The 144,179-nt window shown below is 34.9% G+C and overlaps 1 pseudogene; it reads right to left on the reverse strand.

Annotated features, from left to right (window-relative positions):
* Positions 1-39,010: 39,010 nt before the first annotated feature.
* Positions 39,011-112,304, reverse strand: LOC139864034 (probable inactive receptor kinase At5g10020; annotated as a pseudogene).
* Positions 112,305-144,179: the final 31,875 nt, after the last annotated feature.

Genomic DNA, 144,179 nt, shown 5'->3' on the forward strand with positions numbered 1-144,179 from the left:
TTATTGATGACTTATACATAGAAATTATTTGAGTACATAAGTGTGTTGCATTTCTGCCATCCGAGTGGGTGATCAGTCCTCCCGGTCGCAGACAAGTTATACGTGATATTTTTTCAAATGAAAGGCGTGCCAAGGGCATTGTATCGGAACTCCGTCTGGTGTCTCCAGGTGGTATGCACCATAATTAGTTATGCCGACAACCCTGTAAAGTCCCTCCCATCTAGGGCCCAGTTTTTCGACATCTTGCTGTCGGCTGGCCTCGTTGCTACGTTACACCAAGTTGTTTAACTGAAAGTCCAGTGGCTTGACTTTTTTGTCATAGTGGTTTGCAATTTTTTACTTCTTTTTGGCTTGCCGGATATGTGCTATCGTCTGTCGTTCTTCTAGAGCATCCAAGTTTTCTCGTAATGCTTCATCATTTTTTTGTTTATCGAATGTTGTTATTCGGTTGGTTGGGACAAGCACTTCAGCCGGGATAACCGCTTCGATGTCGTACACCAAGCTGAAAGGTGTTTCGTTCGTACTGTCTTTTGGTGTTGTTCGGTGTGCCCATAATACATGTTGGAGCTCGTCCACCCATCCTTGTCGATGTTTACCTAGTCTTGCTTTTATCCTGGCAACAATGTCTCTGTTAGTGACCTCGACTTTTCCTTTGGCCTGTGGGTAGGCCACATAAGAAAATGACTGTTGAATGTCCATGTCTGCACACCAGTCCTTAAATGGATTGTGTGCAAACTGTGTGCCGTTGTCGCTGACAATGTCCTGTGGTAAACCGAAATGACAGACAATATCCTCCCATACAAAGGTTAAGATTTTTCTTCCCGTGATCGTGCTTAACGGTTTTACCTCGACCCATTTTGTAAAGTAGTCAATTGCAACTACTAGGAATTTGACGTTTTGACACCTCTTAGGAATAGGCCGACAATGTCGATCCCCCATTTGCAGAACGGCCAAGCGGTGTGTATATGAATCATGTTACGACAAGGGGATCTGTTGACGGGAGCATGTATTTGACATGCCTCACAGTTTATGATCAGGTCATATGTGTCCCGGTACATGTGTGGCCAGAAATAACCCATTCTTTTGATCGTGCTAACTATCGTTCGGTAGTCAAAATGTGTGGAGAAGGCTCCTTCGTGCATTTCTTGTATGATCTCTTTGGCCTACGCTGGGCCAACGCATCTTAAGTAAGGCTCTGTGAAAGATTTCCTATACAGGATGCCATTTTTAAAGTTCTACATTGGTGCCTGCATTCGTATCCTGCGGTCTTGTAGATTATCCTCCGGGAGGGTACCATCAGCAAGGTATTTTATGAAATGTGTCATCCAACACTCTTCCTCCGTTGTGATTGTTGCCATGAGGGTATCCGCTTCGATTGACTTTCTTTCCAGTACTTCAACCATAACCTTTTTGGTGAAGTGTTCGTAGAGCAGAGAGGCAAGCTTTCTCAAAGCATCTGCTTTCTTATTACGGTTACGGGGTATTTCCTTTATTTCAAATACTGCGAAGGTGTTGGTTAGTGCTTTCGTAAGCTCTAGGTATTTTTGCATCGATGTATCTCTTACTTCAAAGCTGCCATTTAACTGGCTTGCTACAAGTTGTGAGTCGACATAAGCTGTAAGTTGTCGTACATCAATACTTTTTGCCAAGCATAATCCGGCTATTAGTGCTTCGTACTCGGCCTCGTTGTCTGAGGCGGCGAACTTCAACCGGATAGCGTAGGTTATTTCTTCTCCGTTTGGGGAAACGAGGAGTAGGCCTATGCCGGCCCCCTCCTCACTTGACGCTCCATCCATATATAGTTCCCGGAATTCGTTCGTTTCCCTTCTTGTAACAGTGGTTTCTCCTTGTTTGATCATGTCGGACGGGAGCTCTACCAAGAAGTCAGCTATGACTTGGCCCATTACTGAATGCATGTTTGAGTGACTATCTGTGACTTTTGAAGTTACCGAATCTGAATTTTGACTTGTCACCGAGTCTGGTATTTGGTACTTTGAAATAATCTGTTTTTTGGCTTGAAACACTTAACATGTTTATTCTATGTCTTTGAATTAAAAACTCAAGCTTATTTGGTTACCGAATCAAAAGTTTTCATGAATACCGAATCTGCTTGGACTGTGTTGAATAATTGACTAAGTGTTGTTCTGATTCCTTATGGTATATATTTGATTGTACATGATAGGGTGTATTATGATGAATATCGTATGAATATCATGTTTGTCAAATGTTGGTACATGTTTGGAATAAATGATTTTTATAACTTAGAAAAACTATAAAAATTATAAAATCTAAAAAATACAAAGGTTTTCAAAGGAAATAAGAATAGAGATATGTGCTTTATGATAACATATTGTAGTCTTCTATTTCTTATTTATACAGCTAAATGGCAAACAATCACTTCATCAATTCTAAACCAACATCCCTTGTAATTACTGGACTGCAATTCTAAAGAGGCATACTTTATGGCTTGCTCTAAGCTCAACAGTTAGTGTGCCAGTCACAGACTTAGAGCTTCTAAATAGAACAATAAGGTTTGTGGAGGCTACATAACCTACAGTTGCCAATGTACAGGGAGAACCAGCTAAATTTGAATTCGAGCTGAGAGGGGTACAAGGTTTCAGGAGTATCACTAAAGCTGACTTCAGGAGGATCTTTCAGGAGTATCACTAAAGCTGCTTTTCCTGCTACTCAGTAAATGATGAGCTCAATCTTTCAGCTTGGTTATAGTGGAGCTACCAATGTTCCACCAGCTAAGTTTCAAAAGAAGTACTTGCACTCTCGGTGGTTTGTGATCTTCTCGATCATCAACAGATGCTTGCTGATGAAAATGAATGGATCTAAAAGCTTAACTGTGCCAATGCTCAAGTTTTTCTACTCGTTCACAAGAGTGGAAACTCCGAATTATGCAGAACTCTTGTGGGATTTGATTCAAGCACAAGTGGATAAACCAAGGGTCTCCTACATCCCTTGTGAAAGGTTTTTCTATATCTTTATCCATGATGCTATTAATGCTTGCAGAGATGCAAATACTTTTGTACCAGGTACACATGGATTACAGATGAAGTGATTTGGAGAGTTAAAGATGAATACCCCGGTGATTTCTGACAATCAATTCACTGCGCCAATCCCAAATTGGTTAGTGAGGCTAGCTGAACCCCAAGATGCTAGAATGCATTCTTACTTTGAGGCAGTAGGAATACCTCTTCCGAACCCTGTACAACAAGAACAAGTTGAACCAGTCACAGTTCCAGCCCCAGAGGTTATAGAGGAACCTGTAGTACAACCACCCAGGCCAGCGAATCCTCCACTTAGGATAAACCTCAAACGCCCTAGGGTAGCACAACAAGCTCAACCCGTGAGGATCAGGGAACTTAGCCCTCTTAGGATCGAACCTACCCTATCAACTACACCTGAGGACAGCAGTGACAACAATTCATCAGCAACTGAATCATCTCCAGAACATTCTCCAAAGAGAACACGATATATGCCCGATTAGATGATTCAGACTCCGCCAACCCTACGAGTAACTAAATCTAGGACTACGACTCCTATCGTACGCCAAATAGTTACTCCAACCATTGGTGATACGGACCAAGACCTAGATCTTATTAGGTCACCTTCACCCATCTCCGTATCACATCCAACAATAATAGTAAGTGTTGGTCCCTTGATAAACAATAGGAGTATTGTAGGGGGGGTGAATACAATTTCTTATATTTAACTAACCAATTAAACACAGTTTAGTATTCAAGCATGTAATGTAAATAGAGTCAAAGGTAATTTTTCAACTGTTATTCTTTATTGATTAAATCACAAAGAATTTCAACTATCCTTGGCGGAATGATAGTTGGTTGATACAGATTTACCTAAGTATAGCTAAGAGGATAAACTTAAAGCTATTACACGTTTTGGACTCTAAATAAATAAACCCACACCACTAATTGTTACAATAGTAGATACAACAATTTATAGTAGTCCTATTAACCGTGTAATGGTTCTATTATCCACAGGTACATAGGATGTCTGTACTTGTGGGGACAACTGCATCAGAGAGCGTGCTCTCCTCTTTCCTCTTTGGTAGCTATTTGCAGGAACACCCCAATTTGGTTTGGCACCACTATTCGTTTAAATAAATAGAATGTTGTGTTCCATAGGCATTGATAAAGTATAGCACATGTCTGCACATGCGTTAAACTTCTGCATTCCCACGTGGTCTTGTAAGGTCACTTTTCAGCCGCCGATGCATGTCCTTTCCTGTTCAACTTTGTCTTTAACTATTGTTGAATAGTACAATTGATGTAGACCACTCGGGAAACCACTATGCTTGTAATGGAGCATGGATGTCTTGTGTTGTATGCTGCTTACCAGGTTTACTGGTTCTTCTTATGTTGAGTCGCTTGATATTCTTGAATTTTTGAGTACTCATCCTGTGCTGATTCAAAGAATACACTCTACCTTGTGCTGGTAGACTATGCAGCATACTGAACACTTGACACAGCAATATTTGCTGTTTATACATAAACAAAATTGTTCTAGCTGCACATAACATTTTAGTGTAAATAAACTATAGTGTTGTCATAATTAAATCCTTAATTATTTTGGGGACTCAACAATCTCCCCCTATTTGATGATGACAAAACTTATGACATTTAGAGAAAACACTAAAGCCAGCACAGAGGGACCTAATGAAAAATAGGCAGAAAATTTGTCCCTTTTAAGTTTGTTTTTGGGATCTTTTGCTGAGTTATATATATCTTATAACTTGATATGATTTTGAAGATTAACTCATTTCATCTTCATTACAACAGAGTATATACAGTAATTACAAAACATCATAATGAAAAATGAAGTAACAAAAGATACAATTTAAGCACTAGAATGCTATCTGTCTTTATCTTTAGCCTTTTCTAGTTCATCACCAGATAGCTCTTCTTCTTTTACTTTCCAGGCAGCTCAGGCTTCAGGACACAAGTAAGGCAGCTCAGCAGGGTCATAAACTGGAATATGAGGAGGTAGAATGATGGGATCTCTTCCGTGTGGGCCTTCACCAGTAGATTTCTTTCCTTTAGGCTTTTGAGAAAGTACTTCTTCTACATTTACTACTGGTGCATTCTCAAATTTTGTTACTTTGTTGAAGAGCTCTTAGAGTTCTGGCTTCAATGTCTTTTTAATACCACTTTCAGCTTTACCAATGAAGTACTCCAATATCTCCATCCATTCACTGAATCCGAAGGTTCTCAAATTAGTGTAGTCTACCCTCTCTTGAATGTTATCTTCCCTGCTGATACTGAAAGCTCTTTTTGTGCCTCTGTGCACTTTGGTGATCTTGCTGGGATTTGATCACCTGGTCAGTAAATCACCATACTTACTCCTATAATAGTGATCGGATAGCTCAATTGTTCGTTCAGATTCTATAGGAGCAGTAGCAGGTGCTTTCTCAGCAGCTTCCAGTTCATCAAGAGCTTTATCTTGTTCCTTAAAAATAGCTTTGGCTAGCTTAAGGAACTTAGCCTCTTGCTTTCTATCAGCAGCCAATTTAGCTTCTACTTCCTGAAGCCTTACTCTTTCAGCATATTCAGCATCAGCATCCTCCCTTCTTTGCCTTTCAACTTCTACGCCCAAAAGATAATCATCGGCAGTAATATTCAGGGACTTTGATGTTTCAATCATTTTCTTTCCCTCTTCAGTTCTAAGGGCATCATGATATTGCCTTAGATCTATACCCAGTAGCCGAGCCTCATGAAATTGAGCTTTCTCTTCATCAGTATGTAGCCTTTAACCACTGTTATTTAGATACACGCTAATTTCGATGCCATAAGTTAAGGCAGTGATGTAGAATGGCTGATCAGGAGGATGATGCAGCAATCTAACTTGGCGTATCCTTTCAGAAATAGCTGCTTATCTTTGCTCAAGTAATTCATGTACAGTGATCTCCAGCCTTTAAGCCTCTCTTTCATCTGGAATCATTTTTAATAGATTTGGCTCACCACGGGCAACTGAATCATCTTCCCAAGTTGTGTGTTTATCATGTGGCTTTGGGGAAGACGGAGAATACATGATTGATTCTGATATGCCTGAAGAACTCATTGAAAACTAATTAATACGTTCATCCTGTGTTCTGTTAAAATAAGCAAGAGTCCGGGGAGAGATAGGTGATTGAAAAAATAAGTGATCTCCTCTACCCCAGACTGTGAAGTGAGTAGGATCAACAGTATCATCATCTTGTTTAACACCCAACTCAGCCGCCTTGGCTGGGTCTTCAACACATGTTTCACCCAGCAGCACACTACTGGCTGGGTCTTCTATCACAGCCCTCCTTGCTGTGTTTTCAGTACCAGCTAAATGATTAGTATCAGCTGGAGGCAGATAGGGAACAATAGCAAGATGCTCCCCCTTAACATCATCAACATCAAGGTCTGTTATTTCTGCTGGCTTTTGTTGTGTAGCTGGCTGAGCAGAAGATGCTGGTCGAGAAGATGAGCTAGTTTCCAATATTGCATCTAGCCATTTCATGAACACGTCAGCTCTTACTCCTCCTGACCCAGTAGATTGCAGATAATCTTTCATTTCTTCAGGGATCATTCTTTTGATCCTGTCTGCTCGCTCAGCATACAGCTTTGCCATTTTCTTGTCATACTTAACCATGAACTTAGCATTTCATTTACGAGCATCTCTTTTGTACTTTTTATTGCTGATTAGTTCATCATTAATATCCAACTTGTCTTGGTCCAGACTTCTTTTATGTTCAATTCTGTGATGCTTACGAGCAACATAAGCCTCCCATTTGGCATTAAAGGCATCATTTAAATCTTGCTATCTCTTATGATGTCTCTCCAGTTTTCTTTTCATTTTCCTTTCAATCGTTTGAGAGACAACAATAGATTCAGCAACAGCCAGCTCAGAAACATCACTGGGCTTACTGCCAGAACCAATATCATCCACTGATGTGGTAGACACACTGGGTTGAGATTCACCAGCTGCCTGTACACCAACTTCAGTATGAGCGTTGATGGGCTTAGTCCCAACACCTTGATCAGTACCAGTACCATCATCATCACCATCAATCCTTTGCTGTTTAGGAGCCTTTTCATGCTCATGCTCCCCCTCAGATTGTTTTCTCTTTTTGGACTTATTTTTAGACTTCTTCTCCCCCTTTTTGTCATCAGCAGGGGAAGAAGGGTGATCAGGGGAAACATGTGCATCAAGGTCACTATCTGACTCATGCACTGAAAATGTAAAGTTGTTCCAGTCAATATCAGCAGGAGAAAGATGGGCACCAGGATCTTAACCATATTGTCGGAGACACAGATTTGAAGTTCTAACTTCATTTCTTGCAACACCCATGGCCATTTGATTAACAGTGGCCCTAACATCTGCTTGTAAGACAGCCATTTGTTGCATAGTCTCCACCAATTGAAGATAAGCAGAGACAGGGACCATATTAGCCATTTGCCGTTCCTGCGAATCCAACCTCTCTGTCAATACCCGATTCTCTTCATTAAGATAAAGATTCCTTCAATTAGCATCATCAAGATCAGTTTGAAGCCGGGCAAGATGATCAGTATATTCATTATGAGAGATGATTCTCCTCTTGAGATCCTCCTCTTCTTCAAATTGTTTGACAATAGCATCCACCGCTAGATCAGCAAAAGCACATACTTGTTTGAGCTGGTTTTCAATGGTAGAAGTGATAACCTCCCCAGCTCTGTGTATGACTTCAGTCATTCTATCAGCAATAGCAGATCGAATGGTGCTTTGTAGATCTGGTGTAACTTCGGCTAATGTCTTATAGACAGCCAGAGTGGAGATGGCAGCCACCTCATCAGCATTAAAGCTGCTGGTTGAGGGGCGATCAGTAGCAGCCAACATAGAAGTACCTCCGTGGGGTGGTGGAGGTGGAAGGTCAGAATCTGACTCGTCACCATGATCACCATCATTTTTACCTTCACCCGAAGGTTTAGAACCACTGGTATTCTTGTCAGCATCATTATCAACATCATCAGTTAGATCCACTGGTTTGTTTTTGGAACCAGTCACATTATCATGAGTGACTGGTCCGCCCTTACCAGTACCTTTATCAGCATCACCATCAGATGAAGAAGATGATGAGGAAGAAGCTGATGAATTAGAAGGTACTGCGAATCAGGGATATTTTGTATAATACATTTACCGATAGCTGGATCTATGATGAACTTGAGAGGCCTCCATATACCAGGCCATGGAGAAGCAGCTGGAGTCATACCAAAGTAGTGATAGTATGGCTGCTCATTAACTTGTTGTAACGTGGCCAACCTCTCATATATCTCTTCTCTTGCTGGTCGATCCAGCTGAGATAGTAGCTCAGACAGCTCCTCTTCTGGTAATTTGCTGGCTGAGACTATAGCACTTTGGGGATCAATATTCAGCTGATCCACCAGCAAGGCAACTCTGAGAGTGATGGATGCTCCCCTATAGACGAAGTTAGGTACAACTTCATCAAGATCTGGTACCTGGCACACATATAGTTTCTTCTAAGCAGAAGCAGTAGCCTGAGAAGAATTAGTGGTGGCAGTAGCAGAGGTACCAGTATCCATAGTGGGTTCCATAGAACTAGTAACATGTGCAGAATAGGCAGCATTTGCTGCGATAAGCTCATCAGTAAGCACCACGTCATCTTGGTCACTACCTGTGATAATCTCCTCAATAGAAGCAGTTGGAGAAGTAACAGTGGTAGTGCCAGAAATATCAACATCAAGAACCTCCTTAACAATATTACCAATGACCTTTGCAAGTGCAGAAAGAGGTTCCATTATCATCTCCTCAACCACTATAGAATCAGTGGTTGAAGCAATAATACCAGAGACAGTAGAAGGAGTAGCAGAAATATCAGCAGTATCTAACTCCTCATTATTAGTAAGAACAGTGGAACCAGCAACCTCATTGTCTCCAGTAGAGCTAGCAGCAGTAGAAGCAACAGTACTAGTAACAGTACCACCATTAGACAAATTAGTAGCACCAAAATCAGTAGCAGAAACGGAGAGTTCATCAGTAGAAACAATAATATCCTTTTCTTGCTCCCCCTCTGCCTGTTCATCTACCCTGCTAAGAACTGAAACAAAAGAACATTTTATGTTAACAACTGTAGAACCAAATAATTTTGACTCAACAATTGCATCTGTTGATAGTCTCTGGGGACATACTGGTGATTAGTCAGCCCTTCGATTGAGACAGAGTTAGGTTTCTGTAAGTACAGCTGTGAATCTGCTGACTCATTGGCAACACATGTTAACCCAGATAGTGTAAGAGTTCTGGCTGGTAATGATGTAGGAGTGAGACTCTTAGCATGATCCAAGTAACATTTAGGCTGTGCAGTGGCCTGAGCTGATTCAACACGATGAGGAACCAGCTCAAGACTGCTTTGGGGGTTAGTTCTGTTCTCTGCTGGTTGTATTGTCAGTAGAGTATATTGCATGATGTTCATTTTAGAAAAATGTGGAAGTGCCTGGTTAGAAGAGTATGGGTTGCTACTCTTCTTAACACTAGTTTTAAAACTAGTCAGCTTGGGAGTAAAGGTTGTGCCTTTAACACCATTTTCATTTTTCAAGTCAGCAGTGAAAAGATTTTTAATTAGGTTAGAGATTTCTGTTGTTTGGTCTAGAGACGCACCAGGTTCCATAGTGTAACATCCGTGTTACATCCGTCCCACATCGGTTGGAGAGGGGAACGAAGCATGCCTTATAAGGGTGTGGAGACCTTTCCTAGCATGACGCGTTTTGGGACCACAAGCGCAGCAGATCCCATGAGAACTCTGCAGTTAAGCGTGCTTAGGCGAGAGCACTACCAGGATGGGTGACCTCCTGGGAAAGTGCTCATCGTGTTTGGTCGCCAAGAAAAATCCGTGAGCAACCTACGGGGGAGACAAGGGTACGTCCATATCTCTGCAAAGCGGACAATATCATGCTACGGGGAACGTTTTACCTGGGGTGTTACAGAATGGTATCAGAGCCAGGCCCCGGACCAAACGTGCACAGCGAGGACGCTGTGTCCCATTAGGGGGGAGGATTGTAACATCCGTGTTACATCCGTCCCACATCGGTTGGAGAGGAGAACGAAGCATGCCTTATAAGGGTGTGGAGACCTTTCCTAGCATGACGCGTTTTGGGACCACAAGCGCAGCAGATCCCATGAGAACTCTGCAGTTAAGCGTGCTTAGGCGAGAGCACTACCAGGATGGGTGACCTCCTGGGAAAGTGCTCATCGTGTTTGGTCGCCAAGAAAAATCCGTGAGCAACCTACGGGGGAGACAAGGGTACGTCCCTATCTCTGCAAAGCGGACAATATCATGCTACGGGGAACGTTTTACCTGGGGTGTTACACATAGCAGCTTTCTTTGTAGAAGCAGCAGTTGATCCTGGAGCAATCCCTCATGTGGTTTGCTTAGAGCCAGCTTTAGCTCGTTTGGATTTGCCTGTTACCAAGAAATAGTTAAGGAACGGATTCCAATACTAGAAGTGGGTAGTCAGTATATAAGACTAGGGCCGTTCTTTATGATCAGAGAGCACTAGATTCTAATACAACTACTGCTTTACCAGTATGTGAGACGGTGGCTGTACTAGTTGAGGTAGCTGGTTTCTTCCTTTTCATAGCTGGTTTTCGCTGAGGTCCCTTCCCCTCAGCTGGTACAACACCAGAGGCAGTCGTTGGGTTTACTCCACCTCGAGCATCAAGATACTCGAGCACGCCTGATGTTAAACCAGTATATTGAGCAGCAGGAGCATCTTTTGGCATTCCCCCTTGTTTTGGAGGCAGGTCGAATGATTGATCAGCAATTTGCTGGTAAGCTTCACCCAGCTCATTTTCAAAAACAAGGCTCAAGAACCTTAGAAAGGGGATTAGATGTGTTCGTTTGGGTGCAAGCACCATTTCTCTTAAACTGAGGTAGATCTCAGCTGCGTAGTCAATGTTCCTGTTGAACAGCAAACCATGACCAATTTTGAGCTCAAAATCTGAGCACTGATCAAAGCTACCGGACTTTTAGCTGATGCACTGGGTCAGCAGTCCAAAGAAGTAATACCATAGCGGTGGCATGTTCTTCCTTAGTGGGTTATGAGCAATTGGACCAGCATATACAATTGTTTCAAGCACTTCCCTCCTCAAATTGTCGCTCGTCGGTGAATTAACAAATGAACCACCGGGTAATTGAAGGGCAAGTCAGAGGGTATCAATAGTGATCGAGCAGTTTAGGGTTTCAGTCACCATGCCACGAATACAAGGAGCATTCTGTTAACTGGTGGCCATAGTGGCATTATACTAAAATCTCGCTAAACAGCCCTGATAGAGGCGAGAAGGAACTCCAGTGATAGATCTCGCCAAGGGGCATCGCCTGATATAGTCGATCAAAGCCTCATGGCCAATGTTGGCTTTAGACTTGGGAATAGAGAGAGCGTGTGCTGCATTACCTCTGGAAAGGTGAATCAGTGCATTGTCTGGAGCATTATTGGCCCTGATCAGGTTGGGGTGAAGATTAAACAGTGGACCCTGTACAGCTTGTTCCTCAATGACCGGAGGAGGGTGTGGTTGCTGTTGTTGTTGTTCCACCTGTTGTTATTGCTGTTATTGTTCCTCTGGCTGATTCTCATTGGTGTTGTTGTTCTGCCATTGATGAAATGTTGAAGATGAATGTATGAAGTATTTGAAGATTTGGGATTTTTTTTTAGAGAGAAGAGTGTGTATTTAAAAGGTAAATCAAAGAGTTAATAACCAAAGGTTATTATGTGGAATTGATCGCCTTATTTAATCTTTCGGATTGGTGGAAAAAGTGCATGAGAGAGAAAGTGGCAACTGTCATCTGCAGGCACGTGGGCAGATGTGACAGACTGGCACATTTTCGAGGGGACACAGACTGTTGACATGACGTTTAGTCGGCTTGAACACTCATACCTCCCATTAAGCATTAAATACAGCAGTTTTCAATTCAATTTGAAGTTAAAAACCATAAGATAAATTTTGTATTAAATATAAAAATTCTTTATGACATTTAATATGTAATGTATTTAATTATAAATCATTGGGAGTAAATGAGTTTCAGATTTAAGGTATCATTTAAGTATTGTGAGCTATTTATTATATCGTTTTGAACATTGAATAACCATGATATAAAAGACCTTGTTGTGCTGACTGTTTGACATGTAGGCAGTAAGTGAAAGAAATTTTGACTTACTGGTTTGCCCTACATGTTGTAGAGCCAGCACACCAACAAAATTGCCTTTTATTTTAAAGTTCAAGCATACCCAGCTCAGAGATGAGATAGTTAAAACGTTTCTCATCTAAGGGCTTTGTGAAAAGATCTGCTAACTGCTGGTCTATTGAAATAAAATGTAGCTCCACATCTCCTTTTTGAACATGATCCCTTATGAAATGATATCGAACGTCAATATGCTTTGTTCTAGAATGCATCACAGGATAGTTGGTAATAGCAATAGCACTTGTGTTTTCACAGTAGATTGGAGTTTTTGTAACATGAACACCATAGTCCTTCAGCTGGCTTTGCATCCATAGTACTTGTGCAGTACAACTACCTGCAGAAACATATTCTACCTCAGCAGTAGATGTGGACACGGTATTTTGCTTTTTGCTCGTCCAGTTGACTAGCCTACCACCCAGTAACTGGCAACCACCAGTAGTACTTTTCCTGTCTATTTTACACCCTGCAAAGTCAGCATCTGAATACCCAATTAGCTCAAAATCCCGGTCTTTGGGATACCAAAGACCACGTTTGACAGTACCTTTCAGATACCTAAATATCCTTTTTACTGCTAGCAAGTGTGACTCTTTAGGATCAGCTTGATATCTGGCACAGAGACATGTGGCAAACATAATATCTGGTCTGCTGGCTGTAAGATAAAGTAGGGATCCAATCATACCTCTATATTCAGTGATATTGACTAGTTCACCATTGGGATCAGCATCTATTTTAATAGATGCTGCCATTGGGGTCCCTATATCTTTTAAACAGGTCAGACTAAATTTCTTTAACATATCTTTGATATATTTATCCTAACTTATAAAAATTCCATCATCAAGTTGTTTAATTTGCAATCCTAAAAGGTATTGCAAATCTCTTTGTAAGCTCATTTCCTATGTCTTTGACATAAGTTTTGAAAAATCTTGACAATGTTTCTCATTTTTAGATCCATAAATAATATCATCCACATATATCTGTACCAGCAAGAGATCACCATCTATCTCTTTTGAGAACAGAGTGGTATCAATTGTTCTAACTTTAAAACCTATAGCAGTGACATATACATGAAGTGTCTCATACCATGCTCTTGGTGCCTGTTTGAGGCCATAAAGAGCTTTTTCTAGCTTGTAGACATGGTCTGGATATTTACTGCTTACAAAACCAGGAGGCTGTTTGACAATAACTTCTTCTTGCAGCTTCCCGTTTAGAAATGCAGATTTAACATCCATTTGGAATACCCTAAATTTCATCTTAACAGCATATGCCAAGAACAATCTGATAGCTTCCATCCTAGCCACTAGAGCATATGTCTCTCCATAATCCAATCCTTCTTCCTGTTTGAAATCTTGAGCTACCAATCTAGCTTTGTTTCTAATTACAATCCCATCTTCATCCATCTTGTTCTTGAAAACCCACTTGGTACCAATGATCTTCTTAGTTTCATCATCAGGTTTAGGTACTAATGTCCAAACCTTATTCCTATCAAACTGGGAGATCTCTTCTTGCATAGCTCCTGGCCAGCTTGGATCTTTGATTGCTTCATCAGAACATGTAGGTTCAATGGTAGACACAAAGTTTACATGCATACAAAAATTTCTGGTTGCATGTCTTGTTGTTTTAACACCACTTGTCAGATTACCAATAACTTGTTCAATTGGATGCTCCTTTGTCCATCTAGTGTTATGAACAGGTGAGCTTGTTGTGGAACACACAGCATCTTGATCATCAGTTGGCTCAGAGGAATGAGCCGCAGTTAGAGACAGCTGTTCATTATGAGTGTAATCAGTACCTGCTTGAGATCCTTTAGAACCAGTAGACCTATGCTCCAATTGTAAAACTTCAGTAGAGCCAGTAGGTCCACATGGTTTAGACACAGATGGAACAGAGTGTTCCATCTCATCATCAGAGAACCCAGCAACATGGATTGGTGAGGGATTTGCTGCTGGTTCTTTTTCATCATCAAGAGCTTGCTGAGTTGACTCTTCAAACAGTAACTCCTCATCTTCTTGACCAGAAGATAAAGTATGGGCAGTTTCATCAAATGTAACATTAATGGATTCTTCAAAACAGCCCCTTCTTTTATTGAAAACCCTGTATGCCTTTGACATGTTGGAATATCCTAAAAATATACCTTCATCAGCCTTAGCATCAAACTTGCCTAGCTGAACCCTATTGTTTAGAATGAAACAGGGAGTGCCAAATACATGAAGAAATGCAATTGAGGGTCTTCTGCCTTTGAGAACTTCATAAGAAGTTTTCTGATGTCTTTTCACTATTAAAGATCTATTCTGGGTAAAACAAGCAGTGTTCACAGCTTCTGCCCAATATGAATTTTTCAGCCCAGACTCAGCCAACATAGATCTTGCTGCTTCAATGAGAGTTCTGTTTCTTCTTTCTGCAACACCATTCTATTGAGGTGTTCTCACAGCAGAAAAGTTTTGTGAAATACCTTTGTTAGCACAAAATTCTTCCAATATTGCATTTCTGAATTCTGTACCATGATCACTTCTAAGCTGCTTCACTAATTGCCCATTCAGTAATTCCATTCTTTTGATAAAATTGATAATTTCATCAGCAGCTTCACTCTTTTGCTTCAAAAAGAACACCCAAGTGTATCTGGAATATTCATCAACAATCACCAGTGTAAACTTCTTCCCACTACAGCTGGCTATATTAACAGGACCAAAAAGATCCATATGAAGAAGGTGAACTGGTTTCTCAACAGATGAAATCTGCTTTGATTTGAATGAGGCATGGTGATGCTTCCCTTTTTCACATCCAGGACATAATCTGTCCTTCACATAAGACATTGTGGGTAGCCCAGACACCAAACTTTTACTAGATAACTTATGAATATCTTTGAAGTTGAGATGTGAGAGTCTCTTGTGCTATAACCACTTGAGGTTGTCTGCTGCCTTTGAATAAAAATAGGTATCAGTTGTTGTGACTGCTATGTTCATGTCAATTTGATACATGTTCTCATGTCTTTTTGCTGTCTGCAGTGGCTTCCCTGTCTTATCAAAAATAGTGTCAATCTTTTTTCTGGACTAGACTAACTTACTTTTTCTTGTTAGTTCGCTTATGCTGAGTAGATTATGTTTAAGCCCAACGACATATGCTACATTTGAAAAAGTAACATTCTCATTTGTTAAAGTACCAAAACCCTTTGTGTAACCCAACGAATTATCTCCATATGATACAACTGGACCATCCTTTTCCTGATAGTCCATCAGCAGGGACTTACATCCGGTCATATGTCTCGAACAACCACTATCGAGATACCAGATTTGCTTGTTTTGAATGCCATGCACAGTAACTAAGAGATTAGTTCTTTTTGGGAACCCATCCAAGGATGGGTTCTGGAAGGGTAATCTTTGATGATCTCTTCCTGTCTGCTGGTTTGCTTGAAGAGGCACCAGTAGATGGGGTTAGGGTTAGAGTACATCGGTTGGCTAAATGAAACTTGCTGCCACATTTGTAGCATTTTCTCACATTTGATATTGGTGACTGGTCATACACTGAGTAAATGGGTGCAGTAAGATCGGGTCTACTTTCAGATATGGCAGCTATGAGCTGGTCAAGCTTGACAGTCATTATCTCAATGATAGATGACCCATCACTTGATTCCACAATTTGGTTCACTTTAGCTTTTCCCTTAAGGGCAGCTTTCCTTTTAGAACCAGTACCATAATCATGGTATACTGCTTTGCCTTTGTTCGACGAATCAGTGTGGGAAGTTACTGACCCGTCAGCTGATACTGGTCGATTCTTGTGAATCTTGATTGCTGCTTTTGACTTGCCAGTATTGTGTTTTGCTGGCTTGTCATTAGCTACTGGTTTACCAGTACAATTTTCATCAAATGGCTCAGCATTGGTGGAATTTGAACACGAAGGGGAATCAATTGATTTTAACTTTCTTTGATTGTTTTCAGTGATTTCCCTTTTAATGCGTCTTTCCTTTGGAGTCATATAGAAAATGCTAGAAGGATCAGTAGCTTCATCAATTGAAGTACTGGTTTCCTTGGCTTTTACTTCATCCTCCAAAATTTCTTTCATGGACGATGGTGGGGTCAAAGTAGGTCTGACAAACTTATTTGTTAAGACCTTTTTACACTTAACTATCTTGGCAATGGTATTTAGCAAGACAGCTTCAGGATCTGTTTCAAGAATGGGGTCCATGTAAGTAACTTCTGCAAGAGCAGCGGCAGCAGCATAGTCACTAGCAAAAAAAGCTTCAACTTGGGCAGGCACCTGCTCATTTACACACTTAGCTGTGCGTTGAGCAGATGTACACCATGAAGCAACAACCTTCTTGAGGTCGTTTAGCTAGTTCTTAACATCTGATGCCTCAACGTGAAGAGACTTTAAAGCAAAATTTTGTTTTTCAAGTTTTGAAATTTCATCCTTCAAGATCTTAATTTCATCAGTTTTGCTTTTAAGTTTATCATTTAAAGATTTGTTATCATTTTTCAAAACTTCTTCACGTTTACTGCCTCTACATAAATCAACTCTTAGGTAGTCTAACATTTCAGATTTTTCATCATCAATATAAGTTCAAAAATTATCAACCTTATACAGCATTTCAGATTTCCATTGAGGTGAATCCTTTTTCCAATCAGCTTCCCTCACATCAGCCAAAAACATACTACCATTATCATCCTCATCAGACTCCTCGACCTCCTTGACCATCAAACACAGCTTTTTACCAGAAGCATAACTAGCATCATCATCATCAGTATCACTGTCAGAAGATGAAGAAGAGCTGGTTTCATCCCAATCATGATGCTCAGCAACTAGAACCTTTTCTGGCTTCTTTCCCTTCTTATCAGCCTTTGCACTTTCCTTCATCTGAGCCTTCATAGCTTTGTACTTGTTCTTGTACTTATCAACTTTTGAGAAGGAGTTAGCATGTGATGTTGAAGGTTTCCTGGACATGCATTCAGCAGCAAAATGTCCAACCTTCCCACAATTGCAACACTCAGATTTAGGACCCTTGACTGATTTGCTGATGTACCTAGCACTTGGTTTCTTACTCCCTTTATAAGGCTTGCTAGTTCTATTACGATTGAACCTTTTGAACTGCCTAGCCAGCAAAGCCATACCTTCAGCAAACCCTTCCACATCATCTTCATCATCACTGCTTTCTTCTGACCCAGTACCACTATCCACCTCATCTTCAGATGACTCATCTTCTACCATCAACTTTTGAACTAGTAAAGCTTTTTGATCTTTCTTTTTAGCAGCAGCAATAAGAACAGTATCATCAGTTTTTGAGGATTTTGAGGTGGTGGGGGCAGACTTAAATTTTTCTTTTAAATTCAGTTCAAGTTTAGCTTCTGCCTTCTCATGGTTCCAAAGTGTACCATAAAGAGAGGACATGTTAAAGTTCTTTAAGGTCTGGGTGGTTCTTAAGGGGTCAGTGACAGGTTTCCATTTAGTAGACAGTGAGTCAATGAATTTATTTACTTGTTCAAAATCAGTATATGTGATTTTTAAAGTAAGCAGGTCAGCAACTAGGGAATTAAACCTAATGAAAGTTTGCTTAAGGGTCTCATTCTTATAGGCAAAGAACATTTCATACTCTCTTTTCAAAGCAATAATCTTGTTCTGCCTAACCATATCCATGCCTTCATAAGTGACATCTAGATAGTCTAACATAAGCTTAGCATTCAACTTTCCCTTAATCAGTTTGAACAGGAGGTTAGGTAAAGTTATAGCTAACAGAGTTCTGATCTTAGGGTTAAGTCCAACACGACATTTTTCCTCAGCATCCCATCTGGCTAGAGTGAGAATAACCTCTCTGCCAGGAACGGCAGGAGTGTCAGCAGCAGCTGGGATGGTATCAATAGTCTCAGTTGGGACAAATGGACCATTTGTAGCAATACCAGGCATAAGTGGGTCAATAGACTCCAAGTGAAGCATGAACCTTGCCTTCCAGGTTTCATACTCATCTTCATCAAATTTGGGTGGTCTATTGGATCAGCCATTTTCAAGGTAAGTTGTATTTGATAATGTAGCCATGAGAGAATTCAGATCCAAGATATTAAATTATCAAGAATGAAGCTCTGATACCAGTTGTTGGTTCCTTGATAAACAACAGGAGTATTATTGGGGGGTGGGGTGAATACAATTTCTTATATTTAAGTAACCAATTAAACACAGTTTAGTATTCAAGCATGTAATGTAAATAGAGTCAAAGGTAATTTATCAACTGTTATTCTTTATTGATTAAATCACAAAGAATTTCAACTATCCTTGGTGAAATGATAGTTGGTTGATACAGATTTACCTAAGTATAGCTAAGAGGATAAACTTAAAGCTATTACACGTTTTGGACTCTAAATAAATAAACTCACACCACTAGTTGTTACAATAGTGGATACAACAATTTATAGTAGTCATATTAACCGTGTAATGGTTCTATTGTCCACAGATACATAGGATGTCTGTACTTGTGGGGACAACTACATCAGAGAGCGAGCTCTCCTCTTTCCTCTTTGGTAGCTATTTGCAGGAACACCCCAATTTGGTTTGGCACCACTATTCGTTTAAACAAATAGAATGTTGTGTTCCCTAGGCATTGACAAAGTATAGCACATGTATGCACATGCGTTAAACTTCTGCATTCCCACGTGGTCTTGTAAGGTCACTTGTCAGCCGCCGATGCGTGTCCTTTTCTATTCAACTTTGTCTTTGACTTCTGTTGAATAGTACAATTGATGTAGACCACTCGGGAAACCACCATGCTTGTAATGGAGCATGGCTATCTTGTGTTGTATGCTGCTTGCCAGGTTTACTGGTTCTTCTTATGCTGAGTCACTTGATATTCTTGAATTACTGAGCACTCATCCTGTGCTGATTCAAAGAATACACTCTACCTTGTGCTGGTAGACTAGGCAGCATACTGAACACTTGACACAACAATATTTGCTGTCTATACATAAACAAACTTGTGCTGGATGCACATAACATTTTAGTGTAAATAAACTACAGTTTTGTCATAATTAAATCCTTAATTATTTTTGGGACTCAACAGTAAGCCCTACACTAAATGAAGCGCAAGCTTCGGTAGGCAAGAGACCTAAAAGCACGGATGGTAAAAAGACCAATCAGCCCATTAAATCTAAATAGGACTTAATAATAAATCCTACTAAGCAAGGTGCTTCGGCATATAAGGAAGTAAAGTCTTCCTCTGCAGTAAAGTCTGCATTGACTCAATCGATTGAGGAAACGCAATCATTGAAGTCCAGAATGGCCGAAGGGTAACTGAAAAAGGTACCCTGCGTATCGGCTGGAAATCCTCTCATGCCTCAACGTACAACAGGGTCTGGAGGTTCGGCTTATCTTGATGAGGGAGATCTGCCGCATCCTATGGAAACGAGTCAACATGACAATCCTTCGGGATATTTATCAGACTTCCAGCAGACTGTTCCTTTAGTTCAAGAAATTGACCCATTGGTTCAAACCACTTCTTTTCCGGATTCTGAATTTCAGGGTCTGGGGAATGAGTCTTTAACTAAAAGAGATGTGCCACCACATGGTATATCAATGACTTCAGGAGTCAGAGATAGCAATATCTCTGTGAGAGCTAAACCGACGAGTAGTTCTGCTACTCTGTCAGAGTCCCAAGAGACTAAAGTCATGGAGGCGGGTGATTCGAAAGAATCTTCACCGTCAACAACTCCAGTTGTTGCCCAACCTCCATCAGAAGAGGATATCACGAATCTGACTAGTAGTACGTACAACCCTACATATAAGAATAATACCACATGTTTATCCTTACCTGCCCTCACGGCAAATCAAACACTTCCACCGACATCGCCTTCGACAGTTGCTGTTGATGCTGATGCTGCTCATGGTTACACTGTTGTTTCACCAACTGGGTCACCTTCTCGTATTTCAAACAAATATGGATTCAAATATCTCTCTGACAATGAGTTGGAGGAGCTATATCTTGCTGCGTTTGCTAAATGAACTGATCTTGATGAAGTTCGCGAGACTATGATGATTTATCTTGAGCAAGCAAGAGTAGTATATCCTTTATCTCCATGTAAGTCACCTGGACCAATTCACATGCCTGACCATGACGATTTCAATCCCGATAATCTTCATGAGGGGGAGAATAGACATGGTGGTTATAGGTCCAGTGGTTTTCAAAGATTAACTTATGAAGCTGGTTTGTCTAGTCAACATTGGGATCACGATGCCGTTGAAATATCTAATTCTGAGAGTGATGAAATTGAAGAAATTCAATGTGAAAGTTTTCTAGATGAATCGGAAGCTCAGAGAGAGGATGACTCATGGACGTTAATGATTATGGATTCAGCTGAACAAACGGAGAACAAGTCAGCTCCAGAGGAAAATATAAATTTTGATAATATTGATAATATTCTGAGGGGGTCTAGTGTCTCCAATGAATTTAATGAACATCAATTTGTCAACATGACATCTCCAACCATTGAATTTGGGATACACTTTGAGAAGGAGATTTTCTCAAATGGAAAAGAAGATACTACGAATCCTCCTGATCTTAATGTTCCATTTTAAACTGCAGAGATTGTTCTTAAGCATGATGCAGATTATAAACTTGATGAGGATGAAGAGAAGCTGATTCTTCGATCACCATTCATAGAACAACAAGCTTACAAGATTTATGGTGATTCTGATCTTGTCCTTTCTACATCAATGAGTGTTATGGGTGCATGGAAATATCATAAGAAACCGGAATATCTCAAAGCTTATCTGAGTGTTCGCAACAAATTTAAATTGAAGAATGAAAAAAAACTTCAAGAACAGCAGAATTCAGAAATCAAAAGCATAAATAATATTTCAATGATTAACAAGGATGGAGTGAAGATGTCATTGTTTCATGTGACAAGAATGGATGACGAGGACTATCAGTTCTCAGAAGCGGATTTTGATAGTCTAAAGATGGACGACATTATCTTCATCTACAATTACTTGATAGACTTGAATGAATCTGCAACAATTTATCATGCTACTACAATGAAGGCAGTCTACAGATTTGTTCTTGACTCAATGAGATGGATGTATGTTCACGCCTTTCAGTTGGGGTTGGAATCTGGACACAAAAAGCTCGGAATCAAACCGCCAAATCAAGTGATTGAAGAGCTAAGTTATATGTCCTTACTTGAAGTAAGTGACTGTCCTTATGGCTTTGCGTTTGTCAATTCTCACTACACAAAGGTCTTCATCAGAGTTTTAGACTTCTGAAGATACTCAGACGGAACGTTGATGTATGCTTTCAAATTTTTGAGATGGAGACTGATCAACAATTGCTATTCAACTGAAGATAATGAGATTGTCAAATACATTCTCACGAGATTGAAGAGTCGTCTCAAAAAAAGAGTAAACATAAGAAGATATGAGGGACTCAAAGGATTCAAATCAAAAATTGATTTCAGAGGAACAAAGTTCCTTTAGATATCTTAATAGGATTATATTGTAAATTTCACATTTAACACTAAGGGGGAGATTGTTAGGACCCCGAAGTTGTATAGTGTTAATGTGAAACATGCTTAAATGAAGGTTCCTTAGAAGAGGGCTATATAAGGAACCTAAGTAGTCCTAATTAGATAGCCATTGTATTGTAACTGAGTTCTAGAAGCTGTGGAATGTAAATTTTACCGATTCTCTCTAATACCGAATCTGTTCTTCACTTACCGAGTCTCACTCTAACTCATCACATCTTCTAATCTCACCATGATTTGACCTATTAGAACCTATAATCTAATGTTAACCACTTAACCTTAATCACCCAAAGGATAGCCGTGCAACCCGACCTTAGTGAATACGCATAACCCGAGATTCACTACCTTCACTACATAGTATAACCAAGGATGGCCGCGCAAACCGAGCCTTAGTGAATCCGAACTATCCGATATTTACTACCTCAAACTATGAGTCCAACCAAAAGGACAAACATAACTACCTGAAATATTGTGAATACGAACGCCCGTTATTCACGTCCCAAACCATAACCCACGGTCCCGGGATTATATGAATCCACATCGTCGGGGTTACTTAACCGTAACTCAAATACCAAACCCACGCCATCGGGATTATATAAATCCACATCATCGGGGTTATCCAAATCACAAGCTCATGTGATAACGTACACACAAAGTGTGCACCTCGCCAAAGGTGGTCAACTAAAACGCACAACCGTGCCAATTGGACCTATTACACAAGTCTATCAAATTCACTTATACGTGAAGAGAGCTCTATAGCCGAGGATCACTTCACCCGACCCGCACCCATCCTATACATACATATACACATAGTATATTGACACTCACCTTATCTTCTTGATGTATGCAATATCACAATTCGCAATCACCAATGGAAAGTACCTATTCCATTTAACACATAACAAGCAACACGATTAGGGTGGATTACAAACCAACCCATATTGACACCAAGTGCAATTTCGACCCAATTGCACTTTCAAAAATGATTCATGCCCAAACTTACCAATAATCACCTACACTAGTGAAAATGGTTCCAACAACGCCAACTTAACTAAACCACAAGTTTCAAACACTTGTCTTCACCAAAATCAACTTACAAACCCTTATTTTTGACCCAATTCAAAATCAAGCTTCCAACAACACCCATTTGGGTTCTATCAACAACATAATCACTGATCATAGTGATTACACCCAAATTAAAGCCCTAATCATGGCTAAATCATCAACCAACCAAAACCCACCAACAACAAGAATAACTAGCTACAAATAACCCATTTGAGGTCTAGATGGGTTTTCTCAACAATTAAAGCTCAAACCCTAACTTGAATATCAAAGCAATAAAATGAAACTTGGAGTTAGAACTTACCACTACTATCAAAATGTAGCCAAGAATGTGAGAAACAACTTTAACGCTTGCACCTTAGAGTGATTTCACCTTCTTCCTCCTCAAACCAGGCCTCCTCTCTCTACAAATGGGTTTCTCTCTTTAAAAATAGATGAGAGAGTTTGTATGTGTGAAGGGTGAGATTGAGATAAGGTTTGGATCAGTTTTGGAGCTTATAACTCGTCCACAAGTGAAAAGACTCAAATGCCCCTCAAAGTTGGCCTTAAAAACGAGTTAAATGATCAGATCTACTCAAATGTCGCGTTTCGCGACATCTGGTCGCTTTTCGCGACACCCCAAATGTGATAAACTCAATTGAAACGCGATGAAGTGGCCAGGACGATAGTTTTCAACCTGTCGCGTTCTAGTGCACTCTGTCGCATTCCGCGACACCATGAAACGCGATAAGACATGCCAAAATGCGATAACAGCAGCTCACTTTCATTTTCAGTTTCCAACTTCAATTTAAAAGTTAAGGGACTGAAGTTGTCTGATTCTGATTCTGATGTAAATTCTGAAAATGCATAAGTATAGGTATACTTTTCCTGACACTTTCTGAGAACACTTCATGGTGACACTTTCTGGCGACACTTTCTGATGTATTAAAAAAATTGGGATGTTACATCATTGGATACGTGAGGTAATTGATCGACAACTGTTGAGACTAGTGAAGATCCATACAAAGGAGAATCCTGTAGATAAGTTAACAAAGGTGGTGACTCGAGAGAAGCTAGATTTATGCAGAGACATAAACGGGATGTGTTTTCATGTATACGACTGGAGGGGGAGAATTGATAAGTTCCAGCCGTAATCTAGATTTTTCTAGATGTTCAAAGAAGCCGGTTGAAGAAGCAAAGTTGAAAACAATTACGGCTAGCTAACTTTGACAACTCACATGGAAGTATTCAAATTAGAAACAATGACGGCTACTAGCCAACTTTGACAACACATGGAAGTAGCAAAGTTGAACACAATGACGGGTAGCCACCATTTTGAGTTCACACCGTTACGCGTTCACACCATTACACCTCCTCAAAGTTTTCTATAAATAGGGGTGAAAACCTCCTTTGTAATTCATTCAAAAATATTGTAATCACAACCTAGTTAGTGTATGTGAGTTAAGTGTCATCCTAACCTACAGTGAATACATCCCTAGATAGTGGTGAGAATTCCTAGTGTGTTAATTGGAGAGTTTTTTTTTTTTTTTTTTTTTTTTTGAGTTTTGTAATACTCTGTAATCTATTCTTGTGAGTAATATAGTTATTTTCTCCCAAATTTGTATCTCCCAAAGTCCAGACGATCCTCTTATAATCACAATAACAACAAAAGGTAAATAGAAATATAATCTAAAATTAAATAGCATTAATTATGAATGAATAAAAAATAAATAAATTAAATTAAATTAAAAAAGACTACTCTACATAGATGTAACATCCTGTTTTGCCAGTTAGTTGGGACGCTGTCCAAAAGATTGGGACGCCTTTCAACATTGAATGATTGGATGCCATCCAGATTATGGGACGCCGTCCAGATGAACTGGCGGGCAGCTGTTTGGTTTTTTTGATATTTTAGAAGGGTATTTTGGTATTTTCACAATAGAACGAGTTTGAGGCCATTAGATCAGTTTTGGAGTGTGTCATTACTCCACTTTCAACATCCTCAACCCTACCACTTCAAGTTTAGAGAGAGAGATTTCTAGTGTGAGAAAACTCAAGCAAAGGAAGAAGAAGCTAATTTCGGGTCTTACCTCGAGTGATAAAGTTGTTCATCTAGTCGCTAGCTACGTGGTGATAGTAGTGGTAAGTACTAATCTTCATTTCCTTACTTAATTAGTGTTAAGGGGTTAGGGTTTGGGTTAGTGTTGAACATAAAACCCATAATTGGCGATTTTGGGGGTTTTGGGTAAGGTTGAGTCATGATAGACTCAAGATTTACTAACCTAGGGTTTCAAGGTTTTAAATGGTGTTAATGTGTCTTAATGGGTTAGTTAATCACTAGCTCACGTATGTTGTTAGTAAGATTGGTTCTAGGATTCATGGTTGACTAGAAATGGGTCAAATGGGTAGGTTTGACCTAGCGGGATTAATTGGGTATGAAACACCCTAGATATGTGTTGATGGAAGTCTTAGAGTCTAAATCACTAGCTTCTAGTGATTTGTTGTGAGTCTTGACCTCTATTATATGATTCTAGTGCAAATGGGTTATAAGTACCCCATTGGGTCATAAATGTAGAGACCCGTCCTAATCCATCTGGACGAATACATTACATTTGGTTATATCGCGAGGTACTTGACCTCTATATGATACATTTTACAAACATTGCATTCGTTTTTAAAAGACAAACTTTCATTTCATGGAAATTTAACGGCATGCATACCATTTCATAATATATCCAACTATAATTGACTTAATAATAATCTTGATGAACTCATCGACTCGAATGCAATGTCTTTTGAAATATGTCATGAATGACTCCAAGTAATATCTCTAAAATGAGCAAATGCACAGCGAAAGATTTCTTTAGTACCTGAGAATAAACATGCTTTCAAGTGTCAACCAAAAGGTTGGTGGGTTCATTAGTTTATCATAAATAATCATTTCATAATTTTAATAGACCACAAGATTTCATATTTCCATTTCTCATAAACATACGTCCCATGCATAGAGAAAAAAATCATTCATATGGATTGAACACCTGATAACCGATATTAACAAGATGCATATAAGAATATCCCCTATTATTCCGGGACATCCATCGGACATGATAAAACAACATCAAAGTACTAAAGCATCCACTACAACGGATGGGGTTTGTTAGGCCCAATAGATCTATCTTTAGGATTCGCGTCAATTAGTAGACTGGTTTACTAATTCTTAGGCTACCAAGCAAAAAGGGGGATATTCGGCTTCGATCATTCAACCATAGAAAGTAGTTTCACGTACTTGTGTCTATTTTGTAAAACATTTATAAAGCTGCATGTATTCTCATCCCAAAAATATTAGATTTTAAAAGAGGGACTATAACTCACAATCAATAGTAATAGGTTATGGTTACATGTAGTTAAGATTTTCTCTAATAAAGGCAACTAAAGAAATAATAATAACATAAAACAATTAAAGTAGATTTGCATATCCTTTACTGTATAAGGAAATGACTACATAAAGCCACACATTATTGAACAACAAATATTAAATTAACATTCTAAGATCTAACCATTCCAATATCTTATTATCTCTCTAATGTATACGGTTAAGGTTAAGCAACAATAATTCAAGAAATTTAATATCAAGTAACAAAATTTCAAGTAGAGAAACGCGGAGTACACACATCTATAGCACAACCATAATTATCAATCAATCGAACAAGCAGGCGTGTAAATATATATACATATATAAACTATTGTTCGTGAATCGTCGTGAGCAGGGGTAAGAAAACAGTTCAAAGTTTTTGAGGTTCAGTTTAACAGACTTTGCTTATCGTGTCGAAATCATATTAAGATTAAGTTTATATTTGATCAGAAATTTCTGGGTCGTCACAGTACCTACCCGTTAAAGAAATTTCGTCCCGAAATTTGATCGAGGTCGTCATGGCTAACAATAAGAATGTTTTCATGATGAATATGAGTTGAAAATTAGAGTTTTATCATTATTGATTAATATAGATAAAACGATTCGATCATGTGAAGCGTACGAGTGAAGCTATCACAAAAGAGTGAAAAGTTTCGTCTTAACTTTTGACGTAGTCATGGTGGATTTCCGGAATTCCAGGAATTTAAGAAAATCTTCTAATCAGAAAGAAAATGTAATAACACGATTTATTAGCAACTGTTGGAATTACGAAAGAACATAAATATCAAAGAAAATATTTCTGTTATATGCTTAGAGCTTAAGTAGAATGAAAGAGTCATGTAACCTGACACATGATGAGGATAAGGTATGTGAATCATCATCACGTTACATTAGAAATTTAGCATGACTTACTGTAATATAACCACGTTGGCCTGACGTCATTATATTATACTAACTTATGCTTCAATTCCCACCACTTCTCAAGGAAATCTTTCATAATTTAAACTCGATGGTTACAGAATATAGAAACTAAAACAGTTTCCTTTATGATGTATTATAGATTGCACGAAAAGATAAATGATTTTAGATAAAATAGTTATGAAAATATCTTCAGAATTCTCGAAGATATTTATAATGAAAGGTACGATGATATCTTAGAATTTCTAATATCGATGGATGCTGATGAGTTCATGATAAGACTTCAATAGATAAATATAGTGATTTGTCGGAGAGATTTAAGCCAAGGAGCAACGAGGTTGTTGGTACGTCTGTTGGTAATGTTGTAGAATATAAAAGGTTTCCCGGTAACAATAACAATGACAAACGTATATATCAAAATTATAATAAGGTTGATTCGAACGGAAAGTCGAAGTTGACTTGCTGAAGTTGTGACGAAACTGGCTATCTCGAACAGGAATTGCAAAGTTATTTTCGGTAATAATAACGCCAAAGGAGCTAGCACAGATACGTGTTAAACGTTTACTCAGTTTCCGAGTGTTTTCAGGTGCATAACTATATGCATCAATCTTTTCTTCCAGTGCAGTTGGTTCATCCTCTCGTTGGAGGTGTTTTCAAGAATCATGAAAGATTTGAACGCAGATTGTAATCGTCAAGATACAAATGAGGTTTAGGATAAAATCAAGTTACAAAGAATGTTTAAGATTAAATCAAGTGGCAACTTGAAGAATTATTTAGTTGTAGTAGATGAAATTTATTTACTATCTTTTAAGTCAAAAAGTGTTGTAATTAATATTTTCTACTCTTTTAATACTTTTTAATTGTCCAATGATAGTAGTCCAATAGTTCAACCAAAACTAGTATATTATAAGGATATATTCATATAGGAACAGTTAGTTAGGAACAGTCAGCTAGGATTTGGTTAGTATAGGTTTAAAATTTTTACGTAGTTAATTAATTAGTTACTAATCAATTTTTATTTTTTTCATTATTTTCTTCATTATGCCAATAGTCAAATCTTGATTTGGATTTTGATAAGTCGAAATCCAAATATGATATTGAATGAAATTGGTTATTCCGTGGTGAACGGATTCGTATATCTGTAGATGTAAGTAGGATAGTAGATGACTGTTGAATCCGATTGAAAGAATGTACAGTGTAACTTTTTAAAGCGAAATCTAAATATTCCTCGGGTATTACCTACCCGTTAAAATATTTTCACCATTAACAGTTTGTACAAAAGATTTTTTTTAATTACAATCTTTATGAAAACATATATACATATATATTTTCTTCAGATGTAATCATGGATTTAATGAGTTAATATGATATTAAACTCATTTGGTTTACGTTCAGAACTAGAGTACATAATCTCTAAAACATTAGAGGTTACATAACCATCATGTCGAACGAAGATAAATGATGTAGAACGTCATGTAGAACGATGATTATTCTCGAGGTACAGAATGAGATGTTGAGGCATGTGATGTTGAAACTTAGGTTGTTGGTGGTACTGTTGGTGCCAGTGATGTTGCTGAAGCAGGTAAATTTTGCACCATATTCTCCAAATTTATTTCTCAAGCGCGAAGTGTTGACTTCTTCTATTATTCTGGGATGATTGTCGGTTGGAACGAGCGAATGAATAAGGTTTAGAATCTGAGATATTATAAAATCATGACGATTATTCGAGAAATGAGGGTGAAAATGGTGTTTCGGACTGGTTCGCTGATAAGTGCTTCAGGTTCTTCGCCAAGAGGTGAATTTGGTTGATGGAAAGGATCACCTTCTTTTTGTCTCCAATGATTAAGTAGGCTACGAACCCATCAGATGAATTGGGGATGGCTGATTGGTTGATTCATTTCATTTACACTGCTTTCAGAGCTTAGGTGAATATCCATGTCAGAATAGCTGTCGGAATCCGAGGGATTCGAACTGGTTGCGAGTTCCATCTCGTACGATAGAGTAAAGGATTTTTGATAAGAAATAGATTATAGGATGTAGATTAGTACCCTGCAATACATAAATTACATATGCATATATAATACTAAAATCTCATAAGTTACGGAGGAATCTACGGAAGCTGTCAGGAAAGGTCTACAGTAACAGATACGCTAAGATATGAATTTTGTCTATACACTATCGATGCACTGAATGCAATAAGATGTGTCTAGACTAAGAATGATAAGCAGGTAACTTCTTAAGGATGATAAGCAAGTAATTTTCGACACTAAATGATAAGCAAAACTTTTGACATGCAGACACGGTCGAAGTCCAGACTCACTAATGCGTCTAAACAACCATCAGTTAGACACACTAATGCAAGACCTGGTTCGCTAAGAACACCGCTCTGATACCACCTGTAGAGACCCGTCCTAATCCATCTGGACGAATACATTACATTTGGTTACATCGCGAGGTACTTGACCTCTATATGATATATTTTACAAACATTGCATTCGTTTTTAAAAGACAAACTTTCATTTCATCGAAAGTTGACGGCATGCATACCATTTCATAATATTTCCAACTATAATTGACTTAATAATAATCTTGATGAACTCATCAACTCAAATGCAATGTCTTATGAAATATGTCATGAATGACTCCAAGTAATATCTCTAAAATGAGCAAATGCACAGTGGAAGATTTCTTTCGTACCTGAGAATAAACATGCTTTCAAGTGTCAACCAAAAGGTTGGTGAGTTTATTTGTTTATCATAAATAATCATTTCATAATTTTAATAGACCACAAGATTTCATATTTCCATTTCTCATAAACATACGTCCCATGCATAGAGACAAAAATCATTCATATGGATTGAACACCTGGTAACCGACATTAACAAGATGCATATAAGAATATCCCCTATCATTCCGGGACATTCATCGGACATGATAAAACAACATCGAAGTACTAAAGCATCCGCTACAACGGATGGGGTTTGTTAGGCCCAATAGATCTATCTTTAGTATTCGCGTCAATTAGTAGACTGGTTTACTAATTCTTAGGCTACCAAGCAAAAAGGGGCATATTCGGCTTCGATCATTCAACCATAGAAAGTAGTTTCACGTACTTGTGTCTATTTTGTAAAACATTTATAAAGCTGCATGTATTCTCATCCCAAAAATATTAGATTTTAAAAGTGGGACTATAACTCACAATCAATAGTAATAGGTTATGGTTACATGTAGTTAATATTTTCTCTAATAAAGGCAACTAAAGAAATAATAATAACATAAAACAATTAAAGTAGATTTGCATATCCTTTACTGTATAAGGCAATGACCACATAAAGCCACACATTATTGAACAACAAATATTAAATTAACATTCTAAGATCTAACCATTCCAATATCTTATTATCTCTCTAATGTATACGGTTAAGGTTAAGCAACAATAATTCAAGAAATTTAATATCAAGTAACAAAATTTCAAGTAGAGAAACACGGAGTACACACATCTATAGTACAACCATAATTATCAATCAATTGAACAAGCAGGCGTGTAAATATATATACATATATAAACTATTGTTCGTGAATCATCGTGAGCAGTCGAAGTTTAATGAATGTAAGAAAACAGTTCAAAGTTTTTGAGGTTCAGTTTAACAGACTTTGCTTATCGTGTCGAAATCATATTAAGATTAAGTTTAAATTTGATCGGAAATTTACGGGTCGTCACAATAAATGCACTAGTGAGGTTAGATGGTGGTTAGCCCAACTTGTTATGTGAATTAATTGGGAATTAATTGTGCTAGGTGACTCGCCTTGAAGGTTACAAGTTATTATTGGGAATCTCGCCATGTCGAAAAGGTGAGTGGAATAATTATACGTGTGTGTATATAATGTATTTACTTGTGTAGGGTACGATGTGGGTTTAAAGTTCGTGTGTTCGATACCGCATCGTATTAGCATGTGGTATGGATTAAAGTTCGCGTGTCCGATGCCATACCATGTGTGTGTGTGGGCGTGATGTATGGGTTAAAGTTCGCGTGTTCGATACCATATAATCATGTGCGTGGGCATGGAGTGTGGGTTTAAGGTTCGCGTGTTCGATACCACATTTCACGTGACGGGTGGGTTAAAGTTCGTGTATACGATACCACTCACGGGTTAGTGTTATACTCCGTTATACACTAACGGTTGTTGGGAACACCGATGAGAAATTCGAAGTACCATTCCCCCGTACTATTGGTTAACCATGGTTATGTGTTGTTGTGTGGCGTATTATATCGTTCGAGTTATGTATGCTATTGTTTGTGCAAGCTTGTGGTTTTGGAGATTTTAGCGTTATACCTCGCGTTGGTATTTCATTTAAATTGCTAGCATGTATGAGGTAACTATGTAGGTGATTGCATGTAAGTATATTATATATGTATGTGTATAATTATTGCATTCACTAAGCGTTAGCTTACCCTCTCGTTGTTTACCTTTTTAGGATCCGGCTTGGATAAGGGCAAATGTATTCGCACGGATTAGTGGCTTTCGGGGGTTATAGCTTTTTGAAAGTTCGACCAAGATTTGGGTAGTTTAACCTCAAACACCATGCTCTAGTGACGTTTGGCAATTAAAGTTTTTGTGGTCGAAACTCGTATTTCGTACTTAATGGTATTTTGGGCATATGTGGGCCCCGCGATGTAAAACTAGTTTTTATTGCGAAAATCTTTTAGTTTTACTTATATTGGTATGTTGTAATAATTTGTTTCGTTGGAAAGTGTCGGGCAGCGGGTTTTTCGTTCACGTGTAAAAGAAAACTGATCAGTCCCCGTTAGTTCAATTGGACGCCGTCCAAGGCTTCAGTACTGGACGCCGTCCAGATGTACAGGTTCAAAATTTTTTTTGGGTCGTGTTTTTGGTATAACGAGGGTTGGGTCGTTACAAGTGGTATCAGAGCATGGTCTAAGGGATTTAGGTGACTTGAGATAGGCTCCTAGACTTAGACTTTTGTGTTGTTGAATTATATGCGGGACTTGTTGGACTACGGGTCAGTGCGATTTATGATTAGTTCTTAGATGCATCGGCGGACTAACTATGCTATACTATGATGTTACTAATCATGTGCTATTATTTTGAACATCGAGCGAGATGGTTGTGATGCGTTTGAGCGTGGCATGGCATGTGAGCGTAATAGTGGGTCGCGACCACTATTACGGTTGCAAGCCAAGTCTAGCAAGGACGTGCGACAAGCATCGAGCTAGAAGTGGTGTGTGTGCGGCATATGCATTGGTATATATTTGTATTAATTTGTTGGTGATGTCTAATCCATTTTCTAATCTTTAGAATGAAGATGAGAAACGGAACGGATACGAATGGCAATGGTGGTCCCTCTCATGTAGAGGAAGATGAGATGACTACCAAAATTGAGGCCGCTTTAGAAAACTATGTTTCGGTTTTCTCACGAAGGGTTAAACAAATTCTCGAAGAGTCGGTTTCGGAACAAATTATCGATATGATCCAAGAACGAATGTCAAATGCCGTCAAATATGAAGTTGAAAGGAGGTTTCCTAGACCTCAAAATGGGGGCGAGTTGGAGTTTAGTTATAAGAACTTCTTGGCGACTAAGCCTCCTCACTTTCATGGGGATCCCGACCCCATGAAAAGTGCAGCTTGGATCTCCGATGTTGAAGGTTGTTTTCACACGACCGAGTGCCCACCCGAGAGGAAGACGTGGCTTGCTATACTAGTTTGTTGAGGGTCCATGCTAAAGATTGGCTCGATGGTAAAATTGATATGGTGGGTGATGCAGCTTTTGTGGGTTTATCTTGGGCGGAGTTCAAGAAGGAGTTTTTCCTTGAATATCGTACACAAGCGGATCTTTTCAAATTGTGCAACGAGTTAAGGAACATGCGTCAAGGGTCTTTGGACCTAAACACTCTCAAAACCAATTTTCTCGCTAAAGCGCGTTTTTGCCCCGAGTATGTGGGGAATGATCAATTGTTAATGGAAGACTTTCATGCAACCCTTAGAGATGATTTGAAGGGTAAAATTAGTATTGGTCATGTTGAGACTTTTGCTAAGCTTTTGGCGGTGGCAAAAGGGTTTGAAGCGCAAGCTGCAAGTCCGGTTAGTTATGCGCCAAGTAAAAGAAAGTTTGAAGCTTCTAGTTTTTCGAACAAGAAGAGTAAGGGAGCATCCGAAAGTGTTGGTAGTGTGAAGAAAGGTGCTTCTAGTGGTCACTTGATCACAAGTTTCAATTGTGGACAAAGAGGTCATTACTCTCGTGACTGCCCAAAACCGCGTGATAATGTGATCACATGTTATAATTGTCAAAAAGAAGGGCACCAAAAGTCGGAGTGCCCCGATCTCCGAAATGATCAAGTTAAGAGGATAGAGAAGGCAGCGGGGTTGGCAAGGGGGCGTAATTATTTGATGACTAATAATGAAGCTAAGCAATCCAATGAAGTCGTCTCAGGTACTTTCATGGTTAACTCTAATCCGGTGAGGATTTTATTTGATAGCGGTGCAAGTTTATTGTTTGTGTCTTCAAAATTTGTGCCTAAACTTAATAAACCGTTAGCTAAGTTAAGTCGTCCGGTAGAAGTCGAAATAGCGGATGGCAAGACGGTGCTAGTGGTTGATGTGTGTAAAAATTGTAATGTCGTGTTTGGTGCTGAAAACTTTAAAATTGATCTCATCCCGATGACTTTGGGTGATTTTGATATCGTGGTTGGTATGGATTGGCTCGATCATAATAGAGCCGATATTGCATGCCATGAAAAATCTATTCGGGTGAAGACCCCAAGTGGGGGAGAGTTAATCATTCATGGCGATAAGCGTAGAAGACTTGTGCCGATATGCACTTTTGCACGGGCACGTCATTTCCTTGTTAGTGGTGGCATGGCTTTTCTTGCCCATGTTGTTGATACTCGTGATGAGCCACCACCCATTCGCGAGATTCCGGTGGTTAATGAATTCGAAGACATTTTTCCGGATGAGTTACCAGGTGTTCCGGCAGAAAGACAAGTTGAATTTCGCATTGAGTTGGTTCCGGGAGCTACTCCCATTGCTAAAACTCCTTATCGTTTAGCACCGACGGAAATGCAAGAATTGTTAAATCAAACCTAAGAGTTACTTGAGAAGGGTTTTATTCGACCGAGTTCTTCGCTATGGGGTGCTCTGGTGTTGTTCGTGAAGAAGAAAGATGGTAGTATGCGGATGTGCATTGACTATCAGGAGTTGAATAAAGTGACGATCAAGAAACGTGATCCATTGCCTAGGATTGACGATTTGTTTGACCAACTCCAAGGTGCGACGTATTTCTCAAAAATTGACCTATGGTCCGGCTATCATCAAATGCGGGTCCATGAGGAAGATATTGAGAAAACGGCTTTTCAAACGCGTTACGGGCATTTTGAGTTTGTAGTTATGCCTTTTGGTCTTACGAATGCATCGGTGGCATTCATGGATCTTATGAACCGAGTGTGCCAACCTATGTTGGACAAGTCGGTAATTGTGTTCATTGACGACATACTTGTTTATTCAAAGAGTATGAAGGAACATGAACACCATTTGCGTGGTGTGTTGAAAACGTTGCGGAAGGAGAAGTTGTATGCTAAGTTCTCGAAATGTGAATTTTGGCTAAGGGAGGTTCAATTCCTTGGCCATATTGTGAACAAGGATGGTATTCAAGTAGATCCGGGGAAGATAGAGACGGTGAAGAGTTGGGGACAACCGACTACGCCTACAAAAATCTGAAGTTTTCTCGAATTGGACGGTTATTATCGTCGGTTTATCCAAGACTTTTCTAAGATTGCTTCTCCATTGACGAAATTGACGAGGAAGAACATGAGATTTAATTGGGAAAATGAGCAAGAAATTGCTTTCCAATTATTAAAAGAGAAGTTGTGTCAAGCTCTGGTCTTAGTGTTGCCGGAAGGTGTAGTTGATATGACGGTTTATTGTTATGCCTCTTTAAATGGGCTCGGGTGTGTTCTAATGCAACGAGGTAAAGTCATCGTTTACGCCTCTCACCAATTAAAGGAACATGAAAAGAGATGCCTGACTCATGATCTCGAATTAGCGGCGGTGGTCCATACTTTGAAAATTTGGCGCCACTACTCGTATGGTGTCAAGTGTACGATTTATTCGGATCACAAGAGTTTGAAACATCTTTTTGATCAACGGGATTTGAATTATCGTCAACGTAGATGGATGAATGTGGTGAAGGATTATGATTGTGAGATACTTTACCATCCGGGCAAGGCGAATGTAGTCGCGGATTCTTTAAGTCGAAAGAGTCAACATCCGGCATTACGTTTAGGATTGTTGCGCATGACAATTACTAACTACTTTCTCGAAAGCTCGGTGAGATTCAAATTGAAGCCTTTGTCCATAATAAACGTGAAGAGCGGATCGTGGGGCAAACGGAGTTTATTACGTTGGGCTCTCAAGGTTTGTTGTCCTTTCAAGGAAGAGTGTGGATACCAAGGATGGGGGAATTCCGAAAAGTGCTTCTTGACGAAGCGTACAAGTCTAAGTATTCCATTCATCCGAGTGCGACGAAAATGTACCTTGATTTGAGGAAAGATTATTGGTGGCCTGGCATGAAATGCGACGTTGTTAAGTATGTTGAGCAATGCGTCACGTGTTTGCAAGTTAAAGTCAAACACCAAAAGCCGTATGGTAAGTTGCAACCACTAGAAATTCCGATGTGGAAGTGGGAGCATATTACCATGGATTTTATTACCAAGTTGCCAAAGATGACAAAGACCCAATTTGATACTATTTGGGTGATTGTTGATAGATTGACGAAGAGTGCATTATTTCTTCCTATCAAAGAAGCAATTACATCGGAGGCACTAGCGAAGATGTTCATTAAAGAAGTGATATCGAGACATGGCGTTCCCGTGTCTATCGTTTCGCATCAGGAAACGCGTTTTACTTCTCGATTTTGGAAGAAGTTTCATGAAGATATGGGTACGAGGGTGAATATGAGTACGGCGTACCATCCTCAAATGGACGGTCAAACAGAACGTACGAATCAAACATTGGAGGATATGTTGCAAGCGTGTATTATTGATTTCGGTGGTAGTTGGGATGAACACTTGCCTTTGGTGGAATTCTCGTACAATAATAGTTTTCACTCTAGTATTGGAATGCCACCATATGAGATGTTATATGGTAGAAGGTGTCGAACCCCGATTTGTTGGGGCGAAGTGGTTCAAAGGGAAGTCGGGAGCACCGACTTGGTATTGGAGACGAATAGTAAAATCGAAATGATTCGGGCTCGTTTAAAAGCGGTGCAGGATAAAAAAAAATCCTATGTCGATAAATGTAGGCGACCGATCGAGTTTCACGAGGGGGACATGGTGATGCTCAAGGTTTCGCCGTGGAAGGGTATTATTCGGTTTCGAAAACGGGAAAAGTTAGCTCCTCAGTTTATTGGGCCATTTAAGGTTTTAGCTCGTGTTGGCGAACTTGCGTATCGTTTGGAATTACTCGAAGAGCTTGCGGGGATCCATAATACATTTCATGTTTCCCATCTCCGTAAGTGTCTTACGGATGATTCGTCTTGGATGCCACTAGATGAGATCGGGTTGAACAACAAGTTAGAGTATGTGGAATAGCCGATTGCTATACTTGATGAAAAGGTGAAGATGTTGCGTAACAAAGAGGTGAGGACTTTTAAGGTCCAATGGCGTCGTACTAAAGATTTCGAGTTTACATGGGAACCCGAAGAATTTGTGTTGGTTTATCTTCCTGCGTGTCATGCGGCGTGGATTGCGAGGACGCAATCCGGATCAAGTGGGGGAGAGTTGTAACATCCTGTTTTCCCAGTTAGTTGGGACGTCGTCCAAAAGATTGGGATGCCGTCCAACATTGAATGACTGGACGCCGTCCAGATTATGGGACACCGTCCAGATGAACTAGCGGGCAGCTGTTTGGTTTTTTTGATATTTTAGAAGGGTATTTTGGTATTTTCACAATGGAACGAGTTTGAGGCCATTAGATCAGTTTTGGAGTGTGTCATTACTCCACTTTCAACAACCTCAACCCTACCACTTCAAGTTTAGAGAGAGAGAGAGATTTCTAGTGTGAGAAAACTCAAGCAAATGAAGAAGAAGCTAATTTCGGGTCTTACCTCGAGTGATAAAGTTGTTCATCTAGTCGCTAGCTACGTGGTGATGTAGTGGTAAGTACTAATCTTCATTTCCTTACTTAATTAGTGTTAAGGGGTTAGGGTTTGGGTTAGTGTTGAACATAAAACCCATAATTGGCGATTTTGGGGGTTTTGGGTAAGGTTGAGTCATGATAGACTCAAGATTTACTAACCTAGGGTTTCAAGGTTTTAAATGGTGTTAATGTGTCTTAATGGGTTAGTTAATCACTAGCTCACGTATGTTGTTAGTAAGATTTGTTCTAGGATTCATGGTTGACTTGAAATGGGTCAAATGGGTAGGTTTGACCTAGCGGGATTAATTGGGTATCAAACACCCTAGATATGTGTTGATGGAAGTCTTAGAGCCTAAATCACTAGCTTCTAGTGATTTGTTGTGAGTTTTGACCTCTATTATATGATTCTAGTGCAAATGGGTTATAAGTACCCCTTTGGGTCATAAATGCACTAGTGAGGTTAGATGGTGGTTAGCCCAACTTGTTATGTGAATTAATTGGAAATTAATTGTGCTAGGTGACTCGCCTTGAAGGTTACAAGTTGTTATTGGGAATCTCGCCAAGTCGACAAGGTGAGTGGAATAATTATACGTGTGTGTATATAATGTATTTACTTGTGTAGGGTACGATGTGGGTTTAAAGTTCGCGTGTTCGATACCGCATCGTATTAGCATGTGGTATGGATTAAAGTTCGCGTGTCCGATGCCATACCATGTGTGTGTGTGGGCGTGATGTATGGGTTAAAGTTCGCGTGTTCGATACCATATAATCATGTGCGTGGGCGTGGAGTGTGGGTTTAAGGTTCGCGTGTTCGATACCACATTTCACGTGACGGGTGGGTTAAAGTTCGCGTGTACGATACCACTCAGGGGTTAGTGTTATACTCCGTTGTACACTAACGGTTGTTGGGAACACCGATGGAAAATTCGAAGTACCATTTCCCCGTACTATTGGTTAACCATGGTTATGTGTTGTTGTGTGGCGTATTATATCGTTCGAGTTATGTATGCTATTGTTTGTGCTAGCTTGTGGTTTTGGAGATTTTAGCGTTATACCTCGCGTTGGTATTTCATTTAAATTGCTAGCATGTATGAGGTAACTGTGTAGGTGATTGCATGTAAGTATATTATATATGTATGTGTATAATTATTTCATTCACTAAGCGTTAGCTTACCCTCTCGTTGTTTACCTTTTTAGGATCCGGCTTGGATAAGGGCAAATGTATTCGCACGGATTAGTGGCTTTCGGGGGTTATAGCTTTTTGGAAGTTCGACCAAGATTTGGGTAGTTTAACTCCAAACACCATGCTCTAGTGACGTTTGGCAATTAAACTTTTTGTGGTCGAAACTCGTATTTCGTACTTAATGGTATTTTGGGCATATGTGGGCCCCGCGATGTAAAACTAGTTTTTATTGTGGAAATCTTTTAGTTTTACTTATATTGGTATATTGTGATAATTTGTTACGTTGGAAAGTGTCGGGTAGCGGGTTTTTCGTTCACGTGTAAAAGAAAACTGATCAGTCCCCGTTAGTTCAATTGGACGCCTTCCTAAAGTGTTGGACGCCGTCCAAGGCTTCAGTACTGGACGCCGTCCAGGAATCTGGACGCCGTCCAGATGTACAGGTTCAAAAATTTTTTTGGGTCGTGTTTTTGGTATACCGAGGGTTGGGTCGTTACAATAGATTTGTTGTTCTTTCTTGCAATTAGAACATGTGACCTTTACACAAACTAAAAAATCAAGTGGAGGAAGAAAACAATGAATCGTGACTTCGTTTAGCCCAAACAAATAATAAGGCTCGAAACCCAATTAACCAAAAAGTAACATTCCAAAAAATCTTCAAACAGCTTTGGTACATAAATCTTCCAACACTTGCAGAGACGGTGGAGACCGAAGTCGGTTAGCCATGCGTCGTATTGTGGGCCCTCCAAGATAATGTTTGCGGTTTAAGGTTTCCATGGGCCATGCCTTTACTATGAAGGTAGGATAGGCCTCGTGCCACGTCAACGGCAAGCTTCGGCCGTTGGCTAAAGGATAGCAGGGAGTACCTTCGAGGTGTTGTCTCTGCATAGAAAAATGTCAAACGCATAATAACAGAGGCAGAAGGAGCGAATCCGACGGGGCAACTTGTCAAAATGGTTAATACCATGTACGGGTCAGGTCAGGTTAGATTATATCATTATTATTATTAACGATCTGAATTTTTCTGTCTAAAACAGTTTAGGAGAAAATTTACATTGTGTGACATGCAAGCAGTTTAAAACCATAGACATGAACCATGATCACCCAGATCGACGCATTTATAGCTAAATAAGTCAGAATAGCAACCTTAACTATTTTCATATAACAATCGGTTAATTTGGGTAACTTTACACCCCTAATATTGGGTCAAAGGGGTAATTCATTCATAATCATAATAAGATATTAAAGAGACGAACAAGTTGAATTACACCACGGGGCATTTTTCATGCATACCTCCTCTTGAATTATCATATATTTAACAATAAACTTTTTAACATCACACTTAGCACACTAAAAGTAAATATATGAAAATAAAGTTTAAGCCTTTAAATGGGAAAATTACCCGTTTAGTAGAAAAACTAGTGGTGGAGTCCTCGCTTCGTGTATGGGACTCCGTTTTGAATGCGAGTTTAAAAAAATGTCTTGATCTATTTTTAAAAAAGAATTTTTTTCGGCATCTAACATTGAAGGGTTGTTTCTTTTGTAAAAGTTTATTCTTTTAGCGTTCGTTTTTTTTTTTTTGAAAGTTAGTTGATCTATTTTGTAAAAAAGAATGTTTTTCGACATCTTTTGTTAGCATTGAAGGGTTGTTCCTTTTATGAAAGTTGTCTCTTTGAACGTTGAGGAAGTAAAGAAGGAAAAAAAAAAGAGTTAGTTAATTTTTTTGTAAAAAAAAAAATTTTTTCGACATCTTTTGGTAACATTGAAGGGTTGGTTTTTTTACAAAAGTTAGCTTCTTTTATCGTTGGAGACAAAAAAATATGAAATGGCGAAAATACCCCCGATTACTATTGGTGAATAGTGGGACAGTATTTTGTCTATTAGATATATAGATAATAATTACCCATTATGACGTGACTAACCGAAGAGAGTAACTAGATGAAGGAAATACGCACCATAAAGATGTAAAGCCAAGCTATCCCCCTCAATGTAGTTGGCCAAGGAAAGTCGTTCCTGTTCTCGTGGGCCACAATAATAAGCAATTAGTCGCACAACATTAGGATTAATCATCATTCCAATCTTCTTAATCTCCTTCGTAAATTCTTTTTTTGTTTTTAGTCAATCCAACTCTCAACCACTTAACTGTCAACATCTGTCCCCCACCTAAAGTGGCTTTGTACAACGTACCATGACTATTTCTTCCAAGAATCTCAGCTGGAGCTCGAGACAGATCTTCAGCAGTAAACGATATTTGAGGTCTCGGGTCAAAGAAAAAAAGTTGACCCGCAAACCGATCTGGTGAATACATGTCCAGTTTCACAACTTGTTCAATCGTCTCTGTTAGAATTATTATTTATTACTACGTATTTATTATCATTATTATTTCTTACTATTATGTCCTAACCATTTATGCTTAGACTTAATGATTAGACTTTTGAGGTGATCTTAATAATCATTCTCATAATGAGTCTACGCCATAATGAATTGCACTTAATTAGTCTTGATGGAAGACTATTAAGTTGCATACTCCATAATGCTAGGAGTTGAAACCTAGCTTGTCCACTCATATAAATAGGGGTTTATGTCTCACCCCATAACAACCATTACAACACACTTACATTAACTAATTCCATCATCTAAGTGAGAGTTACAAGTAAAAGATCAACATCCACACTTTATTCAATGGCTTCATCATCTCTCAACTCACGTAAGTCCAATGCTTTAATCTTTATGTCATGATATTATGAATTACATGATTACCATGATTATAATGTGTCTAACATGTAGTATCAAGAGCAAATATTTTTTTTTTCATATATATTAACATCCGTTTTTTGTTTATGTTTGATAACTAAAAGATTCATAATCTTTTGAATAGTGTATCAATAATTGGATAAATATATGAATATGATCCATATTGTTGTAATCATGTAATCAACTACTGCTAAGCATCATAATTTACTATGTTTTATGTTCCTGCCATTCACAATGATATAAGGAACCAATATATATTATCATGGTTAATTTGAACATTGAGATGATATTTACGTTGTTGTTATATATTATAATCAATTTGATCAATATATCTAGATCAAGATATATAACTATATGTTATTACGAGACATTAATCTTCATGAGCAATGATATTAAATAAAATTGACTTTCAATTTTAATATCTTGCAAATATAATGAAAGTAATGATGAAGATAAAAAAAAAATAAAAAATTTCTCCAACACTTACTTTTTGATGTTACGGTTCAACTCATTATGTTACTCGAAACCGTCTCATTTTTTTTTCAATATTACACGGTTACATTACATGTATTAACTGTGGTGATATTAGATTGCATGTTTTGACTTTTGTGATACTTAAGAAGTCTGAAACTCAAGTTTGATTTGTAAGTCGTAACTGAATTTGTATATATGTCACATTTTTTATTTTATGCATGAATAATTCTTACACACAAAACTTGTTGAATATATATATATATATATATATATATATATATATATATATATATATATATATATATATATATATATATAAAATAGATAGACGATACTCTCTGTTTTAAATAATTACTCATGCGTTATTTTATTATTGCCATCATGACTAAGCTAAATATATAGACAAATATGAAATGTTGAAATAAAGAAGTAAAATGCGATCATCATCAGCTTATCATTATTATGAATGGTTTATGTTGGTAACCACTTCTGTTTTAATTATCATTCAAATTCAAATTCATTATGGATTATGAAAATTCAGAATTATGTAAATGACTAATTGTATAATTGATAGGCGTCCTGTATCGAAAATGATACAAGTGACTATATTGGTTTGCGTTAGAAATTCTACCTAATGACGCTTATTTGTTAAATTAAGTAATTTGCCAAATTTATAAAAAAGCATAAATATGTATACTGCCAAGTGGGAGAATGTTAGAATTATTATTTATTATTTATTATCATTATTATTTCTCACTCTTATGTCCTAACCATTTATGCTTAGACTTAATGATTAGACTTTTGAGGTGATCTTAATATAATCATTCTCATAATGAGTCTACACCATAATGAATTGCACGTAATTAGTCTTGATGGGAGACTATTAAGTTGCATACTCCATAATGCTAGGAGTTGATCTGAAATGTCCCGTTCTTATTGATTAAAAATGTTCCATATTAATTGATTTCGTTGCGAGGTTTTGACCTCTATATGAGATGTTTTTCAAAGACTGCATTCATTTTTAAAACAAACCATAACCTTTATTTCATAAATAAAGGTTTAAAAAGCTTTACGTAGATTATCAAATAATGATAATCTAAAATATCCTGTTTACACACGACCATTACATAATGGTTTACAATACAAATACGTTACATCGAAATCAGTTTCTTGAATGCAGTTTTTACACAATATCATACAAACATGGACTCCAAATCTTGTCCTTATTTTAGTATGCAACAGCGGAAACTCTTAGTATTCACCTGAGAATAAACATGCTTTAAACGTCAACAAAAATGTTGGTGAGTTATCGGTTTAACCTATATATATCAAATCATAACAATAGACCACAAGATTTTATATTTCAATACACATCCCATACATAGAGATAAAAATCATTCATATGGTGAACACCTGGTAACCGACGTTAACAAGATGCATATATAAGAATATCCCCATCATTCCGGGACACCCTTCGGATATGATATAAATTTCGAAGTACTAAAGCATCCGGTACTTTGGATGGGGTTTGTTAGGCCCAATAGATCTATCTTTAGGATTCGCGTCAATTAGGGTGTCTGTTCCCTAATTCTTAGATTACCAGACTTAATAAAAAGGGGCATATTCGATTTCGATAATTCAACCATAGAATGTAGTTTCACGTACTTGTGTCTATTTTGTAAATCATTTATAAAACCTGCATGTATTCTCATCCCAAAAATATTAGATTTTAAAAGTGGGACTATAACTCACTTTCACAGATTTTTACTTCGTCGAGAAGTAAGACTTGGCCACTGTTGATTCACGAACCTATAACAATATATACATATATATTAAAGTATGTTCAAAATATATTTACAACACTTTTAATATATTTTGATGTTTTAAGTTTATTAAGTCAGTTGTCCTCGTTAGTAACCTACAACTAGTTGTCCACAGTTAGATGTACAGAAATAAATCGATAAATATTATCTTGAATCAATCCACGACCCAGTGTATACGTATCTCAGTATTGATCACAACTCAAACTATATATATTTTGGAATCAACCTCAACCCTGTATAGCTAACTCCAACATTCACATATAGAGTGTCTATGGTTGTTCCGAAATATATATAGATGTGTCGACATGATAGGTCGAAACATTGTATACGTGTCTATGGTATCTCAAGATTACATAATATACAATACAAGTTGATTAAGTTATGGTTGGAATAGATTTGTTACCAATTTTCACGTAGCTAAAATGAGAAAAATTATCCAATCTTGTTTTACCCATAACTTCATTTTAAATCCGTTTTGAGTGAATCAAATTGCTATGTTTTCATATTGAACTCTATTTTATGAATCTAAACAGAAAAAGTATAGGTTTATAGTCGGAAAAATAAGTTACAAGTCATTTTTGTAAAGGTAGTCATTTCAGTCGAAAGAACGACGTCTAGATGACCATTTTAGAAAACATACTTCCACTTTGAGTTTAACCATAATTTTTGGATATAGTTTCATGTTCATAATAAAAATCATTTTCTCAGAATAACAACTTTTAAATCAAAGTTTATCATAGTTTTTAATTAACTAACCCAAAACAGCCCGCGGTGTTACTACGACGGCGTAAATCCGATTTTACGGTGTTTTTCGTGTTTCCAGGTTTTAAATCATTAAGTTAGCATATCATATAGATATAGAACATGTGTTTAGTTGATTTTAAAAGTCAAGTTAGAAGGATTAACTTTTATTTGCGAACAAGTTTAGAATTAACTAAACTATGTTCTAGTGATTACAAGTTTAAACCTTCGAATAAGATAGCTTTATATGTATGAATCGAATGATGTTATGAACATCATTACTACCTCAAGTTCCTTGGATAACCCTACTGGAAATGAGAAAAATAGATCTAGCTTCAAAGGATCCTTGGATGGCATGAAAGTTCTTGAAGCAGAATCATGACACGAAAACAATTTCAAATAAGATTTCCACTCGAAATAAGATTGTTATAGTTATAGAAATTGAATTAAAGTTTGAATATGATTATTACCTTGTATTAGAAAGATAACCTACTATAAGTAACAAAGGTTTCTTGATCTTGGATGATTACTTGGAATGAATTTAGAAAACTTGGAAGTAAACTTTCAATCATGGAAGTATTCTTGATTTTATGAAACTAGAACTTTTGGAATTTATGAAGAACACTTAGAACTTGAAGATAGAACTTGAGAGAGATCAATTAGATGAAGAAAATTGAAGAATAAAAGTGTTTGTAGGTGTTTTTAGTCGTTGGTGTATGGATTAGATATAAATGATATGTAATTTTATTTTCATGTAAATAAGTCATGAATGATTACTCATATTTTTGTAATTTTATGAGATATTTCATGCTAGTTACCAAATGATGGTTCCCACATGTGTTAGGTGACTCACATGGGCTACTAAGAGCTGATCATTGGAGTGTATATACCAATAGTACATACATCTAAAAGCTGTGTATTGTACGAGTACGAATACGGGTGCATACGAGTAGAATTGTTGATGAAACTGAACGAGGATGTAATTGTAAGCATTTTTGTTAAGTAGAAGTATTTTGATAAGTGTCTTTAAGTCTTTCAAAAGCGTATGAATACATATTAAAACACTACATGTATATACATTTTAAGTGAGTCGTTAAGTCATCGTTAGTCATTACATGTAAATGTTGTTTTGAAACCTTTAGGTTAACGATCTTGTTGAATGTTGTTAACCCATTGTTTATTATAACAAATGAGATGTTAAATTGTTATATTATCATGATATTATGATATATAATATATCTTAGTATGATGTATATACAGTTAAATGTCGTTACAACGATAATCGTTACATATATGTCTCGTTTCGAAATCATTAAGTTAGTAGTCTTATTTTTACATCTGTATTTCATTGTTAATACACTTAATAATATATTTACTTATCATTTAACATAATTAACCAAGTGTGTCAATATCTTAATATGATTCATATGTACCTAGTAAGACGTTGTTATAACGATAATCGTTATATATATCGTTTTCGAGTTTCTTAAATTAATAGTCTCATTTTTATGTATATAACTCATTGTTAAAATACCTAATGAGATACATACTTATAATAAAATCATGTTAACTATATATATAACCATATATATGTCATCGTATAGTTTTTACAAGTTTTAACGTTCGTGAATCACCGGTCAACTTGGGTGGTCAATTGTCTATATGAAACCTATTTCAATTAATCAAGTCTTAACAAGTTTGATTGATTAACATGTTGGAAACACTTAATCATGTAAATAACAATTTCATTTAATATATATATAAACATGGAAAAGTTCGGGTCACTACAGTACCTACCCGTTAAATAAATTTCGTCCCGAAATTTTAAGCAGTTGGAGGTGTTGACGTATCTTCTGGAAATAAATGCGGGTATTTCTTCTTCATCTGATCTTCTCATTCCCAGGTGAACTCGGGTCCTCTACGAGCATTCCATCGAACCTTAACAATTGGTATCTTGTTTTGCTTAAGTCTTTTAACCTCACGATCCAATATTTCGACGGGTTCTTCGATAAATTGAAGTTTTTCGTTGATTTGGATTTCATCTAACGGAATAGTGAGATCTTCTTTAGCAAAACATTTCTTCAAATTCGAGACGTGGAAAGTGTTATGTACAGCCGCGAGTTGTTGAGGTAACTCAAGTCGGTAAGGTACTGGTCCGACACGATCAATAATCTTGAATGGTCCAATATACCTTGCATTTAATTTCCCTCGTTTACCAAATCGAACAACGCCTTTCCAAGGTGCAACTTTAAGCATGACCATCTCTCCAATTTCAAATTCTATATCTTTTCTTTTAATGTCAGCGTAGCTCTTTTGTCGACTTTGGGCGGTTTTCAACCGTTGTTGAATTTGAATGATCTTCTCGGTAATTTCTTGTATTATCTCCGGACCCGTAATCTGTCTATCCCCCACTTCACTCCAATAAATCGGAGACCTGCACTTTCTACCATAAAGTGCTTCAAACGGCGCCATCTCAATGCTTGAATGGTAGCTGTTGTTGTAGGAAAATTCTGCTAACGGTAGATGTCGATCCCAACTGTTTCCAAAATCAATAACACATGCTCGTAGCATGTCTTCAAGTGTTTGTATCGTCCTTTCGCTCTGCCCATCAGTTTGTGGATGATAGGCAGTACTCATGTCTAGACGAGTTCCTAATGCTTGCTGTAATGTCTGCCAGAATCTTGAAATAAATCTGCCATCCCTATCAGAGATAATAGAGATTGGTATTCCATGTCTGGAGACGACTTCCTTCAAATACAGTCGTGCTAACTTCTCCATCTTGTCATCTTCTCTTATTGGCAGGAAGTGTGCTGATTTGGTGAGACGATCCACTATTACCCAAATAGTATCAAAACCACTTGCAGTCCTTGGCAATTTAGTGATGAAATCCATGGTAATGTTTTCCCATTTCCATTCCGGGATTTCGGGTTGTTGAAGTAGACCTGATGGTTTCTGATGCTCAGCTTTGACCTTAGAACACGTCAAACATTCTCCTACGTATTTAGCAACATCGGCTTTCATACCCGACCACCAAAAATGTTTCTTGAGATCCTTGTACATCTTCCCCGTTCCAGGATGTATTGAGTATCTGGTTTTATGAGCTTCTCTAAGTACCATTTCTCTCACATCTCCAAATTTTGGTACCCAAATCCTTTCAGCCCTATACCGGGTTCCGTCTTCCCGAATATTAAGATGCTTCTCCGATCCTTTGGGTATTTCATCCTTTAAATTTCCCTCTTTTAAAATTCCTTGTTGCGCCTCCTTTATTTGAGTAGTAAGGTTATTGAGAATCATTATATTCATAGATTTTACTCGAATGGGTTCTCTGTCCTTCCTGCTCAAGGCGTCAGCTACCACATTTGCCTTCCCCGGGTGGTAACGAATGTCAAAGTCGTAATCATTCAACAATTCAATCCACCTGCGCTGTCTCATGTTCAGTTGTTTCTGATTAAATATGTGTTGAAGACTTTTGTGGTCGGTATATATAATACTTTTGACCCCATATAAGTAGTGCCTCCAAGTCTTTAATGCAAAAATAACCTCGCCTAATTCCAAATCATGCGTCGTATAATTTTTCTCGTGAATCTTCAATTGTCTAGACGCATAAGCAATCAACTTCGTTCGTTGCATTAATACACAACCGAGACCTTGCTTTGATGCGTCACAATAAATCACAAAATCATCATTCCCTTCAGGCAATGACAATATAGGTGCCGTAGTTAGCTTTTTCTTCAATAACTGAAACGCTTTCTCTTGTTCATCCTTCAATTCAAATTTCTTCCCTTTATGCGTTAATGCAGTCAAGGGTTTTGCTATTCTGGAAAAGTCTTAGATGAACCTTCTGTAGTAACCAGCTAGTCCTAAAAACTGGCGTATGTGTTTCGGAGTTTTCGGGGTTTTCCACTTTTCAACAGTTTCTATCTTTGCCGGATCCACCTTAATACCTTTTTTGTTCACTATGTGACCGAGGAATTGAACTTCTTCCAACCAAAATGCACACTTTAAAAATTTAGCGTACAATTCTTCCTTCCTCAATACTTCTAACACCTTTCTCAAATGTTCACCGTGTTCTTGGTCATTCTTTGAGTAAATAAGTATGTCATCAATGAAAACAATGACAAACTTGTCAAGGTATGGTCCACACATTCGGTTCATAAGGTCCATGAACACAGCTGGTGAATTAGTTAAACCAAACGGCATGACCATAAACTCGTAATGACCGTAACGTGTTCTGAAAGCAGTCTTTGGAATATCATCTTCTTTCACCCGCATTTGATGATACCCGGAACGTAAGTCAATCTTTGAATAAACAGACGAGCCTTGTAGTTGATCAAATAAGTCATCGATTCTCGGTAGTGGGTAGCGGTTCTTGATGGTAAGTTTGTTCAACTCTCGGTAGTCGATACACAACCTGAATGTACCATCTTTCTTCTTGACAAACAAAACAGGAGCTCCCCACGGTGATGTGCTTGGTCGAATGAAACCACGCTCTAAAAGTTCTTGTAATTGGCTTTGCAGTTCTTTCATCTCGCTGGGTGCGAGTCTGTAAGGAGCACGAGCTATTGGTGCAGCTCCTGGTACAAGATCTATTTGAAATTCAACGGATCGATGTGGGGGTAATCCCGGTAATTCTTTCGGAAATACATCGGGAAATTCTTTTGCGACGGAAACATCATTGATGCTCTTTTCTTCAGTTTGTACTTTCTTGACGTGTGCTAGAACAGCATAGCAACCTTTTCTTATTAGTTTTTGTGCCTTCAAATTACTAATAAGATGTAGCTTCGTGTTGCCCTTTTCTCCGTACACCATTAAGGGTTTTCCTTTTTCTCGTATAATGTGAATTGCATTTTTGTAACAAACGATCTCTGCTTTCACTTCTTTCAACCAGTCCATACCGATTATCACATCAAAACTCCCTAACTCTACTGGTATCAAGTCAATCTTAAATGTTTCGCTAACCAGTTTAATTTCTCGATTCCGACATATATTATCTGCTGAAATTAATTTACCATTTGCTAATTCGAGTAAAAATTTACTATCCAACGGCGTCAATGTACAACTTAATTTAGCACAAAAATCTCTACTCATATAGCTTCTATCCGCACCCGAATCAAATAAAACGTAAGCAGATTTATTGTCAATAAGAAACGTACCCGTAACAAGCTCCGGGTCTTCCTGTGCCTCTGCCGCATTAATATTGAAAACTCTTCCGCGGTCTTGTCCATTCGTGTTCTCCTGGTTCGGGCAATTTCTAATAATGTGGCCCGATTTTCCACATTTATAACAAACTACATTGGCATAACTTGCTTCGACACTACTTGCTCCGCCATTACTCGTTCCGACATCATTTGTTCCTTTCGTTCTGTTAACCCCTGGTCCGTAGACCTCACACTTCGCCGCGCTATGACCATTTCTTTTACACTTGTTGCAAAATTTGGTGCAGAACCCCGAGTGATACTTTTCACACCTTTGGCATAGCTGCTTCTGATTGTTGTTGTTGTTGCGGTTGTTATTGTTGTTGGGATGATTGTTGTAGTTGCTGTTGTTGTTGTTGTTGTTGTTGTTGTTGTTGTTGTTGTTGTTGTTGTTGTTGGACCGTTTGTTGTAGTTGCGATTGATGTTGCGATTGTTGGGATAATTGTTGCGATTATTATTGTAATTGCTGTTGTTGTTGTGTTGGTGATTCTTATCACCGTTTTCCGCCCACTTTCTTTTGACTTGCTTCACATTGGCCTCTTCAGCCGTCTGTTCTTTAATTCTTTCCTCAATCTGGTTCACTAGTTTGTGAGCCATTCTACATGCCTGTTGTATGGAGGCGGGCTCATGTGAACTTATATCTTCTTGGATTCTTTCTGGTAATCCTTTCACAAATGCGTCGATCTTCTCTTCCTCATCTTCGAATGCTCCAGGACACAATAGGCACAATTCTGTGAATCGTCTTTCGTACGTGGTAATATCAAATCCTTGGGTTCGTAACCCTCTAAGTTCTGTCTTGAGCTTATTGACCTCGGTTCTGGGATGGTACTTCTCGTTCATCAAGTGCTTGAATGCTGACCACGGTAGTGCGTAAGCATCATCTTGTCCCACTTGCTCTAGATAGGTATTCTACCATGTTAACGCAGAACCTGTGAAGGTATGCGTAGCGTACTTCACTTTGTCCTCTTCAGTACACTTACTTATGGCAAACACTGATTCGACCTTCTCGGTCCACCGTTTCAATCCGATCGGTCCTTCGGTTCCATCAAATTCCAAAGGTTTGCAGGCAGTGAATTCTTTGTAGGTGCATCCTACACGATTTCCTGTACTGCTAGATCCAAGGTTATTATTGGTATGTAGCGCAGCCTGTACTGCGGCTATGTTTGAAGCTAGAAAAGTACGGAATTCCTCTTCATTCATATTCACGGTGTGTCGAGTAGTCGGTGCCATTTCCTTCAAAATAGTCAAATGGAACAAGTTAATCATACAGAATATTAAGAGTAGTTAATAGTATTTTGTAGCATAATATGAACTCATTTATAAAAGCTTTTTCTTCATATTAGCGATTTATAAGTTTAAATTCGGGTAGTACCTACCCGTTAAGTTCATACTTAGTAGCTAATATACAATTCAACTACTACAATTCTATATGAAAAACTGATTATAATAATATTTCGCGTTCAAACTTTTATACAATATTTTACAAACTTACAATACCGCTTATTTTACATAAAGCATGAAATATAGCACACAATAACTTTGATACAAGATAGTTGTGAAGATAATTCTAGCTAGTACACAAGTCGTTCAGCAAAGGCAATAAAGACACGTAATTCATACGTCCAGAAACAAGTCATGCATTCTGGTTTTACTAGGACTACTTCCCATCCTTGGTCTTGTGGAACATAACCGTTATGGCCATTGATAAGACAGCGTGTTGTAACATCGTCAAAGGGACGAGGGTTACGTAATGACCAACAGTCTCGTAATAACCTAAAAACTTCATTTCTTACCCCAATTACCGACTCCGTCACTTGTGGGAACGTTTTGTTTAATAGCTCTAGCCCGATGTTCTTTTTCTCACTTTGGTGAGAAGCGAACATTACTAACCCGTAAGCATAGCATGCTTCTTTATGTTGCATGTTAGTCGCTTTTTCTAAATCATGAAGTCCTATATTCGGATACATTGAGTCAAAATAATTTCTTAACCCGTTGCGTAAAATAGCATTTGGGTTCCCCGCAATATCTGCGTCAAAGTAAACACATCGTAACTTATGGGTATCCCAATGTGATATCCCCCATCTTTCAAACGAAAGTCTCTTATAAACCAAGACATTCTTGGAACGTTCTTCGAATGTCTTACAAACTGATCTCGCCTTAAATAGTTGTGCCGAGAAATTCTGACCGACTCTAGACATCAATCATGTCTCCGGGTAGGTCTCTTAAAATATTGGGTTGTCTATCCATTTTGTGTTTTTAAACTGTAAAATAGACAAGAGTTAGATTCATAAAAAAATACTTATTAATACAAGCAATTTTTACATATATCATAAAGCATAAGCACACTATATTACATATATTACACCACACGAATACAACTATCTTATTCCGACTCGCTCGTTTCTTCTTCTTCGGTTTTGGTTCGTTTTGCCAAGTTTCTAGGGATATATGATGTTTCCCTAATACTAGCTGTCGTTTTCCACAACGGTTTAGAAAAACCTGGTGGTTTAGAGGTTCCCGGGTCATTGTTACAACTTAAGGACTTCGGGGGTTGACGATACATATAAAGTTCATCGGGGTTGGAATTAGATTTCTCTATTTTTATGCCCTTTCCTTTATTATTTTCTTTTGCTTTTTTAAATTCAGTTGGGGTAATTTCTATAACATCATCGGAATTCTCGTCGGAATCCGATTCATTGGAGAATTGGTAATCCTCCCAATATTTTGCTTCCTTGGCGGAAACACCATTGACCATAATTAACCTTGGTCGGTTGGTTGAGGATTTTCTTTTACTTAACCGTTTTATTATTTCCCCCACCGGTTCTATTTCCTCCTCCGGTTCCTCCTCTTCCGGTTCTGATTCTTCTTCCGGTTCTGATTCTTCTTCCGGTTCCTCTTCGGGAACTTGTGAATTAGTTCAATATATATTCGACTCTTCGTTATTATTAGGTGAGTCAATGGGATTTGTGCTAGAGGTAGACATCTATCACACAGTATCAAACATGTTAAGAGATTAATATATCACATAATATATACATGTTAATAATATATAGTTTCCAACAAAAATGTTAAGCAATCATTTTTAAAGAAAACACGGTCGAAGTCCAGACTCACTAATGCATCCTAACAAACTCGATAAGACACACTAATGCAAATTTTCTGGTTCTCTAAGTCCAACGCTCTGATACCAACTGAAATGTCCCGTTCTTATTGATTAAAAACGTTCCATATTAATTGATTTCATTGCGAGGTTTTGACCTCTATATGAGACGTTTTTCAAAGACTGTATTCATTTTTAAAACAAACCATAACCTTTATTTCATAAATAAAGGTTTAAAAAGCTTTACGTAGATTATCAAATAATGATAATCTAAAATATCCTGTTTACACGCGACCATTACATAATGGTTTACAATACAAATATGTTACATCGAAATCAGTTTCTTGAATGCAGTTTTTACACAATATCATACAAACAAGGACTCCAAATCTTGTCCTTATTTTAGTATGCAACAGCGGAAGCTCTTAGTATTCACCTGAGAATAAACATGCTTTAAACGTCAACAAAAATGTTGGTGAGTTATAGGTTTAACCTATATATATCAAATCATAACAATAGACCACAAGATTTCATATTTCAATACACATCCCATACATAGAGATAAAAATCATTCATATGGTGAACACCTGGTAACCGACATTAACAAGATGCATATATAAGAATATCCCCATCATTCCGGGACACCCTTCGGATATGATATAAATTTCGAAGTACTAAAGCATCCGGTACTTTGGATGAGGTTTGTTAGGCCCAATAGATCTATCTTTAGGATTCGCGTCAATTAGGGTGTCTGTTCCCTAATTCTTAGATTACCAGACTTAATAAAAAGGGGCATATTCGATTTCGATAATTCAACCATAGAATGTAGTTTCACGTACTTGTGTCTATTTTGTAAATCATTTATAAAACCTGCATGTATTCTCATCCCAAAAATATTAGATTTTAAAAGTGGGACTATAACTCACTTTCACAGATTTTTACTTCGTTGGGAAGTAAGACTTGGCCACTGGTTGATTCACGAACCTATAACAATATATACATATATATCAAAGTATGTTCAAAATATATTTACAACACTTTTAATATATTTTGATGTTTTAAGTTTATTAAGTCAGCTGTCCTCGTTAGTAACTTACAACTAGTTGTCCACAGTTAGATGTACAGAAATAAATCGATAAATATTATCTTGAATCAATCCACGACCCAGTGTATACGTATCTCAGTATTGATCACAACTCAAACTATATATATTTTGGAATCAACCTCAACCCTGTATAGCTAACTCCAACATTCACATATAGAGTGTCTATGGTTGTTCCGAAATATATACAGATGTGTCGAAACATTGTATACATGTCTATGGTATCTCAAGATTACATAATATACAATACAAGTTGATTAAGTTATGGTTGGAATAGATTTGTTACCAATTTTCACGTAGCTAAAATGAGAAAAATTATCCAATCTTGTTTTACCCATAAATTCTTCATTTTAAATCCGTTTTGAGTGAATCAAATTGCTATGGTTTTATATTGAACTCTATTTTATGAATCTAAACAGAAAAAGTATATGTTTATAGTTGGAAAAATAAGTTACAAGTCGTTTTTGTAAAGGTAGTCATTTCAGTCGAAAGAACGACGTCTAGATGACCATTTTAGAAAACATACTTCCACTTTGAGTTTAACCATAATTTTTGGATATAGTTTCATGTTCATAATGAAAATCATTTTCTCAGAATAACAACTTTTAAATCAAAGTTTATCATAGTTTTTAATTAACTAACCCAAAACAGCCCGCGGTGTTACTACGACGGCGTAAATCCGGTTTTACGGTGTTTTCCGTGTTTTCAGGTTTTAAATCATTAAGTTAGCATATCATATAGATATAGAACATGTATTTAGTTGATTTTAAAAGTCAATTTAGAAGGATTAACTTTTATTTGCGAACAAGTTTAGAATTAACTAAACTATGTTCTAGTGATTACAAGTTTAAACCTTCGAATAAGATAGCTTTATATATATGAATCAAATGATGTTATGAACATCATTACTACCTCAAGTTCCTTGGATAAACCTACTGGAAATGAGAAAAATAGATCTAGCTTCAAAGGATCTTTGGATGGCTTGAAAGTTCTTGAAGCAGAATCATGACACGAAAACAATTTCAAGTAAGATTTCCACTCGAAATAAGATTGTTATAGTTATAGAAATTGAATTAAAGTTAGAATATGATTATTACCTTGTATTAGAAAGATAACCTACTGTAAGTAACAAAGGTTTCTTGATCTTGGATGATTACTTGAAATGGATTTAGAAAACTTGGAAGTAAACTTGCAATCTTGAAAGTATTCTTGATTTTATGAAACTAGAACTTTTGGAATTTATGAAGAACACTTAGAACTTGAAGATAGAACTTGAGAGAGATCAATTAGATGAAGAAAATTGAAGAATGAAAGTGTTTGTAGGTGTTTTTGGTCGTTGGTGTATGGATTAGATATAAAGGATATGTAATTTTGTTTTCATGTAAATAAGTCATGAATGATTACTCATATTTTTGTAATTTTATGTGATATTTCATGCTAGTTGCCAAATGATGGTTCCCACATATGTTAGGTGACTCACATGTGCTGCTAAGAGCTGATCATTGGAGTGTATATACCAATAGTACATACATCTAAAAGCTGTGTATTGTACGAGTATGAATACGGGTGCATACGAGTAGAATTGTTGATGAAACTGAATGAGGATGTAATTGTAAGCATTTTTGTTAAGTAGAAGTATTTTGATAAGTGTCTTGAAGTCTTTCAAAAGTGTATGAATACATATTAAAACACTACATGTATATACATTTTAACTGAGTCGTTAAGTCATCGTTAGTCGTTACATGTAAATGTTATTTTGAAACCTTTAGGTTAACGATCTTGTTGAATGTTGTTAACCCATTGTTTATTATAACAAATGAGATGTTAAATTGTTATATTATCATGATATTATGATATATAATATATCTTAGTATGATGTATATACAGTTAAATGTCGTTACAACGATAATCGTTACATATATGTCTCGTTTCGAAATCATTAAGTTAGTAGTCTTATTTTTACATATGTATTTCATTGTTAATACACTTAATAATATATTTACTTATCATTTAACATAATTAACCAAGTGTATCAATATCTTAATATGATTCATATGTACCTAGTAAGACGTTGTTATAACGATAATCGTTATATATATCGTTTTCGAGTTTCTTAAGTTAATAGTCTCATTTTTATGTATATAACTCATTGTTAAAATACCTAATGAGATACATACTTATAATAAAATCATGTTAACTATATATATAACCATATATATGTCATCGTATAGTTTTTACAAGTTTTAACGTTCGTGAATCACCGGTCAACTTGGGTGGTCAATTGTCTATATGAAACCTATTTCAATTAATCAAGTCTTAACAAGTTTGATTGCTTAACATGTTGGAAACACTTAATCATGTAAATAATAATTTCATTTAATATATATATATATAAACATGGAAAAGTTCGGGCCACTACATGATCCCTAGCTTGTCCATTCATATAAATAGGGGTTTATGTCTCACCCCATAACAACCATTAAAACACACTTACATTCACTAATTCCATCATCTAAGTGAGAGGTACAAGTAGAAGATCAACATCCACACTTTATTCAATGGCGTCATCATCTCTCAACTCATGTAAGTCCAATGCTTTAATCTTTATGTCATGATATTATGAATTACATGATTACCATGATTATGATGTGTCTAACAGTCTCATCAAAACGAGGCGAACCAGTTAAAGATTTCCTCCAGGAAGGTGTAGGATCGGTGTCGATCAGATTCGGTATTTCTGATATCGAACTAGCAGCCGCGTACGCCGGCGGCGGCAACACCGTATCACCGCCAAGCTCTGATTGTCCGAAAATCGATTGTGAATTTGAAGTGAGTAAGTGATCATTTGAAAAAATTAGTCAAGTAGCGTGTCGGGTCGATAATCCATATTTTATATCCCTAGTGGTGGTCAAACTAGTCTGACCACCAAATGCGAAAATCCCCAATTTGAGCCCGGTGGCATGCTAATAACATAAAAGCTATCATTAATGCCGCTACAACCGAAGCAACAATAACGGCTATTTTAACGCTAGACTTATCATAAAAGCTATCATTATAGTGAAGAATCTCTGGTTTGCGCCCGTGGAGTAAACCCTTCTCCGTGTTTTGGAGTTAGGATATAACCACGTTAAATCTCGTGTCGTTTAATTATCGTTATGCTTTATTTTATCGTTTATCGTTCGTGAGTTTGGTGATTGGTTTAAATCACCGGTCTTGTTTGGGCCCATAAATTCCTAACAAGTGGTATCAAGAGCTCATGGTTTCGAGTGGTAGTGATGGCGATTTGAAAGCATGGTGAACGAACGACTAGTTTTGTACAACATGTATCGAGATCAAAGGGCTTAGTTGAAGAGATCGCGAAGAACTCACGGGTATGTTTATGTACTCATGAGATAATCTATTAAAATTGGTCTATGATTATAATAGGTTATCGTGGTGGTTTACGGTGGTAACGGAGTCGGTGTTCGGATCGATAGGTTTTGTTGTAGAAGAGAGATTTTTTCAGCATTAGGAAATCTGGCGCAACTGTGGTAGAAAATTCGTACCAGTTTCATTAACGGTTGGATTTCCATGATGTTTTAACCGTAGGTTGTCGACTCACTGATCTGGTGGTGTACCAAATTTGAAAGTGATCAGACAGTTGGATTGGGAGATACGATTTTACGAATTTGCAGTAACTCGGTTTGGGGTTTAATTGCAGAGCTGTGGTCGAAAATTCATAAAGGGTACGTTAATCGTCGGATCGTCTTGAAACTTTTTCTGTAGGTGTTAGACATGTAGGTCTAAAACATATCCAAAATTCGTAGCGATCGGACCGTTCAATTTGGAGTTATATTTTTTCGAATTTTGCAGCCGCCAGGAAAAACCCTTTTAGTGTTTGTTTGTGCAGCTGTGCGAGAAAATTAATTGTGGGTTCGTCTACCGTTGGATCGACTTGATTTTTGGCCTGGTAATGCTACACACATATATCTAGTTGTGGTAAAAATTCTAGGTTCATCGGACCGTTGGATTTTCAGGTATGATTTTTCGAATTTGGATAGTTTCAGGGTTGAACTTTTTCGGGTTTGATGACGCGAGTGCGAGATGGTTTTTTGTCTCGTGAAACTTAGAACGATATGACCTGTGTTTTTTCGGGGATGTGAGTTTGTTATGGGAGCTCAGGAGGTTATTTTTATCTCGGGTTAGAGCAATTGGATAACGAACAAGATGCATCGAGTCGAAGTCGATAGTGAGATTTATCGGGGAAGTTTGTTGCTTGCGTGGTTATGAAACTGGGTGACCAAGCGTATGGTCGGATATTCCAAGATGATTGGGATATTATGGAAATTCAGCTTCCTAGGATCGTTGAGGGTGTCGAGAACTCGGTTGAGTTTAGTAATCGACGGAAGTTATCGAGCTAGTGGGAGTTAGTCAACTAGTAGAGTGGTGGAGATAATTATTCGACGTTGTTCTTCAAAGTTCTCATGATAAGTTTGATGATTCCGGGTAACACTAGGGCTTCGAGTACTTGTTTTACTCTCCGATGGCTAAGAAATTTGCGACTGACTGATGGTACGAACCAAGTTTCTTCTCGAGTAGCCGCGGTTTTATTTCTTACTCGTACAGTGGGAGCGTGCTTGGGATGAGAAGATGGGTTTATGAAATTCATAGATATGAGGAAGTCAGTGTATCAGCGAGAAAGTGGAAATTTGAAAGTTAGTAGATTTCGAGGTTGTGACTGTGTTCTCACTAGAGCCTTGATGAAGAGTCTACGAGGGCGTTTGTTGGATTTTCTGATTGCTGGAAAAGAAAATCATAGATAGACGGTGAAATCCTGTACGAGGGTGATCATTGACATGTGTGTTCGGGATTGGACATGTCTAGAGTGATCGGTGAGGCGGTGTAGTCTCATGAAGAATCCTTTAATTGAAGAGTCGCATACTTCAATTGGTCTTCAGGTGTAAGAAGATGATCTTCGTGTTAGAAGATGGTGGCGATAGAAACCGAGATGGCCCACGCTAATAACTATGAGATTGGATTATCGCTCAGCGGTGTTTTTTGGTGTCGAAAGACTTCACTTGCTCGTAGGATAACGAGTAAAGTGCGGCGTGATTCGGGTGTCTCATCCGGCGGTATCAAAAGGAGTTGGTTATCAGCTAATCTGGAGTTATTGTGGGTTGTTGAAGAAACATAGTGACGGGTTGGCGAAGGTTGTGTTTAGATTATCCTTCAAGTGGGAGATTGTTGGTTGTGTGAAGGATATCAAAACAACAAAGAAAAAAAGGCTGATTTGGATTTTGCAGTGGAGGCGTGGCGCGGCCCTTCCTGGGCGCGGCGCGGCTAGGGCCTGAACGGGCAGAAAATTCTAGAATCGAGTTCTCTTGTTCCCTAAGTTGTTTCCTTGCCTATATAAACATCTCCTTGTAACCCTAACATGTGTGCACGACAATTATAGTGAAGAATCTCTGGTTTGCGCCAGTGGAGTAAACCCTTCTTCGTGTTTTGGAGTTGGGATATAACCACGTTAAATCTCGTGTCGTTGACATTTATCGTTATGCTTTATTTTATCGTTTATCGTTCGTGGGTTTGGTGATTGGTTTAAATCACCGGTCTTGTTTGGGTCCATAAATTGTTAACATTTCGGGGATCTTACCGTTGAAGTTATTATTAGATAAATCAAGAGTTTCAAGTTGTTTGGTCAACTCATTTGGTAATTCACCCGATAAACCATCGTTTCCAAGGTTTAATAATTTAAGCGTTTTGAAGTTGCCTATATCAGACGATGATATGCCCGTTAATGTATTATGTGAAAGATCAAGAAACTCGAACAGTGGATACGGGGATAATTCTATCAAAGATTTTTCTTGTGAACCTTGAAGAGGAATTTGACCCTTAAGCCGGTTTTTCGAAAGGTCAAATAGGTCAAAGTCATTGAAGTGAATAACCCGGGTGGAATTGTCCCGTCAAACTCGTTCATGTTTAGGTCAAGAAAAGTCAAACTTGGGGATGATATTAGAATGAGAGTGTTGGTTGAATGTGAAATGTCCCGTTCATATTGATTATATACGTTCCATATTAATTGATTTCGTTGCGAGGTTTTGACCTCTATATGAGACGTTTTTTAAAGACTGCATTCATTTTTAAAACAGCCATAACCTTTATTTTATCAATAAGGTTTTAAAAGCATTACTTAGGTTATTAAATAATGATAATCTAAAATATACTGTTTACACATGACCATTACATAATGGTTTACAATAGAAATATATTACATCGACATATGTTTCTTGAATGCAGTTTTTACACAATATCATACAAACATGGACTCCAAATCTTGTCCTTATTTAGTATGCAACAGCGGAAGCTCTTAGTATTCACCTGAGAATAAACATGCTTTAAACATCAACAAAAATGTTGGTGAGTTATATGTTTAACCTATATATATCAAATCGTAACAATAGACCACAAGATTTCATATTTCAATACACATCCCATACATAGAGATAAAACTCATTCATATGGTGAACACCTGGTAATCGACATTAACAAGATGCATATATAAGAATATCCCCATCATTCCGGGACACCCTTCGGATATGATATAAATTTCGAAGTACTAAAGCATCCGGTACTTTGGATGGGGTTTGTTAGGCCCAATAGATCTATCTTTAGGATTCGCGTCAATTAGTAGATCGGTTTACTGATTCTTAGGTTACCAAGCAAAAGGGGAATATTCGGCTTCGATTATTCACCCATATAATGTAGTTTCAATTACTTGTGTCTATTTCATAAAACATTTATAAAACTGCATGTATTCTCATCCCAAAATATTAGATTTTAAAAGTGGGACTATAACTCACTTTCACAGATATTTCCTTCCTCGGAAATAAGACTTGGCCACGGATCGATTCACGAACCTATACAAATATATACATATATATCAAAGTATGATCAAAATATAATTACAACCATTTTTATTATGTTTTAAAGATTTGAGTGTATTAAGTCAGCTGTCCTCGTTATTAACCTACAACTAGTTGTCCACAGTTAGATGTACAGAAATAAATCGATATATATTATCTTGAATCAATCCACGACCCAGTGTATACACGTCTCAGTCTAGATCACAACTCAAAGTATATATATTTTTGGAATCAACCTCAACCCTGTATAGCTAACTCCAACATTACTGCATATAGAGTGTCTATGGTTGTTCCAAATAATATATATACATGGGTCGATATGATATGTCAAAACATTTGCATACGTGTCTATGGTATCCCAAGATTACATAATATATTAGAATACATGTATAATACAATATAAGTTAGCTAGGATATGATTTGTATAGATTTGTTAAACATTTCCCGTAGCTAAAAAGATCAAAAATATCAAATTTTGTTTTACCTATAACTTCTTAATTTTAAATCCGTTTTGAGTGAATAAAATTGCTATGGTTTCATATTGAACTCTAATTTAAGAATCCAAACAGAAAAAGTATAGGTTTATAGTTGGAAATTTAAGTTACATGTCAATTACTAAAGAGGTAGTCATTTCCGTCGAAAGAACGACATCTTGATGACCATTTTGAAAAACATACTTTCACTTTGAGTTTAACCAAGATTTTGGATATAGTTTCATGTTCATATGAAAAATCATTTTCCCAGAATGTGACGACCCTGTCCTTATCCACCTGGACGAAGTCATCAACATTTGGTCCCATTGCGATGATCGACTCCAAGTAATGTCCTTAAAATGAGCAAATGCACAGCGAAAGACTTAATTCGTACCTGAGAATAAACATGCTTAAAAGTGTCAATCAAAAGGTTGGTGAGTTCATAGGTTTATCATAACAATCATTTCCATATATTAATAGACCACAAGATTTCATAATCATAAACATAATACACTCGCGAGTGTATGTAAAGCATTCTAAGTGGTTGAGCACTTGGTAACCATACTTAACTATTAATCAACGTCGCATATTCCCTTTATTATGAAATCTCACTACACCGTACCAAGTGTAGTCACGAAATGAAGTACTGTGCAACCGTTGAATACTGATCGTCCAGTCCGGTTGGGGTTGTCTGGCCCGATAGATCTATCAACAGGATTCGCGTTTACAATACCACATGTAAATAGTAGTTACCAAGCTACAGGGAAGTATGCCAGTGGTACAACTCAACGTAGAATATATTTTAAGTACTTGTGTCTATTTCGTAAACATTTATAAAAGCAGCGCATGTATTCTCAGCCAAAAAATATATATTGCAAAAGCAATTAAAAAGGGAGCAAATGAAACTCACATACTGTATTTTGTAGTAAAAATACATATGACGACATTGAACAAGTATAGGGTTGGCCTTGAATTCACGAACCTATATCAATTATATTTATATCAAAACCTATAATGAACATATAATAGTATTCAATTCGGTTTATATTTATTAATCATATAATATATTACTTATTTAAAATAATAATGTATTTATTATTTCAAAGTTTATATATAATATATATATATATATATATATATATATATATATATATATATATATATATATATATATGTTGTTTTGGTATTAAAATAGTAAATTAGATATACTTATGATATATGTAATAACTATATTATTATTTTTATATAAATATCTTTTATTTGTAAAAATAATTATATTACTACTAAAATAATGATAATAAAAATAATAATGTTAATAATAATAATAAAAAAATTAATCATAATAATGATAATAATATTAAAAATGATTCTTTTACTAAAACTGATAATTTTAAGAATAATGTTATTTTAATAATAATGTTAATACTAGTAATGATGATAATAAAAATGGTAATTTTAATACTTATTTTCTTAATAATGATAATAATATTAATAATAATACTTATATTAATAATGATAATGATAATAATAATAATAATAATTTTTATTATAATATTAATTAGATAAAAAAATAATGATAATATTAGTAATAATAGAGTTATATATATATTTATTCATATTTTTATAATTTATAAACTTTGTATATACATACACACGTACACATACTTGTATGAGATCGATAAGTTAATTACCCTAACCAATTTAATATTTTTAACCGAGTTGTAATACATAACATGTTCATACATATAATTATATATTATAACTAACTGAAATCAAAAGTTTAAAATATGATATATACCCTTGGAAAAACGATTGAGACATACGAGTGTTCGATAATAGTAGTCCAATAAGTCTAGTCCAACAATAACTAATTCAAAGGTCCAAGAACTCGGCCCGTGTAATGGTTTAGTGGACTGCTGCCCAATAGGTATTTTAGTCCAACCGGAATAGAACAAGATTGGGCCTTGCACAGCCCAAACATTAGCAGCCCAAAGAAATAAAATAAATAAATCGATCAGATACAGCTAGCTGGATTCCATCAACTTCAATCATCAAACTTTATATACCATCTTTCATTGTCATCATTATTCATCGTTATAGTCACTGTTGCAGATTTCGATGTTGGAGTTTGATTGAAACAAAAAGCCAAAAGTATAGCAGAAACTGCAACCTCGTAACAGACAGGAATTCGAAGTAGTTGTAGTCAATAAAAAAATCATAATAGAAGGTAGCAGCAACAAACGGTAGCGGTGATAGTTTAAAGTGGTTGCAGGTTCGATATAGAAAAATGAAAAGAAAGAGAATAAGAAAACAGTAGCGTGAGCAGTGGGTTTTGAGCTGAATGATGATGTCGTTGTTGGTGACATAAAAGAAGGGTTTCTGTGTGGGTTTCAATGGTGATCCTATAATCATAACAGTCAAGAAGAAGATAATTGCAGTAACATTCAACAATAGGTGTTTGTTCGAAACATGGGACAACCAGCACGTTTTTGTGAGGTTTAAAGTGGTAGTTTAGGGTTTTCGCAAATAGTAACAGAATATCGAAGTTGCAGGTTTGATTCGAGCTAGTAATAAAAGAGAAAAAAAACTAATTTTATTATTTGCAGCAGTTTAAAAGTGGGTTCTTGAGGGTTATTCTTGGATAGAAAGACGATAAAAAGAAATAATGGTAGGAGATAGTGATTCAATCAAGAGAGAGAGAGAGTGGCGTTCCATGATTGTGATAACCGGTGAGGGTGGTGTGATGACCCGGAAATTTTCGACCAAATTTAAACTTAATCTTATATGATTTCGATACGATAAGCAAAGTCTGTTAAACTGAATCTCAAAATTCTTGAACTATTCAATTACCTTTCGTTTATTCACGATGATGCATGAATAATTATATGTAAATAGATACATATACTATAACTTGAAAACGTAACTAAGTGTTGGGTATATGATACTGTGCATTAATCTTATTTGATTGATTACCTGATTGATATATTTAACTACGGAGTTAAAAGATTATGCCAAACGATTCAAGTAAAAGACATTTACTGAGTCTCTTAAAGATTATGATATCATTACGGGTCTCTGTTGAGAGGTCCACGTTGATTTGAGAAATCATTCATTTTTAACGGTATTCGGAACAAATGATAAAGTGTTTGTTTAAATAACGTAACTTGGACACATACAATAATAAGGAATATTAACTGTTGGAATTAGATATATGAATAACCTGTGTTATGTATTTTAAAAACGTGTTTATTAAATATTGAATATATATATATTTAAATATAATATTAACTTGGTCATAAAACAATCTGTTATTATATATATAATAACAAATAACGAGACGATGATTTATAGAAGTAAATGACCAAAATACTCGAAAGTTTAAGATATACTTTGAGTGGTATAGTTTAGGAATAATTTAAGACTATATTTTGACAAAGGTAGGAGTCGCAAAACGTAATGTACAAGTTTTCTCAACGTACGAAGGGACACTCGAAAAACCGGAACCGGGACATAAGTCGAGTGATGACGTACGACTTATCGGAACAAAAATTACAAGTCAACTATGCATGTGAATTTAATATAATATATAATTAATTATTTAAATTAAATATATTATATATATTATATTAAATTATCTCGACAAACAAAATTACAAAAAATATGTGAGCTGGATCTGACGGCCATGCGATCGCATGGCAAATAGGCATAAAACCCATGCGATCGCATGGGCATCAGAATCAGGCCACACCTATAAAAGCTCGAGCATTTTGGTCTCTGTCTTACACACATACATATCATACTCCATATTTATATTATTATTATTATTATTATTATTATTATTATTATTATTATTATTATTATTATTATTATTATTATTATTATTATTATTATTAAGATTAATATTATTATTAATCTTATTATTATTAATATTATTAATTAGTATTATACATAAAATACTACGACGAGGTTATGAGTGTGTCACTTTCAAAATGGTTTTAAGAGCAGGATAGAGCTAAGGAAATTATGAGTTATTACTAAGGAGGTTATGGGTATTGTTCGAGGGTTATGCTCGTAAAGTCAAACCTAGTAATTATCATCTCCGTTACATCTATGTACTGTCCTACAATATTAAGTCTCAATATTGATACGTAAGCACTCATATTTTATCTTTTATATATTAATAGTGTATCCATGTCTAGTGCTCGAATATATATTTATACATGCTTGTATGCTAAATTTCGTCGTTAAACAGTTTATAATGAATCACGAATTAAAGACATATATTACTGGTAAAAGGTATATGATATACATGTTTTTGGAAAGCTGGCGAAAAATCAATAATTTTTCATTTAGATATCGAATAGTTTCGATGAACGGATTAAAAGATATGATCAACTGAATTATGATTAACGTTAATTGAAATTGCTTTTGAATTTACAATTAAGATTTAAACAACTTGTTTACGAGATTAATAAATTGGATTTTTGAACATTACCAACCGAGTAATGAATCCGTATATAAGGTACGTCTCGTTTTGTTAAACAACTGTCAAAATTGACTTTTTGAAACGACTTTGGATAACTTTTGTATGTCGATATCGAGCATTAGGATTGTGATACACTATGACCTGACCTAGCTTGATAGACATTTATTGACCAACATATGTTCTCTAGGTTGAGATCTACGGTTATTTGGTAATCCGAGTTTCGGTCACATTTTGGTGAACGACTTTATATGCTGCTAAGGTGAGTTTCATTTGCTCCCTTTTTAATTGCTTTTGCAATCTATATTTTTGGGCTGAGAATACATGCACTTTATTTTAAAAGCAATGGACACAAGTACATACTTAATTCTACACTGAGTTTGAACTGAAAATCCCTTAGCTTTGGTAACTAGTAACTGCCGGTTATAAGAACTGGTGGGCGCGAGTAGTTATATATGGATCCATAGGGCTTGACATCCCCGTCTGTTCCAGGTATAGAAAACTCTAACCTGAACTATAAAACAGACGTATGCTATTTGAGGTTAGTACACGTTGGATAGCGTGTATTGTACATGTTGGTTGCATGTTAAACATGGGTACTTATTAAAATGTTAAAGTTTAGTTACCAGGGTGCTCTGTTATGTAGAATCTATTGATAAACGTTTCTGGATGAAACAACTGAAATCTTGTTATCCACTTTTATATGCAGATTATGCGAAACACTAAAACTATGAACTCACCAACCTTTGTGTTGACACTTGTTAGCATGTTTATTCTCAGGTTCCCTAGGAGTCTTCTACTGTTTGATTATATGTTAGACAAGCTATGTGCATGGAGTCTTACATGGAATATTTTTCAAGGAAACGTTGCATTCACCAAATCATCACCATGTATCTTATTTTGACTGCATCGCCAACGGAAGTACTATTGTAAACTATTATTTATGGTTATTTTCTATATGTATAAATCATCAGATGTCAAAAACCTTTGATTTAAATATTCATTTATGGTATGCCTTTTCAAAAGAATGCAATGTTTACAAAACGTATCATATAGAGGTCAAATACCTCGCAATGAAATCGATGAATGACGTGTTCGTCCATATGGATTTAGAGCGATCGTCTCAGTTGGTATCAGAGCTTGAGGTCATAGGGAACCAGAATTTGCATTAGTTTGTTTAACTGGTAATTGTTATGATGCATTAGTGAGTCTGGACTATGACTGTATCTGTTTTTATCGAGTTTTACTTACCATTTATCGTCGAAAATTACTTGCTTATCATTCCTAAGTCTAGACACGTCTTAATACATTTACTGCATAGATAGTTTACCGACAAAATTCATGTCTTAGCATATCTGTTACTGTAAACTTTTCCTGACATTTTTCGAAAATTTCTCCGTAATTTACGGGATTTTGGTATTATAAATACATATGTAAATTATGTATTGAAGAGTATCAATCTAAATTCTATAATCTATCTTATATCAAAAATCAATTCCCTGATTATACAAGATGGATCACGTATCTAGTTCAAATTCGTTAAATTCCAACAGCTATTCCGATATGGATATTCACCTGAACTCCGAAGACAGTGTAACCGAAATGGATCAACCAATCAGCCATCATCTATTCTGGTTGAATTGGGGATGGGTTCGTAGCCTCCTCAATCATTGGAGACAAGAAGAAGGTGATCCCTTCCATCCACCACATTGCCCTCTTGGCGAAGAACCTGAAGCACTTATCGGCGAACCTGTTCGTAATACCATTTTCTCTCTCATTTCCAGAGTATCTAGTCATGATTATATACTATCTCACATTCTAAATCTTATTCGTCCGCTCGTCCGAATCGACAATCATCCCGGTGTAGTAGAAGAAGTCAACGAGCTTCATGCTCGAGTGGTGACTTTAGAGAATATGGTACAAAGGTTACAAGCACCAGCAGCATCACCGGCATCAACAGTACCACCGACAACAACACCAACAGTACCATTACCACCACCAACAACATCCGCATTGCAAACCTCAACTTCACAATCTGTCCCACGAGCATCAACGTCATACGCACCGTAGTTACCAAGAAATACCAGCAACAATAACCGATGAAGTATTAACTCATTTCCCCTGAAGAAATTTTATGTATATATAATATATATGAATTTTGAAATCAAAATAAATCTTTTCGTACTAAGCTATTACGTGTGAATCTTAACTGGTAGGTACTACTCAGTTAGTTCATATTACTAATATGCAATTATGTACATCCTTCCTTAACAACTTAACCATTGTTAACTACAATCTATGTTTCAACTTAATGAATTCCATTTCATAATAAACCAAGTGTATTATTCAATTACATAATTGATTTTACATTTTCATTTTCGATGTACTCAAAACTTTTCAGAAAACATCATTTTTACCTTGCGAAGTTAGCAAGAGTTCCATAAGCACCAACATGATTCACTGAGGAAATATCAATAAAACTGAATAACGAAGTATTGATTACATTAGTAAAATACTCCATGAAGATTATGAAATCTTTAATGTTTTAGAGATTATTCATTTCTAATCCAGCCAAAAATTAAATGAGCTTAATATGATATTAACTCATTAAATCTGTGTTACATCTGAAGAAAATATACATACATATATTTTCATAAAGACGGTAATAAAAATTCTTTTGTACAAAGTATTAATTGTGAAATCTTTAACGGGTAGGTAATACCCGGGAAAAATATAAGTTCGCAATTAATATGTTACACTGTACATTCTTCAACTTTGATTCAAAAATTATTAACAATGCTCATAACGATATACAATCGTTTTCATACAAATTCAATTACATATTCTGATATTGACGGATCAGAATCCAAGTCATAACTCTGAACCGGTGACATCATTCTTAGATCTCTACATCTTTCAAAGCTATACTTTGACTTCAAAACTATGCAAGATCCTTTAACGTTGTTTTTACCGAAAATAATCTTGCAATCCCTTTTCAAAGTATTCAGTTTTACCACACTTCCAACCAGTCAACTTCGACTTTTCAGATTAGCCTTAATGTAATCCGGACATATAAGTTCTTGTTATAGGGGAACCTTTCATGTCCCACCACATTAGCAGTAAATTTACCAACAACTTCATTAATCCTTGACCTTTCGAAAAATCATAATACTCATTGAAACTCTATCATTTACACATTTGCATCTTGTAACGAGAATTGCCATACGAATTACCGGGAATTAGCAATCAGTATTTTGAAATCTTGCAGGACGTCTACGCCAACAGTTATATGTGAACATATAACGTCCACCTCCTGGACTTACATTCTTCGAATGTGAAGTTTCTGAAAAACACCCCAAACTGCGAAACTAGTTCTCTGAATTTTAGAAAAATGATGATGAAGCAGCAAAAACTACAAATTACCTTAACAGTCAAAAGTTTGATGATAAAGAATAGTATGGTGGTAAAGCTGAGAAAAAGAGAAGGTTTGGAACTGGAAAACGGATTGAGCAAAGTATGAAGGAGGCTGTGGACAAATCACAAAGACTAAACCTGCCTTCAAAGAATACAAATGATTCAGTATCTGCTGAAGTCATTAACGAATACCTTGCTCCTGACTCAAAATCTGTTACGAACAAATCTTCTTCATCATCCTTCAATATAAGAAATTCTAAGATATTATCATATCTTTCATTATAAATATCTTCGATATTTCTGAAGATATCTTCATAACTATCATTGTTCGAGATTATTTATCTCTTCACGCTATCTGTGTTATCATAAAAGAAACTGTTTTAGTTTCTAGATTCTGAAAAATTCGAATTTAAAATACGAATGTTTTTGAAGTAGTGTTGGGAACTGAAGCATGAATTAGTATAATATAATGACACTTGATCAACGTGATTATATTACAGTAAGTCATGCTGAGTTTCTAATGGAACGTGATAAAGGTTCACAGATTCCACCCTCATATGTGCCATGTTACACGACTCTTACATTCTAATCTCTAAATATATCAAGAAAATATATTTCTTGATGATTCGGTCTTTTCCAGATATTCTAGTAATTTGACAAATCAAAATCGTGCCATTACAATCTCTTTCTTAGAACATTAGTTATGTTTATCCAAAACTTCATACCTACGAATTCTGGACCATTATTCACTTGACTTAAAGTCGGGAAGAGAGAACGGAAGCATGAAGCTCCGAAATATAACGGAGAATATAAAGCCCTATAACAACCCCGAAATTACAAACCGTGTATATCAATGCGTATAGCAATATAAAGACACGGGAGAATGAAAAACACTATAACCCCAAGGTAATGGTAGAAGAAAATAACTTCCTTTGGTAGTAGATGAAAAAGAAGAATGACAGATATGAAAGTTAAAAGTATATCAAGAATCAGAACTGGATGAAGCATTTCACAATCTTTTGAAGTATGAAATGAGAAAGAAGATGTAGGAGTGGTGAAAATAATGAAACGGAAGTAGTTAATTTATAGCGAAATATCAGACATAACAATCGAGGCAGATTACGCATTTAATCAAAGGAAATCATAATTTCCTTAAATTTCGAAGAATCAAATCTTATTATGAAGATTTTCTATTCCTTAAATTTCGGAAACCAATCGTTACTACGTCAAAAGATAAGACGAATCTCTATTTCACTCTATTATGATAACTTCTCTCATTCGCTCCGAGTAATTGGATTGTTTTATCCATATTATCCAACGGTGATAAAACTCTAATTATCAACTCATATACGTCATGAAAACATTTTTATTGTTAGCCATGACGATCTTACTCAAATTTCGGGACGAAATTTCTTTAACGGGTAGGTACTGTGATGACCCGGAAATTTTCGACCAAATTTAAACTTAATCTTATATGATTTCGATACGATAAGCAAAGTCTGTTAAACTGAATCTCAAAATTCTTGAACTATTCAATTACCTTTCGTTTATTCACGATGATGCATGAATAATTATATGTAAATAGATACATATACTATAACTTGAAAACGTAACTAAGTGTTGGGTATATGATACTGTGCATTAATCTTATTTGATTGATTACCTGATTGATATATTTAACTACGGAGTTAAAAGATTATGCCAAACGATTCAAGTAAAAGACATTTACTGAGTCTCTTAAGGATTATGATATCATTACGGGTCTCTGTTGAGAGGTCCACGTTGATTTGAGAAATCATTCATTTTTAACGGTATTCGGAACAAATGATAAAGTGTTTGTTTAAATAACGTAACTTGGACACATACAATAATAAGGAATATTAACTGTTGGAATTAGATATATGAATAACCTGTGTTATGTATTTTAAAAACGTGTTTATTAAATATTGAATATATATATATTTAAATATAATATTAACTTGGTCATAAAACAATCAGTTATTATATATATAATAACAAATAACGAGACGATGATTTATAGAAGTAAATGACCAAAATACTCGAAAGTTTAAGATATACTTTGAGTGTTATAGTTTAGGAATAATTTAAGACTATATTTTGACAAAGGTACGAGTCGCGAAACGTAATGTACAAGTTTTCTCAACGTACGAAGGGACACTCGAAAAACCGGAACCGGGACATAAGTCGAGTGATGACGTATGACTTATCAGAACAAAAATTACAAGTCAACTATGCATGTGAATTTAATATAATATATAATTAATTATTTAAATTAAATATATTATATATATTATATTAAATTGTGTCGACAAACAAAATTACAAAAAATATGTGAGCTGGATCTGACGGCCATGCGATCGCATGGCAAATAGGCATAAAACCCATGCGATCGCATGGGCATCAGAATCAGGCCACACCTATAAAAGCTCGAGCATTTTGGTCTCTGTCTTACACACATACATATCATACTCCATATTTATATTATTATTATTATTATTATTATTATTATTATTATTATTATTATTATTATTATTATTATTATTATTATTATTATTATTATTATTATTATTATTAAGATTAATATTATTTTTAATCTTATTATTATTAATATTATTAATTAGTATTATACATAAAATACTACGACGAGGTTATGAGTGTGTCACTTTCAAAATGGTTTTAAGAGCAGGATAGAGCTAAGGAAATTATGGGTTATTACTAAGGAGGTTATGGGTATTGTTCGAGGGTTATGCTCGTAAAGTCAAACCTAGTAATTATCATCTCCGTTACATCTACGTACTGTCCTACAATATTAAGTCTCAATATTGATACGTAAGCACTCATATTTTACCTTTTATATATTAATAGTGTATCCATGTCTAGTGCTCGAATATATATTTATACATGCTTGTATGCTAAATTTCGTCATTAAACAGTTTATAATGAATCACGAATTAAATACATATATTACTGGTAAAAGGTATATGATATACATGTTTTTGGAAAGCTGGCGAAAAATCAATAATTTTTCATTTAGATATCGAATAGTTTCGATGAACGGATTAAAAGATATGATCAACTGAATTATGATTAACGTTAATTGAAATTGCTTTTGAATTTACAATTAAGATTTAAACAACTTGTTTACGAGATTGATAAATTGGATTTTTGAACATTACCAACCGAGTAAATGAATCCGTATATAAGGTACGTCTCGTTTTGTTAAACAACTGTCAGAATTGACTTTTTAAAACGACTTTGGATAACTTTTGTATGTCGATATCGAGCATTAGGATTGTGATACATTATGACCTGACCTAGCTTGATAGACATTTATTGACCAACATATGTTCTCTAGGTTGAGATCTACGGTTATTTGGTAATCCGAGTTTCGGTCACATTTTGGTGAACGACTTTATATGCTGCTAAGGTGAGTTTCATTTGCTCCCTTTTTAATTGCTTTTGCAATCTATATTTTTGGGCTGAGAATACATGCACTTTATTTTAAAAGCAATGGACACAAGTACATACTTAATTCTACACTGAGTTTGAACTGAAAATCCCTTAGCTTTGGTAACTAGTAACTGCCGGTTATAAGAACTAGTGGGCGCGAGTAGTTATATATGGATCCATAGGGCTTGACATCCCCGTCTGTTCCAGGTATAGAAAACTCTAACCTGAACTATAAAACAGACGTATGCTATTTGAGGTTAGTACACGTTGGATAGCGTGTATTGTACATGTTGGTTGCATGTTAAACAAGGGTACTTATTAAAACGTTAAAGTTTAGTTACCAGGGTGCTCTGTTATGTAGAATCTATTGATAAACGTTTCTGGATGAAACAACTGAAATCTTGTTATCCACTTTTATATGCAGATTATGCGAAACACTAAAACTATGAACTCACCAACCTTTGTGTTGACACTTGTTAGCATGTTTATTCTCAGGTTCCCTAGGAGTCTTTCGCTGTTTGATTATATGTTAGACAAGCTATGTGCATGGAGTCTTACATGGCATATTTTTCAAGGAAACGTTGCATTCACCAAATCATCACCATGTATCTTATTTTGACTGCATTGTCAACGGAAGTACTATTGTAAACTATTATTTATGGTGATTTTCTATATGTAGAAGTCATTAGATGTCGAAAACCTTTGATTTAAATATTCATTTATGGTATGCCTTTTCAAAAGAATGCAATGTTTACAAAACGTATCATATAGAGGTCAAATACCTCGCAATGAAATCGATGAATGACGTGTTCGTCCATATGGATTTGGAGCGATCGTCTCAGGTGGCGATAAGGTGACCGGTGGGTGTTGGGTTTAGGTGGTTGTACAATGTGATCAAGGATGTTAAGTGGTGGTGGTTTATGGGTTTGGTGGTGATCTTGATAGTGAACAACAAAGAAGATGGTGAACCGAAGGTATGAAGTTGATGGTTGTGTTTGATGACGATGGTTCGATGGTGAGTTATGTTGGGTTGTTCACATCATAAAATAGAAACAGAAATTGTACCGGTAGCAACAATAGTTTACAAGTGTTCTTGTGCTTGCGTTGAACTGAACCGCAATAGGACAGATTGGAAACAACAGCAATTAGTTTATGGATTTGTGTTGTTCGATCGTGGTGTTCTAATGGTAATGGTTATGGTGGCTCATCGAACATGAAGAAGAAACAGAAAGATGATGATTGATAATCAATAAAAATGGTGATGGTTAACTTATGCTGTTAGTGAGTGTGAAGATGCATAAGCATCATGTATATAATACTCCATATGTTTTCATAAGTCAAAGAAAACAGTAATGAATAACTAACATGAATTCAATTATCAAAAATGTGCAAATTTCAAATAATATAATATACATTAGCAGCCATGAATAATTGTACCGACAGTTTGTCTGGGACTGGTATATCGTGTCCATTGCTAAACAGTTAAGATATAAAAGTGCTCCTAGAAATCCCAAAATTTTAGATTAATTATATTTAGTTATTTCACTCATTAACTGTTTGAAACCTGATCAAAAAGGTTCGATAATTATTTATTTTCTGTTCCAATTTATGTGTACGGAGTACTAATATTTAAACTTAAAAATGTAAAAATATTTTTAACAAATCTAGAATCTTCGTAATCACTTTGCACTCCAACTTTTATTTTTGTCTTTAATAAACTCATGTGAAACCTATATGAACGCTAACGAAATATCAACCGAGTAATACAAACTTTGACAAACTAAGCTCGAAATCATTTATATTCTATATACACTTATATATATTCATATATATAGATTCATAACAACCTTATTATAATGATTATTATTTTACAATTTAGTTCTTACAATTAAATCATATATTATTTCAAATTATATTTCAAATTAATATATATATATATATATATATATATATATATATATATACACACATTTAAATATATATGTAACTATTTTCAAATAGTAGTTCGTGAATCGTCGAGAACAGTCGAAGGTCAATTGAATATATGAAACAGTTCAAAATTTTTGAGACTCAACATTACAGACTTTGCTTATCGTGTCAAAAATACAATATCGTATCGAGAGTTTGATTTAAAATTAGTTGAATTTTTCCGGGTCGTGACAGTACCTACCCGTTAAAGAAATTTCGTCCCGAAATTTGATTGAGGTAGTCATGGCTAACAAAAAAAATGTTTTCATGATGAATATGAGTTGATAATTAGAGCTTTATCATTATTGATTAATATAGATAAAACGATTCGATCATGTGAAGCGTACGAGTGAAGCTATCATAAAAGAGTGAAAAGTTTCGTCTTAACTTTTGATGTAGTCATGGTGGATTTTCGGAATTCAAGGAATTTAAGGAAATCTCCTAATCAGAAATAAAATGTAATAGCACGATTTGATTGGTTAAATTACCAGGATCACTGAGGATGGAACTATCAATAATATATTTTATTGATATGTTCGGAAGTTAAGCAGAATGAAAGATTTATGTATCATGGCACATGATGACGTTATGATCTGTGAACCATCAAGTCCCATTAGAAACTCAGCATGACTTACTGTAATATAATCATGTTGGCCTGACGTCATTATATTATACTAACTCATGCTTCAATTCCTAATTAAACTCGAATTTTAAATAAATTTAGAAACTAAAATGGTTTCCTTTATGATGTAATACAGATAGCACGAAGAGATAACTAATTTCAGACAAGAAGATTTATGAAAATATCCTCAGAAATATCGAAGATATTTATGATGATATTTTGGAATTTCTAAGTTCGAAGGTTGATGAAGAAAATTTTTTCGCAAGACTTTAACATGACTTAGGAGCAAGATATTCTCTAAAGATTTCGGCGGATCCAGAATTACCTGGATTCTTTGAATATAAGGTTTGGTCCTTGTATTTGTCCTTGGTCTCCTTCATGGTTAGCTCAATCTGTTTTTCAGTACCAAATTTTCTATCGAATGTTCCCAACATTCCATTCTTTATTATCAAACTTTTGACCGTTTAGATCATCTATGATTTTGTTGTTTCCTCTGCATTTAATGCTGCTATATCTGAATCATCGGTTATTAATCCGAGACGGTTTCAAGAGAATTGTGTTTTTAGATGATTAAACGCTGATGGTAATATGGTGGAATATAAAAGGTTCTCTGGTAACAATAAAAGAGCACGCATATATATCGAGATTATAATAAGGTTGTTTCGAACGAAAAGTCGAAGTTGACTTGCTGGACCTGTGGCAAAATTGGCTAATTTGGAAAAGAGATTGAAAAGTTATTTTCGGTAATAATAACGCTAACGGAGCTAGCACAGATACTTGTTAAACGTTTACTCAGGTTCCGAGTGTTTTCAGGTGTATAATTATATCAATCTTTTCTTCCGTAGATGAAGTGCGGCTGGTTCATCCTTTCGATCGAGGTGTTTTCAAGAATCATGAAAGATTTGAACGCAAATTGTAATCTTCAAGATACAAATGAGGTTTAAGATGAAAATCAAGTGACAAACTTGAAGAATTTATTTAGTTTCATATATTATAATCAATATTTTAATTCTTTTTAATTGTCCAAAGTTAGTAGTCCAATAGTCCAATAGTCCAATAGTTCATATATAGTTTAATATATAACATTCGAATTAATTAATACGTATCATGACCCGTGTACCGGTCTCAGTATTGATCACAACTCAAACTATATATATATTTTGGAATCAACCTCAACCCTGTATAGCTAACTCCATCATTTGCATATAGAGTGTCTATGGTTGTTCCAAGATAAATATATAGATGGGTCAATATGATATGTCGAAACCTTGTATACGTGTCCCGTTATTTAAAGTGCGTAAAATAAATACAGAAATTAAATGACGATAAATAAAATTGCGAGAATGTAAATTGCGAGAATGTAAATTGCGAGAATGTAAATTGCGAGAATGTAAATTGCGATAAATAAAATGTAACCAGTTAGCTAGGAACAGTTAGCTAGGAACAGTTAGCGTGGATTCTTAACAATATTTGAATTAGTTAGTTCGTTTGTTTCTAACAAATTTTACTTTGTCCGATGTTTTCTTCATTATGCCACTTGTGGGATTCTGATAGGTCAAAATCCAAATATGAAATTGAACGAAAATGGATTCTGTGGTGAACGGATACGTATATCTATGGATACAAGTAGAATAGTGACTGACTGTTGAATCAGAGTCGAAGAATGTACAATGCAACTTATTAATGTGAAATCTAAATATTCCTCGGGTATTACCTACCCGTTAAAATATTTTCACCATTAATAGTTTGTACAAACGAATTTTTAATTACAATATTTATGAAAATATACTTGCATATATATTTTCTTCAGATGTAATCATGGATTTAATGAGTTAATATGATATTAATCTCATTTGATTTACTGTTAGAACAAAAATATATAATTTCTAAAACATTAGAGATTACATAATCGTCATGTAGAACAAAGGTAATTGATATAACGATATGTAGAACGAAGATAGTCGGTGTAGAACGATATGTAGAACGGAGATCATATTTGAAGTACGGATGGTGATATTGAGGCGTGTGATGTTGAGGCTGGTGTTATTGGTGATACTGGTGCCGATGCTGGTGGTACTGCTGGTGCCGGTGATGTTGCTGAAGCTGGTAGGTTTTGCACCATATTTTCCAAAGCTACAACTCGCGCGCGAAGTTCGTTGACTTCATCTATTATTCCGGGATGAGTGTCGGTTAGAACGGGCGGATGAATAAGATTTAGAATTTTAGATAGAAGATAATCGTGTCGAACTACTCTAGAACTGAGGCTGAAAATGGTGTTACGAACAGGATTGCCGGTAAGTGCTTCTGGTTCTTCATCAAAAGGTGAATTCGATTAGTGAAAGGGATCGCCTTCTGCGCGTCTCCATTGATTAAGTCGACAATGAACCCATAAGATAAATTGGGATGGATGATTGGTTGATTCATTCTGGTGACACTACTTTCGGAGTTTAGGTGAAACTCCATATTAGAATAGCTGTCGGAATCCGAGGAATTCGAACTGGTTGAGGAATCCATTTCGTACGATCAGATGAAGGATTTTCGATAAGAAAAAGATTATAGGATGTAGATTAATACCCTGCAATACATAATTTACATATGCATATATAATACTAAAATCCCATAAGTTATGGAGGAATCTACGGAATATGTTAGGCAAAGTTTACAGTAACAGATATGCTAAGATATAAATTAGCAGATACGCTAAGATATGAATTTTGTCTATACACTATTCATGCAATCCAGACAGTAGGATATGTCTAGATTAAGTATGATAAGCAAGTGATTCCCTAAGAATGTTAAGCAGGAAATTTTCGACACGGAATGATAAGCAAAAATTTTGACATGCAGATACGGTCGAAGTTCAGACTCACTAATGCATCTAATCAACTATCAGTTAGACACACTAATGCAAGACCTGGTTCTCTAAGACCACCGCTCTGATACCACCTGTGACGACCCTGTCCTTATCCACCTGGACGAAGTCATCAACATTTGGTCCCATTGCGATGATCGACTCCAAGTAATGTCCTTAAAATGAGCAAATGCACAGTGAAAGACTTAATTCGTACCTGAGAATAAACATGCTTAAAAGTGTCAACCAAAAGGTTGGTGATTTCATAGGTTTATCATAACAATCATTTCCATATATTAATAGACCACAAGATTTCATAATCATAAACATAATACACTCGCGAGTGTATGTAAAGCATTCTAAGTGGTTGAGCACTTGGTAACCATACTTAACTATTAATCAACGTCGCATATTCCCTTTATTATGAAATCTCACTACACCGTACCAAGTGTAGTCACGAAATGAAGTACTATGCAATCGTTGAATACTGGTCGTCCAGTCCGGTTGGGGTTGTCAGGCCCGATAGATCTATCAACAGGATTCGCGTTTACAATACCACATGTAAATAGTAGTTACCAAGCTACAGGGAAGTATGCCAGTGGTACAACTCAACGTAGAATATATTTTAAGTACTTGTGTCTATTTCGTAAACATTTATAAAAGCAGCGCATGTATTCTCAGCCCAAAAATATATATTGCAAAAGCAATTAAAAAGGGAGCAAATGAAACTCACATACTGTATTTTGTAGTAAAAATACATATGACGACATTGAACAAGTATAGGGTTGTCCTTGAATTCACGAACCTATATCAATTATATTTATATCAAAACCTATAATGAACATATAATAGTATTCAATTCGGTTTATATTTATTAATCATATAATATATTACTTATTTAAAATAATAATGTATTTATTATTACAAAGTTTATATATATAAAAATAAATAAATAAATAAATATATATATATATATATATATATATATATATATATATATATATGTTATTTTGGTATTAAAATAGTAAATTAGATATACTTATGATATATGTAATAACTATATTATTATTTTTATATAAATATCTTTTATTTGTAAAAATAATTATATTACTACTAAAATAATGATAATAAAAATAATAATGTTAATAATAATAATAAAAAAATTAATCATAATAATGATAATAATATTAAAAATGATTCTTTTACTAAAACTGATAATTTTAAGAATAATGTTATTTTAATAATAATGTTAATACTAGTAATGATGATAATAAAATGGTAATTTTAATACTTATTTTCTTAATAATGATAATAATATTAATAATAATACTTATATTAATAATGATAATGATAATAATAATAATAATAATTTTTATTAGCTAAAAAAAATAATGATAATATTAGTAATAATAGAGTTATATATATATTTATTCATATTTTTATAATTTATAAACTTTGTATATACATACACACGTACACATACTTGTATGAGATCGATAAGTTAATTACCCTAACCAATTTAATATTTTTAACCGAGTTGTAATACATAACATGTTCATACATATAATTATATATTATAACTAACTGAAATCAAAAGTTTAAAATATGATATATACCCTTGGAAAAACGATTGAGACATACGAGTGTTCGATAATAGTAGTCCAATAAGTCTAGTCCAACAATAACTAATTCAAAGGTCCAAGAACTCGGCCCGTGTAATGGTTTAGTGGACTGCTGCCCAATAGGTATTTTAGTCCAACCGGAATAGAACAAGATTGGGCCTTGCACAGCCCAAACATTAGCAGCCCAAAGAAATAAAATAAATAAATCGATCAGATACAGCTAGCTGGATTCCATCGACTTCAATCATCAAACTTTATATACCATCTTTCATTGTCATCATTATTCATCGTTATCGTCACTGTTGCAGATTTCGATGTTGGAGTTTGATTGAAACAAAAAGCCAAAAGTACAGCAGAAACTGCAACCTCGTAACAGACAGGAATTCGAAGTAGTTGTAGTCAATAAAAAAAATCATAATAGAAGGTAGCAGCAACAAACGGTAGCGGTGATAGTTTAAAGTGGTTGCAGGTTCGATATAGAAAAATGAAAAGAAAGAGAATAAGAAAACAGTAGCGTGAGCAGTGGGTTTTGAGCTGAATGATGATATCGTTGTTGGTGACTTAAAAGAAGGGTTTCTGTGTGGGTTTCAATGGTGATCCTATAATCGTAACAGTCAAGAAGAAGATAATTGCAGTAACATTCAACAATAGGTGTTTGTTCGAAACATGGGACAACCAGCACGTTTTTGTGAGGTTTAAAGTGGTAGTTTAGGGTTTTCGCAAATAGTAACAGAATATCGAAGTTGCAGGTTTGATTAGAGCTAGTAATAAAAGAGAAAAAAAAACTAATTTTATTATTTGCAGCAGTTTAAAAGTGGGTTCTTGAGGGTTATTCTTGGATAGAAAGACGATAAAAAGAAATAATGGTAGGAGATGGTGATTCAATCAAGAGAGAGAGAGAGTGGCGTTCCATGATAGTGATAACCGGTGAGGGTGGCGATAAGGTGACCGGTGGGTGTTGGGTTTAGGTGGTTGTACAATGTGATCAAGGATGTTAAGTGGTGGCGGTTTATGGGTTTGGTGGTGATCTTGATAGTGAACAACAAAGAAGATGGTGAACCGAAGGTATGAAGTTGATGGTTGTGTTTGATGACGATGGTTCGATGGTGAGTTATGTTGGGTTGTTCACATCATAAAATAGAAACAGAAAGTGTACCGGTAGCAACAATAGTTTACAAGTGTTCTTGTGCTTGCGTTGAACTGAACCGCAATAGGACAGATTGGAAACAGCAGCAATTAGTTTATGGATTTGTGTTGTTCGATCGTTTTGTTTTAATGGTAATGGTTATGGTGGCTCATCGAACATGAAGAAGAAACAGAAAGATGATGATTGATAATCAATAAAAATGGTGATGGTTAAGTTATGCTGTTAGTGAGTGTGAAGATGCATAAGCATCATGTATATAATACTCCATATATTTTCATAAGTCAAAGAAAACAGTAATGAATAACTAACATGAATTCAATTATCAAAAACGTGCAAATTTCAAATAATATAATATACATTAGCAGCCATGAATAATTGTACCGACAGTTTGTCTGGGACTGGTATATCGTGTCCATTGCTAAACAGTTAAGATATAAAAGTGCTCCTAGAAATCCCAAAATTTTAGATTAATTATATTTAGTTATTTCACTCATTAACTGTTTGAAACCTGATCAAAAAAGTTCGATAATTATTTATTTTCTGTTCCAATTTATGTGTACGGAGTACTAATATTTAAACTTAAAAATGTAAAAATATTTTTAACAAATCTAGAATCTTCGTAATCACTTTACACTCCAACTTTTATTTTTGTCTTTAATAAACTCATGTGAAACCTATATGAACGCTAACGAAATATCAACCGAGTAATACAAACTTTGACAAACTAAGCTCGAAATCATTTATATTCTATATACACTTATATATATTCATATATATAGATTCATAAAAACCTTATTATAATGCTTATTATTTTACAATTTAGTTCTTACAATTAAATCATATATTATTTCAAATTATATTTCAAATATATATATATATATATATATATATATATATATATATATATATATATATATATATATATATATATATATATATATATATATATATATATATTTATATATATATATATATATATACATTTAAATATATATGTAACTATTTTCAAATAGTAGTTCGTGAATCGTCGAGAACAGTCGAAGGTCAATTGAATATATGAAACAGTTCAAAATTTTTGAGACTCAACATTACAGACTTTGCTTATCGTGTCAAAAATACAATATCGTATCGAGAGTTTGATTTAAAATTAGTCGAATTTTTTCGGGTCGTGACACAGAAGAACAACTTTTAAATCAAAGTTTATCATAGTTTTTAATTATCCAAACCAAAACAGCCCCCGGTTTCACTACGACGGCGTATATCCGATCTTATGGTGTTCATCGTGTTTCCAGGTTTTAAATCATTAAGTTAGCATATCATATAGATATAGAACATGTGTTTAGTTGATTTTAAAAGTCAAGTTAGAAGGATTAACTTTTGTTTGCGAACAAGTTTAAAATTAACTAAACTATGTTCTAGTGATTACAAGTTTAAACCTTCGAATAAGATAGCTTTATATGTATGAATCGAATGATGTTATGAACATCATTACTACCTCAAGTTTTCTGGATAAAACTACTGGAAATGAGAAAAATGGATCTAGCTTCAAAGGATCCTTGGATGGCTTGAAAGTTCTTGAAGCAGAATCATGACACGAAAACAGTTCAAGTAAGATTTTGACTCGAAATAAGATTGTTATAGTTGTAGAAATTGAATCAAAGTTTGAATATGAATATTGTAGTGACCCGAACTTTTCCATGTTTATATATATTAATTGAGATTGATATTTACATGATTAAATGTTTCCAACATGTTAAGCAATCAAACTTGTTAAGACTTGATTAATTGAAATATATTTCATATAGACAATTGACCACCCAAGTTGACCGGCGATTCACGAACGTTAAAACTTGTAAAAATGACATGACGATATATATATGGATATACATATGGTTAACATGAGATTATGATAAGTAAGTATCTCCATAAGTATATTAACAATGAGTTATATACATATAAACAAGACTACTAACTTAAGGATTTCGAAACGAGACATATATGTAACGATTATCGTTGTAATGACATTTAAATGTATATATATCATATTAAGATATATTAATATATCATAATATCATGATAATATAATAATTTAACATCTCATTAGATATAATAAACAATGGGTTAACAACATTAATTGAGATCGTTAACTTAAAGGTTTCAAAACAACACTTACATGTAACGACTAACAATGACTTAACGACTCAGTTAAAATGTATATACATGTAGAGTATTTAGATGTATTAAAATAATTTTGGAAGACTTCAAGACATATATCAAAACACTCATACTTAACGGAAATGGTTACAGTTACTTTCCCATTCTTTTCTTTCATCAAGAATTCTAGTCGTATTCTTACCCGTATTATACACAGCTTCAAAACGTACTTACTATGGGTATATACCAATAGAAACTAGCATGGGATTCCACTCTTGATTATGTCATGTATGACTAATCAATTTTAACCTCTACCATGAGCTAGTCAACTAACTAGAACTCCTTTTAATCCCACTCACCACTCACCAATTACCACTCATCATTCACTCCATTTCACTTCCAATTCTCTTTCTAATTCTCTCTCAACACACACACACACACACTATTATGAACGTATTTTTCCAGTAGTTAATCATCATCTTCATCAAAAATCACTTCAAGAATCAAGCTATAATCATCATAGGAAGAACACTTCAAGAACACTTCAAAAATCCCTTCAAGTTTACTAATTTACTTCCAAGCTTTCTAATCCATTCCAAGTAATCATCTAAGATCAAGAAACCTTTGTTATATACAGTAGGTTATCTTTCTTATTCAAGGTAATATTCATATTCAAACTTTGATTCAATTTCTATAACTATAAACTATCTTAATTCGAGTAAAAATCTTACTTGAACTTGTTTTTGTGTCATGATCCTACTTCAAGAACTTTCAAGCCATCCAAGATCCTTTGAAGCTAGATCATTTCTTGTCACTTCCAGTAGGTTTACCTACTAAACTTGAGGTAGTAATGATGTTCATAACATCATTCGATTCATATATATAAAACTATCTTATTCGAAGGTTTAAACTCGTAATCACTAGAACATAGTTTAGTTAATTCTAAACTTGTTCGCAAACAAAAGTTAATCCTTCTAACTTGACTTTTAAAATTAACTAAACATATGTTCTATATCTATATGATATGCTAACTTAATGATTTAAAACCTGGAAACACAAAAAACACCGTAAAACCGGATTTACGCCGTCGTAGTAACACCGCGGGCTGTTTTGGGTTAGTTAATTAAAAACTATGATAAACTTTGATTTAAAAGTTGTTATTCTGAGAAAATGATTTTTATTATGAACATGAAACTATATCCAAAAATTATGGTTAAACTCAAAGTGGAAGTATGTTTTCTAAAATGGTCATCTAGACGTCGTTCTTTCGACTGAAATGACTACCTTTACAAAAATGACTTGTAACTTATTTTTCCGACTATAAACCTATACTTTTTCTGTTTAGATTCATAAAATAGAGTTCAATATGAAATCATAGCAATTTGATTCACTCAAAACGGATTTAAAATGAAGAAGTTATGGGTAAAACAAGATTGGATAATTTTTCTCATTTTAGCTACGTGAAAATTGGTAACAAATCTATTCCAACCATAACTTAATCAACTTGTATTGTATATTATGTAATCTTGAGATACCATAGACACGTATAAAATGTTTCGACCTATCATGTCGACACATCGATATATATTTCGGAACAACCATAGACACTCTATATGTGAATGTTGGAGTTAGCTATACAGGGTTGAGGTTGATTCCAAAATATATATAGTTTGAGTTGTGATCAATACTGAGATACGTATACACTGGGTCGTGGATTGATTCAAGATAATATTTATCGATTTATTTCTGTACATCTAACTGTGGACAACTAGTTGTAGGTTACTAACGAGGACAGCTGACTTAATAAACTTAAAATATCAAAATATATTAAAAGTGTTGTAAATATATTTTGAACATACTTTAATATACATGTATATATTGTTATAGGTTCATGAATCAACAGTGGCCAAGTCTTACTTCTCGACGAAGTAAAAATCTGTGAAAGTGAGTTATAGTCCCACTTTTAAAATCAAATATTTTTGGGATGAGAATACATGCAGGTTTTATAAATGATTTACAAAATAGACACAAGTACGTGAAACTACATTCTATGGTTGAATTATCGAAATCGAATATGCCCCTTTTTATTAAGTCTGGTAATCTAAGAATTAGGGAACATACACCCTAATTGACGCGAATCCTAAAGATAGATCTATTGGGCCTAACAAACCCCATCCAAAGTACCGGATGCTTTAGTACTTCGAAATTTATATCATATCCGAAGGGTGTCCCGGAATGATGGGGATATTCTTATATATGCATCTTGTTAATGTCGGTTACCAGGTGTTCACCATATGAATGATTTTTATCTCTATGTATGGGATGTATATTGAAATATGAAATCTTATGGTCTATTGTTACAATTTGATATATATAGGTTAAACCTATAACTCACCAACATTTTTGTTGACGTTTAAAGCATGTTTATTCTCAGGTGAATACTAAGAGCTTCCGCTGTTGCATACTAAAATAAGGACAAGATTTGGAGTCCATGTTTGTATGATACTGTGTAAAAACTGCATTCAAGAAACTGATTTCGATGTAACATATTTGTATTGTAAACCATTATGTAATGGTCGTGTGTAAACAGGATATTTTAGATTATCATTATTTGATAATCTACGTAAAGCTTTTTAAACCTTTATTTATGAAATAAAGGTTATGGTTTGTTTTAAAAATGAATGCAGTCTTTGAAAAACGTCTCATATAGAGGTCAAAACCTCGCAACGAAATCAATTAATATGGAACGTTTTTAATCAATAAGAACGGGACATTTCAGTTGGTATCCGAGCGTTGGTCTTAGAGAACCAGAATTTTGCATTAGTGTGTCTTATCGAGTTTGTTAGGATGCATTAGTGAGTCTGGACTTCGACCGCGTTTACTTGAAAAATGATTGCTTAACAAATTTTGTTGGAAACTATATATTTTTAACATGTGAATATTATGTGATATATTAATCTCTTAACGCGTTTGATATTATGTGATAGATGTCTACCTCTAGAACAAGTCCCATTGACTCACCTAATAATAATGAAGAGTCAAATGTAAGATGGAATGATTCGTGGACTGATTCACAAGTTCCCGAAGAGGAACCGGAAGAAGAGTCGGAACCAGAAGAAGAATCGGAACCGGAAGAAGAATCGGAACCGGATGAAGAAATAGAACCGGTGGGGGAAATAATAAAACGGTTGAGTAAAAGAAAATCCTCAACCAACCGACCAAGGTTAATTATGGTCAATGGTGTTTCCGCTAAGGAAGCAAAATATTGGGAGGATTACCAATTCTCCGATGAATCGGATTCTGACGAGAATTCCGATGATGTTATAGAAATTACCCCAACTGAATTTAAAAAGGCAAAAGAAAATAATAAGGGAAAGGGCATAAAAATAGAGAAATCTAATTCCAACCCCGATGAACTTTATATGTATCGTTAACCCCCGAAGTCCTTAAGTTGTAACAATGACCCGGGAACCTCTAAACCACCAGGTTTTTCTAAACCAATGTGGAAAACGACGGCTCGTATTAGGGGAACATCATATATCCCTAGAAACTTGGCAAAACGAACCAAAACCGAAGAAGAAGAAATAAGCGAGTCGGAATAAGATAGTTGTATTCGTGTGGTGTAATATATGTAATATAGTGTGCTTATGCTTTATGATTTATGTAAAAATTGCTTGTATTAATAAGTATTTTTTTTTTATGAATCTAACTCTTGTCTATTTTACAGTATAAAAACACAAAATGGATAGACAACCCAATATTTTAAGAGACCTACCCGGAGACATGATTGATGAAATCTTGTCTAGAGTCGGTCAGAATTCTTCGGCACAACTATTTAAGGTGAGATCAGTTTGTAAGACATTCGAAGAACGTTCCAAGAATGCCTTGGTTTATAAAAGGCTTTCGTTCGAAATATGGGGGATATCACATTGGGAAATCCATAAGTTACGATGTGTTTACTTTGACGCATATATTGCGGGGAACCCAAATGCTATTTTACGCAATGGGTTAAGAAATTATTTTGACTCAATATATCCGAATATTGGACTTCGTGATTTAGAAAAAGCGGCTAACATGCAACATAAAGAAGCATGTTATGATTACGGATTAGTAATGTTCGCTTCTCACCAAAGTGAGAACAAGAACATCGGCCTACAACTATTAAACAAAACGTTCCCACAAGTGACGGAGTCGGTAATTGGGGTAAGAAATGAGGTTTTTAGATTGTTACGGGACTGTTGGACATTACGTAACCCTCGTCCCTTTGACGACGTTACAACACGCTATCTTATCAACGGCCATAACGGTTATGTTCCACAAGACCAAGGATGGGAAGTAGTCCTAGTAAAACCAGAATGCATGACTTGTTTCTGGACGTATGAATTACGTGTCTTTATTGCCTTTGCTGAACGACTTGTGTACTAGCTAGAATTATCTTCACAACTATCTTGTATCAAAGTTATTGTGTGCTATATTTCATGCTTTATGTAAAATAAGCGGTATTGTAAGTTTGTAAAATATTGTATAAAAGTTTGAACGCGAAATATTATTATAATCAGTTTTTCATATAGAATTGTAGTAGTTGAATTGTATATTAGCTACTAAGTATGAACTTAACGGGTAGGTACTACCCGAATTTAAACTTATAAAACGCTAATATGAAGAAAAAGCTTTTATAAATGAGTTCATATTATGCTACGAAATACTATTAACTACTCTTAATATTCTGTATGATTAACTTGTTCCATTTGACTATTTTGAAGGAAATGGCACCGACTACTCGACACACCGTGAATATGAATGAAGAGGAATTCCGTACTTTTCTAGCTTCAAACATAGCCGCAGTACAAGCTGCGCTACATACCAACAATAACCTTGGATCTAGCAGTACAGGAAATCGTGTAGGATGCACCTACAAAGAATTCACTGCATGCAAACCTTTGGAATTTGATGGAACCGAAGGACCGATCGGATTGAAACGGTGGACCGAGAAGGTCGAATCGGTGTTTGCCATAAGTAAGTGTACTGAAGAGGACAAAGTAAAGTACGCTACGCATACCTTCACAGGTTCTGCATTAACATGGTGGAATACCTATCTAGAGCAAGTGGGACAAGACGATGCGTACGCACTACCGTGGTCAGCATTCAAGCACTTGATGAACGAGAAGTACCGTCCCAGAACCGAGGTCAATAAGCTCAAGACAGAACTTAGAGGGTTACGAACCCAAGGATTTGATATTACCACGTACGAAAGACGATTCACAGAATTGTGCCTATTGTGTCCGGGAGCATTCGAAGATGAGGAAGAGAAGATCGACGCCTTTGTGAAAGGATTACCGGAAAGAATCCAAGAAGATATAAGTTCACACGAGCCCGCCTCCATACAACAGGCATGTAGAATGGCTCACAAACTAGTGAACCAGATTGAAGAAAGAATTAAAGAACAGACTGCTGAAGAGGCCAATGTGAAGCAAGTCAAAAGAAAGTGGGAGGAAAACGGTGATAAGAATCACCAATACAACAATAACAGCAATTACAACAATAATCGCAACATCAATCGCAACTACAACAAACGGCCCAACAACAACAACAACAACAACAACAACTACAACAATCATCCCAACAACAATAATAACCACAACAACAACAACAATCAGAAGCAGCTATGCCAAAGGTGTGAAAAGTATCACTCGGGGTTCTGCACCAAATTTTGAAACAAGTGTAAAAGAAATGGTCATAGCGCGGCGAAGTGTGAGGTCTACGGACTAGGGGTTAATAGAATGAAAGGAACAAATGGTGTCGGAACGAGTAATGGCGGAGCAAGTAGTGTCGGAGCAAGTTATGCCAATATAGTTTGTTATAAATGTGGAAAACCGGGCCACATTATTAGAAATTGCCCGAACCAGGAGAACACGAATGGACAAGGCCGCGGAAGAGTTTTCAATATTAATGCGGCAGAGGCACAAGAAGACCCGGAGCTTGTTACGGGTACGTTTCTTATTGACAATAAATCTGCTTACGTTTTATTTGATTCGGGTGCGGATAGAAGCTATATGAGTAGAGATTTTTGTGCTAAATTAAGTTGTCCATTGACGCCTTTGGATAGTAAATTTTTACTCGAATTAGCAAATGGTAAATTAATTTCAGCAGATAATATATGTCGGAATCGAGAAATTAAACTGGTTAGCGAAACATTTAAGATTGATTTGATACCAGTAGAGTTAGGGAGTTTTGATGTGATAATCGGTATGGACTGGTTGAAAGAAGTGAAAGCAGAGATCGTTTGTTACAAAAATGCAATTCGCATTATACGAGAAAAAGGAAAACCCTTAATGGTGTACGTGTACGGAGAAAAGGGCAACACGAAGCTACATCTTATTAGTAATTTGAAGGCACAAAAACTAATAAGAAAAGGTTGCTATGCTGTTCTAGCACACATCGAGAAAGTACAAACTGAAGAAAAGAGCATCAATGATGTTTCCATTGCAAAAGAATTTCCCGATGTATTTCCGAAAGAATTACTGGGATTACCCCCACATCGATCCGTTGAATTTCAAATAGATCTTGTACCAGGAGCTGCACCAATAGCTCGTGCTCCTTACAGACTCGCACCCAGCGAGATGAAAGAACTGCAAAGCCAATTACAAGAACTTTTAGAGCGTGGTTTCATTCGACCAAGCACATCACCGTGGGGAGCTCCTGTTTTGTTTGTCAAGAAGAAAGATGGTACATTCAGGTTGTGTATCGACTACCGAGAGTTGAACAAACTTACCATCAAGAACCGCTACCCACTACCGAGAATCGACGACTTATTTGATCAACTACAAGGCTCGTCTGTTTATTCAAAGATTGACTTACGTTCCGGGTATCATCAAATGAGGGTGAAAGAAGATGATATTCCAAAGACTGCTTTCAGAACACGTTACGGTCATTACGAGTTTATGGTCATGCCATTTGGTTTAACTAATGCACCAGCTATGTTCATAGACCTTATGAACCGAGTGTGTGGACCATACCTTGACAAGTTTGTCATTGTTTTCATTGATGACATACTTATTTACTCAAAGAATGACCAAGAACACGATGAACATTTGAGAAAGGTGTTAGAAGTATTGAGGAAGGAAGAATTGTACGCTAAGTTTTCAAAGTGTGCATTTTGGTTGGAAGAAGTTCAATTCCTCGGTCACATAGTGAACAAAGAAGGTATTAAGGTGGATCCGGCAAAGATAGAAACTGTTGAAAAGTGGGAAACCCCGAAAACTCCGAAACACATACGCCAGTTTTTAGGACTAGCTGGTTACTACAGAAGGTTCATCCAAGACTTTTCCAGAATAGCAAAACCCTTGACTGCATTAACGCATAAAGGGAAGAAATTTGAATGGAATGATGAACAAGAGAAAGCGTTTCAGTTATTGAAGAAAAAGCTAACTACAGCACCTATATTGTCATTGTCTGAAGGGAATGATGATTTTGTGATTTATTGTGACGCATCAAAGCAAGGTCTCGGTTGTGTATTAATGCAACGAACGAAGGTGATTGCTTATGCGTCTAGACAATTGAAGATTCATGAACAAAATTATACGACGCATGATTTGGAATTAGGCGCGGTTGTTTTTGCATTAAAGACTTGGAGGCACTACTTATATGGGGTCAAAAGTATTATATATACCGACCACAAAAGTCTTCAACACATATTTAATCAGAAACAACTGAATATGAGGCAGCGTAGGTGGATTGAATTGTTGAATGATTACGACTTTCAGATTCGTTACCACCCGGGAAAGGCAAATGTGGTAGCCGATGCCTTGAACAGGAAGGATAAAGAACCCATTCGAGTAAAATCTATGAATATAATGATTCATAATAACCTTACTACTCAAATAAAGGAGGCGCAACAAGGAGTTTTAAAAGAGAAAAATTTAAAGGATGAAATACCCAAGGGATCGGAGAAGCATCTTAATATTCGGGAAGACGGAACCCGGTATAGGGCTGAAAGGATTTGGGTACCAAAATTTGGAGATATGAGAGAAATGGTACTTAGAGAAGCTCATAAAACCAGATACTCAATACATCCTGGAACGGGGAAGATGTACAAGGATCTCAAGAAACATTTTTGGTGGCCGGGTATGAAAGCCGATGTTGCTAAATATGTAGGAGAATGTTTGACGTGTTCTAAGGTCAAAGCTGAGCATCAGAAACCATCAGGTCTACTTCAACAACCCGAAATCCCGGAATGGAAATGGGAAAACATTACCATGGATTTTATCACTAAATTGCCAAGGACTGCAAGTGGTTTTGATACTATTTGGGTAATAGTTGATCGTCTCACCAAATCAGCACACTTCCTGCCAATAAGAGAAGATGACAAGATGGAGAAGTTAGCACGACTGTATTTGAAGGAAGTCTTCTCCAGACATGGAATACCAATCTCTATTATCTCTGATAGGGATGGTAGATTTATTTCAAGATTCTGGCAGACATTACAGCAAGCATTAGGAACTCGTCTAGACATGAGTACTGCCTATCATCCACAAACTGATGGGCAGAGTGAAAGGACGATACAAACGCTTGAAGACATGCTACGAGCATGTGTTATTGATTTCGAAAATAGTTGGGATCGACATCTACCGTTAGCAGAATTTTCCTACAACAACAGCTACCATTCAAGCATTGAGATGGCGCCGTTTGAAGCACTTTATGGTAGAAAGTGCAGGTCTCTGATTTGTTGGAGTGAAGTGGGGGATAGACAAATTACGGGTCCGGAGATTATACAAGAAACTACCGAGAAGATCATCCAAATTCAACAACGGTTGAAAACCGCCCAAAGTCGACAAAAGAGCTACGCTGACATTAAAAGAAAAGATATAGAATTTGAAATTGGAGAGATGGTCATGCTTAAAGTTGCACCTTGGAAAGGCGTTGTTCGATTTGGTAAACGAGGGAAATTAAATCCAAGGTATATTGGACCATTCAAGATTATTGATCGTGTCGGACCAGTAGCTTACCGACTTGAGTTACCTCAACAACTCGCTGCTGTACATAACACTTTCCACGTCTCAAATTTGAAGAAATGTTTTGCTAAAGAAGATCTCACTATTCCGTTAGATGAAATCCAAATCAACAAAAAACTTCAATTCATCGAAGAACCCGTCGAAATAATGGATCGTGAGGTTAAAAGACTTAAGCAAAACAAGATACCAATTGTTAAGGTTCGATGGAATGCTCGTAGAGGACCCAAGTTCACCTGGGAGTGTGAAGATCAGATGAAGAAGAAATACCCGCATCTATTTCCAGAAGATTCGTCAACACCTTCAACAGCTTAAAATTTCGGGATGAAATTTATTTAACGGGTAGGTACTGTAGTGACCCGAACTTTTCCATGTTTATATATATTAATTGAGATTGATATTTACATGATTAAATGTTTCCAACATGTTAAGCAATCAAACTTGTTAAGACTTGATTAATTGAAATATGTTTCATATAGACAATTGACCACCCAAGTTGACCGGCGATTCACGAATGTTAAAACTTGTAAAAACGACATGACGATATATATATGGATATACATATGGTTAACATGAGATTATGATAAGTAAGTATCTCCATAAGTATATTAACAATGAGTTATATACATATAAACAAGACTACTAACTTAAGGATTTAGAAACGAGACATATATGTAACGATTATCGTTGTAACGACATTTAAATGTATATATATCATATTAAGATATATTAATATATCATAATATCATGATAATATAATAATTTAACATCTCATTAGATATAATAAACAATGGGTTAACAACATTAATTGAGATCGTTAACTTAAAGGTTTCAAAACAACACTTACATGTAACGACTAACGATGACTTAACGACTCAGTTAAAATGTATACACATGTAGTGTATTTAGATGTATTAAAATACTTTTGGAAGACTTCAAGACATATATCAAAACACTCATACTTAACGAAAATGGTTACAGTTACTTTCCCATTCTTTTCTTTCATCAAGAATTCTAGTCGTATTCTTACCCGTATTATACACAGCTTCAAAACGTACTTACTATGGGTATATACCAATAGGAACTAGCATGGGATTCCACTCTTGATTATGTCATGTATGAATAATCAAATTTAACTTCTACCATGAGCTAGTCAACTAACTAGAACTCCTTTTAACCCCACTCACCACTCATCAATTACCACTCATCATTCACTCCATTTCACTTCCAATTCTCTTTCTAATTCTCTCTCAACACACACACACACTATTATGAACGTATTTTTCCAGTAGTTAATCATCATCTTCATCAAAAATCACTTCAATAATCAAGCTATAATCATCATAGGAAGAACACTTCAAGAACACTTCAAAAATCCATTCAAGTTTACTAATTTACTTCCAAGCTTTCTAATCCATTCCAAGTAATCATCTAAGATCAAGAAACCTTTGTTATATACAGTAGGTTATCTTTCTTATTCAAGGTAATATTCATATTCAAACTTTGATTCAATTTCTATAACTATAAACTATCTTAATTCGAGTAAAAATCTTACTTGAACTTGTTTTTGTGTCATGATCCTACTTCAAGAACTTTCAAGCCATCCAAGATCCTTTGAAGCTAGATCATTTCTTGTCACTTCCAGTAGGTTTACCTACTAAACTTGAGGTAGTAATGATGTTCATAACATCATTCGATTCATATATATAAAACTATCTTATTCGAAGGTTTAAACTCGTAATCACTAGAACATAGTTTAGTTAATTCTAAACTTTTTCGCAAACAAAAGTTAATCCTTCTAACTTGACTTTTAAAATTAACTAAACACATGTTCTATATCTATATGATATGCTAACTTAATGATTTAAAACCTGGAAACACGAAAAACACCGTAAAACCGGATTTACGCCGTCGTAGTAACACCGCGGGCTGTTTTGGGTTAGTTAATTAAAAACTACGATAAACTTTGATTTAAAAGTTGTTATTCTGAGAAAATGATTTTTATTATGAACATGAAACTATATCCAAAAATTATGGTTAAACTCAAAGTGGAAGTATGTTTTCTAAAATGGTCATCTAGACGTCGTTCTTTCGACTGAAATGACTACCTTTACAAAAACGACTTGTAACTTATTTTTCCGACTATAAACCTATACTTTTTCTGTTTAGATTCATAAAATAGAGTTCAATATGAAAACATAGCAATTTGATTCACTCAAAACGGATTTAAAATGAAGAAGTTATGGGTAAAACAAGATTGGATAATTTTTCTCATTTTAGCTACGTGAAAATTGGTAACAAATCTATTCCAACCATAACTTAATCAACTTGTATTGTATATTATGTAATCTTGAGATACCATAGACACGTATACAATGTTTCGACCTATCATGTCGACACATCTATATATATTTCGGAACAACCATAGACACTCTATATGTGAATGTTGGAGTTATCTATACAGGGTTGAGGTTGATTCCAAAATATATATAGTTTGAGTTGTGATCAATACTGAGATACGTATACACTGGGTCGTGGATTGATTCAAGATAATATATGTCGATTTATTTCTGTACATCTAACTGTGGACAACTAGTTGTAGGTTACTAACGAGGACAGCTGACTTAATAAACTTAAAACATCAAAATATATTAAAAGTGTTGTAAATATATTTTGAACATACTTTAATATACATGTATATATTATTATAGGTTCATGAATCAACAGTGGCCAAGTCTTACTTCTCGACGAAGTAAAAATCTGTGAAAGTGAGTTATAGTCCCACTTTTAAAATCTAATATTTTTGGGATGAGAATACATGCAGGTTTTATAAATGATTTACAAAATAGACACAAGTACGTGAAACTACATTCTATGGTTGAATTATCGAAATCGAATATGCCCCTTTTTATTAAGTCTGGTAATCTAAGAATTAGGGAACAGACACCCTAATTGACGCGAATCCTAAAGATAGATCTATTGGGCCTAACAAACCCCATCCAAAGTACCGGATTCTTTAGTACTTCGAAATTTATATCATATCCGAAGGGTGTCCCGGAATGATGGGGATATTCTTATATATGCATCTTGTTAATGTCGGTTACCAGGTGTTCACCATATGAATGATTTTTATCTCTATGTATGGGATGTATATTGAAATATGAAATCTTGTGGTCTATTGTTACAATTTGATATATATAGGTTAAACCTATAACTCACCAACATTTTTGTTGACGTTTAAAGCATGTTTATTCTCAGGTGAATACTAAGAGCTTCCGCTGTTGCATACTAAAATAAGGACAAGATTTGGAGTCCATGTTTGTATGATACTGTGTAAAAACTGCATTCAAGAAACTGATTTCGATGTAACATATTTGTATTGTAAACCATTATGTAATGGTCGTGTGTAAACAGGATATTTTAGATTATCATTATTTGATAATCTACGTAAAGCTTTTTAAACCTTTATTTATGAAATAAAGGTTATGGTTTGTTTAAAAAATGAATGCAGTCTTTGAAAAACGTCTCATATAGAGGTCAAAACCTCGCAACGAAATCAATTAATATGGAACGTTTTTAATCAATAAGAACGGGATATTTCAAATATTACCTTGAATTAGAAAGATAACCTACTGTAAATAACAAAGGTTCCTTGATCTTAGATGATTACTTGGAATGGATTAGAAAGCTTGGAAGTAGACTTGCAAACTTGGAAGTATTCTTGATTTTTATGAAACTATACTTATGGAATTTATGAAGAACACTTAGAACATGAAGATGGAACATGAGAGAGATCAATTAGATGAAGAAAATTGAAGAATGAAAGTGTTTGTAGGTGTTTTTGGTCATTGGTATATGGATTAGATATAAGGGATATGTAATTTTGTTTTCATGTAAATAAGTCATGAATGATTACTAATATTTTTGTAATTTTATGAGATATTTCATGCTAGTTGCCAAATAATGGTTCCCATATGTGTTAGGTGACTCACATGGGCTGCTAAGAGCTGATCATTGGAGTGTATATACCAATAGTACATACATCTAAAAGCTGTGTATTGTACGAGTACGAATACGGGTGCATACGAGTAGAATTGTTGATGAAACTGAACGAGGATGTAATTGTAAGAATTTTTGTTAAGTAGAAGTACTTTGATATGTGTCTTGAAGTCTTTCAAAAGTGTAAGAATACATATCAAAACACAACATGTATATACATCCTAATGGAGTCGTTAAGTCTTCGTTAGTCGTTACATGTAAGTGTTGTTTTGAAACCTTTAAGTTAACGATCTCAATTAATGTTATTAACCCAATGTTTATTATATCAAATGAGATATTAAATTATTATGTTATAATGATATTATTATGTATGAATATCTCTTAATATGATATATACATTAAAATATCGTTACAACGATAATCGTTACATATAAGTCTCGTTTCGTAATTCTTGAGTTAGTAGTCTTGTTTTTACATATGTAGTGTATTGTTAACACACTTAATGATATATTTAAATATCATTTTATCATGTTAAATATAGTGTATCAATATCTTAATATGATACATATGTATTTTGTAGACGTTATCATAACGATAATCGTTATATATATCATTTCGAGTTTCTTAACTTAGTAATCTCATTTCTTATGTATATCACACATTGTTAATATACTTAGTGAGATACTTACTCATCATAATCTCATGTCAACCATATATATATGTCTATATATACCACAACATGTAGTTTTTACAAATTTGTAACTTTCGTGAATCGCCGGTAAACTTGGGTGATCAATTGTCTATATGAAACTTATTTCATTTAATCAAGTCCTAAAAAGTTTGATTGCTTAACACTTTGGAAACATTTAGGCATGTAAATATCAATCTTAATTAATATATATAAACATGAAAAAGTTCGAGTCACTACAGTACCTACCCGTTAAATAAATTTCGTCCCGAAATTTTAAGCTGTTGAAGGTGTTGACGAATCTTCTGGAAATAGATGCGGGTATTTCTTCTTCATCTGATCTTCACGCTCCCAAGTGAACTCGGGTCCTCTACGAGCATTCCATCAAACCTTAACAATTTGTATCTTGTTTTGCTTAAGTCTCTTAACCTCACGATCCATTATTTGGACGGGTTCTTCAATGAATTGAAGTTTTTCATTGATTTGGATTTCGTCCAACGGAATAGTGAGATCTTCTTTAGCAAAACATTTCTTCAAATTTGAGATGTGAAAAGTGTTATGTACAGCCGCGAGTTGTTGAGGTAGCTCCAGTTGGTAAGCTACTGGTCCGACACGATCTATAATCTTGAATGGTTCAATGTACCTTGGATTTAGTTTCCCCCGTTTACCAAATCGAACAACGCCTTTCCAAGGTGAAACCTTAAGCATGACCATTTCTCCAATTTCAAACTCTATATCTTTTCTTTTACTGTCCGCGTAGCTCTTTTGTCGACTCTGGGCCGTTTTCAATCGTTGTTGAATTTGGATAATTTTCTCGGTAGTTTCTTGTATTATCTCCGAACCCGTAATCTGTCTATCCCCCACTTCATTCCAACAAATCAGAGACCTGCACTTTCTACCATAAAGTGCCTCAAACGGTGCCATCTCAATACTAGAATGATAACTGTTGTTGTAGGAAAATTTTGCTAATGGTAGGTGTCGATCCCAAATGTTTCCGAAATCAATAACACATGCTCGTAGCATGTCTTCAAGCGTTTGTATCGTCCTTTCGCTCTGCCCATCAGTTTGTGGTTGATAGGTAGTACTCATGTCTAGACAAGTCCCCAATGCTTGTTGCAACATCTTCCAGAACCTTGAAACAAATCTACCATCCCTATCAGAGATAATAGAGACGGGTATTCCATGTCTGGAGACAACCTCCTTCAAATACAATCGCGCCAACTTCTCCATTTTGTCATCTTCTCTCATTGGCAGGAAGTGTGCTGACTTGGTGATACGATCAACTATTACCCAAATAGTATCATAACCACTTGCAGTCCTTGGCAATTTAGTAATGAAATCCATGGTAATGTTTTCCCATTTCCATTCTGGGATTTCAGGTTGTTGTAGTAGACCTGATGGTTTCTGATGTTCAGCTTTGACCTTAGAACACGTCAAACATTCTCCTACATATTTAGCAATATCGGCTTTCATACCCGGCCACCAAAAGTGTTTCTTGAGATCTTTATATATCTTCCCCGCTCCGAGATGTATTGAATATCTGGTTTTATGTGCTTCCTTAAGTACCATTTCTCTCACATCTCCAAACCTTGGTACCCAAATTCTATCAGCCCTATATCGGGTTTCGTCTTCCCGAATATTAAGATGTTTCTCTGATCCTTTGGGTATCTCATTCTTCAACTTTCCTTCTTTTACAACCCCCTGTTGCGCCTACTTTATTTGAGTAGTAAGGTTAGTACGAATAATTATATTCATAGCTTTTACCCGTATAGGTTCTCAGTACTTTCTACTCAAAGCGTCAGCTACCACATTCGCCTTCCCCGGGTGGTATCGAATCTCAAAATCATAATCATTCAACAGTTCAATCCACCTGCGTTGTCTCATATTCAGTTGCTTCTGATTAAATATATGTTGGAGACTTTTGTGGTCGGTATATATAATACTTTTGACCCCATATAAATAATACCTCTAAGTCTTTAATGCAAAAATAACAGCACCCAATTCCAAATCGTGAGTCGTATAATTTTGCTCGTGAATCTTCAATTTTCTAGACGCATAAGCAATCACCTTCGTTCGTTGCATTAATACACAACCGAGACCTTGCTTTGATGCGTCACAATAAATCACAAAATCATCATTCTCTTCAGGCAATGACAATATAGGTGCCGTAGTTAGCTTTTTCTTCAATAACTGAAACGCCTTCTCTTGTTCATCCTTCCATTCAAATTTCTTCCCTTTATGCGTTAATGCAGTCAAGGGTTTTGCTATTTTGGAGAAATCTTGGATGAATCTTCTATAGTAACCAGCCAATCCTAAAAATTGACGTATATGCTTCGGAGTTTTTGGGGTTTCTCACTTTTCAACAGTTTCGATCTTTGCCGGGTCCACCTGGATACCTTCTTTGTTCACTATGTGACCGAGGAATTGAACTTCTTCCAACCAAAATGCACACTTTGAAAACTTAGCGTACAGTTTTTCTTTCCTCAATACTTCTAGCACTTTTCTCAAGTGTTCTTCGTGCTCTTGATCATTCTTTGAGTAAATAAGTATGTCATCGATGAAAACAATGACAAACTTGTCAAGATATGGCCCACACACTCGGTTCATAAGGTCCATGAACACAGCTGGTGCGTTAGTCAATCCAAATGGCATAACCATAAACTCGTAATGACCATAACGCGTCCTAAAAGCAGGTTTTGGAATATCATCCTCCTTTACTCGCATTTGATGTTATCCAGAACGTAAATCAATTTTCGAATAAACCGATGAGCCCTGTAGTTGATCAAAGAAGTCGTCAATTCTCGGCAGTGGATAACGGTTTTTGATGGTAAGTTTATTCAACTCTCTGTAGTCAATACACAACCTAAATGTACCATCTTTCTTCTTGACAAATAAAACAGGAGCTCCCCATGGTGATGTACTTGGTCGAATGAAACCACGTTCTAATAGTTCTTGTAGTTGGCTTTGCAGTTCTTTCATCTCGCTGGGTGCAAGTCTGTAAGGAGCACGAGCTATTGGTGCAGCTCCTGGTACAAGATCTATTTGAAATTCAACAGATCGATGTGGAGGTAGTCCCGGTAATTCTTTCGGAAATACATCGGGAAATTCTTTTACGACGGGAACATCATTGATGCTCTTTTCTTCAGTTTGTACTTTCTCGACGTGTGCTAGAACAGCATAGCAACCTTTTCTTATTAGTTTTTATGCCTTCAAATTACTAATAAGATGTAGCTTCGTGTTGCCCTTTTCTCCGCACACCATTAAGGGTTCTCCTTCTTCTCGTACAATGCGAATTGCATTTTTGTAACATACGATCTCTGCTTTCATCTCCTTCAGCCAGTCCATGCCAACTATTACATCAAAACTCCCTAACTCTACTGGTATTAAATCAATCTTAAATATTTCGCTACCCAGTTTAATTTCTCGATTCGGGCATATATAATCTGCTGAAATTAATTTACCATTTGCTAATTTGAGTAAAAATTTACTATCCAACGACGTCAATGGACAACTTAATTTAGCACAAAAATCTCTACTCATATAGCTTCTATCTGCACCCGAATCAAATAAAACGTAAGCAGATTTATTGTCAATAAGAAACGTACCCGTAACAAGTTTCGGGTCTTCCTGTGCCTCTGCCGCATTAATATTGAAAACTCTTCTGCAGCCTTGTCCATTCGTGTTCTCCTGGTTCGGGCAATTTCTAATAATGTGGCCCGGTTTTTCACATTTATAACAAACTACATTGGCATAACTTGCTCCGACACTACTTGCTCCGCCATTACTCGTTCCGACACCATTTGTTCCTTTCGTTCTGTTAACCCCTGGTCCGTAGACCTCACACTTCGCCTCGCTATGACCATTTCTTTTACACTTGTTGCAAAATTTGGTGCAGAACCCCAAGTGATACTTTTCACACCTTTGGCATAGCTGCTTCTGATTGTTGTTGTTGTTGTTGTTGTTGTTGCGGTTGTTATTGTTGTTGGGATGATTGTTGTAGTTGTTGTTGTTGTTGTGCCATTTGTTGTAGTTGGGATTGATGTTGCGATTTGATAGTTAAAGCTAAGGGGTATAAAATACTATTAAATTTTACAAGAAAATACTAATACGATACAATTTTACACAAGATATTTAGTTATTTAGAGAATGGATATACTTAAACCTTGCTACAACACTTATAGGCAGTGTACCTAATCGTACAGTAGTGTAGTTTTTAGTAAGTCCGGTTCGTTCCAAAGGGAATCTTTTTCACAAAGCTTAACGCTATATTAGTTTAAATTTATAAAAATACAAATATATATATAAGTAATATTATTATTATAAAGGGGGGTTTTTACCGTTTAATGACCGGTTTGTCGATTTTAAAACTTTAGTCGCAGTTAAAACCAAATGTAAAATAATAAATAAATACAAGACTTAATTTAAAGCGTAAAGTAAATAACGATAATGAAATTGCGAATAATAAAAGTGTGATAAAATAAACTTGCGATAATTAAAAAGTACGATAATTAAAAGTGCAATTAAATACAATAACAATAAAAATGCGATAATTAGAAGTGCAATTAAATATAAAATAAAGGAAATTAAATATGAAATAAAAGAATTATGCTTATTTAAACTTCCGTAACCATGATGTTTGACGTGTTAATTTTAGTTTTATGCCCATGGGTTAATTGTCCTTTGTCCTGGATTATTTAATATGTCCGTCTGGTTTTTGTCCATAACAGTCCATCAGTCATAAATATAAAGTGCGAGTGTCCTAGACAAATTATCCTTATACACGAAGTTAAATATTCCAACTAATTGGGGATTCGAATTGTAACAAGGTTTTAATACTTTGTTTAATGAATACACCAGGTTATCGACTGCGTGTAAACCAAGGTTTTAATATTTTGTTATCAATTATACCAAGTGTCCTTGTACATAATTTCACCCCTGTTTTAATTATTCTAGTGGCTATTAATCCATTCCCGTGTCCGGTTAAATGAACGATTATTCGTACATATAAATACCCCGCCCATCGTGTCCGATCGAGTGTACATGGTAATTTATAGGGACGCCCAATTGTAAATCTTTATATTAACATTAACAAACTATCATTTAGTTAAACAAATATAAAGCCCATTAATAGCCCATAGTCTAATTTCCACAAGTGTCGTTCTTTTGTCCAAACCCAAATTATGGTACAAAATCCAATTACCCAATTTTAGTAATTAGCCCAACATCATGATTACTTTGGATTAAATAAGCGTAATAATAACTTAGCTACGAGACATTAAATTAAAAAGGTTGAACATAACTTACAATGATTAAAAATAGCGTAGCGTTACACGGACAGAATTTCGACTTACACACTTACAACATTTGCTAACATACCCTTATTATTAGGATTTAAAATTAAAATTAAAATTAAAATATAAATTATATATATATATATATATATATATATATATATATATATATATATATATTTACGTATATATTGAGAGAGAGATAGATTTTTGGATATTGAAAATGATCAGAATTCGGTTGCCTTTATAGGGAATTGAGTTCAGGGGTACTCCGCTACTCGTGGCAACTTTTGCCTTCAAACTCCGTGAGTCGCGGAGTTTGAAAATACAGCTCACCCTCCTTTGGCTTCTTTCTTACCGACGATTTATAAATATATTATAATATATATATTAATTTTAAGAATTAATTATATATTATATTATATTTATGTGCATAGTTGACTCGTAATTTTTAGTCCATTGCGTCGAGCGTTGAGAGTTGACTCATGTCCCGGTTCCGGATTTTCGAACGTCCTTGCGTACAATTTAATATCTTGTACTTTGTGTTTTGAATCTTGTACTCTTGTAATTTCGAGACGTTTCTTATCAATAATTGGAACCTCTTTGATTGTATTTTGTACTTTTGAGCTTTTTGGTCGTTTGCGTCTTCAATTCGTCGAATCTGTCTTTTGTCTTCACCTTTTATTATTTAAACGAATATCACTTTTAAATAGAACAATTGCAACTAAAAGCTTGTCCTTCTTGGGGAATAATGCTATGAAATATATGTTCGTTTTTAGCATTATCACGATTGTTGGGATAGTTGTTGTTGTATTGGTGACTCTTATCACCATTTTCCTCCCACTTTCTTTTGACTAGCTTCACGTTGGCCTCTTCGGCTGCCTGTTCTTTAATTCTTCCCTCAATCTAGTTCACTAGTTTGTGAGCCATTCTACATGCCTTTTGTATGGAGGCAGGCTCGTGTGAACTTATATCTTCTTGGATTCTCTCCGGTAACCCTTTCACAAACGCGTCGATCTTCTCTTCCTCATCTTCGAATGCTCTCAGACACAATAGGCACAATTCTGTGAATCATCTTTCGTAGGAAGTAATATCGAATCCCTGTGTTCGTAACCCTCTAAGTTTTGACTTGAGCTTATTGACCTCGGTTCTGGGACGGTACTTCTCGTTCATCAAGTGCTTGAATGCTGACCACGGTAGCGCGTAAGCAGCATCTTGTCCCACTTGCTCTAGATATGTATTCTACCATGTTAACGCATTACCTATGAAGGTATGCGTACCGTACTTCACTTTGTCTCCTTTAGCACACTTACTTACCCAAACACCGATTCAACTTTCTCGGTCCACCGTTTCAATCCGATTGGTCCTTCGGTCCCATCAAATTCTGAAGGTTTGCAGGCAATGAATTCCTTGTACGAGCATCCTACACGATTTCTTGCGCCGTTAGCTGTATTGCTAGATTCAGAGTTAATGTTGGTATGTAGCGCGGCCTGTACTGTGGCTATGTTTGAAGCAAGAAAGGCACGAAATTCCTCTTCGCTCATATTCAAGGTGTGTCGAGTAGTCGGTGCCATTTCCTTCAAAATAGTCAAATGAAACAAGTTAATCATACATAATATTAAGAGTAGTCAGTAGTATCTCGTAGCATAATATGAACTCATTTATAAAAGCTTTTTCTTCATATTAGCGTTTTATAAGTTTAAATTCGGGTACTACCTACCCGTTAAGTTCATACTTAGTAGCTAATATACAATTCAACTACTACAATTCCATATGAAAAACTGATTATAATAATATATCACATACAAATATTCTTCAAACTTACAACTTCGCTATATTACATATAACATGAAATATAGTACACTATGATACAGGACAGTTTTGAAGATAAATCTAGTTAATACGCAAGTTGTTCAGCAAAGAAAATAAAGACACGTAATTCATAAGTCCAGAGATAAGTCATGCATTCTGGTTTTACTAAGACGACTTCCCATCCTTGGTCTTGTGAAAAATAACCGTTATAACCATTGGCTAGGCAGCATGTTGTAATGTCGTCAAAAGAACGAGGGTTTCGTAATGTCCAACAGCCCCGTAATAATCTAAAAACCTTGTTTCTCACCCCAACTACTGAATTCGTCACTTGTGGAAAAGTTTTATTTAAAAGCTGCAATCCGATGTTCTTTTTCTCACTTTGGTAAGAAGCGAACATCACTAACCCGTAAGCATAACATGCTTCTTTATGTTGCATGTTAGAAGCTCTTTCTAATTCACGAAATCCGATATTGGGATATGTTGAGTCAAAATAGGTTCTTAACCCGTAGCGTAAAATTGCATTTGGGTTCCCCGCATTTAACGCTTTAAAGAAAACACGGCGTAACTTAAAGTCTCCCCAATGTGATATACCCCACCTATCAAAGCAAAGCCTTTTATAAACTAAGGTATTTCTGGAAAGTCTTTCAAATGTTTGACAAGTTAATTTCGCCATAACTAAATGTGCTGATGAATTCTGACCGACTCTAGACAAGATTTCCTCAATCATATCCTCTGGTAGGTCTTCTAAAATATTCGGTTGTCTACCCTTAACGTCCATTTTGTTTTTATACTGTAAAATAGACAAGGATTAGATTCGTAATAACAAACAATACAAGCAATTTTTACATAGAACATAAAAGTACAAGCACACTACAATACATTTATTACACAACATGCTCACACCCCTCTAATCTGAATCACTGGTTTCTTCTTCTTCGGACTTGGTTCTTTTTCCTAATTTTCTAGGGATATATGATGTTCCTCTAATACGAGCCGTCATTTTCCACATTGGTTTAGAAAAACCTGGTGGTTTAGAGGTTCCCGAGTTATTGTCACGATATTGAAAATACGGGTGTTGACGGTACATATAAAGTTCATCGGGGTCGGAATCAGATTTCTCTATTTTGATGCCTTTTCCCTTATTATTTTCTTTTGCCTCATTAAATTGGGTCGGGGTAATTTCTATAACATCATCGGAATCCTCATCAGGATCCGATTCATCGGAAAATTGGTAATTTTCCCAATATTTTGCTTCCTTAGCGGAAACACCATTGACCATTATTAACTTTGGTCCATTGGTTGAGGATTTTCTTTTATTTGACCGATTTTCTGTGGTTCCTACTATTCCCCCCTTCGGTACCTCTTCTTCTTCCGGTTCCTCGTCTTCCGGTTCCTCTTCTTCCGGTTCCTCTTCTTCCGGTTCCTCTTCTTCCGGTTCCGTTTCCTCTTCTTCCGGTTCTTCGGGAACTTGTGATTCTTGCCAATATATATTCGACTCTTCGTTATTATTAGGTGAGTCAATGGGATTTGTGCTAGAGGTAGACATCTATCACACAATATCAAACATGTTAAGAGCTTAATATATCACATAATATTTACATGTTAATAATATATAGTTTCCAACAAAAATGTTAAGCAATCATTTTTAAAGAAAACACGGTCGAAGTCCAGACTCACTAATGCATCTTAACAAACTCGATAAGACACACTAATGCAAATTTTCTGGTTCTCTAAGACCAACGCTCGGATACCAACTGAAATGTCCCGTTCATATTGATTATAAACGTTCCATATTAATTGATTTCGTTGTGAGGTTTTGACCTCTATATGAGACGTTTTTCAAAGACTGCATTCATTTTTAAAACAACCATAACCTTTATTTTATCAATAAAGGTTTTAAAAGCATTACGTAGATTATCAAATAATGATAATCTAAAATATACTGTTTACACATGACCATTAGATAATGGTTTACCATAGAAATATATTACATCGATATATGTTTCTTGAATGCAGTTTTTACACAATATCATACAAACATGGACTCCAAATCTTGTCCTTATTTTAGTATGCAACAGCGGAAGCTCTTAGTATTCACCTGAGAATAAACATGCTTTAAACGTCAACAAAAATGTTGGTGAGTTATAGGCTTAACCTATATATATCAAATCGTAACAATAAACCACAAGATTTCATATTTCAATACACATCCAATACATAGAGATAAAAATCATTCATATGGTGAATACCTGGTAACCGACATTAACAAGATGCATATATAAGAATATCCTCATCATTCCGGGACACCCTTCGGATATGATATAAATTTCAAAGTACTAAAGCATCCGGTACTTTGGATGGGGTTTGTTAGGCCCAATAGATCTATCTTTAGGATTCGCGTCAATTAGTAGATCGGTTTACTAATTCTTAGGTTACCAAGTAAAAGGGGCATATTCGGCTTCAATCATTCACCCATATAATTTAGTTTCAATTACTTGTGTCTATTTCGTAAAACATTTATAAAACTGCATGTATTCTCATCCCAAAATATTAGATTTTAAAAGTGGGACTATAACTCACTTTCACAGATATTTCCTTCCTCAGAAATAAGACTTGGCCACGGATCGATTCACGAACCTATACAAATATGTACATATATATCAAAGTATGATCAAAATATAATTACAACCATTTTTATTATGTTTTAAAGATTTGAGTGTATTAAGTCAGCTGTCCTCGTTAATAACCTACAACTAGTTGTCCACAGTTAGATGTACAGAAATAAATTGAAATATATTATCTTGAATCAATCTACGACCCAGTATATATACATCTCAGGCTAGATCACAACTCAAAGTATATATATTTTTGGAATCAACCTCAACCCTGTATAGCTAACTCCAACATTACTGCATATAGAGTGTCTATGGTTGTTCCAAATAATATATATACATGGGTCGATATGATATGTCAAAACATTTGCATACGTGTATATGGTATCCCAAGATTACATAATATATTAGAATACATGTATAATACAATATAAGTTAGCTAGGATATGATTTGTATAGATTTGTTAAACATTTCCCGTAGCTAAAAAGATCAAAAATATCCAATCTTGTTTTACCCATAACTTCTTCATTTTAAATCCATTTTGAGTGAATCAAATTGCTATGGTTTCATATTGAACTTTAATTTAAGAATCCAAATAGAAAAAGTATAGGTTTATAGTTGGAAATTTAAGTTACATGTCAATTACTAAAGAGGTAGTCATTTCCGTCGAAAGAACGACATCTTGATGACCATTTTGAAAAACATACTTTCACTTTGAGTTTAACCAACATTTTTGGATATAGTTTCATATTCATATGAAAAATCATTTTCCCAGAAGAACAACTTTTAATTCAAAGTTTATCATAGTTTTTAATTATCCAAACCAAAACAGCCCCCGGTTTCACTACGACGGCGTATATCCGATTTTATGGTGTTCATCGTGTTTCCAGGTTTTAAATCATTAAGTTAGCATATCATATAGATATAAAAAATTTGTTTAGTTGATTTTAAAAGTCAAGTTAGAAGGATTAACTTTTGTTTGCGAACAAGTTTAGAATTAACTAAACTATGTTCTAGTGATTACAAGTTTAAACCTTCGAATAAGATAGCTTTATATGTATGAATCGAATGATGTTATGAACATTATTACTACCTCTAGTTTTCTGGATAAAATTACTGGAAATGAGAAAAATGGATCTAGCTTTATAGGATCCTTGGATGGCTTGAAAGTTCTTGAAGCAGAATCATGACACGAAAACAGTTCAAGTAAGATTTTCACTCGAAATAAGATTGTTATAGTTGTAGAAATTGAATCAAAGTTTGAATATGAATATTACCTTGAATTAGAAATATAACCTACTGTAAATAACAAAGATTCCTTGATCTTATATGATTACTTGGAATGGATTAGAAAGCTTGGAAGTAGACTTGCAAACTTGGAAGTATTCTTGATTTTTATGAAACTATACTTATGGAATTTATGAAGAACACTTAGAACTTGAAGATGGAACTTGAGAGAGATCAATTAGATGAAGAAAATTGAAGAATGAAAGTGTTTTTAGGTGTTTTTGGTCGTTGGTATATGGATTAGATATAAAGGATATGTAATTTTGTTTTCATGTAAATAAGTCATGAATTATTACTAATATTTTTGTAATTTTATGAGATATTTCATGCTAGTTGCCAAATGATGGTTCCCACATGTGTTAGGTGACTCAAATGGGCTGCTAATAGCTAATCATTGGAGTGTATATACCAATAGTACATACATCTAAAAGCTGTGTATTGTACGAGTATGAATACGGGTGCATACGAGTAGATTTGTTGATGAAACTGAACGAGGATGTAATTGTAAGCATTTTTGTTAAGTAGAAGTACTTTGATATGTGTCTTGAAGTCTTTCAAAAGTGTAAGAATACATATCAAAACACAACATGTATATACATTCTAATGGAGTCGTTAAGTCTTCGTTAGTCGTTACATGTAAGTGTTGTTTTGAAACCTTTAAGTTAACGATCTCAATTAATGTTGTTAACCCAATGTTTATTATATCAAATGAGATGTTAAATTATTATGTTATCATGATATTATGATGTATGAATATCTCTTAATATGATATATACATTAAAATATCGTTACAACGATAATCGTTACATATAAGTCTCGTTTCGTAATTCTTGAGTTAGTAGTCTTGTTTTTACATATGTAGTTCATTGTTAACACACTTAATGATATATTTAAATATCATTTTCTCATGTTAAATATAGTGTATCAATATCTTAATATGATACATATGTATTTAGTAGACGTTATCATAACGATAATCGTTATATATATCATTTCGAGTTTCTTAACTTAGTAATCTCATTTCTTATGTATATCACACATTGTTAATATACTTAGTGAGATACTTACTCATCATAATCTCATGTCAACCATATGTATATGTCTATATATACTACAACATGTAGTTTTTACAAATTTGTAACGTTCGTGAATCGCCGGTCAACTTGGGTGATCAATTGTTTATATGAAACTTATTTCATTTAATCAAGTCTTAACAAGTTTGATTGCTTAACACGTTGGAAACATTTAGTCATGTAAATATCAATCTTAATTAATATATATAAACATGGAAAAGTTCGGGTCACTACAGAATGTGGGTTAATGCACTAAAAGATAAACTTAAGTATGATTAACCAAAGTATGATTAACCAAAGAATATGTTTTGATGATGACATATACATATGCATAAGTAATGACTGACATCTTAACATAAAACACGCAAGGTCACTAATCCATACTTTATCTTGCAAACGACCAAGTCAAACATAGGTTAAAGAACGAAATTAACAGTTCGGCTAAACACATGGTCGAGGTACGGTCGACCGCTTAGTCAACCGTGAAACCCCAAACTGAATTGCAATGCAGTTTTGTGAAAAGAAGTTGCACGATCGCCACCACGGTCAACCGTAGTGCGACCGCAGTTTTCTCTGTTACCATTTTCAACCAAATAATGTTTGACTAGTTCCCGACATCTATAATTCATGAAACCTTTCTCAACATGCTTAGAATAGATGCCTTCTCCATACTCAAATGAGTTTTGGTCATAAAAACACTAATTGTGATTAATTACGCCTAATGACATCTTAATGACAAATTAACCAAGATTAGGCATAACACATAAGTGTTAATCAACAACTTGTGATCTTAATTCTTATCTAGATATCCTTAGTATGATCATCAAGTACCAACACACTTAAGCCAATGTCACTAGAAAAATGATTGCTATTAGAAATGACTTAGTGATTAATTAAGGCTAAATGAGGAACAATGCTCTCAAGATTAACTCGTAATGACTTGTAATCCTAAAACACACTTAGATACATTTAAGATGGTCACCAAGTCTCAACTAGAGATTGCTCTTCCCTTGTGCATGTGTTGGACATTAATGTGTGCTTACACATTAATCAAGCAATATGTTATATTGCAAATTAAACTTATTAAGTGCTTGAATTATAAGTTGTGCAAGTATCTATATGATTGATCCTAGAATAACTATCTCTTGCTATGTGAGTATTACTTGCTACTTGTCAATATGGTTAATACTCATAAACTTGTCAACTTGATTAATATGTTTACTATGTGCTCATTAGTTAGGATTCAAATGACTAACCTACTCCAATAGATTAAGTGTAAAATGGTTCATAATGAAAGTATAGTCAATTGTCTATTTGGTCTAGTCTAAGTAACTAAGGGTGATTGCTTATGACTTAACTTTGATGTCTCTACATACTTCATGATTATCTTATAGAGACATTATTCAATTAATCTCTAACTAAACTTAAAAAAGAACATGACTTGTGATTAATTGAAACTAGTAAGTTAATGACATAGTGACTAGTCTTTAGAATTGAACCAAGGGCATTAAAGTGACTAACTAAGTCTTGATCAAACTGAGATTTCCCAAAATATCAATCAAGACACTTCTCCAAGAATGTTGGGTTTGCCACTTTTGGAATGATTAGTCAGTTTCATGCATTAAGACCAAATCTCACACACTTAATGCATATAGTACTTGTATAGGATGTTTGGTTTCTTTTGTAGGTGCTAGAAGGAATAAAGGTGCCAAAATGTGATGTTCAAATTTGAGTCAAACGGCTATAAAATGGATACTAAATTTGGACTGGAGCACGCACAGTCGCACCACGGTCGACCGTGACGGCAATCGTGTGTCAACTGCTACTTTTTGAATCTCACTATAAAAGTCAAACATTTAAGAGCATTTGAAGCAGACCCTCTTGCATATTTCAAAGGCTTATTTCCAGTGATCACAAGTGCATCAATTACTACTCAAATGTGATCAAGCAAGAGAAGATTCTATGATCTCATAGATATAGAATTGGGTTCTTGTAAACTTACTAATCAAAATCATTTATCTTGTGAGTTTACTTAATGTAATGTATGTCCTAGAATTGTCATAGGATCATCATTGCAAAGTGTATAAGTCTTGTAACTTCAATTAGTAGAAGCATAGGCTAGCTTAGTGATCTACTTCCTTAAAGGGACTTAGGAAGTTGATTAATCTTATTTGGAGATTAATACTTGTCCAAGGTGAAGTCAAGTTGATCTAGGTTGGAGTTGATCTTTCAAAGGGATAGAAAGATTAGGTTTGTTGTCTACCAAAGAAGTTGAAGACTTGTAAATCGGATCTCCACCGGGTTTGGAGAAAAGTGCTTAGTGAAGCAACAAATCCCAATTAGTGTAATCGAGGAGTGGATTAAGGTGGATTAGTTAACATCCACCCGAACCACTATAAATCCTTGTGTCTATGTTCTTTACATTACTTCACTTATCATTTCGAACATATACACTACACATATTCACTTAAAAACATAGCAAGTAACTATTCACCCCCCTCTAGTTACTTACAGAGAGGAACCGAGCCTTTTAAGGAGCTATTTCCTACGCTAAGAACGATCAGACCCTTAAATTTGAGGTCAAGTTAGGCAAGTTCCCCGTTAACTTATTTGAGCCCAAATCTAGTACATGTAACGGTGATTCCCTTTTCTGTACAACCGAGATGTCAACCAAGAGTAAATTGTTGCTCAAATCAACAATTTGACAATTTCCTAAAGAAGGTGGTAGTGAACCTGATAGTTCATTTGATGATAGATTTAAAGTAGTCAAACTGGTAGAGTTGACATTTAGAATGGAACCTGCAATTGAAAGTTGAATATATAAAATTTAAACACATGAATGATAAAAAGAACAAAGGTTGTAACCATTACAGGATTACACAGATTGTTAAGCATTACCAGCCATACACACCATTTCATCACAAGATATAAAATATTAATCAAAAAGTCAAGATATTTACCTGAAAACCCGTTTCGACTAAGATCAAGCGTTTTTAAAGGAATCGAACTCTGTAAAAGCTCTTCCGGAATCGGGCAAAACAACTGAGTATTCCCCAACCACAAAACCTCAAGATTGGGTAACAACTCGAAAGAAGGTAACTTTCCAGTTAAACCATTATCACTTAAATTCAAAATATGCAAATTCCTAAACATGATTAAAACTTCTTCACTAAAAAACCACCAACTAATTTATTATTACTAAAATTCACATATTGAACAGTATTAACCACACTAGGTACATTCCCAATATCCATAGATAAAGACCCATAACTGATTATGACTTAGTCAAAATGTTGTACATTCTTAAGCACGGAAAATAAAACCTCTAAATCACCCCATTTGGGAACCCACCAGTGAAATTATTGTTAGACAAATTCAGGTAATTTAACCCACAAAGATCATTAATTTTTTCAGGAATTAGACCATAAAATTGGATGCTTCATAAATTTAAATACTGAAGTGAATACATGATCCAAGAACTGGTACAATTCTGCCACAAAATCTATTACCAGAAAAGCTCAATTTTTTAATGAATATAAAGTAAAGAACTTATAGTTCACTGAATAAGTCAAGACAGTCGATATTGATTGCGGTAACAAGCCCTAATTCATCGCACGAAATGCCGTAAAATTTGGGGCAAATAGAAGCTGGATCCGAGGTAGAAATGTTCCATGAATCTAAGATTTTTCTAAATGGGTCTTCACTGATTCCTTTTTTGAACTCGAGTAGTGATCGGAGTTCATCCTGCATCGATGACAGTGGTGCTTTGCCGGCAAAAACCGTCGTTAAGGAAAAAAGAAGGTGTAACTGCATTTGCATACTAGTTCTGGGTGAAGAATAAAATTAGGAATTTTTTTTTGGGTATATAAGGGTTAACTGAGTGAAGAAGCTTCGACAATTAAAGTTGAAACTTGAAATCATTAGCCATCAATCTTCAGCACCTTGCTCGCAGCTGGTTTTCTAAGGTATTAGAACGCTTGTAGCGGTTAACCACCAACGGCGTCGCCACCTAGGTGGCATGGGACAAGGCCCCCTTTTCCTGGTATCGAAGCGTGGGATGACCAAAAACATGGTCTAGCCATGGCTCTGCAACGGGTATTGTGACGCCCCGTACAAAACCATCATGTACGAATCGTCAACAACAGGTCCATTACAGGGTATAATACTACATGCTGTTTTAAAACAAGTTTTGCATTCATGAAAAGATAACATTTTACAAAAGATAACGTGACACAAAGTTCATTACAAAGCCATTATTCAAAATAACATAAGTTGCGAATGCAAAATAAAAGTTCCATGATAGAGACATCTCTAAGTAATGCAGCAAAAGTCTAACATAGCGAGTCTGTAACAGCAAGTCTATAACACCAAGACAGCAAGACTAACAGCGGAAGCAATAACGTCTAAGTACCTGAGAAATACATGCTTAAAAGGTCAACACGAATGTTGGTGAGCTATAGTTTGTTTTTAATCAGTAATGTAACGTAGAGCACGAGATTTCGTATTCAAAACAGTATGAAAAGTATATGCTTAACCGTGGGCACCCGGTAACTAACTTAATTTGATAATACCCCCTAAAAGTACACTTGGCGAGTGCGTATGTTCTCGAAGTATTAAACACCCGTTAAATGCTAGCGCGACTAGCGCGAGTGGGGATATCAAACCCTATGGATCCATATCTAATATTCGCGTTCACCGATTTAAAAACCAATGATTAAACGTTACCATGCTAAGGGGAATCTTTGTGCCGTTATATCACTCACACATATATATAACGTTTAAGTACTCGTATCTAGTATGTAAAACATAAAAAGCGCATGTATTCTCAGTCTCAAAAATAGTTAGAGTAAAAACGGAAGCTATAACTCATAGTGAATGTGCGGTAAAGTCGATATGAAAAGTATGCAAGTAGTAAGTCGGTCCGAAAGGTCGTCAACCTAAGTCAAAGGTCACTAAGTCAGTATATTGTCCCCAAAATTTTAAAAGTGAATAAATTAAGTCTTAAGTATCATCATCATCATCATCATCATTCGTAAAAGCTAGAGTAAGTTTTCAATAAGAATAGAGATCGAAACAAAAGGCTGACTTCGGACAGCTTCTACGACCTCTAGACAAACTGAAAAGATGCGTGGTCAGTGGCCAAGGCTCCGTATGTGAGTCCTCTAACCGTTATCCAATTTTTAGATCCTAACTCGATGTCGTTTGACCGTGGCGACGGTTCAAGCGCGAGTAGGTCAGAATTTTCAGCATGTCGTTACAACGGCGTAGTGACTTTCGGAAGGCTATAAATCCTAAACCATATATCGGATTTAGGCGAGTCCTAAAAAGAAAGTCATCTACTCAAACCGAACTATCTGAAAATAAATTCTCCAGAAGTGCTAGGATTCTGATCAGACCCCGAAAAACAGCAAACAAGTGCTCCGGTAGGTTTCTTGGTGCTTGATGCTCATCACGGTTCTCATCCTTGATGCGTGTAAGCTTCAAGTGTACAACTCTTTGATGTTTTAGTATCACTTTGACCAAGTTTCAACTATAAACACACAACTAAGAGTAAAAGCTAACATTCTACAAGTTTTGAACATCAAGGTTGTCTCTTTATTGCATAAACACAATAAAGCTTCAACCTTTGTCCTTTTGACACCAGTTTATGCATCTTCATCATATGAGATGATGAAGACTTGATTTTTATCACCATAAAATGAAATGTCCCATTCATATTGATTATAAACGTTCCATATTAATTGATTTCGTCGCGAGGTTTTTGACCTCTATATGAGACGTTTTTCAAAGACTGCATTCATTTTAAAACAACCATAACCTTTCTTTTATCGATAAAGGTTTAAAAAGCATTACGTAGATTATCAAATAATGATAACCTAAAATATACCGTTTACACACGAACATTATATAATGGTTTACAATAAGAATATATTACATCAAAAATAAGTTTCTTGAATGCAGTTTTTACACAATATCATACAAGCATGGACTCTAAATCTTGTCCTTATTTTAGTATGCAACTGCGGAAGCTCTTAATAATCACCTGAGAATAAACATGCTTTAAACGTCAACAAAAATGTTGGTGAGTTATAGGTTTAACCTATATATTTATCAAATCATAATAATAGACCACAAGATTTCATATTTCAATACATCCCATACATAGAGATAAAAATCATTCATACGGTGAACACCTGGTAACCGACATTAACAAGATGCATATAAGAATATCCCCTATCATTCTGGGACATCCATCGGACATGATAAAACAACATCGAAGTACTAAAGCATCCGCTACAACGGATGGGATTTGTTGGGCCCAATAGATCTATCTTTAGGATTTGCGTTAATTAGTAGACTGGTTTACTAATTCTTAGATTACCAAGTAAAAGGGGCATATTCGGCTTTGATCGTTCAACCATAGAAAGTAGTTTCATGTACTTGTGTCTATTTTGTAAAACATTTATAAAGCTGCATATATTCTCATCCCAAAAATATTAGATTTTAAAAGTGGGACTATAACTCACTTTCACAGATTTTTACTTCGTCGGGAAGTAAGACTTGGCCACTGGTCGATTCACGAACTTATAAAAAATATGTACATATATATTAAAGTATGTTCAAAATATATTTACAACATTTTTAATACGTTTTAATGTTTTAATTTTATTATGTCAGCTGTCCTCGTTAGTAACCTACAACTAGTTGTCCATAGTTAGATGTACATAAATAAATTGATATATATTATCTTGACCCAATCCACGACCCAGTGTATACACGTCTCAGGCTAGATCACAACTCAAAGTATATATATTTTTGGAATCAACCTTAACCCTGTATAGCTAACTCCAACATTACTGCATATAGAGTGTCTATGGTTGTTCCAAATAATATATATAGATGGGTCGATATGATATGTCAAAACATTTGCATACGTGTCTATGATATCTCAAGATTACATAATATATTAGAATATATGTATTATACAATATAAGTTAGCTAGGATATGATTAATATAGATTTGTTACAAATTTTCACGTAGCTACAACAAGTAAAAATATCCAATCTTGTTTTACTCATAACTTCTTCGTTTTAAATCCGTTTTGAGTGATTCAAGTTGATATGGTTTCATATTGAACTTAAGTTTATGAATATAAACAGAAAAATTATAAGTTTCTAGACAGAAATACAGGTTATAAGTCATTTTTGTAAAGGTAGTCATTTCAGTCGAAAGAACGACGTCTAGATGACCATTTTGAAAAACATACTTCCACTTTGAGTTTAACCATGATTTTTGGATATAGTTTCATGTTCATAAGAAAAATCATTTTCCCAGAAGAACAACTTTTGAATCAAAGTTTATCATAGTTTTTAATTAACTAACCCAAAACAGCCCGCGGTGTTACTACGACGGCGTATATCTGGTTTTACGTTATTTTTCGTGTTTTCAGGTTTTAAATCATTAAGTTAGCATATCATATAGATATAGAAAATGTGTTTAGTTGATTTTAAAAGTCAAGTTTGAAGGATTAATTTTGTTTGCGAACAAGTTTAGAATTAACTAAACTATGTTCTAGTGATTACAAGTTTAAACCTTCGAATAAGGTAGCTTTATATATATGAATCGAATGATGTTATGAACATCATTACTACCTCAGGTTTTGTGGATGAACCTACTGGAAATGAGAAAAATATATCTAGCTTCAAAGGATCCTTGGATGGCATGAAAGTTCTTGAAGCAAAATCATGACACGAAAACAAGTTCAAGTAAGATTTCCACTCGAAATAAGATTGTTAAAGTTATAGAAATTGAATCAAAGTTTGAATATGAGTATTACCTTATATTAGAAAGATATCTTACTGTAAATAAGAAAGATTTCTTGAGGTTGGATGATCACTCAAAGTGAATTTGCAAGATTGGAAGTAAGCTAGCAAACTTGGAAGTATTCTTGATTTTATGAAACTAGAACTTATAGAATTTATGTAGAACACTTAGAACTTGAAGATAGAACTTGAGAGAGATCAATTAGATGAAGAAAATTGAAGAATCAAAGTGTTTATAGGTGTTTTTGGTCGTTGGTATATGGATTAGATATAAAGGATGTGTAATTTTGTTTACATGTAAATAAGTCATGAATGACTACTAATATTTTTGTAATTTTATGAGATATTTCATGCTAGTTGCCAAATGATGGTTCCCACATGTGTTAGATGACTCACATGGGCTGCTAAGAGCTTATCATTGGAGTGTATATACCAATAGTACCTACATCTAAAAGCTGTGTATTGTACGAGTACGAATACGGGTGCATACGAGTAGAATTGTTGATGAAACTGAACGAGGATGTAATTGTAAGAATTTTTGTTAAGTAGAAGTATTTTGATAAGTGTCTTGAAGTCTTTCAAAAGTGTATGAATACATATTAAAACACTACATGTATATACATTTTAACAGAGTCGTTAAGTCATCGTTAGTCGTTACATGTAAGTGTTGTTTTGAAACCTTTCGGTTAACGATCTTGTTAAATGTAGTTAACCCATTGTTTATTATATCAAATTAGATTTTAAGTTATTATATTATCATGATAACATGATGTATTAATATTTCTTAATATGATATATATACAGTTAAATGTTGTTACAACGATAATCGTTACATATATGTCTCGTTTTGAAATCATTAAGTTTGTAGTCTTGTTTTTACATATGTAGTTCATTGTTAATACACTTAATGACATGTTTACTTATCATTTCATGATTAAACATAGTGTATCAATATCTTTTTATGATTCATATGTATTTAGTAAGACGTTGTTATAACGATAATCGTTATATATATCGTTTCGAGTTTCTTAATTCAATAAACTCAATTTTATGTATATAACTCATTGTTAAAACACCTAATGAGATACTTACTTATCATAATATCATGTTAACTATATATATATATATATATATATATATATATATATATATATATATATATATATATATATATATATATATATATATATATATATATATATATATATATATATATATATATATATATATATATATAATCATATATATGTCATCATATAGTTTTTACAAGTTTTAACGTTCGTGAATCACCGGTCAACTTGGGTGGTCAATTGTCTATATGAAACCTATTTAAATTAATTAAGTCTTAACAAGTTTGATTACTTAACATGTTGGAAACACTTAATCATATAATTATCAAATTTAATTAATATAAATAAACATGGAAAAGTTCGGGTCACTACAGTACCTACCCGTTAAATAAATTTCGTCCCGAAATTTTAAGCAGTTGGAGGTGTTGACGTATCTTCTGGAAATAAGTGCGGGTATTTCTTCTTCATCTGATCTCTCATTCCCAGGTAAACTCGGATCTTCTACGAATATTTCATCAAACTTTAACAATTGGTATCTTGTTTTGCTTAAGTCTTTTAACCTCACGATCCATTATTTTGACGGGTTCTTCGATAAATTGAAGTTTTTCGTTAATTTGGATTTCGTCTAATGGAATAGTGAGATCTTCTTTAGTAAAACATTTCTTCAAATTCGAGACATGGAAAGTATTATGTACAGCCGTGAGTTGTTGAGGTAACTTAAGTCGGTAAGCTACTGGTCCGACGCGATCAGTAACCTTGAATGGTCCAATATACCTTGGGTTTAATTTCTCTCGTTTACCAAATCGAACAATGCCTTTCCAAGGTGCAACTTTAAGCATGACCATCTCTCCAATTTCAAATTCTATATCTTTTTTTTAATGTCAGCGTAGCTCTTTTGTCTACTTTGGGCGGTTTTCAACCGTTGTTGAATTTGGATATTCTTCTCGGTAGTTTCTTGTACTATCTCCGGACCCGTAATCTGTCTATCCCCCACTTCACTCCAACAAATCGGAGACCTGCACTTTCTACCATAAAATACTTCAAACAGCGCCATCTCAATGCTTGAATGGTAGCTGTTGTTGTAGGAAAATTCTGCTAACGGTAGATGTCGATCCCAACTGTTTCCGAAATCAATAACACATGCTCGTAGCATGTCCTCAAGCATTTGTATCGTCCTTTCGCTCTGGACATCAGTTTGTGAATGATAGGCAGTACTCATGTCTAGACTAGTTTCTAATGCTTGCTGTAATGTCTGCCAGAATCTTGAAATAAATCTGCCATCCCAATCAGAGATAATAGAGATTGGTATTCCATGTCTGGAGACAACTTTCTTCAAATACAGTCGTGCTAACTTCTCCATCTTGTCATCTTCTCTTATTGGCAGAAAGTGTGCTGATTTGGTGAGACGATCAACTATTACCCAGATAGTATCAAAACCACTTGTAGTCATTGGCAATTTAGTGATGAAATCCATGGTAATGTTTTACCATTTCCATTCCGGGATTTCGGGTTGTTGAAGTAGACCTGATGGTTTCTGATGCTCCGCTTTGACCTTAGAACACGTCAAACATTCTCCTACGTATTTAGCAACATCGGCTTTCATACCCGGCCACCAAAAATGTTTCTTGAGATCCTTGTACATCTTCCCCGTTCCAGGGTGTATTGAGTATCTGGTTTTATGAGCTTCTCTAAGTACCATTTCTCTCATATCTCCAAATTTTGGTACCCAAATTCTTTCAGCCCTATACCGGGTTCCATCTTTCCGAATATTAAGATGCATCTCCGATCCTTTAGGTATTTCATCCTTTAAATTTCCCTCTTTTAAAACTCCTCGTTGCGCCTCCTTTATTTGAGTAGTAAGGTTATTGTGAATCATTATATTCATAGCTTTTACTCGAATGGGTTCTCTGTCCTTTCTACTCAAAGCGTCAGCTACCACATTCACCTTCCCCGGGTGGTAACGAATCTCAAAGTCGTAATCATTCAACAATTCAATCCACCTGCGCTGCCTCATGTTCAGTTATTTCTGATTAAATATGTGTTGAAGACTTTTGTGATCGGTATATATAATACTTTTAACCCCATATAAGTAGTGCCTCCAAGTCTTTAATGCAAAAACAACCGCGCCTAATTCCAAATCATGTGTCGTATAATTCTGCTCGTGAATCTTAAATTGTCTAGACGCATAAGCAATTACCTTCGTTCGTTGCATTAATACACAACCGAGACCTTACTTTGAAACGTCACAATATATCACAAAATCATCATTCCCTTCAGGTAATGACAATATAGGTGCCGTAGTTAACTTTTTCTTTAACAATTGAAATGCTTTCTCTTGTTCATCCTTCCATTCAAATTTCCTCCCTTTATGCGTTAATGCAGTCAAGGGTTTTGCTATTCTGGAAAAATCTTGGATGAACCTTCTGTAGTAACCAGCTAGTCCTAAAAATTGGCGTATATGCTTTGGAGTTTTCGGGGTTTCCCATTTTTCAATGGTTTCAATCTTTGCTGGATCCACCTGAATACCTTCTTTGTTCACTATGTGACCAAGGAATTGAACTTCTTCCAACCAAAATGCACACTTTGAAAACTTACAGTACAGTTTTTCTTTTCTCAGCAACTCTAGCACTTTTCTTAAATGTTCTTAATGCTCTTGATCATTCTTCGAGTAATTAAGTATGTCATCGATGAAAACAATGACAAACTTGTCAAGATATGGCCTACACTCTCGGTTCATGAGGTCCATGAACGCAGCTGGTGCGTTCGTCAATCCAAACAGCATAACCATAAACTCGTAATGACCGTAACACGTTCTAAAAGCAGTCTTTGGAATATCATCCTCCTTCACCCGCATTTGATGATACCCAGAACGTAAATCAATCTTCGAATAAACTGACGAGCCTTGTAGTTGATCAAATAAGTCATCGATTCTCGGTAGTGGGTAGCGGTTCTTGATGGTAAGTTTGTTCAACTCTCGGTAGTCGATACATAACCTAAATGTACCATCCTTCTTCTTGACAAACAAAACAGGAGCTCCCCACGGTGATGTGCTTGGTCAAATGAAACCACGCTCTAAAAGTTCTTGTAATTGGCTCTGAAGTTCCTTCATTTCGCTAGGTGTGAGTCTGTATGGAGCACGAGCTATTGGTGCAGGTCCCGGTACAAGGTCTATTTGAAATTCAACGGATCGATGTGGGGGTAATCCCGGTAATTCTTTCAGAAATACATCTAGAAATTCTTTTGCGACGGGAACATCATTGATGTTCTTTTCTTCAGAATTGACTTTCTCGACGTGTGCTAGCACATCATAGTAAACCTTTTCTTATTAGTTTTTGTGCCTTCAGGTTACTAATAAGATTTAACTTCGCGTTGCTCTTTTCTCCTTACACCATTAAGGGTTTTCCTTTTTCTCGTATAATGCGAATTGCATTTTTGTAACAAATGATCTCTGCTTTTACTTCTTTCAACCAGTCCATACCGATTATCACATCAAAACTCCCTAACTCTACTGGTATCAAGTCAATCTTAAATGTTTCGCTAACTAGTTTAATTTCTAGATTCCGACATATATTATCTGCTGTAATTAATTTACCGTTTGCTAATTCGAGTAAAAATTTATTATCCAATGGCGTCGGTGAAAAACTTAGTTTAGTACAAAAATCTCTACTCATATAGCTTCTATCCTCACCCAAATCAAATAAAACATAAGCAGATTTATTGTCAATGAAAAACGTACCCGTAACAAGCTCCGGGTCTTCCTGCGCTTCTGCCGTATTAATATTGAAAACTCTTCCGCGGCCCTGCCCATTAGTATTCCCCTGATTTGGGCAATTTCTACTAAAGTGGCCCGGTTTTCCACATCCAAAACAAACTATGGCGGTATTATTTGTTCCGACATTATTTGTTCCTTTAGTTCTGTTATGCATTGGTCCGTAGAATTCGCACTTCTTCGCGCTATGACCATTTCTTTTACACCTGTTGCAAAATGTCGTTCAGAACCCCAGGTGATGCTCTTCACATCTTTGGCATGGTTGTTTTTGGTTTTTGTTGCCATTGTTGTTATTGAGATTGTTGTTGGGATTGTTATTGTTGCTGTTGTTGTTGTTATTGTTGTTGGGATGGTTATTATAGTTGTTGTTGAGACGTTTGTTGAAGTTGTTGTTGCGATTGATGTTGCCGTTATTGGGATAGTTATTACGATTGTGGTTATGATTGTTGTTGTTGTATTCGTGACTCTTGTCATTGGTTTCTTTCCACTTTCTCTTGACTTATTTCATGTTAGCCTCTTCGATCGCCTGCTCTTTAATCCTTCCTTCGATTTGGTTCACTAATTTGTGAGCCATTCGACTTGCCTTTTGTATGGAGGTGGGTTCGTGTGAACTCACATCTTCTTGAATTCTTTCCGGTAACCCTTTTACAAATGCATCGATCTTCTCTTCTTCGTCTTTGAATGTTATGGGACACAATAGGCACAATTCTGTGAATCGTCATTCGTACGTGGTGATATCGAACCCTTGCGTTCATAATCCTCTAAGCTCTACCTTGAGCTTATTGACCTCGTTCCTGGGATGATACTGCTCATTCATCAATTGCTTGAATGCTGACCATGGTAGTGCGTAAGCAGCATCTTGTCCTACCTGCTCGAGATAGGTATTCCACCATGTTAACGCCGTACCTGTGAAGGTATGCGTAGCGTACTTAAATTTGTCCCCTTCAGTACACTTACTTATGGCAAACACCAATTCGACCTTCTCGGTCCACCGTTTCAATCCAATTGGTCCTCCAGTTCCATCAAATTCCAAAGGTTTGCAGGCAGTGAATTCTTTGTAGGAGCATCCTACATGATTTCTTGCGGAATTAGTTCCACTGCTAGATCCAGAGTTATTGTTATTTTACATCGCAGCCTGCACTGTGGCTATGTTCGCAGCAAGGAAAACACGGAAGTCTTCCTCACTCATGTTCAAGTTCTGACGAGTCGCCGGTGCCATTTCCTTCAAAAATAGCCAAAAGAATTGAGTTAATCATATAGAATTTAAGAGTAGTCAATAGTATTTCATAGCATAATATGAACTTATTTATTAAAGATTTTTCTTCATATTAGCATTTTATAGTTTTAATTCAGGTAGTACCTACCCGTTAAGTTCATACTTAGCAGCTATTATACAATTCAACTACTATGATTCCATATGAAAAACTTATTACAATAATATTTCGCGTTCAAACTTTATACAATATTTTACAAACTTATAATACCGCTATAATACATATAGGATGAAATATAGCACATAATAACTTTGCTACTCGGCAACTATGAAGGCAATTCTAGTTAATACGCAAGTTGTTCAGCAAAAGAAATAAATACACGTAATTCATAAGTCCAGAAACAAGTCATGCATTCTGGTTTTACTAAGACGACTTCCCATCCTTTGTCTTATGGAAAGTAACCGTTATGACCATTGGCTAGACAGCATGTTGTAATGTCATCAAAAGGACGAGGGTTTCGTAATGCCCAACAGCCTCGTAGCAATCTAAAAACGTTGTTTCTTACCCCAACTACTGAGTCCGTTACTTGTGAGAATGTTTTATTTAACAATTTCAACCCAATGTTCTTTTTCTCAATTTGATGAGAAGCGAATATTATTAACACGTAAGCATAACATGCTTCTTTATGTTGCATGTTAGAAGCTCTTTCTAAAGAATGGAGTCCTATGTTGGGATATGTTGAGGCAAAATAGGTTCGTAACCCGTAGCGTAAAATTGCATCTGGGTTTCCCGCACTAAATGCCTTAAAGAAAACTTGGCGTAACTTAAAGTCTCCCCAATGTGATATACCCCATCTTTCAAAGGAAAGTCTTTTATATACTAAGGCATAGCTGGAATGTGTTTCAAACGTTTGACAAACTAATTTTTCCGTAACTAATTATGCTGATGAATTCTGCCCGACTCTAGACAAGATTTCATCAATCATATCTCCTGGTAGGTCTTCTAAAATTTTTAGTTGTCTATCCTTAACGTCCATTTTGTGTTTTTATACTGTAAAATAGAAAAGGATTAGATTTGTAAAAGATAATTAACAAACAATACAAGCAATTTTTACATAGAACATAAAAGGATAAGCACACTACAATACATATAGTACACAACATGATTACAACCCTCTAATCTGAATCACTGGTTTCTTCTTCTTCGGACTTGGTTCGTTTTCCTAATTTTCTAGGGATATATGGTGTTCCTCTGATACGAGCCGTCGTTTTCCACAATGGTTTAGAAAAACCTGGTGGTTTAGAGGTTCCCGGGTTATTGTTACAATTTAGGAAATACGGACGTTGCCGATACATATAAAGTTCATCGAGGTTGGAATCAGGTTTCTCTATTTTTATACCTTTTCCCTTATTATTTTCTTTTACTTTATTAAATTTGGTCGAGGTAATTTCTATAACATCATCGGAATCATCATCGGGATCCGATTCATCGAAAAATTGGTAATCTTCCCAATATTTTGCTTCCTTGGCGGAAACACCATTGACCATTATTGACTTTGGTCCGTTGGTTGAGGATTTTCTTTTATTTAATCGATTTACAGTAGGTATTAATATTTCTTCCTCCGGAACCTCTTCTTCTTCCGGTTCCTCTTCTTCCGGTTCCTCCTCTTCCGGTTCCTCTTCTTCCGGTTCCTCTTCTTCCGGTTCCTCCTCTTCCGGTTCCTCTTCGGGAATTTGTGAATCTTCCCAAAGTATATTCGACTCTTCATTATTATTAGGTGAGTTGATGGGATTTGTACTAGTGGTAGACATCTATCAAACAATATCAAACACATTAAGAGGTTAATATATCACATAATATTTACATGTTAATAATATATAGTTTCCAACAAAAGTGTTAAGCAATCATTTTTAGAGAAAACACGGTCGAAGTCCAGACTCACTAATGCATCCTAACAAACTCAATAAGACACACTAATGCAAATTTCTGGTTCTCTAAGACCAACGCTCGGATACCAACTGAAATGTCCCGTTTATATTGATTATAAACGTTCCATATGAATTGATTTCGTCGCGAGGTTTTGACCTCTATATGAGACGTTTTTCAAAGACTGCATTCATTTTAAAACAACCATAACCTTTCTTTTATCGATAAAGGTTTAAAAAGCATTACGTAGATTATCAAATAATGATAACCTAAAATATACCGTTTACACACGACCATTACATAATGGTTTACAATAAGAATATATTACATCAAAAATAAGTTTCTTGGATGCAGTTTTTACACAATATCATACAAGCATGGACTCCAAATCTTGTCCTTATTTTGGTATGCAACAACGGAAGCTCTTAATAATCACCTGAGAATAAACATGCTTTAAACGTCAACAAAAATGTTGGTGAGTTATAGGTTTAACCTATATATTTATCAAATCATAATAATAGACCACAAGATTTCATATTTCAATACATCCCATACATAGAGATAAAAATCATTCATACGGTGAACACCTGGTAACCGACATTAACAAGATGCATATAAGAATATCCCCTATCATTCCGGGACATCCATCGGACATGATAAAACAACATCGAAGTACTAAAGCATCCGCTACAACAGATGGGGTTTGTTGGGCCCAATAGAACTATCTTTAGGATTCGCGTCAATTAGTAGACTGGTTTACTAATTCTTAGGTTACCAAGTAAAAGGGTCATATTCGGCTTCGATCGTTCAACCATAGAAAGTAGTTTCATGTACTTGTGTCTATTTTGTAAAACATTTATAAAGCTGCATGTATTCTCATCCCAAAAATATTAGATTTTAAAAGTGGGACTATAACTCACTTTCACAGATTTTTACTTCGTCGGGAAGTAAGACTTGGCCACTGGTCGATTCATGAACCTATAACAAATATGTACATATATATCAAAGTATGTTCAAAATATATTTACAACATTTTTAATAAGTTTTAATGTTTTAAGTTTATTAAGTCAGCTGTCCTCGTTAGTAACCTACAACTAGTTGTCCATAGTTAGATGTACAGAAATAAATTGATATATATTATCTTGACCCAATCCACGACCCAGTTTATACATGTCTCAGGCTAGATCACAACTCAAAGTATATATATTTTTGGAATCAACCTCAACCCTGTATAGCTAACTCCAACATTACTGCATATAGAGTGTCTATGGTTGTTCCAAATAATATATATAGATGAGTCAATATGATATGTAAAAACATTTGCATACGTGTCTATGGTATCCCAAGATTACATAATATATTAGAATATATGTATTATACAATATAAGTTAGCTAGGATATGATTAATATAGATTTGTTACAAATTTTCACGTAGCTACAACAAGTAAAAATATTCAATCTTGTTTTACCCATAACTTCTTCGTTTTAAATCCGTTTTGAGTGATTCAAGTTGCTATGGTTTCATATTGAACTTAAGTTTATGAATATAAATAGAAAAAGTGTAAGTTTATAGTCGGAAATACAGGTTAAAAGTCGTTTTTGTAAAGATAGTCATTTCAATCGAAAAAATGACGTCTAGATGACCATTTTGAAAAACATACTTCCACTTTGAGTTTAACCATGATTTTTGGATATAGTTTCATGTTCATAAGAAAAATCATTTTCCCAGAAGAATAACTTTTAAATCAAAGTTTATCATAGTTTTTAATTAACTAACCCAAAACAGCCCGCGGTGTTACTACGACGGCGTATATCCGGTTTTACGGTGTTTTTCGTGTTTTCAGATTTTAAATCATTAAGTTAGCATATCATATAGATATAGAACATGTGTTTAGTTGATTTTAAAAGTCAAATTAGAAGGATTAACTTTTGTTTGCGAACAATTTTAGAATTAACTAAACTATTTTCTAGTGATTACAAGTTTAAACCTTCGAATAAGGTAGCTTTATATATATGAATCGAATGATGTTATGAACATCATTACTACCTCAAGTTTTGTGGATAAATCTACTGGAAATGAGAAAAATAGATCTAACTTTAAAGGATCCTTGGATGGCTTGAAAGTTCTTGAAGCAAAATCATGACACGAAAACAAGTTCAAGTAAGATTTCCACTCGAAATAAGATTGTTAAAGTTATAGAAATTGAATCAAAGTTTGAATATGACTATTACCTTATATTAGAAAGATATCTTACTGTAAATAAGTAATATTTATTGAGGTTGGATGATCAGTCAAAGTGGATTTGCAAGATTGGAAGTAAGCTTGCAAACTTGGAAGTATTCTTGATTTTATGAAACTAGAACTTATAGAATTTATGAAGAACACTTAGAACTTGAAGATAGAACTTGAGAGAGATCAATTAGATGAAGAAAATTGAAGAATGAAAGTGTTTGTAGGTGTTTTTGGTCGTTGGTATATGGATTAGATATAAAGGATGTGTAATTTTGTTTACATGTAAATAAGTCATGAATGATTACTAATATTTTTGTAATTTTATGAGATATTTCATGCTAGTTGCCAAATGATGGTTCCCACATGTGTTCAGTGACTCACATGGGCTGCTAATAGCTGATCATTGGAGTGTATATACCAATAGTACATACATCTAAAAGCTGTGTATTGTACGAGTACGAATACGGGTGCATACGAGTAGAATTGTTGATGAAACTGAACGAGGATGTAATTGTAAGCATTTTTGTTAAGTAGAAGTATTTTGATAAGTGTCTTGAAGTCTTTCAAAAGTGTATGAATATATATTAAAACACTACATGGATATACATTTTAACAGAGTCGTTAAGTCTTCGTTAGTCGTTACATGTAAGTGTTGTTTTGAAACCTTTAGGTTAACGATCATGTTAAATGTTGTTAACCCATTGTTTATTCTATCAAATGAGATGTTAAGTTATTATATTATCTTGATAACATGATGTATTAATATTTCTTAATATGATATATATACAGTTAAATGTTGTTACAACGATAATCGTTACATATATGTCTCGTTTTGAAATCATTAAGTTAGTAGTCTTGTTTTTACATATGTAGTTCATTGTTAATACACTTAATGACATGTTTACTTATCATTTCATGATTAAACATAGTGTATCAATATCTTATTATGATTCATATGTATTTAGTAAGACGTTGTTATAACGATAATCGTTATATATATCGTTTCGAGTTTCTTAATTCAATAAACTCAATTTTATGTATATAACTCATTGTTAAAATACCTAATGAGATACTTACTTATCATAATATCATGTTAACTATATATATAATCATATATATGTCATCATATAGTTTTTACAAGTTTTAACGTTTGTGAATCACCGGTCAACTTGGGTAGTCAATTGTCTATATGAAACCTATTTAAATTAATCAAGTCTTAACAAGTTTGATTGCTTAACATGTTGGAAACACTTAATCGTGTAATTATCAAATTCAATTAATATAAATAAACATGGAAAAGTTTGGGTCACTACATAAAAATCATAAAAAGGTTCCAAGCAAATGAGATCTACAATAATAACTTAGATCTTCAAATATTAAGAAACCTTAAGCTAGAAAGCTTGGATCTTTACAAGATTAATGAGACCATAAGCTAGAAAGCTAAGATCTAGTAAAAGTAATGAGACCATAAGATACAAAGCTAAGATCTTTAAGAAAATAATGAAACCCCAAGCTAGAAAGCTTGGATCTTTAATGTTCTTGAAGATCCTTAAAGCAAAAGGCTAGATCTTCCAGTTTCATGAAGATCATAAACACAAGTTTTGATCTTTTTAACAAAATAAAGGGATCATAAGCTAGAAAACTAAGATCCAACAAAGTAATGAAGATTCAAAGCTAGAAAGCTTGAATCTTTCATGTTCTTGAAGGATTCAAATCAAAGTTTGAATCTTCAAGATATAATAAGATCAAGAAGCTAAAAAGCTTGATCCTTGTATGATGATGATGTCGATGCTATGAAGAAGAAAAGAAGAAGAAGAAAATTTAAAACTTACACTTTTTAGAGTGAGAAAGACTAGAGAGAGAATTAGGGAGTAAGTGTGTGTAAAATGTGAATGAGATCAAGTGTAAAATGTAGAGACCCATCTTAATCCACCTGGATGAAGTCTTCATCAGATGGTCCCATTGTGAGGTTCTGTCCTATATATGCAATGAACGACTCCATGTAATATCTTTAAAATGAGCAAATACACAGCAGAAGATTTCTTTAATACCTGAGAATAAACATGCTTTCAAGTGTCAATCATAAGATAACCGCCATTGTTTGCTGTTTCTTTCTATTATCTGTTTCAAACTACTCACAAAACCACCCTTTTAATTATCACCTTCGGTTACCATCAAAACCCATGATAAAAACTAAACTACTAGTCTACTATGCATGATCATCATCATTATATATATAAATATTTTGTTGTTTACTACTAATCTTCTATTTATTGTTCAACGCCACTCCATCAAACCGTAAACCAACATCAAACTGAAAACCTGCAACTTGTACTATTCTTGCTCCTGTTCCGTTGAAACCCAAAGCAAACTGAATATTTTTGCTACTACACGTTTGCTAATTAACTGCTATTGGACTAGTTATGTTTTTTTTAAATAAGCCGTGAACTTATTTAATTGATTGGGCCGTGAAAATTTTTCTTTCTATTCTTGGCCATGATTAATTTCCATTTGGGCCGAGATCCACTTCGAATTTCTGTTGGGCCGTGTTTTTAGTTGGGCCTTATGTTTCCATTTTTTGTTATTGGGCCGAAATGAAGCATAAACGGGTTATATATTTTGGGGTAATACTGATTCCAAAAAAAATAGAAATAGAGGGATGGTTGACGAGTGTTTGTGTGGAACGAGAGGTCGTGGGTTCAATTCCGGGCAGTGACAGTTTCCTTTATTTTTGAAGCTTATTAATTATCTTAAGGTAGTATTATTGCTATTGTCATTATTATCATTATCATCATCATTATTATTATTATTATTATTATTATTATTATTATTATTATTATTATTATTATTATTATTATTATTATTATTATTATTATTATTATTATTATTATTATTATTATTATTATTATTATTATTATTAGTATTAAGTAATATTATTTTTATTATTATCATTAACACATTATTATTAATAATATTATTATCATTATTATATTTATTAAAATTATTATTATTATTATGATTACAAACATAAACAATATAGATACAAATAATATTTTAGTATTGTTATAATTTTAACAAACAAATGATATTTATATAAAAATATATTTTTACATGTATCATATCTATATTAATATTACATATTGTTTTTTTTTAAATGAAATGTTATTATTATAAAATATTAATTAAATTACATATAATAGATAAACATATTTTAATATAATCATATATATAAATATTAATTATTTATCTAAAGTATATAAAATAGTTATAACTAATTTATTTATTAATATCACATACAAATTATTAATTATACTAATATTAATATATATAATTGCTTGATTGTTATTATATGTTTTAATAAATATATGAATAATATAGGTTCGTGAATCCGAGACCAACCCTACACTTGTTCAATGACGTCATATGTATTTTTACTACAAAATACTGTATGGTGAGTGGTTTCATTTGCTCCATTTTTAAATGCTTTTGCAATATATATTTTTGGGGCTGAGAATACATGCGCAATTTTTTTAAATGTTTTACGAAATAGACACAAGTAATTGAAACTACATTATATGGGTGAATGATCGAAGCTGAATATGCCCCTTTTGCTTGGTAACCTAAGAATTAGTAAACCGATCTACTAATTGACGTGAATCCTAAAGATAGATCTATTGGGCCTAACGAACCCCATCTAAAGTACCAGATGCTTTAGTACTTCGATGTTGTTTTTATCATGTTCGAAGGATTTCTCGGAATGATAGGGGATATTCTTATATGCATCTTGTTAATGTCAGTTACCAGGTGTTCACCATATGAATGATTTTTGTCTCTATGCATGTGACGTATATTTATGAGAACTGGAAATGAAATTCTTGTGGTCTATTAAAATGATGAAAATGAATGATTATGATAAACTAATGAACTCACCACACTTTTGGTTGACACTTTAAAGCATGTTTATTCTCAGGTATTAAAGAAATCTTTCGCTGTGCATTAGCTCATTTTAGGGATATTACTTGGAGTCATTCATGGCATATTTTGAAAGACATTGCATTCGAGTCGTTGAATTCAACAAGATTATTATGAAGTCAATTATAGTTGGATGTATTATGAAATGGTATGCATGCCATCAACTTTCGATGTAATGAAAGTTTGTCTTTTAAAAACGAATGCAATGTTTGTAAAATTGTATCATATAGAGGTCAAGTACCTCGCGATGTAACCAACTATTGCGAATCGTTTGTAATCGATATGGACTTCGTCCGGATGGATTAAGACGGGTCGCTTCATAAAATGGATGAGATTTTCTTGGTATTTATAGTGGGATGGGGTGGTGGTAGCCGTGGGTTTCAAGGGGGACAAGGGGGATACCTTTTTGCTTTTTGGTTAGTGGTGGTCTAAAGGTGGTGCTAGTTGTTAGGATCCCATGCAACATTTGTGATTATGGTGAACAAAAATGCTAGTATGTTGACCCTTATAAATGGGTTTTTGTCCTACATTTACATGGGTCATAAACTTATAAAAATTGGGCTAATTAAATAGTCCATTAGCTAGAGTAGGGTGAGCTTAAGTCCAACAAGGTAGAAAGTCCAACAAGACTAACTAGTGAGCATAAGTAAATTACTAAGCGTAATTAAGCAACCAAAAACCTAAGTAATTGTTATTAGGAAATAACAATTAGTATTACGTAGTCGTAATATTCCAATTACGACAAAAGTTAAACGACGTCAAGTTACACTAACGGTTATAAAATCATTCGGGGATCAAGTTAAGTAACTAAGTACTTAATGGCACGTTGTAAGGTACGAACGAAAGTAATTAATCATGAAATGAGATCCCAGAATATAAACCAACACAGTACGCACAAATACGCAGTTTTGCAGAAAGTAACAAACACAAAAGTAAGTCGAAAAAGTCGGGTCGTTACAGGTATGGCAACAGAATTGTGTGCCAATCCATGCCACGTGTCGCTATTTTGTTGGGTGTGATTTCTATCCGTTTGGCAAATTAAAAAATATTAATCATATATTATTTCTCCTATATATACACCTTTATTTTACTCATTCTAACAAATCTTTCTTTCAATCTTATTATTCTTTTTCAACTTAACATACACTATAAAATTTCATAATGGATAAAACATTCAAGATGCTCGAGTTTACTATTCATGACGATTCGGATGATGAAAAAATTTCTAAATTTGTTAGTAGTTTGGCGGAAGAAGAAGTGGAGGGAGAAGCTAGTAGTTCGCGAGTCCCTCGAACCCGGGTTTATATTCTAAGGGAGCGTGAAAGAGTGGCTGAGAGGTTATTCAACGATTACTTTGCGGATTCACCAGTGTATCCGAAAAAAAACTTCAAGCGACGTTTTTGAATGAGTCGTCAATTATTTCTCTGAATTATCGAAGGTATATCTAACTTGAATAGTAGCAATATTCCTGATTATTTTATGTATTTTAGGGAACGTCCCGATGTAGTTGGTCGTCAAAGTTTGACAATACTACAAAAGTGTACTGCTGATGTGTGCAGCGGGGTGTACGTGATAGTACTATATTTTACTACGAAATACGTTACAAATTACACAAGTTTTAATTATTTATTTACAAATGGGATATACCTAAACCTTGCTACAACACTATAGACAGTGTACCTAATCGTAGAGTAGTATAGTTTTTAGTAAGTCCGGTTCGTTCCACAGGGAGCGGGCTTATTGCACACTATATTTTTAAACAACTATATTTGTACAAAATATATATAATTATATATAATAATATATAAAAGGGAGTTTACCGTTTAATGACCGGTTTGTCGATTTATATTTTAAGCGAAGCGTATAGTAAATGACGATATTTAAATAACAATATAAAATAAATAACAATAATTAAAATGACAATAAATAAAAGTACGAGGAAATATGAAATAAAATATATTATGCTTATTTAAAATTCCGTAATCATGATGTTTGACGTGTTGATTTTTAGTTTATTCCCATGGGTTAATTGTTCTTTGTCCTGGATTATTTAATATGCACATACGAATTTGTCCATAATAGTCCATCAGTCATAAATATAAAGAGCGAAAACCTTCGTCGAATTATTCTTATTCCCGAAGTCAAATATTCCAACTATTTGGGGATTCGAATTGTAACAAGGTTTTAATACTTTGTTTAATGAATACACCAGGTTATCGACTGCGTGTAAACCAAGGTTTTACTACTTTGTTAACAATTACACCAATTACCCTTGAATGTAATTCACCTCTGTTTCAACAAGTCTATTAACTATTAATCCAGTTCCGTGTCCGGTAAAATGAATAATTATTGGTATTTATAGATATCCCGCCCACCGTACCCAGTCAAGCGTATGTGGTTATATATAAATACGTCAAATTATAAGTTTGTATATTAAATTAACAAGGTATTGTTTAGTTAATATAAAACCCATTAATAGCCCATAGTCTAATTTCCACAAGTGTCATTCTTTTATCCAAACTCCAATTATGGTACAAAACCCAATTACCCCGTCTTTAATTTTTAGCCCAACATCATGATTACTTCGGCTCAAATAAGCATAATAATAACTTAAGCACGAGACATTAATTTAAAAAGGAGAACATAGATTACATTGATTATTTATCGCGTAGTGGTACACGAACAGAGCTCCGACCTTAAAACCCGTAAAAATAACTTTTACATAACCCAAACTAATCTAATATAACACTAATCTATACTATATATATATATATATATATATATATATATATATATATATATATATATATATATATATATATATATATATATATATATATATATATATTATATATATATTTATTTATATTATACTACGGAGTATTATTATTATTATGTATATATATATTTTTTAAAAACTGCAGAAGCTCGTGGCCTTTTATAGGCATTTTGGAATCTGGCTGCTCCGCGAGTCGTGGAGTTTTTGGCCTTCAAACTCCGCGAGTCTTGGAGTTTGAAAATCCAGCTCACAAACTTTTGGCTCCTAGCTTGTCGACATAATAAATATATAAATATAAAATATAAATAATTAATATAATTATTTATATATTATATTATATTCTTGTGCATAGTAGACTTGTAATTTTTGCACCGTTGCGTCGCGCGTTGAGAGTTGACTCATGTCCCGGTTCTGGATTTTCGAACGTCCTTGCGTACAATTTAATATCTTGTACTTTGCGTTTTGTAACTTGTACTCTTGTCATTTTTAGACGTTTTCATCAATAAATTGAACCACTTGGATTGTATCTTGTACATTTGAGCTTTTTGGTCATTTGCGTCTTCAAATCGTCGTTTTCGCCTTTTGTCTTCGCACTTATTTAATATAAACGATTACAACTTAAAATAGGACAATTACAACTAAATAATTTACATATTGGGAGGATATTTCTACAAAATATATATTTATTTGGAGCACTATCAACTGCGGCCATACGTCAAATGGTGTATGGAAGTACACCTTATTTGTTTGACGAATACATAAAAATTGGTGAGAAAACGGCTGCTTTATGTTCAGATAATATTTGCAAATGCGTATTTCATTTTTTTGCTAGAGAGTATTTGAGAAAGTCAATAGCCGAAGATATTGCTCGGCTTTATAATTTTCACGCCCAAAAACATGGTTTACCAGGTATGCTTGGTAGTATTGATTGTATGCATTGGGAGTGGAAGAATTGTCCCGTTGCGTGGCAAGGACAATATACTAGAGGTGATAAAAAGGGACGTCCATTATGCTTGAAGCAGTCGCCTCTCAAGATTTGTGGATATGGCATGGAATCTTTGGTATGACAGGTGCAAACAACGACATTAATGTTTAAATTATTCACCGTTGTTCAACAGTATAAAGGATGGCATTGCTCCACCTTCACCATTTGATGTAAACGCGCACCACTACAATAGAGGTTATTACCTAGGTGATGGTATATACCCTTATTGGGCTATTGGTCAAAGCACCCCATGCTCCAACCGACGAACCGCGAAAAAAACTTTAAACGGTTTCAAGAAAGTGTAAGAAAATATATTGAGCGTGCATTTGGAGTATTACAGGGTAGATTTGCAATGTTAAAAACTCCGCCGAGATCTTTGAACTTCAACAAAATTGGAAGACATGTGTATGCTTGTCTCGTATTACATAACATGATTCAAGAAAATAACAGTTTTATTATTGGATGAAGAGAAGAAAGAATGATAGAAAGGAACCCACCACGACGGTTAGAAAGGGATTTGAGGGATCGAGATGCATGGGTTAAAGAAATAAGATATAGGCAAGTTCACAAAAAGTTAGAGGCAGATTTAACCAAGCACGTTTGGAACTTATCACCTTACTTTCGTACCACTAATAATAATTAGTAATTTGTTATCTATTTTCGAGTTTCGTTTAGGAATTTCAAATTATGTAATTTTTTATTTTAGTAATTTAAATTAATGTACTTCATGTTGACTTTTTTCATAAAATATAGCCGTTTATTGCATTAATTCCTAAAACGATTACAATAATTCCTAAAAATAGAAAAACAACTTAGTTCCTAAAATGATTCTACCGGCTTTTGTCATCAAACTTAGTCATCAATCTTCATATTAGCAAATATCGTATTGTTGAAACGACGGAGATTCAGGTCTTCCTTCATCTTCACTTTCCTCAATGGCGTAGCTTTCATCCCTAAATTCGGTATAAAGCGTAATTGATTGCTTACATACCAAAGCTCGCCCAATCAAAGCAAACCAATCGTGGTCTTCTTCAAGTAGCGTGGCGGGACCGTTAGATTTTTTGAAATACCAAACTTTTCTGAAAAAAATATGGTATGTCTCCGTGGAGATATTCAAGCAGCTCAAAAATGAATTTTTACGCAAACATTCAACGGGCTCATTTTGAATAATTGAGAGAGTTTTAGGAGAATTGAAGTGTGTGTTATAATTTGAGATGAGTGGGTGTTTATATAGGGGGAAAAAACAAAAACTAGCCGTTTAGAAAGAAAAAAAGAAAAGAAAAAAACGTTCAAATATAGCCTTTGTAATAAAAAATAATTTTAAAATATAAATATAATAAAAATAATAATATAAAACAATTAAATAAAACACAAAAATTAAAAATAAAATGTGCGGGTAATGACGGATAATGGAACCATAGGGAGTGGTCTTAATCCACACAAATAACTCACACGTCCTAGTCATCAAAATGTTCAAAAAGCAACACACGCCTCCAACTCACGCTCCCAACCATTACAAATAGTCTTAAAAAGCTGGGTTTTTTGGGTGAATTATGAGACTGGATGTTTATATTCTAAGCCCAAAATGACATACACCAAGTTAAAATTGGAAACAAATCATTTCTCCATACATTTGTTTATTTTTATATTACTATTTTTTATTTATTTATTTTTATTGTCATACCCTATCTTGTTATAGTCCAAGTTAGGTTGTTTCAATGTTACCAATTTATTTCCATAATATTAAGTTTTCATAAGACTACAGGTATGTCTTTCATCATATTATCTAAGTTAATGTCGATAAGGATATATTTTGTAATTGCTTTATTTTTGTACTATGATTATTAAATGTTACAATATGAATAGAATAGTTTAGTAGTTAATGTATCGAGGGAAAAATAAAGTTTTATAGATAAAAGATTTGAGAAGATGTTTGATTTGTAGTTTTCTAAACATATGTTGGGAAATGGTAACTGTAAAAGGATATATCAATGATGTTGTAATGATTAAGATAGAATTTACAAACCAATGATGTTCTGATACGTCAGCATTCCATCCGTTTTGAAGAACAACAAGAACACTAAGAACGCAAAACCTAACGACATGACTTCAACACGAACACCACTTGATCCAATCACCGAAAACCTTGTCGAGAACATACCACCAACTCAACTAACTTTGGAAGAAGTTTCAATTGAAGAAGAAGAACATGTGAATGCTGATGTACAGAAGAGCATGTGAATGAAACAGCAGCACGTTTAAAGAAAACAATGTTGGACAACTCTAAGGGGCGAATGTGGTAAGCACGAAGGGGAACGCAAAAGATCTCTTTCAAAAGAACATCTGATATGAACACCAAGCATACAAGCAAAGGGAAGACAATTTCTAAACAGCAATGGTTCAAACTATTCAATCAATTGAACACTTTGGTTGATAATTCTGAGCATGAGAATAATGATGAAGGTTTTCTGGAGAATGAGTGGGAATATAGAGAAGAAGAACAAGCATTTATGTCTGAAGAAATGGCAGGAAAATTTTTGGTTGGGATCTTAACAAAGACGGCACCGTTAAAATACAAACAGAAGTTAGCGCAGCTCACCATCCGTGCCACGGCGGTGGATAACTTGTCCGCTCTAATCACAGGGGATGAAGCTATTAAGCCTCCAGCAATGGCAGAATCAACTCAGTGTCTCATCACTCGAATTGCACATTATACGCTTCCAAGAAATTTGGAAATACCATCTATTGGTGTTTATGATGGAACATCTGATCCAAAGGATTTTCTTACTATGTTTGAAGGGGTTATGAGGTTGCAACACACTGGGAGAATGAGCTTGCGTGTCATATGTTTTCTATGGTGTTGCAGAACATGGGAAGAGAGTAGTTTGCAAGTCTATCACACAAAAGCATTACCAGTTTTTTGGACTTGAGGGCCAAGTTTGTTATGCAGTACCAAAGTTTGAGGAGTTGCACATTGTCGCACTTGGATGCACATGAAATTAGTATGCATCAGAATGAGTGTTTAAGCAACTTTATGAAGCGTTATACTGTTGAATGTCAAAAGATACCTGACATACCAGAGTCTCAACTTGTATCTGGTTTAATTTTCTATCTTGACCAGCGTCGATTTTCAAGTTTAGTTCATGCATTACGATATGATGTTCCAAAAACTTTGCATTTTGGTAGTAGCACAAAAACATTTGAGAGCTGGGGAAATGGGACATCAGCGGGTTGAAAGGAACTACAGGCAGCAGAAAGGAGGACGGTACCATGACAGATCTTAGCGTGGGTATGACAATGGTTATCAAAGACAGCAACATGGTTGGAGGGGCAATAATCACCCGAATGATAATTATCACAACCGCAGACCATTAGAAAGACACCTATTAATCATGGCTTTAACAAAGACACCAAAAGAAATCTCGTTCACTGAACCAATCAAGGATACTTTCAATCTCCAGTGCCTATGGAGGAGAGAGAAGGTCCAAAAAGTGATAGGTGGTGTGATTTTGATGAAGCATATGGGCATGAAACAGATAACTGCAGGTATTTAATGAGATAGATCATTGCTAAGATCAAGGCTGGTGAATTAAACCATTTGTTACCTGAAAAATAGTGCAGGAGGAATGACCCGAACAAACGTTTTGCATGGCAGGAAGAGTTGAGACACGACCTGCGGAGTGATTGGAATCGTAGAGAGGAAAGGAAGGATGAAAGGGACCTAACTCCTGATCGACGCATAAATGTCATTTGGAATGAGGGAGAAGATCAAGATCTGGGCGAAGAACGCAATACAGAAGCATGAATGTATGCTCTTATCATTTTCCACACAATTCCAAACTGGCGGCTGTCAGAGGATCCTGTTGTAATCTCTGCATTGATTGCAAACAAGTCCATATCCAGAGTTTACATAGATACTGGCAGTGAAGCTGATATTTTGTGTTTGGATTTCTTCCGGTGTTCTCCATTCAACGTTAAAGATAGGTTACGTCACACAGATTTAAAAAATGCTGGAATCACTAGAGAATCTTTTAGAGAAGTTGGGAGAGTCATGTGATGACCCGGAAATTTCCGACCAAATTTAAACTTAAATTTTATATGGTTTCGACACGATAAGCAAAGTCTGTAATGTTGAGTCTCAAAATTTTTGAACTGTTTCATATATTCAATTACCCTTCGACTGTTCTCGACGATTCACGAACAATTAATTGTAAATAGATATGTGTATATGTATATATAAATAATAATTCGAAATAAAATTTGAAGTATTATATGTTGTTGTTATTAAAAAATTAATAAAATAAAAATAGGATATTATAATAATTATTATTTAAAATATATCTCTACATATAAATAAAGGTATATTAAAAATAAATATTAAATGATTGTAATACTTCTTTGATGTTCCGAATGATATTAAGCAAGCTAAATTCAAACTTATGTAATTTTAAAATAAACGGTGATACGAAAATGTGTTCTATAAATTTTAGGCTTATTAAAAATGTATTTAGGAGCTGTTCGAATCCCCAATTATATTTCATAGCATTCACCACTGGCCAAACCCACTTCAACCCGCCACCCTTATTGATAATGCTAAAAACGAACATATATTTCATAGCATTATCTGTCAAGAAAGACAAGCTTTTGGTTGCAATTGTTCTATTTACAAGTGATATTCGTTTAAATATTAAAAGGTGAAGACAAAAGACAGATTCGACGATTTGAAGATGCAAACGACCAAAAAGCTAAAAAGTACAAAGTACAATCAAAATGGTTCAAATTATTGATGAGAAACGTCGAAAAGTTACAGGAGTAAGAGCCGCGAAACGCAAAGTACAAGATATTAAATAGTACGAAAGGACGTTCGAAAATCCGGAACCGGGACATGAACCAACTATCAACGCGCGACGCAACGGACCTAAAATTACAAGTCAACGATGTACAAGAATATAATATAATATATATATAATTATATAAAATTATATATATTATATTATATATATTAAATTAATCATAGCAGCCCACGTTTTGGAAGCTTTGTGACGAGGAAAAGGTGGCCATGCCATTGCATGGCCACGCAGTGTTAAATCCATGCGGTCGCATGGCACACTGTAGCGTGTCAGGTCCTATAAATTTCGCAGTTTATGGCCGATTTATTTACATCTTTTTCTAATCAATCTCTCACTCTCAATTTATATTTATATTTATATTTATATTTTAATTATAATTTTAATTTTAAGATTAATAATAATAAGGTTATGTTAGCGAATGTTGTAAGTGTGTAAGTCGAAATTCTGTCCGTGTAACGCTACGCTATTATTAATCATTGTAAGTTATGTTCAACCTTTTTAAATTAATGTCTCGTAGCTAAGTTATTATTATGCTTATTTAGCCAAAATAATCGTGATGTTGGGCTAAATATTAAAGACGGGGTAATTGGGCTTTGTACCATAATTATGGTTTGGACAAAAGAACGACACTTGTGGAAATTGGACTATGGGCTATTAATGGGCTTTATATTAACTAAACGATACCTCGTTAATTTAATATAAAGATTACAATTTGATGTATCTATATATAACCACATACGCTTAATCGGGTACGGTGGGCGGGGTATCTATAAATACGAATTATCGTTCATTTTACCGGACACGGGGATGGATTAATAGTTAATGGACTCATTAAAACATGGGTGGATTACATTCAAGGGTAATTGGTGTAATTGTTATCAAAGTAGTAAAACCTTGGATTACACACAGTCGATAACCTGGTGTATTCATTAAATAAAGTATTAAGACCTTGTTACAGTTCGAATCCCCAATTAGTTGGAATATTTGACTTCGGGTATAAGGATAATTTGACGAAGACTCTCGCACTTTATATTTATGACTGATGGACTATTATGGACAAAACCGTATGGACATATCGAATAATCTAGGACAAAGGACAATTAACCCATGGTAATAAATTAAAATCAACATGTCGAACATCATGATTATGGAAATTTAAATAAGTATAATTCCTTTATTTTATATCTTATAGCATTTTTAATTATCGTACTTTTAATTACCGCAATTTTATTTTACCGTCATTTTATTTATTGCACTTTAATTTAATGCACTTTAATTATTGTCATTTACTTTACACTTTAAATTAAGTTATATTTATTTTTAATATTTTACATTAGGTTTTAACTGCGACTTATGACATAAAATCGACAAACCGGTCATTAAACGCTATATATATATATATATATATATATATATATATATATATATATATATATATATATATATATATATATATATATATATATATATATATATATATATATATATATATATATATATATATATATATATATATATATATGTAGTGACCCGAACTTTTCCATGTTTATATATATTAATTGAGATTGATATTTACATGACTAAATGTTTCCAACGTGTTAAGCAATCAAACTTGTTAAGACTTGATTAAATGAAATAAGTTTCATATAGACAATTGATCACCCATGTTGACCGGCGATTCACGAACGTTACAAAATTGTAAAAATTACATGTTGTGGTATATATATAGACATATATATACGGTTAACATAAGATTATGATGAGTAAGTATCGCACTAAGTATATTAACAATGTGTGATATACATAAGAAATGAGATTACTAAGTTAAGAAACTAGAAATGATATATATAACGATTATCGTTATGATAACGTCTACTAAATACATATGTATCATATTAAGATTTTGATACACTATATTTAACATGATAAAATGATATTTAAATATATCATTAGGTGTGTTAACAATGAACTACATATGTAAAAACAAGACTAGTAACCCAAGAATTACGAAACGAGACTTATATGTAACGATTATCGTTGTAACGATATTTTAATGTATATATCATATTAAGAGATATTCATACATCATAATATCATGATAATATAATAATTTAACATCTCATTTTATATAATAAACATTGGGTTAACAACATTAATTGAGATCGTTAACTTAAAGGTTTCAAAACAACACTTACATGTAACGACTAACGAAGACTTAACGACTCCATTAGAATGTATATACATGTTTTGTTTTGATATGTATTCTTACAATTTTGAAAGACTTTAAGACACATATCAAAATACTTCTACTTAACAAAAATGCTTACAATTACATCCTCGTTCAATTTCATCAACAATTCTACTCGTATGCACCCGTATTCGTACTCGTACAATACACAGCTTTTAGATGTATGTACTATTGGTATATACACTCCAATTATCAACTCTTAGCAGCCCATGTGAGTCACCTAACATATGTGGGAACCATCATTTGGCAACTAGCATGAAATATCTCATAAAATTATAAAAATATGAGTAATCATTCATGACTTATTTACATGAAAACAAAATTACACATCCTTTATATCTAATCCATATACCAACGACCAAAAACACCTACAAACACTTTCATTCTTCAATTTTCTTCAACTACCAAAAACACCTACAAACACTTTCATTCTTCAATTTTCTTCAACTAAGTGATCTCTCTCAAGTTCTATCTTCAAGTTCTAAGTGTTCTTTATAAATTCCATAAGTATAGTTTCATAAAAATCAAGAATACTTCCAAGTTTGCAAGTCTACTTCCAAGCTTTCTAATCCATTCCAAGTAATCATCTAAGATCAAGGAACCTTTGTTATTTACAGTAGGTTATCTTTCTAATTCAAGATAATATTCATATTCAAACTTTGATTCAATTTCTACAACTATAACAATCTTATTTCGAGTGAAAATCTTACTTGAACTGTTTTCGTGTCATGATTTTGTTTCAAGAACTTTCAAGCCATCCAAGGATCCTTTGAAGCTAGATCTATTTTTCTAATTTCTTGTGGTTTTATCCAGAAAACTTGAGGTAGTAATGATGTTCATAACATCATTCGATTCATACATATAAAGCTATCTTATTCGAAGGTTTAAACTTGTAATCACTAGAACATAGTTTAGTTAATTCTAAACTTGTTCGCAAACAAAAGTTAATCCTTCTAACTCGACTTTTAAAATCAACTAAACACATGTTCTATATCTATATGATATGCTAACTTAATGATTTAAAACCTGGAAACACGATGAACACCATAAAATCTGATATACGCCATCGTAGTGAAATCGGGGGCTGTTTTGGTTGGATAATTAAAAACTATGATAAACTTTGATTTAAAAGTTGTTCTTCTGGGAAAATGATTTTTCTTATGAACATGAAACTATATCCAAAAATCATGGTTAAACTCAAAGTGAAAGTATGTTTTCCAAAATGGTCATCTAGACGTCGTTCTTTCGACTGAAATGACTACCTTTACAAAAACAACTTGTCACCTGTAATTCTGACTATAAACTTATACTTTTTCTATATTGATTCATAAAGTTAAGTTCAATATGAAACCATAGCAATTTGATTCACTCAAAACGGATTTAAAATGAAGAAGTTATGGGTAAAACAAGATTGGTTATTTTTGCTTGTTGTAGCTACGTGAAAATTGGTAACAAATCTATATTAATCATATCCTAGCTAACTTATATTGTATTATACATGTATTCTAATATATTATGTAATCTTGGGATACCATAGACACGTATACAAATGTTTTGACATATCATATCGACCCATCTATATATATTATTTGGAACAACCATAGACACTCTATATGCAGTAATGTTGGAGTTAGCTATACAGGGTTGAGGTTGATTCCAAAAATATATATAGTTTGAGTTGTGATCTAGCCTGATACGTGTATACACTGGGTCGTGGATTGATTCAAGATAATATATATCGATTTATTTCTGTACATCTAATTATGGACAACTAGTTGTAGGTTACTAACAAGGACAGCTGACTTAATAAACTTAAAACAGTAAAACGTATTAAAAAAATTGTAAATATATTTTGAACATACTTTGATATATATGTACATATTTGTTATAGGTTCGTGAATCGACCAGTGGCCAAGTCTTACTTCCCGACGAAGTAAAAATCAGTGAAAGTGAGTTATAGTCCCACTTTTAAAATATAATATTTTTGAGATGAGAATACATGCAGGTTTTATAAATGATTTACAAAATAGACACAAGTACGTGAAACTACATTCTATGGTTGAATTATCGAAATCGAATATGCCCCTTTTTATTAAGTCTGGTAATCTAAGAATTAGGGAACAGACACCCTAATTGACGCGAATCCTAAAGATAGATCTATTGAGCCTAACAATCCCCATCCAAAGTACCGGATGCTTTAGTACTTCGAAATTTATATCATATCCGAAGGGTGTCCCGGAATGATGGGGATATTCTTATATATGCATCTTGTTAATGTCGGTTACCAGGTGATCACCATATGAATAATTTTTATCTCTATGTATGAGATGTATATTGAAATATGAAATCTTGTGGTCTATTATTATGATTTGATAATATATAGGTTAAACCTATAACTCACCAACATTTTTGTTGACGTTTTAAGCATGTTTATTCTCAGGTGATTATTAAGAACTTTCGCTGTTGCATACTAAAATAAGGACAAGATTTGGAGTCCATGCTTGTATTATATTATGTAAAAACTGCATTCAAGAAACTTATTTTTGATGTAATATATTCTTATTGTAAACCATTATGTAATGGTCGTGTGTAAACGGTATATTTTAGATTATCGTTATTTGATAATCTACGTAATTCTTTTAAACCTTTATCGATAAAATAAAGGTTATGATTGTTTTAAAAATGAATGTAGTCTTTGAAAAACGTCTCATATAGAGGTCAAAACCTCGCGACGAAATCAATTAATATGGAATGTTTATAATCAATATGAACGGGACATTTCAGTTGGTATCAGAGCGTTGGTCTTAGAGAACCAGAAAATTTG

This window comes from Rutidosis leptorrhynchoides, chromosome 8, assembly GCF_046630445.1.
Source record: "Rutidosis leptorrhynchoides isolate AG116_Rl617_1_P2 chromosome 8, CSIRO_AGI_Rlap_v1, whole genome shotgun sequence".
NCBI classification, from domain to species: Eukaryota; Viridiplantae; Streptophyta; class Magnoliopsida; order Asterales; family Asteraceae; genus Rutidosis; species Rutidosis leptorrhynchoides.